At 40.4% G+C, this 109,105-nt stretch overlaps 1 protein-coding gene across 1 annotated transcript; it reads left to right on the forward strand.

The window, feature by feature from the left end:
• The first annotated feature begins 5,991 nt into the window (after positions 1-5,991).
• Positions 5,992-91,206, forward strand: EPC2 (enhancer of polycomb 2). The gene is made up of 14 exons (XM_077830039.1): positions 5,992-6,370; positions 36,268-36,427; positions 48,392-48,537; positions 54,343-54,549; positions 57,181-57,329; positions 57,628-57,760; positions 61,670-61,861; positions 62,848-62,937; positions 66,715-66,860; positions 66,973-67,316; positions 84,162-84,298; positions 86,538-86,697; positions 87,969-88,302; positions 89,936-91,206. The coding sequence occupies exons 1-14, from the start codon at positions 6,218-6,220 to the stop codon at positions 90,006-90,008; spliced, it is 2,424 nt and encodes an 807-aa protein (XP_077686165.1). The 5' UTR covers positions 5,992-6,217; the 3' UTR covers positions 90,009-91,206.
• The last annotated feature ends 17,899 nt before the right edge of the window (positions 91,207-109,105 follow it).

The raw sequence follows: 109,105 nt of genomic DNA on the forward strand, positions 1-109,105 counted from the left end.
TTTACCAGTTAATATCCATGTTTTTGCTATTCCAATCCTGTACCTCTCCTGAGGAAAGGTTGACACTTGTTTCTTTTCTGTTTTTTCCCCCCCTTGTGATGCAGTATGTGAAAAGTGTCTGTCTCTATGCAGATTGAATGGTATTGGCTCTAAATTCTGTTTGAATCTGTGTATGATTTAAATGATTTCACAATGGAAGTTGAGGAGACCAAATCCACCTATAGACCTTTAAGGTGATGACCCAGCATTTATTTTCTATAAACCCATTCCTTTTCATCCTGGGAAGCCTCCATAACCTTTAATTTAATTTTAAGTGATACTATAATCAATAATATGAACTTTTAAAAAAATATTCCATCTTCTCCTGGGTATCACATTGAAACCATTCAATCCCTGTCTGCCTCTCTTCCCTAAAATATCAGGAGAGACCTTCTTTCTGGTTGTCCTAAAACCCATTTGTACCTAGATCACCAGAGGAGAAAAGCTAGTGTAATAATCTGCTGTTACCCCTATTTTTGAGGCGGTCTTAATATAGGGCAGATCTACACTACAGCCTAAGTTGATATAACTTATGTCGCTCAGAGGTGTGAAAAAGGTCCCCTCCCCGCGTGATGCAAGTTTTGTGCCGTCCACATAGGCGCTATATCGGCGGGAGGGTGCTCTTCTGTCAGCATACAGTGGCGCAGCTGCACCGATACAGCGCTGGAGTGTAGGCTTGCCCTAATATAGGCTATTTAGAATCATACTGCGATGACATAAAAAACACAAGTTCTCAGTAAGAATGGCAATGGAAAAAAAAAATCCTCAATGGATTACAGGTGTCTAGCCATTTATGTTTCTAAAATATACTGGAGCTTACCCTGGTTTTAATAAAGGAGTTATCTTAACCAGTGCAAATAGCACATTTGACTGTCTATCCTACAAGTTTGCACGGGTGAACCTATGTCATTGGCTGGCCAGCCTGCAGTGCAGACAAGCCATTAATTTAACTTTGCAGCTACCTACATAAATAAAACTGCTTTGGGGGAACTACAGTCAAATACAGCCTATGCCACTGGTGAGTGGTATATCCTCTCTTCATCTGTGACACTAATACCAATAGAGTCTGCCATGGAAATCACAGGCACCTAAAACAGATTTGGGAGTAGTTTTCATGTATAGTATTAAGGATATTTCTACACTTAAAACACTACAGCTGCGCTGCTGCAGTAACATGTAAGTGTAGACACTACCTACACTGACAGGAGGAATTCTTCTTTCAGCATAGGTAATGCACCTCTTTGAGAGGTGGTAACCCTAATCCTTCCGTCAACCTAGCACTGTCTATACTGGTGGTTAGGTCAGCTTAAATACACCGCTCAGGGGTCTGGATCTTTCACACCCCTGAGCGACATAATTAAGCTGATTTAATTTTCTAGTGTAGACCAGGCCTAATTGGGTCTCATGAAAGGTCTAATCCATGTTACTAAATTCTACCATGCTGGGAGGCCTGGTAATAACACATGCCTGATGGCTTTAAAACACGCTTCAGTCATGACAGCGTAGATAGAACTGTGAAACTGTGTTTTAACTATGCTCCTATATTATGCTTACTTCTTGATCTTGCAAGGTTGAAGCACTATTTGATAACACTGTAATTAGTGTGGTAACTAACTAAATCAATATCTGCCATTCTTAAACCCATTGAACAGTGTTCTTATAAGGCTGTTGAAATGAAAATAGTTAGATAGAAGATAGATGAAGACAGTGCAATTGCTATGGGGAGACCAAAGCTTAAATTTTGTAGAAAATTTCTTGCAAATTTTATAATTCTTATTGTGAATTTTGCTTGTCCTTAGCTAAAGAAAAGCTTTTCCATTAACATGTGGCATCACATACAAATGAATGGTTTTAAAAAGTCCCCTCAAAATTGGGGAAAATCCTCTCTGAATTGGGAGCATTGGGATGCCATTTTCTGTAAATATAATTGTCTCACTACCACAATTTTCTCCACTCCCTGTTTATTGCATACTGATTATTATTTGAATTACAGTGGTGCCTACATGCCTCAGCAGAGATCAGTGATTCATTGTGCTAGATACTGTACAAATAGAAGAGTTTATAATCCAAACAGACTAGATAGACAAAAGATTGGAGAAAAAGTATTTTATCCTCATTTCAAAGTTGGGAAATTGAGAGAGAGACTGTGATTTTTCCAGTGTTACACAAGGTGTCTGTGCACCGGCGCAGGAGTTTGAATCTGACCATTTTTGGAGGGGCATGTTAAACACATGATGTTATGAGAAAACACAGGACACCCTCGCTATACCGAACCCCTGGGGCTCCAAGCCATTTGGCCTTTATAGCCAGGGGTTTGTTATAGCAAAGGGGGTGTGTGTGTGTGTGCGTGTGTGTGTGCAGAGCTCTTCCAGCATTGGCCTCAAGATTGCAGTGGGGGCTCAGAGCTCCTCTGGCCCCAGGGCTGCCAGAGCTAGAGGAGCTCAGTGACCCTGCCAATGTGTTGGGGGTCGCATGGAGCACCAGGGCCGGAGGAGCTCTGTGGTCCCACTGATTATTGGGGAGGCCCAGGCCCTGGGTCATCCCCACCTTCTGTACGCCCCTGAGTCTGTGACAGAGCTGGGAGTTGATCTCCTGAGTCCCAGTCCCCAGTGCCTTAACTAGAAGATTATTCCTTTTATTAGGAGTGACTGACTTGTACTGTTTTTATTCTTCATCATATCTAAATGTAACAGCATTTTCTGTGTTAGTGAACATATTCTGTTTTAGGAGTTTAGATGTTCTTCCATTGGTGGGTAGGATGACAGTGTGCATCACACACTATTTAATTTGTATCCACATTTCAGACAGCTAGCTAGTCCCCTGCGTTATATTATCAACTACTGTAGGAGAAACATGGAATCCTGAACTCAGGTATTTGACAGATACATGTACAGGACCTACAGCAGTCAATGAGAGTTTTGCCTAAGTGCTACATGATTAGAGGCTATGATGAACCTCCTACTCCAAAGCTCACTGGAGTCCATGGAAAGATTTCAATTGATTTTAGTGGGCGCTGGATCAGTCAAAATATGGCCAGATCTCAGTTGAGAATCTGGCCCAACAGCTTTCAGATGAGATCTATAATACAGGCTCTGACTGCTGTTGGTCAGTAAAGATCCCATTCATTTTCATAATTGTATGTATTTTAACTCAGGTGACCTAGTTAAATTCCTAAAAAAGTAATTTGCAGTGGTGTACCTGTGTCAGTCCCAGGATATTAGAGACACAAGGTGGGTGAGGTAATATCTTTTCTTGGACTAACTTCTGTTGGTGAAAGAAACAAGCTTTTGAGCTACACAGAGTCTTCCTTCAGGTCTGGGAAAGGTACTCAATGTCACAGCTAAATACAAGGTGAACAGATTTTTTAGCGTAAACAATTAACACATTGTAAAACTGGCATTGTCAGTCCCAGAATATTAGAGAGACAACGTGGGAGAGGTTATATCTTTTGTTGGATCAACTTTTGTCTGTCTCACGAACAGAATGTTGAGATGGCATATCAGAGAAATAGTCTCTAAAGTAGTAAAGACCTTTTATAGAGGGCTTTATAGATCAAAATCAATGCCTTGAACTGGACCAGGAAGCAAACAGGTAGCTAGAACAATAGATGCATCAGGGCTTGTCTATACAGGGAATTATTCAGAAGCAACTATTCTGGAACAACCCCATGTGTGGACAGTGTTATTCTGGAATAAGGGTGCCTTGTTCCTGTTTATCTTCGCTTAAAGCACTTTAAAAGTGGGTTAAGTAGAACAAGGCACTCTTACTGCAGTATAAGTCTGTCCACACATGGGGTTGTTCAAGAATAGCTGTTCGTGAAAGACTCCATATGTAGATAAACTCTTTATAGAAAATGTTGCACGTGAGAAGCACCACCAAAAAACAAAGCAGCTGCATTCTGCATTAGATGGCGCTCCTGGCTGGTGTAGACACCTTTCTGGCAATCCACTCTGGAGGTAAAAGAGCAAATGGATAACTGTTTGTTTGTGCCTTGTTTTTATTGCATCATTAGCTTGACTTAAATTTGCATTGCCCTTAACCTTAACTTCTGACCTGTGCACACACAAAAGTCTCTATCTTGCGTTAAGTGCTGCTGACACTCAGGCAGTAATACAGTGAGGACTGAGCTACTCTATGATGCTAATACAACTATTCTGTGCAATTTGAGTGGTGGGGTGGGGTGCAGTGAGACTGCTCTCACTGGAGGTAGGCTACCACAAGGAGTTACCTCACGTGTAGGTAACTCTAGCTAACCCTGAACTACTTTGGGAACCATGGTTGAAATTCTTGTCTCTTCGAAGCTGTCATAAATATAAAGGAGAGGGTAACCATCTTTCTGTATACAGTGCTATAAAATCCCTCCTGGCCAGAGGCAACATCTTGTTACCTGTAAAGGGTTAAGAAGCTCAGCTAACCTGGCTGGCACCTGACCCAAAGGACCAATAAGGGGGCAAGATGCTTTCAAATCTTGGGGGGGGGGGGGGGAAGGCTTTTGTTTGTGCTCTATGTTTACGTGGTTGTTCTCTCTTGGGACTGAGAGAGGCCAGACAGAAATCCACCTTCTCCAAACCATCCTAATCCAAGTCTCCAATATTTCAACCAGTATAGGTAAGCCTGGTAAGGCGCATTAGTTTATCTTTTGTTTGATGTGAATTTTCCCTGTGTTAAGAGGGAGGTTTATTCCTGTTTTCTGTAACTTTAAGGTTTTGCCCAGAGGGGGATCCTCTGTGTTTTGAATCTGAATACCCTGTAAAGTATTTTCCATCCTGATTTTACAGAGATGATTTTTACCTTTCTTTTTTTTTAAATAAAATCCTTCTTTTACGAACCTGACTGATTTTTCCATTGTTCCAAGATCCAGGGGTTTGGGTCTTTGATGATTTTGTAACCAATCGGTTAGGATATTATTCTCAAGCCTCCCCAGGAAAGGGGGTGTGTAGGGCTTGGGGGATATTTTGGGGGGAAGATGTCTCCAAGTGGTCTCTTTCCCTGTTCTTTGTTTAAAATGCTTGGTGGTGGCACCATACTGTTCAAGGACAAGGCAAAGTTTGTACCTTGGGGAAGTTTTTAACCTAAGCTGGTAAGAATAAGCTTGGGGGTCTTTCATGTGGGTCCCCACATCTGTACCCTAGAGTTTAGAGTGGGGAAGGAACCTTGACAGAAGCTTATGGCCAAAACTCCCATTTGGTTCAATTACATCATGTGTATACTGACCTTCACTTTGGAAAGTATTCCTTCATTTTAATTATATTAATAATGCATTAAATGACAATATTTAAAGAACACATTGCTATAAAATGCCACCTTATCTATACTGCGTATGTAGATCTGTATCTTTGATTTGTGTATGATCTGCACCTGAATGGGCGTAGAGTTGTAGCTGGGAACTGTGCAGCTATACATCGACATATTTCATGGCGGTGGAGAGCTAGTTCCTTGTCTGTTGTGGGTGGTGTTTTGTAGCGTGTACAGGCGCGAAGGGGCATTTGTGCATCTGGCTGTACCTATCCCCAACTCCTCTCCATTAACTGCTGCAAAACGCAGGTGTGTACATCGCTGTGTGCGCTGGGGGGGTGCGTGCAGCTGTCCATGTGCGAAGGGGTATTTGCGCACGTGAGCCCAGCTGTGCCTGCAGACACAAGCTGATGCCTGGTTCAGGTGCTTAGGGTTCGGGTGAAGGCATCTGTCTGGCCCCGGGCACGAACTCCCCCGTCCCAGCCGCTAGACTGGATGTGGCCGTGTCGCGGCGCCGCGGGCCAGACTCCCCGGCCGCCTGCCCGGCCCTCTCGCCCCACAGCCACGGTCGCGCTGCCTGCGCCTCGCTCGCTCTCCCTGTCCCCACGGGCTGGTTGCGCGCGCAGCCCGGCGCCCCCTCTCACTCCCTCTCCATCCCCCCCCCCCGCTCTCGCGTTGGCTGCCGGGATCGCTGGCCGCTTTGGTTAATGTCCGCCATGTTTGCTATGGCGCAGGGAGCGGATCGAGCGAGCCCGGCGCGGAACTAGGGCTGCGGGGCGTGCGCGGCGAGCTGCGGGCGGCTCTGCGGGGAGCTGTGCCGGGGCGGTGGGGCCCTCCATGGTGTTGCGGGCCGGGTGCGGGAGCGGCTGGGAGGCGGCGGCGCGGCCGCAGTGAGGGGCCCCCCGCCCGCCCGGCCCCGGGGTGTTATTGTGAGGGGGAGACAATGAGCAAACTCTCCTTCCGAGCCCGGGCGCTAGACGCCGCCAAACCGCTGCCTATCTACCGCGGCAAGGACATGCCCGATCTCAACGACTGCGTCTCCATCAACCGGGCCGTGCCGCAGATGCCCACGGGCATGGAGAAGGAGGAGGAATCGGTAAGGAAGTCGCGCAGGGGGGGCACCATTGTTTATCAGACACCCCCCTCCCCTCCCGGGAAATAGGCCATTGGTATTCACCAAGCGCGCTACGCACGCTCCACGCCGCAGCCTTGCATGTTCCTTATGGGTCGTGCGCAAGTAGCGCAGCGTAAACTTCCCTCCGACGCCGTAAGCGGGCCCTGCTCCGCCATCTTCTTTGCGTCCCGACTCGCGAGTGTTTTGATTAGCTAGGGGAGGCTCTTACGCTAGCGTAAGAGAGATGTAGGCGCAAGAGGCATCTTTGAATGGGGGAGTGTGCGTGCCGGACGCTCTTGGCGTAGCGTGCCGATGCTGCTGCACTCTTTACTGTTGTGTATGTGGGACTCCAAGGCAGCAGGGGACTGGAGGGGGCTGTGTGGGCTGTGCTCCTTCCGTGCAATCAGGAAGGCTTTGCATTGTGAAATAGGAACGTCCTGCTTTTATATTGTCCTACCATGAGGGGTAATGGGACTGACACTAAAGGAGAGTGAAATAGCGGGGGGGGGAAACCCCCATTCCTTCATTGACAGCTGGATATATACAGACAGACTGCGCTTATGTTCTGAGTTTGGTTGTTAACTGTTGCATCCGAAGTCGGGAGCATGCCTGGCATGTAATATCTTTCAGCTGTCCATTGCTGCGGTGCTGTAGCTGACGATACTGCTGTGTGCATCATACCGGAAAGCTTTTGTGCTTTGTAGCTCAAGATTCTTAAATAACATGTTGGGAGCTGCGTTATCTGTTCATTGCTGAAACTGGAGTGATATTGCAACCTGCAAAACATATACACATTCTGGCGCAGGCTGCATTACTACACTCTTGAGGAAGGGCTTTGTAAAGGTTGCAAGTAGAATACCAGCTGTCTGCAGATCTCATAGTTGGAAATATAACTGCTATAAGAATGCTTTGTACTTGAATGTTTAAGAAACACAGTAACTAGATGTTGTTCAGTTGTCTATGTAAAATACCTACTGTTATTGTATGGCTGTAGCTGGCTCTATAACTACTCCCAGATTTTGCAGTGTACACCATGCTGTTTAGTGTTAAGATGATTTTAAGTAAGCTAGTCAGTGTTAGGAAACATGTATTGCCTGTAGAATGCTTGCTGTCCATTTTTGCAATACTGTAGGTAGAGATACATTACTCTCTGTATCTTTACTAGAAAGTAATTTTAAGATGAGTCTTGTGAGCATTAGGACAGCACTGTGAATACTTGCTGTCCGTGATTGCAGTGCTGCTTGTCTGAACTTGTCACTGTCCTTCTTAAAGACTGACACTTAACACTGTTAGATTTGCATCTGGCTCACTGCAGGCACACAGGATGTCCCCTCGTGTGACTGTACTTGTATGCAGAGTTGAGAGTAAATGCACCCATAAGAATTTCTTCAATGAATCTCTGTCTCCGCCTTGTAGCCAGCCCACTATGTTTGTGGATTGGCTTTTCAGAGGTTCTGGCTGTCAAAAGGAGGCTCCAACTCTCTCTGATTGGCTTTCTCATTTAACTATTAATATTGAAAGAAATCTTTTGTGTCTTCCATTGGTTACTCATAGTTCTGACCTCACTGTATTGCCCTTGTATGACAAATTATAATGTATAGTGCTCAACACTTACGATGCTCTACTGTATTTTGATGTTAGAGCCCTGGAATGTGTGTGTGTAATTTTAAATAAACAGCAATATAACATTAATGTTAACAAAGCAAACGTGGAGGTGATACGTCTTTCTTTTCCTTTGCAGTAAAATGTAATGTAAAAGACCCGCTAGTAGATCGTGTGACATATTGTTTGTTGAGTATGGGAGTTCTTAAAATTGCAAACATGACTCCTGATTTATATCTTTAAAAAAATATATGTGGCAGTCTCTTTTTAAAAAAATATTACTCTTAAAATATTTTAACTTTCAGAGTGTGATTTGTTAAATTACACTTTAAGTAAATAACAGTCAGATATAATTTTTCTGAATTCTATAGTCTATGCTTGAGGGGAAAAGAAGTAAATTGCCTGTGTTCCAGTAAAATCAGTGGGGAGGGAAGTATTGGGCTAATTTATGCATTGTAAAATCCCTTTTTATGTGTAAATGATCTGCTAAATAATCTACTAAAATAATAATCTCTATTTTATGAACAGAATTTTTCTCTATTATAATAATAATAATCTCTGTTTTATTAACGGAATTTGTGTCCCCACTGCACTAAAAATGTTGTGGCTGGATTTGGTTTACTTTTCAATTCTAAGGTCATTCCATACTAGAATTGTTATGGCTTAATATATAAGCATAAATGCTTGCCACTTCAGACATCAAATTGGTTGAATTCAAACATCAATTCTGGTTGAATTCCAAGGTCTAATGTTAAATTAAGATTATTGTTGTCACTACATTTGCAACAGTTTTTTACTACAGAGAGATCTACTTCATGCAGCTCTTTTTTTTTTTTTTTTTTTTCTTTTCTTTTTGGGGATATGGTTTGGGCTTTTTTTTTTACTTGCAATTAAGCATGTTAGTCACTCTGTGTTTAATTACTTAGAGATTATAGAGAGGTGGGTGAGGTGATATCTTTTATTGGACCAATTTTTGTTGGTGAGAGAGGCAAGTTTTCAAGCTACACAGAGTTCTTCAGGTTTGGGAATGGTACTAAGCTACCCCTACAAAGAAATACACTGAAAAGAGCACGAGTAAGACCGCTTGATAGTTTAAATTCACTGTACAAGCAAGCAAACTGAGATGTTTCTCTGGCCCCATTCCTGCATGTAAACAGCCTTCCCTTGTATGAAGCCTTGGTGAAGTTAGTGGGACCCATGTGCATGCAGGGGTCCTCTTGTGTGCAATAAGCTGTGTAGTTTTGGCTCATAAGAAGCCACTGAACTTCTCTGAACCTTAATTTGCACCAAAAATAAGTTGTTTCATAGCATTTCAATTTTCTTATACTATTATCATAACAAAAGCTGAGTTTCAAATTAAACTGTTACCTGTAATGAATAAAGGTTTGTGGGTATTTTTCTACATACATTCTGGGTATGTGTTTTATTCTGATAATTTTGAAGTATTAGATTCTTCTCACATAATGAACACTATATTGTGATTACAATGGGAGGTTTAAATTTTTTATTAAAATTTTATCATTCATTTCTACTACTTTTACATTATATTATAATGTCATACTACTACATTTAGTCCAGATGTGATGCTGTTTACGTTGAAAAATACTTTACACCAAAAGCAATCCTATTGAATTCAGTGGGAAAAATTTGTGCAGTAAGTTACTGCTCAGTGTGAGTAAAAGTATCACAATCTTACCATTTTAGTATTAATATTACCATTTTACTAGTGAATCTTCAAATAAATTCTGGAAATATCTTGCCATTTTCAGTATTTTACCTTGTCAGCTACCTATGCTGATATGACATTCTACAAACTGGAGGTCCAATGTTGTGTTCCCACGTATCTGTAATTTTCATGGGAGCTCTGTGTGTGCAGGGAGTGTAGGATTGTACTCCAAGATCTGAATCTACTGCAGTTCACAATTTTAACCCTGAATTGAGCTATTGGGCTACATCCTGCTCTCAGTTAAAATTGCATAAATCTTGAGAAACTATTTTGATTTAAGTGGAACTAATCTGGATTAATGATGTAAGTGATAAAAGAACTTCTCACTCTTTTTTGTGTGTTTAGTATTAGAAGGTGCAGAGAAGGGGAGCATTGTCAAATTCCTCGGATGCTATATTGAAAATCTACTTACTAATGTTAATTCAGAAAACAGGAGGAAAAAAAAAGTGCAGTGCACTAGTCCTTGACCTATTTCCTAACGCTTATCTACCAAATCTGAATTAAAATACATATTATCGGAGGCTATTGTGTTATACCTTTTAGGTACAAAATAATTTTTAATAACAATATGAGCAAAAAACAAGAGTAATTGAAGGTTTTAAGAGGTGGATTTGACTTTCTTTGTGTAGCTACACACAAATACATCACAATAATTGATAGTTGTGACTGGGCAGTTGAAGTGCTGTTAGAGATTTAACTCAGAAATTTAGATTTGAGCATTCATTCATTTATAACTAGGCATGACTTCATATTTAAAGTCAAAGGTTATACAGAGTAGAAACCCAAGAGCAGCAGGGTAAGGCTATTGTCAGACGATGCTAAAATGCAGGATATTTTTAATGTACGAATGGGGAAAAATATCATAAAATTGAAATGGGTACATTTCATTTTTAAGTCTTTGACTCAGGCATTTGAGATACTCATTTAAACCGTCATGTAATTTTGAGTGTTGGCAGAGTAAATTGCATTCCCTTGGTCTCTGTATTATGTCTTTTTTTTTCTTTTTTTGTTGTTGTCTTTCTCCATTCTCTACTTCCATTGCAATGTTGGAAACCTGATTTCAGTTCATCATCTTACTTCCGAGCTGCCTGGAGCTGGTCGTACTTCCAAAGCAGCACACTTGTTCCCCAGCTGAGGCAATTGGTCTAGAGCAGAGGTTCTCAAACTTTTTTTCTGGAGACCCAGTTGAAGAAAATTGTTGATGCTCGAGACCCAGTGGATGAGGATGAGGGGTTTGGGGTGTGGGGGGGGGCTCAGAACTGGGGCAGAGGGTTGAGGTACGGGGGTGAGGGCTGCAGGGTGGGGCTGGGGGACGGGGTTGGGATGTGGGAGGAGGTCAGGGCTCTGGTGTGGGGCTGGGGATGAGGGGTTTGGGATGCAGGAGGGGCTCCGGGTTTAGGGGGGTCAGGGCTGGGGCAAGGGGTTGGAGTGCAGACTTACCTCTAGCGGCTCCTGATCAGCGGTGCAGCTGGGGTGCAGAGGCAGGCTTCCCACTTGTCATGGCACTGTAGACCATGCTGCACCTGAAGTGGCCAGCAGCAGGTCTGGCTGCTAGGCAGAGGCGTGCAGGCAGCTCTGCATAGCTCTTGCCAACAGGCACCCCCCTTCCCCCCCCAGTTCTTGGCCAGTTGGAGTGTGGAGCCGGTGCTCAGGGCGGGGGCAGCGCGTGGTGCCCCATGGACCCCCAGCCTAGAAGCCGGACCCGCTGCTGGCTGCTTCCGGCACAGCACAGTATCGGAACAGATAGGCACTAGCCTGCCTTTGCTACGCAGCACCACCGACTAGACTTTTAACTTCCCGGTTGACGGTGCTGACCAAAGTGACCCAGTGCCTTACATGCTGTGACCCAGTACTGAGTCGCAACCCAAACTTTGAAAAACACTGGTCTAGAGTGCTTTCATTTTGCACAAATTACAGTTCTTTCTTAATTCTGAACATTTGTTATTTCAAGCAACAGTGAAGACTACTATATCCAAAAAAGATGTAGAAAAATATTTTTCCTCTTGTTTGTCTTTGGTATTTGACACTACTCCCTATATAGACATTTCCACTCATCTTTTTATTTTTTTATACACACTTCTACCCCAATATAACATGATACTCGGGAGCCAGAAAATCTTACTGTCTTAAAGGTGAGACCGTGTTATATCGGGGTAGGGAGAGGAACTGCTCTCCGCCCCAGCTCACCTCTGCTCTGTCTGATTGGCGCGGCAAGCCTGGGAGGGAGGAGAAGCGGAGCTGCGGTGCGCTCGTGGGAGGAGGCGGAGTGGAGGTGAGCTGGGGCGGGGTGCAGAGGAACCGCTTGTGGTAACACGAATTCAGCTATAATGAAGTAAAGCAGCCCCCTCCCCAGAGTGCTGCTTTACCGTGTTATATCGGACTGCATGATATTGGGGTAGAGGTGTGGTTAGGTCCCAATCCAAGACATATATTGCTCACACATTAGTTCCACTGAAGTGAGTGTAGTTCTCTGTAGATCCAGTTGCAGGATCAGAGCCAGTAGTAATTTTTCCCCTTTTGTTTGTGTGGGTTTTTCATACGGTGGTGGTGAAAGCATAAAACCACCATCATTTGTGGGAGGGTCAAGGGCAGCATTAAACTACTTTTTAACTCACGTTTTTAAATTGACCAGATTTCCATTGGACAGCAGTGCTTTAATGACTGGCATTGATGGGTTCTAAAGATAGTTGTACCTGTTCCTTTTGGGAATGTTTTCCAAACTTTTGAAAACTGGGTCCCTCATCAGGAAAATGAAACCAGTCATGCCCCTCTCCCTTTAACCCCTGCATATGTTGTTAAAGTCCTTGTCAGGTTAATTTATACATGATACCTGCTTGTTCTTCACAACCCTTCACCCCACTTTGGGAAATAGCGGTGTTAATCTCCATAATATGATACCATTTTATTTTCTTTTGTGCTTTGGTCAGTGAAATACTTTAAGTATCAGCATTGTTGACTATCATCACTGGCACCTCAGAGCTAATTTTCATGCACTCTGCAAATTCAAGCAAATATTTCTGTATCTAGTATGCTCACTTCTCATTTTGAAGTTTATTTAGGTTTTTTGTACCCATAACAGGTATAGGGCTTTTTTTTTTTTTTCCTTTTTACAGTAAAGCTGAGACTCTGGAGGTACAGCTCCCCAAGCTGTCCTTTGGTACATTTCCAGGAGTGCATGTTCCACATTTAGGGAAACACTGCTTTATGGGATTCAAGGGTAGTGACCATGACACAAGGCCTTCAAGGCTGAGATTCCATCTTTACACTGTGGAAAAACTAGCTGAGTGCTACACTGTATTTTGGTAAATGCCTTCAAAACTTATGAGCATCATGTGTGAATAAAACTGGGTTACAACTGTGTGATCACTTCATAAGAACGGCCAAACTGGGTCAGCCCAAAGGTCCATCTAACCCAGTATCTTGTCTTCCAACAGTGGCCAATGCCAGGGGCCCCAGAGGGAATGAACAGAACAAGTAATTATCCAGTGATCCATCCCCTGTTGCCCATTCCCAGCTTCTGGCAAATAGAGGCTAGGGACACCATCCCTGCCCATCCTGGCTAATAGCCATCAATGGATCTATCGTCCATAAACGTATCTAGTTCTTTTTTGAACCCTGTTTTGGCCTTCACAACATTCTCTGGCAAGGAGTTCCACAGGTTGACTGTGCATTGTGTGGAAAAAATACTTCCTTTGGTTGTGTGTTTTTAAACTTGCTGCCTATTAATTTCATTTGATGACCCCTAGTTTTTGTGTTATTAGAAGGAGTAAATAACCCTTCCTTATTTACTTTCTCCACACCAGTCATGATTTTATAGACCTCTATCATATTCTCTCTCTCAGCATTAAACTACTTTTTAACTCACGTTTTTAAATTGACCAGATTTCCATTGGACAGCAGTGGTTTAATGAATGCCCCCTTCCCCCGCCCCCCCCCCCCCCAGTCCCCAAGTTCCATATTTGTTTGGGACTGTGTTGACTTGTATGATTTGGGGAAAGTCGCTTAATGCCTCTTTTCCTCCATTTCTGCATTTGTAAAATGGCCATGCTGATACTTAACAGCTGTGTTGTGAGGCTAAATTAATGTTTGGAAAACACTTTGATATTTTTGTATGAAAGTTGCTATATAAGTGTAAATTATGTGATGTCTTTACAACAACAAAACTATATCTTATCAAGAGTTGCTTCTTGTATACAAAAGTTGGCACTCATACTTGAACATAATGTTTATGTACTTTTTTGGCTATATGAAATTATGATTTCCTAACCATATATAGGATCTCTGCTCTCCCCCCCCCCCCATATTGAACTGAAGGAAACATTTCATAGGTGTTCGGCTTATATCATATATAGTGTTCAGTCTTCTGTTGGATTTTAATAAGGAGTGCTTAATATTACACTTACAACTCGAACTTTTTTTCAGGAAGTAAGGTGATAAGCAGCTTCTTTTAGTCATTCCTCAACTAACTAGGATATGTGCCAGGTGCTGCACACCAATGATGTCTTTTGTATTGTTTAAGTGCCTGTTGTCCTTTCTATAAATATGCCTCTCCCCCAGTAAAGTAAGTGTGTGTGTGTGTGTGTGTGTAAGAGAGAGAGATTAGTTTTACCAAGTGCATGTGATCTCAGGAATCAGTAAAACAAAATTTCTTTTCAAAAGTATACATTATTGGCTTAATGTAGATACTGATGTATTCTATCTAATTGTGTTTTTTCTGCAGAGCTTGAATTATGTGACAAATAAACTGTCTTGACTTTATTAATTTTTTATTTGTATGGGAATTAAGTGTTAAATGAGATACTATACAAATCTAACTCATATTCTTCATAGTATCGGCTACTAATTAATATAAAAGGTGTAATTACTGTGAGCAGGTTTTCATCTACTGCTCCTTGTAAGATGAAGATTTATCGAAAATATATATGCAATAGATTGTCATGGTAATTGTTTTTTAAGTGTTGCGTGGGGCAGTTTGAGAGTATTGGGGGCAGAGAGTAATCAAATCAGTCAGTGCTGTATATAGCTGTAGGCCTGTATAAATAAGAGAATTTTTTTCCCCGTAAGGACCTACTGTTCCAGAGAGATTGTTTTAAGTTGAAAGTTTCATGTGTTGGGAATACACTGATGAAATGCAGCTGAATCCACCAAAGTAAGTGTCATGGGAGTGACTTAAGAAGAGTAGACCGAAAAGAAGCAAGGGTACAAATGGTCAAACCAGGGGCTGTAAAGTCAGTATAATAATGGTTTGAGCCATGGAAAATTCTGCAAAAAGAAAAGGAGTACTTGTGGTACCTTAGAGACTAACCAATTTATTTGAGCATAAGCTTTCGTGAGCTACAGCTCACTTCATCGGATGCATACTGTGGAAAGTACAGAAGACGTTTTTATACACACAAACCACGAAAAAATGGGTGATTATCACTACAAAAGGTTTTCTCTCCCCCCACCCCACTCTCTTGCTGGTAATAGCTTATGTAAAGTGATCACTCTCCTTACAATAAGAAAAGGAGTACTTGTGGCACCTTCGAGACGAACCAATTTCTTTGACCATAAGCTTTCGTGAGCTACAGCTCACTTCATCGGATGCTGCATCCGATGAAGTGAGCTGTAGCTCACAAAAGCTTATGGTCAAAGAAATTGGTTAGTCTCGAAGGTGCCACAAGTACTCCTTCTCTTTTTGCGAATACAGACTAACACGGCTGTTACTCTAAAACCTCTCCTTACAATGTATTCTGTAGGTCAGAACTTGGGAACAAGTGATTCTAGGTCTGGTATCTCAAGAGTGGAGTTTGTGCAAAGGTATAGTTAGGCTTGGGAGAATTCTATTTTTATTTTTTATTTTGCTGGATAATATTGATGATTTTTAAGCGTTTTTTAATTTTTTTTATTTAAATTTTCATAGTTGCAGGAAATATGTGGGCACTGTCAGACAATAATAATTTAATCACAGGGGACCAGTAAGCATTGAGATTCAAAAAGTTAAAGCTTTTATAACCTTTAAACACAAGTTGGCAACATCACATGTTACAATATAGAACATAAATATCCTTAAAACAAACTCTAAAGCAACATTTTTCTTATGTTGCCTATCTGTAAATTTTGTTTATTATTGATGGACATTTTTTTTGTCTTTTGTGTATGGTTTACCAGTGAAACCTAATCTTTCTAAGCATAGGTACAGTCAAGACAGGATTTCTTTCCTTAGGGGAGAAATGTGTTAAAAGCTGAAGAAAGCATCTCTGCATAGAAGTTTACTTTTGGCAGTCTGCTTTCTAGATTTTGATTATTTATATATGTATTATAGCAGAGCAACTCTTCTGCTATAGGTTTCAGAGTAGCAGCCATGTTAGTCTGTATCCGCAAACAGAAAAGGAGTGTACTTGTGGCACCTTAGAGACTAATGAATTTATTTGAGCATAAGCTTTCATGAGCTACAGCTCAGTTCATGGGATGCATTCAGTGGAAAATACAGTGGGGAGATTTATATACACAGAGAACATGAAACAATGTGTGTTACCATACACACTGTAATGAGAGTGATCAGGTATGGTGAGCTATTATCAGCAGGAGAGCAGGGTGGGGGGGGTAACCTTTTGTAGTGATGATCAAAGTGGGCCATTGAGCTTAAATTGAACGAAAAACTTTCTAACTGTCAGGGTGATTAAGCACTGGAATAAAATTGCCTAGGGAGTTTGTGAAATCTCCACCATTGGTGATTTTTAAGAGCAGGTTAGACAAACACCTGTCAGGGATGGTCTAGTTTTTATGTAGTGTTGCCATGAGTGCAGGAGGCTGGATTAGATGATCTGTTGACATCCAGTCATACGATTTTATGATTGTGTGACTGTTTCCTGGAGGTCACAGATTGCTGTGAGTCCGAGTGAGAACCAATTTTTGTTTGCATTCATGAAGCACATGCAGATGTGGAGCACCACTTCTGGGCCTGAGAAACAAGCACTGACTGGTTGGATCGCATTTTAATGCAGGCTTGGGAAGATGAGCAGTGTCTGGAGAACTTTCAGATGTTCAAGACCACATTCCTGTATCTGTGTGCCATGCTTGCCTTAGCCTTCCAGCACAGGGACACCCAACTGAGAGTCGCACTTGTAGGGGAGAAGCGAGTGGTGATCGCACTGCAGAGCTTCCAACACCAGATTGCTACTGGTCAGTGGGAAATCATTTTGGAGTTGTCATGAAAAGATGTAGGACCATTAATCGTCTCCTCTTCTTTGGGACTGTGACTCTTGGCAATATGCAGGACATAATGGATGTATTTGCATCAGTGACGTTTCTGAACTGCGATGGAGTAAGAGATGGTAAGCATATACGCCTGTTTTGGCACAAGACCACCTTGCCACAGAGTACATCAACAGAAATGGCTATTTTTCTATGGTTATGCAAGCACTGGTGGATCACTGGGGACATTTCACCATCATCAATGTGGGCTGGTCAGGGAAGGTGCATGACACTTGAATCTTTAAGAACACAGGACTATTCAAAAAGATACAAATAGGGACTTTCTTTCCTGATCGGCAGATTTCCATTGGTGATGTTGAAATGCCAATAGTGATTGTGGGGGACCCAGCCTGTCTCTTATTTCCCTGGCTTGTGAAACTGGTCACCTTGACGGCACCAAGGAAAGATTCAGCTACTGGCTCAGCAGGTGCAGAAAGACAGTTGTATGTGCGTTTGGTAGATTGGAGGGGAACTGGTGTTGTTTACTCACCAGACTGGATCTCGGTGAGAAAAATATCCCAAATGGTTTTAGCTGCTTGCTGTGTCCTGCATAAGATCTGTGAAGCAAAGGGGGAAAAATTGCTGCTGTGATTGCAGGCGGAGGTTTAGCAACTGTCTTCTCAGTTTAAACAGCCAGATATAAGGGCTATCGGAGGAGCTCAGTGAAATGCTGTTGGTTCAGGGATGGTTTGAAAGAGCACTCTAACAGCGAGCCACAGTAATGCATTGTGGCGTACTGTGCCCTGGCCATACAGTTTGGGGGCTTGTTAGGAATTGTGTGCACATCTATGAATGTAACACTGACATTGCATCTGTTCATTTTATAGTCCTTGCTGTAAATCTTCGATTATTACACTGTTAGTCAATGATCTTAAGAGTTGTATCAAAGTGTACACTAACAAGTAAGTGGGTGCTTTCAATATCGGCAGGCATTCTACGGTATATGTTGGGAACTAATAAAGATGGATTATTTTCCAAACAATAGAGTTTGTTTGCTTAACAAAGACATTTCAAAAAATTCTGTGCAAATTAAAAGCAAATACATGAAATCCTTAACATATTTATAGAATGGAGCTTAAAGAACATTCATATCCATTTTAGCTGCACATACAGTGACCTGTGAGAGCCATTGTTGATGTATGCGAAGCTGTGGTTTTCCTTAATGTTCCCTGAGGTATAGTGGTCGCGGAGGGATGTGGCCCCTGATGTCATGTGGAATGTTGAGGGTGGTTATGTAGGGAGGGCTATACTGGAGTTCTCCATGAACTGCAAGATAGGCAAGCTGAGGATTGTTGAACTTGTAGGTCCACAAGCGTCTGCAGCATAGGTGTTTGCTGCCGGAGAAGCCCCATTATATCTGGTGCATCTCCCTCTTTGTCTGCATTTTCCTTTTCCATACAGTCTGCAGTATTCATCGTCAAAGCCCTCTGATTCAGCACTGTCTTGCAGGACCTCGCTGAATATATCATACGGAGTTCTTTTCTTTCTCCTTCTCATCTGGCTCAGGTGTTCTGTGAGTGTGGAGGGGGAACCCCTCAAGGCTGCAATGGCAGTTGTGAAGGATAAAACACAGAGGTTACCTTGTCAGTATATCACAACGGAAAGCAAAAATAAAGATTCAGAACTCCCTTTGCTTGCTCCCATAAAGTTTTAAACAAGACAGGTTTATTGACTTTCCTGCTTTGGAGGCATGGTGCCATTCATAGCTCCAGCCAGGTGAGTATGGCCCACCAGGGGTGAGGGAAATGAGGAGAGAATTGCTTAGTTGCATGAAGCCATGAGTACAGGGCAGTGGCACTGAATACCGGCACAATTTTCCACAGGCAGTGGTGACATCTTATTTCTGCGGCTAACAAAAAGGCACAGAGAACACAGCAGCTGCTGGTGTCCCAAAGCTGTCCGGGCCTATATGTTTTCTAGCTTGTCTACTGCAGGGGTGCCTGCCGAAGTTATCGCTGACTGGCATGGGAAGGCTTCCTACCTAAAAGGAAGAAATAAGGAACTTATTCCTAGAAACTTTCAGGAGAGGATTGCAGAGTACTTCCAGGAAAATTTTATCAAGATCTCTCAGGATGATTCAAGGGACAAACTGCTCTGCATCCCTGCCCTCCGCCCAACTTTACAGGGGAATGAAAAGCAGATAACATTACCTCTCTTTGTTGTAATGATTCCTCTTCTGGTACGAGTAAATGAATGCAAAATCAGTATCTGTGACTTGCAAAGTTGGGGGCACCATCACTGTAATGGGAAATAAATGTGCACACTTACTTGAAGTTCCTTCCCCTGCTATGCTGGGACTGACTGGATTGCGGTGGAGTCTAAAACAAGTCCTGACGTGATTGCGTTGAAATGTGGTGCCCCTCTTGGGGACACAGAGTATAGTCAGTGATCCAAATTAGTGGGCCTTTTGAGCAAGGAGTTCCTAAGAAATAGCCCGAGGTGGAAAATCCCCCAACATTTCATTGTTCACAGATTCTAGCAACGTTAAAGTTTGAAACTCACCCTGGCTGAAATCTGAGAATGAACTGTCTCTGTCAAGTGTGCGTGTGTGTGTTGCAGAATATCTGGAAGGTGCTGAAACAGTTTTTGAAAAGAAAATAAATTATACATGCAAATGTTAACTGGAAGTGGGGAGAGATGATTAGGGGTGCAAGAGTAGGTGGGCTTACACTTTATTAATATTGGAATTATTAATATAATATTGGAAGAGGGGCTTGGGTCTGCAGTGAGCGAAGAGGATATTGTGAGGAGGGGATAAATGGGAATGTTTGGTAGGGGAGAGAATAGGGTTTGGAGGGGCTCAGGTAAGATGGGAGTGGTCGGGGAGAAGACAGGAGGGGTTGGGGATATGGGGGTAGGAGAGGAAGTTGGGGTTTTAGGGGTGTGGGGGTCAGTCAGCCCTGAAATCTCTGTGTGTTGGGAGCCCTACTCCTCTGCAGGGGTCTGAGCCCCTTTCCCTATTCGCTATATTTTCTGGAATCTGGGGGTCCCTGTTCTTGCGATGTCTGAACCCCTCTTTTGCCCCTCCAAGTGAGCTTGGATCTGGGTTGGGTGGACTGAAGGCAATGTAGATTTAAACATCTGAAATCCAGACAATAAATGGTTAAGATACACGTCACCCCTGTGTGAGATGTGGGAGTGTGCCAGAGTGGGTAGGGGAGGGATGGACTAAGTGGATAGACTGGGTAAACCTGATTGCAGCAGCAGCATTCCCAGCTGGAGGTGGGAATGAGGGGCTAGCTCAGTGAACAGTAAGGGCTACATAACCAAGGTATTATGTAACCTAGTAAGCTGCTGCCTGTGATATATGAACACAGCAGCATAGGGTAGGAGACAGCAAGGACTAACTTCTTAGATTTAGTGTTTCTCTGTGGTGCCAACTAATGGCTTAGTGGGAAGGGGAGGGAGAGCTGGAAATGTTGTCAGGAGGGGCTTTATGTTATAGGGAATAGTGGAGTGGGGGTAGAGAAGGAAAGAGAGACAGCAATCTTCTCTCATATGATTAAAGTTACTGTAACATCCATTTAATAAAACTGTCATGGTTTTGGGACATAGACGATAGATTTCTCTCACTGGCCTTGTTAGCAGCTACCCATTTCAAAGCATGACTATTATCCGCATACTGCTATAACAAAATGTATTGGAGGGGTAGGAGCACTGAGGAATCACATAGATGCCAGGAAAGACCACTGGTCTGGGACTATTCTTAGCTCTACCATGGCCTACTTGTTGACCCTAGGCAAGTCACTTCACTTCACTTCTCAATGCCTCAGTTTTTCATCTGTAAAATGGGGACAGTGATGTAAAGTTCATTTGAGATCTACTGATCTTAAAAAACAAAACAAAAAAAGCCCTAGATCTTTTGATTATTGCTGCAAACTTAGGTGAGAACTACAGCTGCCTGAATGACCACTAACTCCTACCCACAAAGGTTTCTGTTTAAAAAAACTAGCAAATTAAATGCCCCCCAAAATTAGTTAAAGCAGAGTTAAGATTGCACTGTGATAGTTTGTACCCATCCACAACATCCAGTTCAGCAAGACTCAAACTTTTGAAAACCAGGAAATACAGAGTTAAGATAAACATCCATGCAGTCTTAATTGTACCCTCTTTGAGCGATGCTCCACGGTGCCAATAACACAGATGCTCGCGCTCTCCCTTTTCACTGTAGTGGACAGGTGCTACTTGCACTTGCCCTACTCTCAAACACTGAAGCTGCTCCCCCAACAGACTACCATAGTTGTAAAATTTAACAACCACTTCATACCGTTGTACAGCCCCTTCACGCTTGCACACAGAATACTATCTAAACCTATACTTTTCCCTACCCATTATTAAATTCACAGATTGTTCTCATATCCCTCCACGCTACTGACATTACCCATGGCAAGAGGACCCCAGTGCCCTTCTACTAACATGATTTACACAATTTTGTATTGAAATGATGCAGACTGGAACCTCCAGGTACTGCTGTACCTCTTTCCTTTATGAGACAAGGCAGGTGAGGTAATATCTTCTGTTGGATTAACTTCCTTTGGTAACAGGCATTGAGAGGGCTCAGACCCGGATCACCTCATATCATAATCACAGCTCTTCTAAGCTGCTCTTACTTATTCCTCCACCATTCAGTACAGCTACACCTAACACAGTGAATGCGGCTGGAGTGCATGCAGATAATTCCCAGTGGCTATTCACAGCTGCAGGGGGGCAGAATTAAGGTTGTGTGGGTGTTTACCTTAACACTGTGTTTCCTGGTTTTCAGAAGTTTTGAGTTTTGCAGAACTCTCTGTGGAAGGGCATGAGATCTCACTGGGCAACCGTAACTTTGTATTAACAATTTTTTTGCCATTTAATTTGTATATACAGTATTCTGACATTGCTTGTGTTGCTGAAGCTTGGCAAACACTAGACAGCATAACACTGCTTTGTACATGGACTTCTAAAATTTATTTGGTAATGAGAACCGCCCCCCTCCATACACTCATAAGGAGGGAGGTTTTATTTCACTATATCTTTTTCTCCTCCCAAGCACATAGCGTTTATCCCCTTTTCCCAGACCTCAATCCTGTTATCAACAGCCATTCTCTTGTCTTCCGGTGGTTTCAGTCTTCCACCTGCAGAGCATCTTCATAGCAGAAGAAATGACCATTCAGTTCTCTTGTGCATTATGATTCCCTGTAGGTACTTGCATTGTAGGCTTAAAACTGAATAGATAGGTTTGTGTGATTCTAACTGCTGGTATTGTCAAGAAAGTTCTGTTGAACGAGAACAGTACCGCAACCACCCATACAATAACCTTGCAACCCCTCCACAACTCCTTTTTGGGTCAGGACCCCTGTGATTACAACCCTGTGAAATTTCAGATTTAACTCAAGGCTTAACTCAAGATGAGGGTTAATTTAAGAAACTATTTGAAAATCTGATTCTCTGTGTCCAGTTTAAATCCTTATCTCAATTCACTGGAGCTTCCCAAATATATCTACTAAAGCTTCCTTGTCTTTAATCTTAATGAAACTATGGAAAGAGATTCCTCAGACAAGTTGACTTTTAAGGGAGAAGGGGGATCGTATAGTGCCAAATCTCATGCTCCTTGTGCTTCACAAAATTTAAAAGGGTATTCAGTGTACATATATTTTAATTATTTAATTTGTAAAAAACATAATATATTGTTACTGAGGGATGTAATAAAAAATACGGTACTCCTATTTAGCAGCTTTGCTATAAGTTGAGTACAAAGTCAGCAATTCCAGGCTAAAAATCTTGAGTTAAATTCTTCCCTCACTTACACAGGTGCAAGTCCCATTGAAATCTATGGGAATATGTAATGAATGCATATACACTCACAGGATGCCTAGCCATGTAAAATAAAAAGAGAGACAACTTCATTATATCTGCCCTTTTCCTATATCTGATTTTGCCAGAAGTAAGCTGACAAGAGAGCTGGCAGAGAGTGAAAGAGCTTTAGGCTTCTGGAGCATAAACAGTTCTCTGTTTAAAACTGCCTGCCTAAAATATAATAAAGGTGGATATAATAGGTCAGCTGACAGAGTCATCTGCTCTTAAAGAAATCCAAAAATTGAAGAGGAAAGAGGACTATCTTCCCCCAGTTAACAAAAGTTGCATCTCTGTGAGAGCAGAATTGTGCTGCTTGTGATTAAGGAACTAACTGTTCTTTTGGCTCAACTTTGGCATACTTTATAAAACGTCCAGTCCATCTTTCTACTACTATGGAATTTTCCCCAGCAGTGCATTTTCTAGTGTTTTATCACTGTTGACAAGCATTAGGATTTCTACCTTTAGAGGCTATTTTCCAGTTTGCTAAATATAGTTCTTGAAAGTTTTTCATGATCAACAGCAAATTTTTCCTCCCTTTATCTCATTATGCCCATCTAAATATTCATAGTTATGTTGGTCAAATATTAATTATGTTCGCTTGCTCCCTCCTGCTCTAATCATGCCTTGAGCATATATGTCCTACTCTCTTCATTTTTCCTTATAATTCAGTTCCTTCAGCTTCTGATCAGTTTTACTTCTTCTCTTTGAAGTCCCTCCAATTTATCTTTGTGGCTATTTGATTCCTGAAATTCAGCACACTACTCCAGATGTGGTTGTACCAAAGCCACAAAGAGATGGATTACTGTCTCTCTGCTTTGTAAATGCCTCTGTATGATGAATTTGCTGTTGCATTGTTTTGCAGACTCATGTTTTTAATTTGGTGTCCATTATCGCTAGGACCCTACCAAATTCACGGCCATGAAAAACACATCATGGACGGTGAAATCTGGTGTCTGTTGTGTCATGTTCTCTCCCCCGTCCCCCCCACTCCTGGTGAAATCTGGTCTTTTGTATGGTTTTACCCTATACTATACAGATTTTATGAGGGAGACCAGCATTTCTCAATTTGGGGTTCTGACCCAAAAGGGAGTTGCAGGGGAGTCACAAGGTTATTTTAGGGGGGTTGCAGTATTGCCACCCTTACTTCTATGCTGCCTTCAGAGGTGGGTGGCAGGAGAGAAGTGGCTGTTGGCTGGGTACCCATCTTTAAAGGCAGCACCACCGCCAGCAGCAGTGTAGAAGTGAGGGTAATAGTACCGCAACCACCCATACAATAACCTTGCAACCCCCCCACAACTCCTTTTTGGGTCAGGACCCCTATGATTGCAACCCTGTGAAATTTCAGATTTAAATAGCTGAAATCATGAAATTTATGATTTTTAAAATCCTGTGACGATGAAATTGTCCAGAATGGACCATGACTTTAGTAGGGCCCTAATTATTGCTCCTGTGGCTTCCTCACATTTGGCCACTGAAAATACAGATTTTTCTTCATTCTGCTGGATTTCCGTTTTGGATAGTTATTCCCTGGTGGCAGATCCTCAGCTGGTGTAAATTATCACAGCTGTGTTGAAGCTGATGGTCCTAAGGCCATGTCTACACTAGCACTTTTGTCGGTATAACTTACATGGCTCGGGGGTGTGGGAAAAAACACCTCTCTCTCTGAGCGACATAAATTATACTGACAGATAGCACCAGTGCTATCCACCGATATAGCTACCGCCACTTGTTGGGGGTGGTTTAATTATGGCAACAGGAGAGCTCTCTCCCATTGGCAAAGAGTGTCTGCATGAGCAGTCTTACAGCAGCACAGCTGCATTGATACAGTTGTGCCACTGTAAATTCACTAGTGTAGACATGTTCTTAGTCAATTTATATCAGTTGAGGATCTGCCCCAGATGTATTATTTTTGCATCTTTATAAGTTTAATTTTTGCAAAATTTGATTTAGATCATTTTACCTTTTTTAAGTTTCAGAGTAACAGCCGTGTTAGTCTGTATCCACAAAAAGAAAAGGAGTACTTGTGGCACCTTAGAGACTAAGGTGCCACAAGTACCCCTTTTCTTTTTACCTTTTTAAAGTAATCAAAGGTTGGTTTAGAACGGGGACGGTTCCAGAGCATCTACATCACCATTTTACAGCCCTGCAGTCTGAGCTCCATGAGCCTGAGTCAGCTGACACAGATCAGCCATGGGTGTTGAATTGCAATTTAGATATACCCCAAGAGTTGGAATCCTGTGTGTTTTGGTACCTGTGAAGAAGGGGGAAACTGCTTTATAAAGTATGATCCTCTGAAAAATTCATCACCTTCCTTTTGCCTGAATTTGGGGATTTGAATCAGGGTACTCAGTTACTGAAAAAAGAAAATGAGGACTTGTGGCATCTTAGAGACTAACAAATTTATTTGAGCATAAGCTTTCGTGAGCTACAGCTCACTTCATCAGTGAATACATCTGATGAAGTGAGCTGTAGCTCATGAAAGCTTATGCTCAAATAAATTTTTTAGTCTCTAAGGTGCCACAAGTCCTCCTTTTCTTTTTGTGGATACAGACTAACATGGCTGCTACTCTGAAACCTGTCAGTTACTGAAGTAGATTTTCTTATAAGGTCCGCTTTGTAGATACAAATCTTACTTAAGTTTGGATGGGGACAGATGCTTTTTACCTGGGTACAGTTGAGGTTGTTTCAGTGGAGCATTTGCTTATGCGTGGGATGGATGACACAAATGTGTTGAACGGGGCTAGCTGAAGATTTTGCTTTCTGTAAATTCTTGTTTATTGGTTGCTGCCATAACTTAATTGGGTTTCTTTGATTTTTATTATTTGGGTTGGTGGTACTTGTGTTGAAATTTTGTTAGTATTTATAGTTAAATGTAATTATAGCTTTTGCTGGTACTTAAAGTTGTAGAGGTAAGATTGCCTCTACCCACCTTATGATCCTCTGTATTGAAGTGCTCATAATTTTCTGAAAAATGTTCCTGTTCAACTGAAACTTTCCATGATTGGTCTCAGCTCATAAGTGAATTTCTAATAACAACAACAGTAATATTTAATTTGAGGCAAAATCCATTCAGGTTTTTTTTTTTTAAATTTGGCAAGATGAAAAAATAGCTCTCTTGTTTTATAAAATTCTGAACTCATGTTTTAAGTCACTGGTCTAGCAAAAAATGGCTGACATTTGAAACACTACATGTAAATAGTTAGGTCAGTGCTATGTTGGTCGGTTTAGGGGACAGTTGTATGGGTTTTTTTTAAACTTAAATATTATTTAACTCTAATATTTGAAGAGTTATTCAGTGGTATTTATCCAGGTTATAAATACTGTAATCTTCTAATTATTCAGAGTATCCCTACCCCCCCCCCCCCCCCCCCCGAAAAAGGCAGATTGATTACTGTTAGGATTAATCATTGTAGCTGTGAGTATGTTTCTTCTCTTCTGTCCCCACCTCCTCTCTCACCCCTGCCCCTCCCCCCAAAACAGCAGACATGGGAGCATAGATTATTGTGCTTGGCTGATACATTTTCCCAAAGAATCTTGCAATTTTGAATGAAGTATAACACATTGGGCAGATACCCTTGGTGCCCAAGGTTTTTCTAAATCTTTACCCTCTGTTAGTAGCATTCAGCTCCTTGCCTGCTCCTGCAGTGAATAACTGAACAGCCACTAGCTTTGTTATATACACAGTGTGTGGATTGGAGATTCCTCCTTAAGTTTGTCTGATACTGCTTCGGCTCCCCTTTCTGAGTCCCATCATGTCTCCATTCAAGTCAGTCTTCTGGTTTGCTGGCAAACTATTACCTTAAGGACCTCAGCTCTGAGCAGTTTCTGAACCAGTACTGAGAGTCTCACCTCCAACAGAACCTTCATAATGCCACAGAATGTACAAGCAAGTTCAGGTGAGGGCAGGAAAACTTTTAGTGAAGTTCCTGTGCAGAAGACCACTGTGAATGTGTCATTTTGTTCCAGAGGCTTCAGAGAGGGTATTAACACCAGGGCTCATTTTCCCCTTCATATCCTTCAACCTTAGAAGCCAGTTACACTCATGGTACATATGCTTCATTTGATGGATTGAATTAGATTGGCAGAGAGAAGGGGAGAGGAATTTAATGGCACTTACCACGCTCTCGGTAGACTCTTTCCCATGAGATGTATAGGTCCCTCACAGACTTGAATGCCCTTAGGCACAAAGTGGCTTATAAAGGAGACAGGGCTAGTGAAAACTTTCTTTTCTAGCCCTTCTTTTTTCCCATCTCCTGCTTGGGAGAAACAGAACAGGGGAGAGAATGAGGGAAAGGGGCTGGGGTGGAGGGGAAGTCCAGTTCCTCCACCTCACTCATGAAATGATTATTGGAGTGAATAAAATAGCAAAATAATATGATTTAATTCTCCATTACAGGGCCCTTTGTGAATCTCTAGGGTGGTATAGCTTATTCTAACACTCCTCTGCCACCTTACTGTCGATGTTCTGCTGAGTTATGCAACAGAATGGCCTAGCTCATGTTGCTGTTGACAAAATATTTCTTTCCTTTAGCCATGCTATAGCAGTAAAAATAGGACTGAAGGGGGAAAAAAACAGTTGGCCCAAATGCCCAGCTCTTTTGATTTTCCTGAGATTTGGTGGTTCTTCTGTATAGCCAAGACCCTCTTTCCGATGCCCTCTAGATAGTCATGGTCCACATGAACAGTCAGTAGCAGTAGAAATGGTTGAGTTTTCCCTCCTAAGGCTTTCTGAAATGGGCTAATTGTACTTGAACAATATGGTGGGTCCAAAAGTGAAATTGAGGACTATTTCTACCAGTCCTTTTTCACCCCTGAGACAGGAACCATGGCCATTGCCACCAGTTTTTTCTCTGGCTTCTACCAGTAGGAGTCAGAAATCTCCTAGAGACATCCAGATCAGAGTTTTGAATCCAATCTAATCCCTTCATGAAGGAGGATCTTGGATATTTGCAACACTCTATCCAAATTGAGTTGCAATCTTTTAAATGCATTTCTTGTTGTTTGGACTATCCTCCATGTAACTGCATATCTGAAGGTTTGTCTACACTTGCAGCTGTAGAGTGCTTTGGGTTAAACCAGCCTTCGGAGAGCGCACTAGGGAAAGTGCTCCAGTCTGTCCATACTGAGAGCTGAAAGCGCACTATGGCATGGCCACCTTTGCAGCACGCTGCAGCTGTATTGGGAGCATGCATTATGGGCAGCTATCCCAGCGTTCAAGTAGCTGCAACGTGCTTTTCAGATGGGGAGGGTGGGATGTGTTTTGTGTATGTGGCGGGGGGGAAAGAGTGGGTTTTTGGGGCGCTGAGAGCGTGAGCACGCTGTCTTGTAAGTTCAGACCTCCCTCATTCCCCCGCGCCTCTCTCACTCGCTCAAAGCAAACATTAGCTGTTCGGTTTTTTTCTCAGACCAGATAAGCAGCCAGCACTCTGAAACAGAGCTTTGAAAGGGCCACTTCCGCATTCCTCCCGAGTTCACAACAAAGCAAGAGAGGCCACTTCAGTTAATGGGTCGTTTCCGGAGGTCAGTGCTGTAACGTAACTCCTCGTTTACACTGGATTTACACTGGAGCTGCAGCGTCTCATCCAGCCGTTAATTCTCTCGTGGAGGTGGAGTACCAGGAGCGCTCCAGCCAGGGAGTTAGAGCGCTCTACATGCCTTGCCAGTGTGGACGGGGAGTAAGGTAGAGTGCTCTAGGAGGCTTTATTGCGGTAAAACATGCAAGTGTAGCCAAGCCCTAATTTCACCTTTTAAAGGACCAAATATCAAGAAGGGACCTCAATCCCTTAAAATCTTTGGGGAAAGCTTTTTCCTAGATCTCTTGAAAAACATTAGTTATAGTTATGATATTTTAATGCACTAAAACACTTGTCTTTCAAAAAGCAAACAAAGCCATTAAACTTGAAGATGATCACCTTCCTCCCCTCCCCCCAAAGGTGTTCAGCTATTGAGAGAGCACCTTCAAGCATGCTTTCTGTCCTATATCTGACTTCCTTATTTCAGTCAGTTTGCTCTGTTGGAGTTCCAAGGGAGGCCAAATTTCTTGGGGTGGAGAATCCTAGCTAATAGTTCACTTTGGCCAGTGCAGGTGCTGATGGAAGTACTATAGTTACGTTCTTTCCACACAGAGAGAATTCTGACAGGTCTTCTATAAAACATGAAGTCATAGATACTTTTAGGGTGGGAAAAGAATGCAGGCACGGGAAGTATGTTCTTTCCAAAAGAGACAATGCATCTGCATAAATCAGGGGAGCACCAAACAAGGCCTTGCTAAGAGAAACTGTCATATCCTGTTGGACAGAGAGGAATCCAGTCTCCATTGTAGACTTCCATATTGTAAAAAAAGATCAACAAAATAGCAGACTGGCTGAGCAGATGAATGTAGTCACAAGGCCACTATTCAGTGCAATTACAGAATAGATGGACTAACCACAGGAGAAAACAAAAGGTGTCCCTTTTCTGTTTTTTTTCAAAGACCAGAAATGCGATTTACTAAAATTGCCGTTTGTACAATTTCTAATAGATTCATGTTTGCATCTTGGAAATCTGTAAGAAAGCAAATTGGCCTAGCCCTGAAAAGGTTAAAGACCACTTGACCAGGTTGTCATCAGATTCCATAACTATTAGGGATCTTGTCAGTGTTGTGCAAAGGTGTTAATGCAGCATCCTACACACTTTCTTTAAAATCTGTATTTGAGATTTTCAGAGTTGACAAAGGAAGATTCACAACTCCAATTCAATTTTAATGGGAGTTATGTCAAATAAGTCCCCAAATCAGGTTTGAAAATCTCAACCTATAACTTTAATGTCCTAAATTCAGTAGATGTAGTGTTCACACAATCGGACATCCAAGCTTTAGTGTAGTAACCTTTTTACGGTTTCCCTCTTTCTCCTTCCCTTAATTTTGTTTTGGTTTGGATATAGAGCAGGCCTTACTTCTGGGTGGGTCTGGAAGAGATTTAATCTGATAAGAGAAATCTGTCTAAGAATTTTCCATAGAGTTTTGGGGAAGCACAGTGGTGACATCTGCCACTTTACAGTGCTGCAACTTCCTTGCTATGGGGTGTGAAAAAACATCATCCCCCCGCCCCCCGAGCGCTGCAAGTTTCAGCTCTGTAAAGTGGCAGTGTAGACAAGGCCTTTCAGCGCTGGTAGCTACTCCCCTCTTGGGGGTGGGGTTTTTTTACAGCACTGGGAGAGATGTCTTTCCCAGTGCTGGTGCCACGACTACACAGCCACGTTAAAGTGCTGCCGTGTAAGCACTTTTTAACTTTGCTAGTGAAGACATACCCTGAGTTACAAAAAAACTAATTTCTTACCTGCTAAAATTTCTTGGGTTTGTAAAACTTCCTTTAGGATAATTTCAACATTCCTATAATATTTTTTACCTTTAAATTACTGATATGTACTTAACTCCTATTTAACAGTTTTTATACGCAAATTAATTATTTATAGGATGAATAGATAACAGAATGTTCTTTTTTAACCCGTTTTCACTTTTTGATGATAATTGTTAAATCATTGTTCTTAACTACCTTTCCTCTCAATGTGAAGATTATATCAAATTACTCTTACTCTTCCATTGCAATTTATTTTTTAGAAAAGTCTGCTCTGCGAGTGTACCATGGATATTTCTATTTTAGTAACTAAAGTGAATGACCCTAAGCTATATCATTTGTAATCTTTCATCAGTGTTGTGACTGTATTTTAATGCTATGAATTAAATCTACACTCATTGCTTAATTGAATGTTTACATATATATTTAACTCTCTCTTAGGAAAATTGTGATTCATTTGAATATTACAAACTATGCTTAAACTGCTAAGAATAATTCATATTAAACTTAGCTATTTTTGATTTGAATGTTCAGTTTTTGTTTTTAGCATTAAAGTGATATCAGTTTAAATCACATTTGTCTGACTTTTTGAGACATTAGAAATGGGAAAAAAGTTTCTCTACCTTTTAGTTTCTTTCTTTGTTCATTTGGCAGCACTTGCATTTTCAGTTTCACTGTTTTGTCTTTATAGTAATTCAGTTAGTTGTTTGTATGGGCCTTTCATTCACCAGCAGGGGAGATTAAAACCACAAAAAATGGCAGAAATCTTAGGCAATATACTGAAGAGTACTTCGTCTTAGTATGTCCAACACTTCTTTTAACTCCTCTTGAAAACTGATTATATTTCAAGTTTGCTGTATCCCTTTTAGTAGATCTAGTCTAATATGAAAGTCTTTAATACAGCAAACAGGATTTCAATTGTAGGAATTGACGTTTAGCTTGTATAGATTTTTTTTTTTTCATGAAGTTTTGACTCTTTAGAAGATTTTGATAGGATTTTGCAATTGCAAAATTTTGTTGGTTAGTCTGTGACCCTTGAGATAAAGGACAGTTGTTTCAGAAAATCATAGTATGTTTCAGTACTGTGTTTTTATTTATAGTTGAGAATTCATGTTTGTTTGTTTTTTCATTAAGACAGAGTAATCCTTAATTACCTCTCAGTTTTTGTAAACTTTCTTTGTATACTTTTTTTTTCTTATTTGTGGTATTTTTTTAAGATTTTTAAGAAAATGTGAATTTTTTATTTCCATTATTAAATAAAATATAGAAATATTTCCAGAGCAAAAGAAGGTTTCCTGAATCTCAATTGTTATATGCCTTCCCTTTCAAACAGGTAAACTTTCTCTGTCCCTTCATCAATCAGTACATTTTTATTCCTTACTTTCTATACAAATTGGGTTACTTTATCTTATTTTCAAAAAGTTTGTTTTTAAAATGCAAGTGATTTAACCCCTGGTATGGCATTTCTAAGTTAGCTTGAGGCTTGTTGCCTTCAACGATTTCAGAGCACTTTATTCAGCGTCTATTTTATGGTCCTTTTAATAGAAATTTATGGTTACTTTGGATAAAATGTCAAATTGAAAAAGGAACAGGAATTCCGTTGCATGACAAAGTTTGACCGTGGATGCCTTGCACATTTATATTGCACAGATTGAGTAAGTCTTTGACACCGTGCAGTATGTTCACTAATAAAAGGTGCAAGAGAATTTAACTAAATGTATTAGAACAAAATCTCAGAGGAAAACTTGCTAAATCTAATTAATTATATGACTTCTGAAAGTATGAAATGTCAGCACGGGAAGTTAAGTGCAGGAGGGAAAAGCAAGTGCCTTGGGAATGACTAGAAATCCAGTTAAGGTCTGAATAGGAGAAATTTACATGTCAGTCAAACAAGTGGTTTCTGGAAGCTGTACAAGGCCATAAAATGGGATGGTGCCGTTACCACCTTGTAATAAGGTTACTTCGCAGTGCAGGAGAGATAGTAGTGGCTGCATTGATGGTGTTAGTAAGTACATCAATAACGTTTGTAATGTTGGATTACAGATGAAGTGGTGTCAATCGGAATTAGATCAGTGCATGGAATCCTTGGAAACTAGGGATTCTCAAGGTGAATGCTGTTATAATTTAAACCATGAATCTGACTCTGTGTGGTCATCCTGTCATCCCAGGCCTACTTCAAAATAGTAATAAAAATAAAAATAGTCTGCAATAAAAAACTCCAAGGTCACAGATTCTCCATAAAGAGAAATTTAATACCCTTGCCACTTCATCAAACACTTGGGATTAGGCACCAGGTTACATATGGTGTTCATCTGGGAGGAGAACTAGATAGTTTACTATCCCATCTTCTACTTCCCAAACTTCAGTGAAATTTTTCATGTAGTTTGACAGTGATGGTCTCCTGTATTGATCTTCTCACTTGTTGCAGATTTTATGTTGATGCAGGTTGCAATCCATATAAATTAAAACGAAAGGTCCTCTCTAAGTATGTTTAGGGAAACAGGAGTTACAACAGCCAGGTAAGGGGACAGGTACGTTCTTCAGGGTGTGCTGACAATGAAAATAGTGGTCTGGACGAAGAAGATTTTGAAGAAGTAAAATAAGGGCATGTCCTACAGACTCGGGAAAGATTAGGGATACTAGAATTTATGTTTTTAGAATAAAATGCAGGAATCGTAGTTTCAGTGGCCTATCTGAGGAAAAGGAATGGCAGGAAAAAACTGTTGGTATTTTCCCACCTCAGTTGTAGATCAGTCTTCTGGTCCGCTTGATGTGTTGTATTGATAACAATTAGTGTCACTGCTTGGTGAAAGTATGAGCACAAGAGACGGACATTGGAGTTATTTGTGGGAGGGAAGACCATCCAAAACCCAAGATGCTGGGAAGGGAAGAGAGTAATGGGGGCTTTTTTCTATTCACCCCTTCTTCCAACAGCCAGGAGTGTGAAGGAATAGGTAGAATAGAGAATCTGAACCCCTTACAGCAAGGCAGTGGTGGAGTCAGAGATTAAAAATTCCCTTACGGCAGCAAGAGAGAATTTGGCTTCAAGTTTGTCATAATCCTGTTAGCCTGATATGAAAGATGAAGCCCCCAAGAAGGTTCCATGGAAGGACCGTAATATGTCATCCTCTCCATTCCCAGCAGCTGCAAATCTGGTGTGTGGGTACTGTTCATCTGGCATTTTCTCTGGGTCTTCCTAGTTCACCACTTACCTTTTCATGTCCATTTTATTGCTAGGAGGTTTAGTCTCTGATTAATAGGTTTCATACATTTTCCCAGCCTTGTTTGCATAAACCATTGTTTATGCAAAGTTACACTGCAAATATAATTGTATATTATGTTTTCTAGCATCTTTCTTTCTTTGTTTCATGGATTATAATATGAACATTTTACAAAATCAATTGAAGGAGAAAAATCACAATTATCCTGTGCTAATCCACATGTGTTGTTGGATTTGCACCAAAATAACTAGTAAGAGATATATGGATGCTAAAGAATTCTGATAACCTAATAAAGGGATAGTGTAATTCATACTTCCTGTGACTTGGGTTTGGTTATTCTGTCTCCAGTAGGGTAAGAGTACAAAGTATAAAGCTGGGGTTGGCAACCTGCAGCATGCGTGCTAAAGGCAGCACGCGAGCCGATTTTTTTACTGGCACATTCCTGCCAGCCGGCGTCCTGGCCGCCACCCCTGCTCAGCGCACTGCCGGCCTAGGTGAATGGAACCCCAAGCCTGCAGCGGGCTGAGTGGGGCTGGCGGCCAGGACCCCGGCTGGCAGGAGCTGCTGGTCTGGGGTTCTGTTTGCCGGTGTAGCGTATTAAATTTCTCCCTGTAGGAATGTGCTACTTGCTGAGCACCAGGACTGGCAGCCGTAAGTAGTACACCGTAAGTAGCACATTCCTATGGGAAAAATTTAATACACTACACCAGGGTAGGGAAGGCTGTGCCTCCCCGAACAGCTGGCCCACTTCCCGCCTCCTGACTGCCCCCCTCATAACTCCTGACCCATCCAAACCCCCCCTCCCCCCCCCCCACTCCTTGTCCCCTGACCACCCCCTCCCGGGACACCCTGTCCCCCTCAGAACCCTACACCCATCCAGCCCACCCTGCTCCTTGTTCTCCTGACTGCCCTCTCCCAGGACCTCCCCCATCGGCCCCCCATCCAAGCCCCCCTGCTCCCTGTCCCCTGACTGCCCCGACATCTATCCACACCCCCAACCCGTAACAGGCCCCCCTGGACTCCCACGCCTATCGAACCAGCAATCATAAGCAGGACACCGTAAGTAGTACATTCCTGTGGGGAGCAATTTAATACACTACACCCAGCCCTGCAGAGCCTGCTGACGGTCTGGAGTTCTTAAAATATGTTCTCTCACCCCTTATTCAAAAATTACACTACAATTAGCTTAAAAACTAGAAAATTTAAAAACTTTGTATATTACAGTAATCCTTAAAATTATAATAATAAATACATAGGTTTGATGAAACAAAGTAGTTGTACTTACGTGCCTGTGATTAATTTGTGTTTTCGATGATTTACCTTCTAAAAAAACTCGCATGTGTCTCACCCCCAGAAAGGGCATCTCGCACCCCTAGGGGGTGCATGCACCCCAGGTTAAGAACCACTGCACTAAATTGATAAGATCTGAGTTTTAATTTAATTTTAAATGAAGCTTCTTAAACATTTTAAAAACCTTGTTTACTTTACATACAACAATAGTTTAGTTACATAATATAGACTTATAGAGAAAGACCTTCTAAGAACGTTAAAATGTATTACTGGCACGCAAAACCTTAAATCAGAGTGAATAAATGAAGACTCAGCACACCACTTCTGAAAGCTTGCTGACCCTTGGTATAAAGGAACACTGTTGCATATTTGAGTAATTGGAGTTCCACAAATATTCTCTGTGTTCTTCTGTGGGGAAATATGTGCCTGTTACTTTTGCCTATTATAGTATTCTTAAAAAAAACAAACACAAAATGGAAGCAGGTAACAAAGGAATATAAGAATGGCCATACTGGGTCAGACCAATGGTCCATCTAGCCCAGTAACCTGTCTTCCAACAGTGGCCAATGCCAGATGCTTCAAAGCGAATGAACAGAGCAGGGCAATTATCAAATTATCCATCCCCCTGTCGTCTAGTCCCAGTATCTAGCAGTCAGAGTCTTAGGGACAGCAAGAGCATGGGATTGGATCCCTGACTGGCTAATAACCATTGATGGACCTACTCCATGAACTTATCTACTTCTTTTTAGAACCCACTTATAGTTTTGGCCTTCACAAACTCCCCTGGCAACGTTCCACAGGTTAACTGTGTGTTGTGTGAAGAAGTACTCCCTTTTGTTTGTTTTAAACCTGCTGCCTATTAATTTCATTAGGTGACCCCCTAGTTCTTGTGTTATGAGAAAGGAAGTGTTATTTACCCTTATTCACTTTCTCCATACCATTCATGAGTTTATAGACATGTCATATATCCACTTAGTCCTGTCTTTTCCAAGCGTAATGGTCCCAGTCTTTTAAATCTTTCCTTATATGGAAGCTGTTCCATACCCTTAATCGTTTTTTGTTGTCTTCTTTCCATTCTGAAAACTGGCTGGTGGAACAATGTTCAATAAAAACATGGTATTTTTTTGCATTTGGGAGTGGATCAGGTTAGTTCAGGATCTTGATTTGAACCGTGGGCTTCCCATTCTATAAGGAATTAATGTGCATACATTGCTAATTTTGAGCCATGACACTTTCTATACCCCTTTTAGATTATTTTGTTTAACTTGCAACACCTGCTGTCTGTTTTTCTCATTTTAAAAAAAGGGTGGTGAGTATGCTTAGAAGATGTTTTCCTCTCTCTAGAGTCCCCCATATCATTTATGGAAGCTTGAGATATTTTTCCTTATTTGGAACCTGTCAACAGCTGAATTTGCCTATGACTTGGTGGTAAATGCAGAGGACTCTTTCTCTCCCATTACTGTACCCTGCTGGCCTGGAAGCAAAAAACAAAACACCAACAACAGTTTTACTAGGATCTTCTCCATGTACTGAGAAACACTACTGCTAGGAAAATGGGCTAACTTTATCCATTTTTTATATTTTAAAAAAATAAATGCTGTCATCTAAATAAATTCTAAACTTTTCCTCTTTCAGGAACACCATTTACAACGAGCTATTTCGGCACAGCAAGTCTTTAGAGAAAAGAAAGAGAGCATGGTTATCCCAGTTCCTGAGGCAGAGAGCAATGTCAACTATTACAATCGCCTGTACAAAGGAGAGTTTAAACAACCAAAGCAGTTCATTCACATTCAGCGTAAGTTCATGGATATGTTGTTCTGTCTTCCTTTAAGTTAACTTGGGAATGTTCTTAATGATTGCAGAGGCAAAATTATAAAAGTATTTGTAGGGTAGGTGGAAGGATCCCCAAAAAACCTGGTAAGAGTTAAAGTAGCTAAGTCCTTGTTTCTCCTTTGAAGTAGCCTGGAGGATTTGGGGATTGAGGGAGAGAGGAAGGTATTATTTGCATGGCTGGCTTGTGGATTCCCATATTGACTTTTTGTATGTGATTAAGATAGCCAGTAACCAGAGGACAAATCCTACTAGTTATCTGTTTTGTTGATCACACCATCATAGAATCCATTTGATTTCCTAACTCTGAGGTGAAATAACTGAAGGAGCCATACTAAAAGTTGTCTGTGATGATTGTTTTTTGTCATCAGTTTTTGATGCTCTGGTTCCTGAGTGCCTGTTATCTGTACTCGCAGATCACTTTAGCATGAAGACAGATTAAATAGGAGAATATCTATAGTAGAAAACACTGTATCTGGTCAAAAGAACGGGCTCTTCACTGTAGTGTATGTGAAGTTCCAACTTGCAGAAATATTCTGGGCTACAGGTAATTTTGGTGAATTTGTGTAGGTTTTGCAAAAATGTAGAATTGCATATTTATTATTACAAAGACTTTTCAATTTGTCATACCTGAGACTTCCCTGATTTGGATGGGATTGACTACCTGTGTGGTAATAGGTGCATTTTAGGGGGAAACAAACATAAGGTCACTGTTTGCTTTGTTTTTGAATAGTCATGTTTTCTGAGGTATTTAGGTTGACAGCTTGTAGACTGGACTCGTCCTACTTGTCTGATTATTGTAAACTCTTTGGGCATAGACCATCTTTAGGTTCTGTGTTTGTACCATACTTAGTACAGTGGGGTGCTAGTCTGTGACTGGGGCTCCTTTTCACTACCACAGTACAAATAAATCAAAATAATAATAAAACTTTGTGGTAAGACACTGGGTCTAGTTATTGGTGGAATTTATCAATGTTTTTCTGGAAAGGCATGAAACCAAGCACTTTTCAAATGGTTGATTGTTAAGCCCATACCCAAGAAATCCTCTCTTGCCGCTGACCTCCTTGCTGGTTGTCAACCTGACCCTCTTTATTTTATTTTTTAAATTTTTTGTAAGGATTATTGGCAAAGTTACGTTGAAGTGTCTTGGATAATACAGGAGTCCTCTGATCTCCTTGTCTTCTTTTGTTAGGTTTGTTTATGATATATACTATGTTGATTTTATTGTTCTGCATCCTGTGCCAGATATAGATCCTCTATTGATTCTCTGTGTTCTTTGAAGATGTTTCAACATCCATGAATCTATTATTTACAAGGTGCCATTGAGCTGTCTATGGATATAGATGGAGGTAGACTTATTTGAATGTGTCTGGTTTTTTTTCTCATGGGGAGAACCCAAAGAGTACTATTAGTTAGTTTTTGAATTGTCATCTGCATGCTGCTGATGCTGTCCTCTATTTCTGTTTCATTGCACCTGGGTGGTGTATTTTCTTGTCTTTCCTAGTATATTTCCAAAATTGGGAGTTGTATGAAGATGAGTTGGCTGAAGCCCCCTTTTGGATAAGACAGAGATGATGCTAATAGTGTGAGGAAGCAGCCAAAGGAAATAGTATCAATAAAACTCTTTTGGTTTAAATGAAAATAAAAAATTCACATGCCTAACCAAAATAGTTACATTGGTACAAAAACTGTTCATAGACCATCCTTAGTTGCCAAGGGGCTGCTGCTCAGTTCCATATGGTTTACACTGTCAGCAAGCAGTTCACAGAAAAATGAACTTTGATTCTCTTTTGTGATTTGTTACATGTACCGACATTAACCAATTAATCTTTTTATTTTAAGTAGATATCCATTCATATTACAGTTGCTCTTATGATAGTGAATTGTGGTTTCATAAATCTTGGGCTGTGACTTAGTTTGGAAAGGATGAACAAACTAAGGTCATGTCTATGCTGTAGGCACCGTAGCTACACCTCTGTAATCCTGTAGTGTCGATGCAGACTACAGCATAAAAGGTTTTTTTTTTGTTGCTGTTGGAACTCTACCTCCCTGAGCAACAGCAGCTTATCGACAGAAGCATTCTTCTGTTGACCTAGCTGCATCTACAGTGGAGGTTAGGTCAACGTAGCTATATAGTTCAATGGTGTGGATTTTTCACACCCCTGAGTGCTATAGTTATGTTGGTTGACTCAAGTTTTAAGTGTACACCAGGCCTAAAAGTAAAAGAGAATCAGTGGTAAAAAACTACGTTAATGCAGAGTTCATGTTGTTTGGTAGTATGTTGTCTCCTTGCAGAATGCTGAGTTGAGCAAAACTCAAACTTTTGAAAGCTAGGCAGTGCACCAAGATGCCCTGTTAATACAGTTTTATTCTGCCAATGCCCCAGCTGCTGTAATGTGCCACCTCCTTTTACAAAGTATTCTCTGTCACCTGCTGGATTCCACATAACACTATTAAAGCACAAACAGGAGAAGAAGGAGGGGGGAAAAAAAGATTGCCCATGCCACTTTTCCTTTGCTCCTTTTGGAGCTTGCAGTAGCCAGTGGGAATTATGTGCATATGCTACAGGTGCAGTCAGTGTGTTAGGTTTACCAGCATTAAATGGGAGAGGTAGTAATTGGGCCTGCTTGCTAAAGGTGTGTTTGTGAGATGAGGACATGTGTGGATTGCTTTGAGGTGTATAGGATTATGATATGAAGAGATCTAGGTTTCCTTTTGTGTGTGAGCAAAGTGAACAGCTCCATGTGTACCTTCAGGATCCAGCATTCATCATTTCAGTGCAGAGTTATGCACATTTATATAATTAGTAGGGCACAGGGGTTTTATTACAAAGGGTTTTGTCCATCGTGAGCTGGGGTATGAGAGCAGCCTGAGCATTTATTATCTGCAAGCACTTCAGGTAAAATGAGTGTGGTCAGTAACAGGTGGTGTTGACCTGAATGGTGCTGACAGTAGTTAGCTCTGCTTGGTAGAGGTGTGTTTGCGAGATCTGTGGATTACTTTGAGGTGTGTGACAGAGCTGTGGTTGAGATATGAGGAGTTCTACGTTTTGTACCGTCTCATGTATGAGGAAAGGAAATAGGTGTATTTCAGTATGCAGTATTCATAATTTCTGTACAGCATTGTGGAGATTGCCAGTGGTGGGGCTTTTTTTACAAAGGATTATTGTCAGTAGTGAGGTGAAATATGAAAGAATTCTAATGGTTTAATGATGGTTAAGTGAACATGTAGGTTGAGATGGTATCCTGTGAGTAACAGGACATCTACCTTTGAGGTAAGAGGTGTTGTTCCTAGATTGCAGAGAGAGAGAGAGAGAGAGACGCGCGCACGCACGCTTTCCTTGAGCTAGTATGCCAAAAATATCAGTATAGCACTGGAGTAGCATGAGTGGTGGCTTGTGCTAGCTGCCAGAGTACAAACACCCTGGACTCCATGGGGTGTATACTTGGGAGGATAGCTCAAATCACTGCCTGTGCTGCCCTAGCTACGCTGCTGTTTTTTAGCGTGCTAGCTCGAGCAGAGCTAGCATGGGTACATCTCTGTTAGCTGGGAGTCACACCTCCCAGCCCAAATGTAGATGTATCCTCAGGGTAAAGGAGTTGTAAAAGGTTGCAAGGTGACTCTTAAAATACCATATGTATAAACTTTTTCTGTGCATTTTTGGCTAGTATGTGAGTGTATGCCAGAATCCAAATCTTGTAGTGAGAAAGGCTAATGTGAGTATGTACACATTGAATGAAGTGTTGCTCAAGGAGGATAAAGAGAAGGTGGGTGGGAAACCTTTCTTTTTCCTTTTTGTCCTCTAATAGTGTTAGATGGAATCTTGTGGGTGAGAGTGAGTAGGTTGTAGAAGGAGGTGAAGAGATGGTACATTTCAGCAACTTGGGGGTTGGCAGAGTAAAGGGTATGTGTTAATGAGGCATATTGGAACATTGCTGAAAGAAGACAGTTAAGGCAACCGTAACTTTCCATTTCCTGATTTTTCAGAAGTTTGAGCTTTGTGCAACTCCATCTTCTGCAGTGGGAAGATGTACCACCAAGCAATCTTAACCTTGCACTAACATACTTTTTTGCCATTGAATTTATTATTTTTTTTAGATATGTTGTTTTTCAGAGTTAGTAATCATTTAGGCAGATGTACATATAATGTCTTGCAATTAGCAAACTCAGCCAGTGCCACCCCTCTCTCCCCCTTGCGCACAAGCCCCTCACTCACTTTGCTTTCACACCTCCCCAGGCATGCCACTGACCTATTCACCTTGTTCTTCCTCCAATCTGGCCTCATCTCCACTACTGTACTCACACCTCCCCCCAACAAGTAGGGGACAAATCTTAAAATCTTCACTCCCTGGTATACAAACGTTTCTGTTGCCATTATTCTCTTATACCTCCCCTCCTGTAACCAACTCACATATAGTACCTGGAGTGAAAGACAACTGTATTACAGAGGAGTAGTGTTCCTGGTTTTGTTTCACAGTGGTTGGAGGGTGGAGTTTGTTGCAGGGTTGGCATGGGTTTCCATTCCAAAGTACTGACAGTTAGACCCCTGTCTAATAGATGTATCCCATCTCCGAGAAACACTGAGGTTTCAGGTTTCAGAGTAACAGCCGTGTTAGTCTGTATTCGCAAAAAGAAAAGGAGTACTTGTGGCACCTTAGAGACTAACCAATTTATTTGAGCATGAGCTTTCGTGAACTACAGCTCACTTCATCAGATGCATACCGTGGAAACTAATGTTTCTGTGCCATACAGTACATCGTTTCCAGTCAGCCATGAACCCTACAATTTTCCAATTAATGTTCTTCCAATACTTACTAATAGCTTTCATGCAGTGTTGGGGTGCACTGGCAGAGCTGTGAGGTGCAGGGGGGTTCGGTGCACAGGCAAGGCTGAGGGTGCCATGCCTCCCTCACCTGAGCCCTATCCTCCATCAACCACCCTCTTTTTGCTGCAGCCCCAAACTCCTTTCCTCTAGTTCCCCTAATATCTCTCCCTTCCCAAGAATATTTTCCCCACAAATACTTAGATTATTTTCCTCCCAAAATGAAATTGCCACCCCAGACTCTCATTTAGGCTTGGACTATACTAGAAAATTAAGCCTGCTTAATTATGTTGCTCAGGGGTTTGAAAAATCCACATCCCTGAGTGACATAGTTAAGTTGACCTAACCCCAGTGTAGACAGTGCTAGGTTAACAGAAGAATTATTCCATCAACCTAGCTACTGTCTCTCTCTAGGAGGTGGATTGCCTACTTGTTGGTGATGGGGGACTTCAACTATCCTGACATCTGTTGGGAAAACTATACAGCAGGGCACAGATTATCCAAAAAGTTCTTGGAACATATTGGAGACATCTTTTTATTACAGAAGGTGACTAGGGGAGAGGCTTTTCTGGATTTGATTCTGACAACAGGGAGGAACTAGTTGAGAATCTGAAGGTAGAAGGCGCTTGGATGAAAGTGATCATGCAATGATAGTGTTCATGACTCTAAGGAATGATAGGAGAGAAAATAGCAGAATAAAGAAAATGGACTTCAAGAAGGCAGACTTGAACAAAGTCGGAGAACTGGTAGGTAAGATCCCGTGGGAAGTAAATTTAAGGGAAAAAAGAGTTCAGGAGAGTTGGTAGTTTTTTAAAAGAGACATTATTAGGGGCACAGGAGCAAACTATCCCAGTGTGTAGGAAAGATAGGAAAAATGATGAGACCACCCTGGCTTAATCAGGAGATCTTCAATGACCTGAAACTCAAAGAAGAGTCATACAAAAAGTGGAAACTAGGTCAAAATATGAAGGATGAATATAAAAAACCAACACAAGCATGTAGGGTTAAAATTAGAAAGGCCAAGGCACAAAACGACCTTAAACTAGCTAGGAATATAAAAGGTAACAAAAAAGCATTTTACAAATACGTGAGAAGCAAGAGGAAGACCAAGGAGAGCTTAGGCCCATTACTCAATGAGGAGGGAAAGACAGTAACAGAAAACACCATAATGGCTAAAGTGTCATGAAAAAAGGTAGCAGTCATTGGATGACTACATAGTGAACATCATTGTTAATAGGATAGGATCTGAGGCTGAAATGGGGAAAGAATAAGTTAGATGCCTTCAGGTCAGCAGACCATGAAGAAATACATCCTAGAATACTTAAGGAACTGGCTGAAGCGATCCTTGAACCATTAGAAATAATTTTGAGAAGGGGAGGGATCCCGAAGGATTGGAAAAGGGCAAATATAGTACTTATCTATAAAAAGGGGAATAAGGACAACCTAGGTAATTATAGACCAGTCAGCTTAACTTTGGTACCTGGAAAGATAATGGATCAAACAATTAATTTGTAAGCACTTACAAGAAAATAAGGTAATTAACAGTCAACATGGATTTGTCAAGAACAAATCATGTCAAACCAAGCTAATATCCTTCTTTGACAGGGTAATGAGCATTGTGGATGGGGAGAAGCAGTGGATGTGATGTATCTTGAATTTAGTGAGGCTTTTGACACTGTCTCTCACATGACCTAGTCATTTTAAAAAAAAAAACAAACACTAGAGAAATATAGCTTCGATGAACCTACTGTAAGGTAGGTGCACAACTGGCTGGAAAAGAGTAGTCAGAGTAGTTATCAATAATTCACAATTGAGCAGGAAAGGCATATCAAGTTGGGGTCCTGCATGGATCTGTCAGGGGTCCGTATCTTTGTAAATGATTTGGATAATGGCATAGAGAGTACGCTTATAAAGTTGGTGGACAAATCCAAGCTGGGAGGGGTTGCAGGCACGCTGGAGGACAGGATTAGAATTTCAAAATGATCTTGACAAACTGGAGAAAAAGTCTGTATAAAATAGGATGAAGTTCAATAAGGACAAAAGCAAAGTACTACACTTGGGAAGGAATAATCAGTTGCACAAATACACGTTGGGAAATGATTGCCTATGAAAGAAAACTGCAGAAAGGGATCTGGGGGTTGTAGTGGATCACAAACTAAATGAATCAACAATCTAATACTGTTGCAAAAAAAGTGAACATCATCCTGCATGTATTAGCAAGAGTGTAAGAACGCACAAGAAGTGCTTTTTTCGCTCTACTTCACACTGATAAGGCCTCAACTGGACCTTGAGTGGGCACCACACTTTCGGAAAGATGTGAACAAATTGGAGAAAGTCTAGAGAAGAGCAACAAAAATGATTAAAGATCAAGAAAACATGACCTGCAAGGAAAGACTGAAAAAACTGGGTTTGTTTAGTCTGGAGAAGAGAAGACTGAGTTGGGGGCATAAGTCTTCAAGTACGTAAAAGGATGTTATAAAGAGGAGGGTGATAAATTGTTCTCCTTAACCACTGAGGTCAGGACAAAAAGTAATGGGCTTAAGTTGCAGCAAGGGAGATTTAGGTTAGACATTAGGAAAGACTTCCTAACTGTAAGGATAGTTAAGCACTGGAACAAATTACCTAGGGAGGTTGTGGAATCTTTGTCATTGGAGGTTTTTAAGAACAATTTAGACAAACACCTGTCAGTGAAGGTCTAGATAATACTTAACTCTGCCTTGGTGCTGGAGACTGGACTAGATGACAAATTGAGTTTCCTTCCAGTTCTGTATTTCTCTGATTCAATGAACAACCTTGAATAAAACGCAACAGATTGACACCTATTTGACTCATATCACATCACATAGTTTGATCTCTCCTTGGCGAGGGAGGGAGGTGGCCCCTAGAAACTTTTTTTAAAATGGCAGGTGATGGTGGGGTTCATCTCTCCGGAACCCCTAGCACCAATGATTGTTTCCCTGCACCCTTCTGAGGCATACCAGATTTCAAAGAAATCTTACTAAGCATGTTGATGTTAGAGGATTTAGAAAGATTAAACTTTAAAAGATGATATGATGTAATCTTAACTGTAGTGGCACTCTTGCACCACTATTATGTCTTTGTTTAGATATTAATGTTTTGAACAGTAAAGATGTAGAAAGGAACACAGTCTTAATAGAATTCTTTGGTTTGGAATCAATATTCTAAAAAAAGTGGATAATCTAATTTGTATATTATGTAAAACATTAATATATTAAAATTAAAAGGCAAGGGTTTTTACTAAATTTCAGCCCCTGTGGCTTACTGTATTAAGTATAATCCATTACTTACAGTACAATAAAAGTAAGTTCCCTTTTGTTAATTTCTGAATTGTTGGTCTGAGAAAAGGTAGTAGTATCCTGGTACAGTAGCATTTCTTTCCCAGCAACCCTAGTTTATTTTTAAAATAAAATAAAGGCATTTCAAAATTAGATTCTAACTGAACCCACAAAATTTTAAATCCATTGCAATTAATCTATTACAAAAAACCCTATTAATGTGATTAAGACCATGTTAAGGCATATTTTTAGATCCCCCTCATTGAGTGTAGCGAATAAATCAGTATTTTCTTCTTTCTTGCAAGTACAGTACTCCTTCCCCAAATTTAAAAATAAATGAAACATTTAGACTAGGGCTGTCAAGTGATTAAAAATTAATTGAACTGTTAAAGAATAATAGAATATTATTTATTTAAATATTTTTGGGTGTTTTCTACATTTTCAAATATATTGATTTCAGTTACCACACAGAATACAAAGTGTACAGTGCTCATTTTATATTATTTTTATTACAAATATTTGCACAGTAAAAAACAAAAGAAATAGTTTTTCAATTAATCTAATACAAGCACTCTAGAGCAATCTCTTTATCATGAAAGTTGAACTTACAAATGTAGAATTATGTACAAAAACATAACTGTACTCAAAAATAAAACAGTGTAAAACTTTAGAGCCTACAAGTCCATTCAGTCCTACTTGTTCATCCAGTCACTCAGACAAATAAGTTTGCAAGAGATAATGCTGCCTGCTTCTTGTTCACAATGTCACCTGAAAGTGATAACAGGTGTGGCCCTATTGTAGCCAGCGTTGCAAGATATTTACGTGCCAGATGTGCTAAAGATTCGTATGTGCCTTCATGCTTCAACCACCCTTCCAGAGGACATATGTCCATGCCTATGATGGCTTCTGCTCGATAATGATCCAAAGCAGTGTGAACCAATGGATATTCATTTTCATCATCTGAGTAAGATGCCATTAGCAGAAGATAGATTTTCTTTTCTAGTGATCCAGTTCTGTAGGTTCCGCATCGGAGAGTTGCTCTTTTAAGACTTCTGAAAGCGTGCTCCACACGTCATCCCACTCAGATTTTGGAAGGCACTTCAGATTCTTAAACACTGGGTTGAGTGCTGTAGCTATCTTTAGAAATCTCACATTGATATCTTCTTCGTGTTTTGTGAAATCTGCAGTGAAAGTGTTCTTAAAACGAACAACATGTGCTTGGTCATCATCCAAGATTGCTATAACATGAAATATATGGCAGAATGTGGGTAAAACAGAGCAGGAAACATACAGTTCTCCCCCAAGGAGTTCAGTCACAAATGTAACGAACACATTTTTTTTTTTAACGAGCGTCGTCAGCATGGAATCATGTCCTCTGGAATGGTGGCCAAAGCATGAATGGGCATACGAATGTTTATACCTTTTAATGTCCGCTACAAAAGTGCCATGCAAACGCCTGTTCTCACTTTCAGGTGACACTGCCTATAAGAAGGGGGCAGCATTATGTTCCGTAAATGTAAACAAACTTGTTTGTCTTAGCTATTGGTTGCACAAGAAGTAGGACTGAATGGACTTGTAGGCTATAAAGTTTTACATTATGTTTTTTGAGTGCAGTTATGTAATCTACGTTTGTAAGTTGCACTTCCACGATAGAGACTGCATTTCAGTACTTATATGTAGTGAATTGAAAAATGGTCTTTGTTTATCATTTTTACAGTGCAGATATTTGTAATAATAAAGTGAGCACTGTGTTGTAATAGAAATCAATATATTTGAAAATGTAGAAAAACATCCAAAATATTTAATAAATTTCAATTGGTATTTTATTATTTAACAATGTGATTAAAAGTGCGCTTAATCATGATTCATTTTTTTAATCTTGATTAATTTTTTTGAGTTAATCACGTGAGTTGACTGCGATTAATCGCAGTCCTAATTTAGACCTGAGCATTATCAGCCCCAACCATTCAAAATGTATGCATCAGGCCCCACCCCCCCACCCCCAAGAAATTGGGTCTTAAAAATCATAAGGTTATAAAATTTTTATTCTTTTTCTTTGCTTTCTGATGTCTGAACCATTAGGGTTTGTGTTTTAAGGCTTTTTCTGAATCCATGAGGGCTACACACTTCTTTAATGAGAGTTGAGTCTCATGTAAACATGAGTCTCCAGCGGTTAGGTATTTAAGAGAAAACATAAAATAACACAGCACTCATGATAAAATTTCTGGAGTTGGCAACACTGAAAACATGGCGTTTTTTTCCTCCAACAACTCTAGACCCAGCTAATTCACAGTAAAAATTTCCTACACATCTTTTACAATTTCTTCAAAAACTGTAATACATATTTAAAATAATGAAATCTTGGTAACATGAAGTCTCACTACTGCAACTCTAAACAGGGTAAAGACTGCTGGCTTTTTATTTAAACTGTTTTTATTTTGGTGTGGATGAACAAAGGTGCAAGTTTGCAAGATTTTATAAATACAATTTTCCACAATATTTTACAAATTCATGGTTCAGTTTTCATCTTTTCAATCTATGGACTTTAATTGAGAAGCTAGGACCCAGTGTTGTGAACTGTAACATCCTCACAAGTCTTTTTTTCTCAGTAATAAATTGTATTGATTATCAGATTTCCGTTTAAATAAAATCTTACGTAAGCTTTTGACACACACTGTGGAGCTATTTTTAATACAATTTCAGTGATTCAGTACTTGATAATGTTTATTATCTATGTATTTATAGCACAGCACCTATATTCAATTCTGAATTAAATACTAAAGTTTTTGTTGCCCTAAGGTAAATAAATAAAACATCTTCACTGGTTCTACTGCAGTAATCATGAAAATTAAATGATTTGGGGAGTTGAAAGACTCCTTATGCCATTTTTAACTTTTTAGGTTCCTAGCTTGAAACATTCACTAATTGAATGTTAGCATAATTGGAAGTTCTTGCCATTGTTAGGACTTCAGTAATCTATCTGAAATGAATTGGCATTGCTACCTGATACTTGTCCTGTCCAGATTACATTTTAACTGACAGAGACAAAGATTTAATATTCATGGAAGCTGAAGTTATGCTCTAAATTCTAGAGAAACAATTTCCAGGTCAAGGCTGGGGCGTGTCACCAGGGCAGTATGGTTGGGGACGGAAGGGGAAAAGAGACTTGGCCGCTTTTTCATTCTTCCTGTGCTGTACCTGTTTTGGGCATTAATAGTGCCTTAATTTCCATTGGTGTTGATCGAGCACTTTTATAAACACAATACAAATTAAAAAAAAAAATTAAAAACCCACAATATATTACATACGCTAATAATCTAAGTTATCTCAATTTAGCTGCCACTTTAAATTTGTTTGTTTTTGTGGGTTGGAGGGAGAGAAGTTAAGTTGGCCTGGGTAAAATGTTAACCCTGATTTTTAGTGAGAATTTTAAATTAGATTTTTTTTTAAACTAAATCTTACGGTGACTGATATATAAAGTGACTCAATCTCTTTATAATTCAGCATCTGATATTAATATAACTTGGCTCTGACCTTTTCCCCTTTGCTGAATACATACTAAAGAAAAGTAGGTTTTAATTTAAATTAAATATATCAGAATATTGGAAAACATTACCATTGACGGATGTGAAACTTACAAATTTAAGACATAACAGAGGTCATCTAGTTTGAAAGGTGTTAATTTGCAGCTAAAAATGGTGCTTTGTTTTGTTTTTCTGAAACGTTACTGTAATACCTTAATTTGGAATCCTTAACATAAATAAGTGACTTCTGTAACTAAAAGCAGCTTTTATATATGTTTCTGTTTCAGCCTTCAATCTGGACAATGAACAACCAGATTACGATATGGACTCTGAAGATGAGACATTATTAAACAGACTCAATCGGAAGATGGAAATCAAGCCGCTGCAGTTTGAAATTATGATTGACAGGCTTGAAAAAGCTAGTTCTAATCAGGTATTTCACTCTTTTTAAAGAAATAATTCTCTTGTTTTACTGATAATCATTCTCATCAATGTTTTGATTTTGTTTCACTTCTATTTAATCTTTTACATATTTTTCTTAACCGTTGAATATCATTACTTTGCATCCCACTAATTATTTGAAAAACACAACCCCAGATGCATTGTGTGGTTTCATAAAACCACTGTACACCTCTTTATCTTATTAGTCAGTCAGAGTCACTAAATGTTTAATTACCTAGAATGAAAATGGTAAGTGAAATAGTGTTTTTGTTTTTTTTATTGTCCTCGTTGAACTCTAAAATTTAGTGCAATAGAAGAGGACGGCTATCATCCTGTTTTGTCAATATCAGTGTTAGAGATATCAACTTTAGTAGGCTGACAGTTTTTTGCATGAACATCCTGATTTTCCTTAGCTTTCCATTTCTTTGGTCCAGTTTCGGATTTAGCGTGCGGGTGGTGTTGGTGGCCAGTGATACACAGGAGATCAGACCTAAAGCTTCTGGTGGTCCCTTTTGTCTTTAAATTCTATAACTTTGGGGAAAAAATCTGACATTTTTAATTTGTATTGTAATTTAAAAAGAAAACCAAAAAGCCCGAAACAAGCTAAACTCAGGATTTTTCTTTGTTGTGACAGGCTGATCTTTAGTAGCTTTAGTTTACTTTCCAAACTTAGTTCCTGTTCCTGCGAATTGGGTAACACTCTGTTTCCATTGACTTCAGTGGAAATCCTAGAACTTCATTTGGAGTTGAGTGCTCAGTAACTTGGTGGTGCACATCCGTCTTGCAGAACCAGCTCTTAGTTTGGATTCTAATTTGAGCTGTGTCTTTTATAAAAATCCCTTAATGATTTACTATTTTAATGTTTTACCCTAAATATGCAAAAAGTGTATTAGAAATTTCTTAAATAGTTTCTCTATATTACGCTACAATTATGAAAGGTAATTCTGAGGGCACTGTTAACCTCTTTTGGTTCAAATTTTAGCAATAATAAACTATAATCTGATGGGGAGTGTCAAGTAAATAAACTAATCTGTTACTAAAATACATCTTTCTCTTTCCTTTTTTTTTTTTTTTTTTTTAAATCTCACATCTTGCAAGTTGTAGACACAGATTACTTTTCTTTTTGTAGGGAGTGTAAGATGATGTGAAGACTCACTAATCAGGAAAGGAAAAATAAAAATCCCAGTGACTGGTCACTTCACTTTCCTTTTTTCAGGCATGCTTCTTTTCAAAAAATAAAACTCAAGAACAAATCAACTCAAACTACTGGGTAATAACCACCTGTGACCTTTTACATTTCAACCAGTTGTGTGGGGAAGGACATGCACTTCCTCTTGATTCCCGCTTTTGCACCAACTTCTGCTTTTGTTTTATAACTCTGACTAGATCAGGGGTCTCAAACTCGAATCACCAGGAGGGCCACATGAGGAGTCGTACGTTGGCCCGAGGGCCGCATCGCTCCCCCGCTGTCTCTGCCCCCCACTCTACCCCCTCCTCTGCCCCGTAGGGTGCAGCGGGGGCTCAGGGCAGGGAGTTGGGGTGCAGGAGGTAGTGTGGGGTGCAGCAGGGGGCTCAGGGTAGGGAGTTGGGGTGCAGGAGGGAGTGCGGGGTGTGGCAGGGGGTTGGGGAGCGGCAGGGGGCTCAGGGCAGGGCGTTGGGGTGCAGGAGGGAGTGCAGGGTGTGGCAGGGGATTGGGATGCAGGCAGGGGGCTCAAGGCAGGGAGTTGGGGTATAGGAGGGGTTCAGGTTCCGGCCCGGCGCCTCTTACCTTGAGCGGCTCCGGGGTGGCAGGGGCGTGCACCAGGGCCACGGTAGGCTCCCTGCCTGCCCTGGCCCTGGCCCGTGCCGCTGCGCTCTGGGAAGCGGTGGGCACCCTGTCCCTGAGGCCCCGGGGGGAGGAGGAGCAGAGAACTCTGTGAACTGTTCTTCCCTGTGGGTACCTCCCCCGAAGCTCCCATTGGCCACGATTCCCGGTTCTAGCCAATGGGAGCTTCAGGGGAGGTAACCACAGGCTCACTGAGTTCTCTGCTCCCCCTCCGTCTGGGGCCGCAGGGAAGCAGTGCCCGCCACTTCCCGGAGCGGCGCAGGGCCCTCAGCACCACAGTGTTGGCAAATCTGTGGGCCGGATCGAAAGCCCTGAGGGGCCAGATCCGGCCTGGAGCTGTAGTTTGCCCACCCCTGGCCTGGAGGTAGGCTGGGGTGCGGCGCACTGTGGCGAGGGTGCTTGGAGGGGATGCTTGGTGGGCCGCAGGGAAGAACCCGGTTGGCTGCCCACGGCCCGTGTGTTTGAGACTCCTGGACTAGATCATCACCCCTCTCATGCCAAAGTGCTTTTACACCTTGTCACAGGGGGCTCCGGCAAACTGGAAGTTGGGTTGCTCTTCCTTTTTTTTGCTTAGTTGGGTAGCTCCAGCAAAGGACTGAATGAAAATTTTGGTTCCTTTTTCTCTTCAGTTAGCAGCTTGTCTTCATTAACCAGACTCTTTTCTACATTTGCCATGGATAAGATGCTTCAGTGAACCCCTTAGCTGGTTAAAGATGGATGGCTCTTAGAAAAGGAGACTCAAGAGGTGCTCGTTGTGTGGAGTCGACTGTGTGTACGCTTCCCAGGGAGCAGAATGGCCTACAGTGGTCGCATAACCTTTTCCCACCCTTGGGTAGACAGTGGTTAGGATCTCTAGCTAGTGCTGTATCTTGCTGGGAAGCTGAGGCCAGCCACAGTGAGAAACATGGTAGGGAAAGGGCTGAGGAGCCTCTGTATATGTCACAGCTGGATCTGAATACTGTACAGTTCATTCCAACTCAGTAAATTATACGTCTGGGGGCTCTCTTTAGTGCTGCTATTAAGAGACCCTCCCCTTTGCAGGAGAGTGAAAAAGTAAGGAAGTCCAGGGAGAAATTTTCCATAAGTTGAACAAGTATTGAGTTATGATTTTGTTCACAGAACTGGTGCGATGGAAGCACATCTCCTAAGTGCTTTCCTGACTCTCGGGGGGCTCAATTAGGAGAGCTTCATGTGTCTGTTCTTGGCAACATGATCAGACAAATCTCTGCCTGTGGAAATTCCCAGAGAATTTTACTGAAAGCCCTTCCAGTGCAGGAGCCCCACAGGACAGTCATCACCAGCAACACCAGTTTCTGGAATTGGGAAAAAGCCCAGGAGACATGGCATAAGCAAGAAAGGGATGCATGTGTCAGTCTCCTTGAGCTCAGAGCCGTGAGACTAGCATTAATGTTGTTCTAAGAGACCGTCTCCAAGCTAGTCAGTTCTTCATTTCAACAAAACTGTGATGGTCTTGTTTATTATGTGCCAGATGCTCACTAGGAAAAGAACTTGAGTCAGAGAAGAATGTTCTCTTAGAATAAATGGGGAAGAATCTCAGAGCCTTAAAAATAAGTGTCCTGGTAGGAGCCCTCAATTTGCAGGCGATTAATGGAGTTGTAAAGCCTTCAGTCTTGATGATTTTGATTGGAGGGAAAAGAAATGAATCCCCCAAGGACTGTGTTAAAAGTAAAGGGAGATGAAGGAATGTTGATTCTTGTGTCTCTTGCCTGGCCTTACAATTCAAGCTAGTTAACTGAGGATCTAATCAACAAGGGCCCACTCTTTTTGGATTTGATGTCTCCAGGGCCATTTCATTTTACTGCCAAAGGAAAACTGCATTGAAAGGATTGGTGTGTGAGAGGCAAACCTTGAAACATCTGGGGCTGTCTCTCAAAGTGAGGCAGACACTTAGATGAGATTAAGAAAGTTGTCTGCCTCCAGGGTCCACAACTCCACTTGGAATACTCTTTTGGTTTGCACCAATGCTAGAAGGTAAAAGGCCAAAGTGGTGCTCTGTTCCCTATGTTCTTGGAGTTTCTTTAACTGGATAAAGGCCTTTCTCTCAGTATGTTGAGAAATAGGGTTTAGTAGTGAGAGAGCTGTGGAGACACACTGAGTGGGTTCGCATCCCTTAGTAGCCAGATTTTTTTCAGAGCAGTTGGAACACGTTTTGGCTAAACAAATAATTGTTACTCCTTGGCCAGTGTAGTGCTTCAAACGAGTATTTATCTCTTGTAAAACACTGGCATTGGTTACTCTTATTTTGGCTCTCAATTAAAATGACCTTTCTGGTGACCCTAATTAGGATGAACTTGAAGTCCTCTCGTGGTGATTCCTCTTTCTGTTTTTCCACAGTGTTAAAGTAACAAATCTCTTGGTTCTCAGCTTTACGTTGAAGTTGAATGCTGAGTTGCACAGGAATCTAGAGATTACGCTCCTTTCCTTTAGGCTTCTGATAATGAAAGAGCTTGGCATTTCCTAGATGCCATTGGGGTCCTGAAATCTTACCTACACAAAGTCAAAGAAGTCAGTGGTTCAAACTCCTTGTTATTCTTGTGTTCTGGCAAAGAAAGAGTAATTCATTTTTCTGTTGGTCCTTGCTAAATGGATTTGAGTATGGATTAAGGAAGCATATATATCAAAGGGCTTTGTGTGTCCTATGGAGGCATTAAGAATTGCTGATTATAATGTGACTGCTTCATGGGGAGTGTCTGAGTTGAGGAAATGTGTCACGCAGCTTTTTGGTGCTCTGCATAACTTCGTGGACCATTTTGTGGATGCTGGCGCTTCTGCTGATACTTTGGGGTATAGAATTCAGAGTACTGAATCTGAGTGTTAGGAACCACTAGGCAAAACATTTTTTTTTAGATTGTTGGATCCCTACAAGCAGAAACAAGTTGGATCCCACCTGTAAATTGTTTTTCTATATGGGCTCCCAAAACTCTGGAATCCACCTAAGAATCTTATTTTGTACATAGTTTGTATTGTCGTTTTATTTGGAATGTGGGTCCTGCTGATGAAGTTAAAAGCTGTTCAGTGAGGTTCAATTGCTAGCTGAAGAAAAGAAAAATGCCAAATGATCCTGTCAGTCAATTTGAGGAGCTATCTGAGAAAGCAAAAGGACAACCCCCCCCCACCACCTGTGTCCATATTAATGGAGCCCCTTGTGGAAATACAATTAGCAGGTAGGGCTGGCCAAAAGTCCACTTTCCTGTTACAGTAGAGAGAACAAAATTAAATAACGAATCCTGTTCCCAATGCAGAACTGATATTTTTAAAATATTAATTCATAAAGAAAACCAAAGAAGGAAAAACTGAGTATTTTAGAATTTCTAAAATGCTATTCACAGTAATGGACAGAGTGGCTTTTTGAAAGTTTAATATATATTTGTACATAGATGAAGTACATATACTTTTCTCTGTAGATATTGTATGGGCATGTGAGCAGGTGCGTGTGGCCACTAAGGCTAATATTCATTCGAGGCAGAATGGATGTAAAACTGCTATATTGGTGTTGTGGGAATAATAGTAGTGTAAGGACAGAATTCCTGACTTCCCTTCTTTTTTTTTTTTTTTTTTTTTTTGCCATTGCTCTCCTTGCACTGCTATAGATTATATAGCTAGTACTCGTACCAGTCAGAATAGACAAAACGACTGTGTTAGTGCTAAGTGGCAGTGGTTATTGTCAAGATATCACTTATTTTATAATGTCAAAAAAAATTCCACTGCTGATGTTTATCATGTCCTTTTACTTTAGGACGGATGGTAGGCTTAATACTACTCACATGCCACTGCCACAGAACTCCTTTTGAGGTTGAGTAATCACCTTCATGTTACAGTGCAAATCAAGCCTTTCAATACAAGAGAATTGTTAGCTTTATCTAGAAGCTTTAGAAAGAAGGATGAATGAAGATTGTAAATGACTTTCTCCTTGCTGTTCTTACTGAACTACATCTTTGTGTTTTCTTTCAGCTTGTAACACTTCAGGAAGCTAAATTGCTGCTAAATGAGGATGATTACCTTATTAAAGCTGTCTATGACTACTGGGTGAGAAAACGTAAGAACTGCAGGGGGCCATCCCTTATCCCTCAAATCAAACAAGAAAAAAGAGATGGCTCCACCAACAATGACCCTTATGTTGCCTTTCGGAGGAGAACTGAGAAAATGCAGACTCGAAAGGTAATTTGTGAATATAGGACTGGATCCTGCAGCATGCTAATCACTCTGGTCTCAATCCAGCAAAGTCCAGAGTGCTCAGCACTTTGTAGGATAACCCCATAATATGCCTAAAATTAGTTATCTATCAACTAGTCTTTTTGTACTGCATTCATCGTTGTAGTATCTAACTAATATCCTGAATAAATTTGAACCTTGTTAAACTGACACAATCAATTTGTAATCTAGCCTGTTTTCTAATAATAAAAGTAGCTAAAGGGTCATACTCTCCTGCTTTTGTGGTTTTACAGTCCGTTTCCTGTGTAGTACCTGATCATTTTAGTAGAAACGTGTATTTAGCATGCTTATCCATTGTTGTTGGACGCAGCGGTAGAGGGTTATGATGGAACTGGTAACTGAGGTGAAGAAATGAGTATTAAGTCTGCTCCTTGTCCTGGTCACAAGTGGGAGGGAAAGGGGTGATGCATCCTCTCAACTGCTTCTTGGATGTGTGTTGGGGTGCGACTCACTGTTGCGGCACTTCCTCCTGGCTGTCCTGGGAATTAGCTCTGCGCCCTCTTCTGGTAGTGTCTCACCCACCATCACCTCTGCTCCTGGACCCACATCACTCCCAGGACCGTGGCGTCCTCTTCATGACATTGCCCTCTGACTGTGCCACACTCCGTGTTCTCTCCTTCCAGGGGACCTGCAATCTCCACCCAGCCACTTCCCTCAACTGCAGTCCATTGTCCCAGGGTCGCTTCCCATGCAGCTCCAGCACCCTCTTCTGCCCTTACCTCAGGGCCTCAGCAGCCAGCCAGGAGCTCTTTCTAGCTCCCCAGTCCCTGCTTGCAGCACTGAATTGTCCCAGGTGCTGGGGCTTCTTCCCCCTGCTAGGAGCCCAGTCTTCTCCCCTCAAGTTCCAGTCAGCTACTCAACTCTGCTCTGCCCTGCAGCCCTTTTTATATGGGCCTGCTAGGCCAAGATTGGCTGCTCCTTGCAGCCCCTCTCTAATTGGCTGCCTCCAGTGCAGCCTCCGTAGGCAGCCCTTTTCTGCCAGTGCGGGGCAGCTGTCCCATCACAGGGTGCCAAACAGCCCAAACAATATCCTATTCGTTCTTGGATGCCAAAGGTTCCAACTGTTCCGAAACATCCGTCTTCCATCAAATTCCATCTTCCTCCAGACAACTTCAGCAATGTAGCTAAGCGTTTTCAATGCAAAAATTTATCATGCCTTGAAAATTTAAGAGGCAGTATGAAATAAATTGTGTAAAATATTAGAGTAGGATACTGTACAGATTGTAGCATTTATTTTCTTATTTAATTAAAAAAAAAAACCTCCATTTAAAAAAAAAAAAAAATTACTCAAAGCTGCCACAGAATTACACCTTAAAGTGCCTCAGAAAGCAGGAAGATTTTATTTCGGTTTTTACCAAAAAAGTTGGTGGTTATTGGATATCTAATATGCTGGTGAATGCCAATAAAAATGAGGCAGGGTCAGAGGCTAAAATAGGGAAAGAACAAGTTAAAAATTACTTAGGCCATGTCTACACTGTCCCTTACAGTGGTGAAACTTTCTTCACTCGGGTGTGAAAAAACACACCCCTGAGCGATGCAAGTTTCAGTGCTGTAAAGTGGCAGCGTAGATAGCGCTGGCAGATATTCCCCTCGCAGAGGTGGTTTTATTACAGCTCCAGGAGACCCCTCTCCCAGCGCTGGAGCCGCAACTACACAGCCATATTAAAGCACTGCCGCGGAAGCACTTTAAAGTCAGCTGTATAGACATACCCTTAGACAAGTTCAATATCTTCAGGTCACCAGGGCCTGTTGAAATACATCCTAGAATACTCAAGGGGCTGTCTGAGGAAATATCTGAGCTATTAGCGATTTATATTTGAAAAGTCATGGAAGACGAGAGCGATTCCAGAGGACTGGATAGGGCAAATGTAGTACCAAAAGGGAAATAAGAACAACCCAGGGAATTACAGACCAGTCAGCTTAACTTCAGTACCTGGAAAGAAAATGGAGCAAATAATTAAGCAATCAATTTGCAAACACTAGAAGATAATAAGGTGATAAGTAGCAGTCGTCATGGATTTGTCAAGACTAAATTGTGTCAATCCAACCTAGTAATGACTTTATATCTGATTTGTACCACAATTGACTTGAACCTGTTTGTGGGAGACAGAGGAACAACACAATACAGATCAGCTGTTCGAGTTGCTAATCACTAGCTTAGGTTGGTTATAGCTGGAACTATAAAGTCCTCAGTTTTCCATATTTTGATATCAACCTTAAATATAGTAAAACTCATGACTTGCAGAATCTAGGTAAGCAAAATATTTTTGGGCCAAATCCTCAGCTCTTTTATACAAATTTCCATTGACTTCATTGGAGCTTTATGGAAGAAAAAATTAGCTTAGGATTTGACTTTACAGAGATATTGCTCTTCCTTTCTTGTAATCATACTTTACGGTTTGGTGCACTGAATAGTTTATTCTTGTGAAGGGTTTATGCTAGGATTCACATGGTCAGATTCTGCTTTCTGACCACAGGCCTACAATGTATAATATTTTGCTAAACCGACACAATTTACATCTTCCAGATTTTGCTTTTGATTTATACTCTTATTAACATTCCATCTGTTTTCAATAGAATCGAAAGAATGATGAAGCCTCTTATGAGAAAATGTTGAAATTAAGAAGAGAGTTTAGCAGAGCCATAACGATTTTGGAGATGATTAAGAGAAGAGAGAAAACAAAACGGGAGTTGTTACATTTAACATTAGAAGTTGTGGAAAAAAGGTAAAGTTACCATCCAACATTAACTATGAGAGCCCCGCTTCGAATATGTATAAAATACTGCATTAAATAAAGGGGTTTTGTTCTATCTCAAATGCATAGTAACACATTTTGTAAATTAAGCTACTGCTCCTGTATGTATACATGACTTTTGAACTTTTTTGATTAGTTGAAGGCTTAAATCTCACTGTAAACTTCATAAAACTGAAAATTGTGTTTGTTGTACAGCTTATTTTTTTTTTTTTTTTATAATATGATGTTTCCATTAATATGTATAAAGATCCCCTTTTATAACTTTCAGGTACCACTTGGGTGATTATGGAGGTGAAATCCTTAATGAAGTCAAGCTTAATAGACCTGACAAAGAGATGAGCACCACTCCAGCAACTCTTCATAATGGAAACCACCACAAAGTTCAAGAATGTAAAGTTAAGGTAAACTTGTTTTTGTCCACATTGAGACATCTTGTTGCTTTGAACAGCTCTTATAGTTGGGTTGGCTAGTCAATCTAATGTGCAGAGTAGGTGCTTGCATTGGGAAAGAGAGTAAAAGACTGTCCCTAGCCTGAAAAGTTTATAGTCTAACGTGGTTCAGATGTCTAGGTATCAGTGACACCTGACATCACAGTTTTTTCTTTAAATAAGAATAATATAGTATTCTTTGTTCCTATCTTTCTCACTACACTCTCTTTTAGTTGTAAGGAGACACATATGTAAACACTTAAATGTGAATTTAAGGGCCTATATCACATACTGAGACATACAGTGAACTACTTTTCTCTTGCGTTCCTTTGGGGAGTAGAGCTTTGAACATTTTTCAGCAGCACAGATACCGATAGCTGTGGACAGAATCATTCCACAACACAAAGATGAGAATATTAGGGAAATGTAGGCTGTCAGTAAAAGGCAATGAAAGAGCTACAGAATTCTAGGGGTTGACATAAACTAGGGATTATGCATCAGAGATCAAGGCCTATTAACATTTCCAGGCAGATAGCTAGCTCAAGAATACAAGCTTTACTATTTATTTTGTATAATGTCAATGCTTAGTAAAAACTGAGCAACCAACATTTTCAGGAAATTCTTTGGGTTGTGTGTCAGTAGTCTGACATTATTGAGAGCTGTGCACTATTGATATCAACTAGCAGTGATTCTGATTTCCTCCCTCTGTTGACAGTGTAATAATATCAGAAACTTAGTGGAAAACAATGCAGACAAGGTGTGAGCCTTTTAATTCTACGTAGGCACCACAGACTACTAGGAGGGAGAGACCTGGAAGACTTAATGCTATTCTGTTTGTCATGTGCACGTTAATTATTTTGACAGGCTGAGATTGGGAGAGCTGTGGGCTGCCAAATTTTGTGAAGTGTTATCCTTCGCAGAAGAGTGTTGTTCCTTAACTTCCTTCTGTCTATGCTGAACCACAGTTGGTCTAGTTTTATTTTTATACCTACTGACCTTGGGAGTGTTTGTAACATCGGAAAAGTAGGGTTAAAAGAATCATCCATAGCTAGAAATTTTGGACACCTTCAAACTAGTCACACTGCGCAGTTTTTTGTAAACTCAAGCACTGGATGATAAAATTAATCTTCTGGAGACTTCTCTATTTAAATCATCAGTGGGAGACGCTCCACCAAAGAAATGCTCTCTAACAAATAAACATTTGAAAACTCCTGGTCCAGATACATCAGAAGAGAAGAAACATATCAAGAGTTCAGGTGTAATCTAGCCAGATCATCAAATCAGAATTCCCTACGATGTAGTGGAATTAGATCCAAACATCCATCCTCCATTGATCATTTTTTTTACCTAGTGCTTACCTTTATCCTTCCCTTTTTCTTAGTGCTTCCTGAAAAACACATTCTCGGAGCTCAAAAAACAAGGAAAAAAAAATCCTGTAGAGAGATCTTGCTCTCCATTGTATTGGACTGCTCAAAATAGATGGATAAAAATTAGGTATTCAGAACCCCCCAAAAGATTGTAGCATAATTATTTGAATATTCCATTAGAGGATAGTTTTGACCTTTTGTGCAAAATAAAGTAAAATACTTAGTACTGAAGGACCTAAAGTAAACAGTTCCTCAGGGCTACACCATGAATAGAATGAGAGATTCAGGTATTCCTGCACAATGTTGTCTTACTACTTCAAGAAAAGAGCGCTATCCTTGTTTCCAGATGAGAAAAAAATTAAGGTTTTTTTTTTTCTCCTGTGTCAAATGCTGATTGGTGCTGAGCATCTATAACTCGAACTTAAATTGAAATGGCAATTAGGTCAGTATGCACTGTAGGTTTTGAATGGTTTGTCTAGTCTAGTTTTAAACTTACTATGTGATGGGACTTCCACCATTGGGAGTCTGTTCCAAAACCTAATGGATCTCATCAAGAGGTGAAACAATTCCTAAATAATTTGTCCCTTCTTGATGCTCACAACCTTCAAATAATTGTATATGGTTATGTCTTTACCTCTTCCCACTTAACCAAGCTATACAATTCTCAGTTCTCTTGGGGACCGTCCTTGCATGAAGCACACCATTGTAATGCAGGAGAGGATGAGGCTGTTAATATTTCCTGGTAATCCAGAAGTCCTTCTGGTCCAAAATCACTGTTAATGATTGTGAAGCACAGAATTAAATACAGTGAAGTATAAAGATCAGTATAAAAAAGCAGTGAAGACAATGAGGAGTTCTATTGCCTATGTGCCTGGTTTAAAAAAATAAAAAAAAACCAAAAAACAAAAAAGCAATCATTGTAACAGGAGCAACTCTGAATTTCTGAAACTGTGGTTGGCCTATATGAGGAGCCTTGGTCAAAGCCGGGGAAAGAAAAGAGGTAAAACGGAGGAAGGAAATGGGAATTCCTTTTTGCTTTATTGTTTCCACTTGGGACAAAGCAGAATCAGAACTGTGCACTGAATGTTATTTGGACAGATGGTTCTCCTTTTGCTGAGCTCTGAGAGGAAATGACACATCAAAAAGAAAAAAATTTAAGCAGTGGCAGACATCAGAATCTACACATTTAAAATATAGTAGAATACAACATCTGTTTTCAGGGTTTTTTTTAGGTGCGGAGAGGAGACTAATGGGAGTGGATTGCTGCCACCATTTAACTGTTTTTTCTGTTAAAGAAATGTCTGTCAGAGAGATCCTGCTTTTTTAAAAGTATATAGGTCATGGGCACACTTCAGTTTTATTGTAATGAAACAGCATTTAAAAATTGAATTGACAAAAGTCTATTGCAGGAACTTATTATAAGATATTCCTAAGTTGTTTGCCCTTTTGCTTTCTAGAATCATTCCAGAATATGATTTTATGGCTATGACTATATTATGACTATGAATTACAGTTTTTATTTAACACTAGTGACACCTACTGGTTAGTTAAGTTAATTTCAGGCAGTTACCTTTATTCTGTTGCAAGAACTTACTTGCCTTGTACTCTGTGTGTGTTTTGTTTTTTTTTTAATTAAGGCAAAGATACAATAAAACATAAATATAGTACATATCTTACTTGCGTAGGATCAGGTTATATTATTCAAAGATCCTGGCTAAAGATTCTGTCTTTCTAGCTGGGGAGCCCTCCTCTTCTGAGCATTCTAGAAAGGGTGACCAAATTTCTAAATACCTATCCATTGTACTGTGTATTATCAGTTATTAAAATGAGTTCAATTGCTTGCATTAGCTACAATCCAACATTGGTGCTGACAAGTTAAATTCTTAGAAAAACTTGTTGTTTCCTCAGCAGCCAAACTGTGTCTTTCTTATAACAGAAAAGGAGAGATTGAAGATAAGCATCCTTTAAAGTATCTTGAGAGTTCTGAAGTTTAACTGTTGCTGATGAGTATTTATTCTTGAGTAAAGTTTTTGATTTAATTCTGATCAAGCTTTATACTGTAGATTAATCTTGCTGAAGTAAGCTACTAGGATGAAATAGTAATAACCATTAGCATTGGAGTCTAAACAAAATGAAAAGTGATGAAATAAGAAATAAATGGAATAAACCCAGATCATTGTTCTTCGTTCCATATCCCAAGCAATTTTAAAACATTTAAGAGAATTGCACGTCTTGTGGCTTAGGAAACTGAGTTTTGGAAAATAACCAGAATGGGATTTTCAGCTACAGGATATTGAATTGATTGGTCCAAAAAACCACAACTCCCTTCTGCAGTCTAAAAAAGATATTTGTTCACTATAAAAGATATTTCATTGGTCCTTTTGTTTAACTCTGAGATTGCAAACAATAATGCCTTCCCAAATGTATGTTTCAGGAAAAGAGGAGAGTAGTTTTAATGAATTAAGGAATATTATGTTTTCTTTCTCCTGTCCAAAAAACCCTTCTATACAAACAGCATCCTCACCACCCATCTCTAAAGGAAGACGTGTCAGATGTTGTCCGTCAAAAGAAGAAGTATCCAAAGAAGCCTAAAATAGAGAGTGTAATAACTCCTCAGCAGCCCAATACTGAGACATTGCCTGTTATCAGTAAGAGTGACATTAAACAGTATGACTTCCACAGTTCAGATGAAGATGAATTCCCACAGGTAATTTTTAACTAAAATAAAATACAAGTAGTTACTTTAGCTGGGGGGGGGGGGGGGGGGCAAAATCAAAATTGACTTGAGTTTAAGTGATCTAACCTCAGAAGTGGGTATATGGTTCTCCTGATCAGAGATTGTGAATAGTTGGGTTTAGACAAATGCTTATATAGCATAATCGTGTAAAATAATTGAGATTGGTTCTGTTATTTTGACAAAGATAGAGGGGCCTAGCAATTAGAGGAGGGAGGGGCCTGGGAGGTAGATAAACTTAGTTATATTCCTGACGCTGTTGTAAAATGGGTTAATAATACTTACCCAACTTTCTAAAGAGCTCTGAGATCCACTGAAAAAAAGCTGTATAAATGCCAAGTATGAGAATTCCTTATGTGGCCATCAAGTTTTTATCTCAAATACCCTTCATTTTTGTGAACTCTATGTAGGTGTTTGTACACCTGCATTTTAGAGAACCCTCTTCCACCATCTGTTTCTCTGACAAATGCTGCTACCAAAATAGCGTATTATAAATTATGTTGGAAATGCTTTCTCATCAGTTCTAGATTTTTTTCCTGATATTTCTGGTATGATTTTCTCAGTTTTAAGCATTTAAATAGATAACTTGGGTGGCAGTTTCGGCAGCTGTGGTTCAGTGGATGAAGCACAAGACTGGGAGTCAGGACATCTGGTTTTATTGCTGATTCTCCCACTGATTTATTGTATGACCCTGGGGATGTTACTTTACCTTTCTGTGCTTCATTTCCCTCTCCCCCACAAAAAAAGTTACCTGTTTTTAATCCATCTTTTGTAAGCTATTTGAAAATCTCCGAATACAAAGCACTACATAAACTTAGAGTAGCATTACTCAATATACAATCAAAAATAGTCAATTGCTTATGACCTATATTTAATTATTGGTGGCTTTAAAGAGGCCGTGAAGTATCTCTAAATTGTGGATAGTACGATTATAGAGAATGAATTTGCTTGTGCTTTAGGTACCCTCACCAGTATCAGAACCTGAAGAAGAAAATGATCCCGATGGACCTTGTGCTTTCAGAAGGAGAGCGGGATGCCAGTATTATGCTGTAAGAATTTTTGTTGCTGTTTTTTAATAACGTACTGGCAGCATGCTAATATTAAGAGGAGTGTCTCTATCTGAGCCAAGGAATTAGACAGGCTGTTTGGTCAATCCAAAAAAAATCTTCACAATAACCTTTCGTTTTGGGCTTATCTTTCTTCCATATCTTTCTTTCTCTTTTCTTACTGTAGATTCAGTAAGTGCGTCAAGATCATCTAGAGCACTTCCAGCTAGTCAAATCAACCATCACTGCTAAGAAACAGGGCATACTGCTTTCTAGTTCTCCCAGTTCCTTTTCCCCCTCAGCCTTAATGTTCTGACACAAATATCAAGGGTTCTGAGGTGGCACATAAACCTGGATATGCCATATTATAGCACATTTAATTAAGTGTTTGTCTACACAAACAAGGTGGGATGTGAATCTGTCTTCCAGTAGCTTGCTGTGTTCTAACTGTCCATATGGACCCTACTGATGTGCACTGATAGTTAATGTGCTTTGGTCCAGACCTGTTTCAAATGTCAAGTAAATGTTTGTGTAGACAAGCCCCAAGAAACGGCAGTTTAGATCTGTTAATATTTAGGATAACTAAAGAGATTTAAACTGAAACCATGTAGAGTCATCTAAGTGTAAGTCACTTAGTCATCTCATAAGTCATCTAATGCAGAAGTTATAATAAATATCAACATTCTTTTTAGTAACTGCTATATAAATATACTTCTTGAGTCAAAGAACTTCCACTGCATGCATCAGATTAGGTGGGTTTTAGCCCACGAAAGCTTATGCCCAAATAAATTCGTTGGTCTCTAAGGTGCCACAAGTACTCCTCTTCTTTTTTTTTTTTTTAAAGAACTTAGGGTTAATAGAGATTTATTTTTATATCAAGATGCTGTTTAAATAGATTACAGTGAGTACTTAAAATAGAGTACTTTGCCTTTATACCAGAGGTCTGTCTTGAACGCTAATCCAAAATCTGTATGTGCAGTTTCATTAATTATGCTTTTTTTTTGCTTGAAATAATTGAATTTTAAAATACAGAAGATAACTAGACTACCTTTGAAAGGTCTTTGATGTAGAATTCTAAATGGAAATATCATAAACTTCTTGTAAAAGATCTCTTAACTGTTTAAAATAAACAGTGTGAAAATTGGCTCAGTTCAGGCACGAGATAATTTACTTAGAGGAAGATTACTGTGCTTCAAATTCTTGATCACCCAGAATAATACAGTAACTGGGCAAGCTTAAATGACCATCTTTCTCTTCCCATCCTTGAGGGGCCCACAGCAAATGAGCTGCAAGAGGACTACTTAAAAAAAATTAAGTGAAATTCATCAGAAAAATTATCATCCCAAGAAAGACGTATTCATTTTTATATGTTTATAAAAATGCTGTTTTGCATTCTCGTATTACACCAAAATGTATTAATACTTAGTGAAAGTGAATATCCTTTGAGATCATCCAGATTCTTAAAGAAGAGTACAAAATTCTTTGAAAGTGTAGTATAACCTCCCAGACACGGGTGGTGCTTCAGCCTTCAAACTTGAAACAGTTTAGCAAAATGTCCAACCATAAGTGTTTCCATACCACCTCAGTGGTGTAGGGACGGGAGAGGACGAAAATAGTGACATGATTAGAATTTAAAATACTCATCTACACAAACTAAAGAAGCGTCTGCTAAAATATATTTTATTTTTCAGCTCCTGAAATTCTTTTTTGCCTTCAGAAATTGACTTGTTTTGTATAGCATATGTTTTATCAAAGCATACTTCTGTGATTTTCTAGATAGTCTGGATTTTAGTAAGGACATTAGTAAGATAATACAATTCTGTTATTTTATTGTTTTGAAATATCGAGAAAAGAAAAACCTGAGTCTTAACGTATGAAAGCATTTATTTTATATAAGCTCTGTATGCTTTTGTCAATCTTAAGAAGTAAGCTTTACTCTGAAATTTTTTGTACTTTTCTTCCTGCTCTGTGCACACAGGCTGCTGCATCACAGAGGGAAAATGTGAGGCCAGTGTGATTTGGAAACTGGCTGACTCAATCCTCAGAGCTTGAAACAGATGTCTTGGTTTTGAAACTGTGGCAGTGGGGGAGATCTTTAGTCCTCTAAGTATACCTGACACTTATAGGTTCATTGGTCATAAGTGTTGATCACCTAAAACTCCTTTTTGAAATCAGTGGTAGCTGTAGATGCTTAACATTGTCAAAATCAGCCATGAATGCATATAGCGGAACAGATTGAGACTAATCCCGTAGTACCATATCATCTTAGCTCCAGAGGCATTGAGATCACTCACCAAACAGCTGCTCAGACATTGGTGAAGTGTCTACTGCAGAGGACCCCATAGGCAAGCTGCCACCATACCTACAGAGTGATCCAATCTCTTTGCTTGCGCTACTGAGACATAAGAGGCTGGGTAGTGACACAAAATCCTTTTTGTAAACTTAATCTTAAAATACAAGTATTTAAAAGACATACTATTTAATTTAAAAACATCATATTTAATTACATTAACTTCCCTGTAATGAACTAGGTTGGTTGGTGAAGAGGACAAAAAAGTTTTTATACAATACCCAGAATGTAGAATTTGTACTCCCTAAAAGTCTACAGGAGGATCTTAGGTCTCGACTAGGCAGGTCAGATGTGTTCAAGTATCAGGGGGTAGCCGTGTTAGTCTGAATCCGCAAAAACAACAAGGAGTCCGGTGGCACCTTAGAAACTAATATTTATTTGGGCATAAGCTTTCGTGGGTAAAAAACCACTTCAGTTATCTCCGCAGTCTCCCAAGTGACTTGATTCCTTCTTTGGACACTGTGGGTCATGAAGCTCTCTGTATTTGTTCCTCTTTTTCTCCCATAGGTTTTCTTGAGTGCATCTCATGGTTCTGTAGCCTCAGGCGTATCTTAGTGATTTCCAAGTTCCTACGGGTTATCAGATGTTATTATTCTAGTGCTCTTCTACTTTGCAGATACTTACGATTGATCAGGCTGTTGGCTTGTACATTTACATCCAGCTCCGGTTCCCTAGTGACTAGCTGGCTCGTTTGTTCTTCAGTTTTGCTGAATTTTCTGAGTGCTGGCAGCAAGTGTCATCCCTGGTTGGCCACTAATTTAGTCATTAAATCCACTCAGCTGTAGAGGTTTGGCTGTAGCTTCCTCCTCCTCAGCTCTTCCAGCAGCAAAATGAATGATTTTTGAGTGCACTTTTTTTTCTGGTACAGTCAAGAAAGGAGATCCGTTGTGGCACTCCCCTCCTCCCCCCCAAACCCACAAAATTCCCACCTCTTTGTCGCACAGGCATACTTTTTTCCCCTGCAGAAAGAGTTGTCTGACCCCTTAGTTTTGTGACCTGAACTTTTGCTAGTTTGAAAACATAAGAGTTGACAAAGTGGGTCAGACCATGATTTATCTTACCCAGTATCCTGTCTCTGACAGTGACCCATACTAGAGGAATAGAGCTTCAGGAGGAATGTACTGAACAAGGCAATTACGAAATAATCCAGCCCTGTCTTCCATTCCCAGCTTCTGGTAGAGGTTTAAGGTCACCCCGAGTATGGGTTTGCATTCCTGACCATCTTGGCTAATAGCAATTGATGGACCTATCTTCCATGAACTTACCTAGTTCTTTTTTGAACCCAGTTATACTGAGAGCATTCCTCCATGTTTCAGTCATAGGTAATGTTGTAAGACACTTTTAAGAAATGGTATTATACATTCATAGTTTTCTTGACCCAAACATATGCCATAAATTTGTGCAAAATGTAATTTTCTTCTCCTCTCCAGCCTCGTTTGGACCAAACTAATTATTCATGTGAGGATTCGGAATTGGCAGAATTTGACAAGCTGAGGTATAGGCATTGCCTCACAACCCTTACGGTTCCAAGAAGATGCATAGGATTTGCAAGAAGGCGAATTGGGAGGGGAGGAAGGTAGAGTGGCATTGCTTTGATTCTTTTGGCCCTTTTAACCCTCCCATCTCTTAAAAAGAGATCACATAACTAATGTCTATTAAATTGTGTTTTTTTTTTCTTTTTAAATCAGGGTTATAATGGACCGAATATCTACAGAACACGATCCTGTCCTGAAACAGATAGACCCCGAAATGCTAAATAGTTTTTCAAGCTCTTCCCAAACTGTAGACTTTTCTTCTAATTTCTCACGGACCAATGCTTCCAATAAACATTGTGAAAACAGACTGTCCCTTTCTGAAATATTAAGCAATATCCGATCATGTCGACTGCAGTGTTTCCAGCCAAGGCTACTAAATTTACAGGACAGTGATAGTGAAGAATGTACCTCAAGGAAACCAGGGCAGACTGTGACTAATAAAAGAGTTTCTGCAGCATCTGTAGCTTTATTGAACACCAGCAAGAATGGCATATCAGGTAGGCAAGGATTTGAATTGTTGTGGAACTTGACATTTACATCTCCTATGTTATCCCTGGGATTGGGCTGACAACGCCATCAGTGGGGATACGTGACCAAACAGGTACAGGTAAAAACTAGTGATTTTGAAGGTTTGAGATACACAAAATCTTCACAAAAAACAACTTTAAGTTTCTGTAAAAAAAATTTGGGTAAAAGGCCAGATAATGTGTTAGATAATGCAGATTTGGGTATTCATGGATCAAAAAGTCAGGAATTACCTGTGTTTCAGTGCTGCTGCTCTGCACCTCCAGTTGCTGAGATTGAGAGTTTTGAACATATCTTGTTAGCTGAACCACTGTGTAAGGAAGGAAAAATGCTCCTTGTAAGTGCAAAACAGCATTTATTTTAAAGGGCTTATTCATTTGGCTTTTATATCCTGCTGAAGCAGAGAGAAAGGAGCAAGAATATGTTTATATAAAGCACTGGTGTTGTAATAGCAGTGCAATAACTATTTTTATGTGTGTGTATTGACTCCATTAATGTGTATGTGTAGTGGGAAGTTTCTGTCTGAGGGAATACCAGTTCTTGAAGTATAATATATCTACATGTACCACAGTCTGACTGTCACTCATTAGCTTCAGGAGAAGAGTTGTCAGTTGTATCTTGATGAAAGTCGTGAGTAACAGATGCATTATTTTCATCCCATGAAATGACAGTTTGTTTATGGCTTTTGTGGAAGGTCATAATTTTGTATAACTAATTTTGGTGAAGTAGTCTTTGATGGGACTTTTTGTGTGCAATTATTGACTATTTAGGAATTCTTTCTTCTGTTTTAAATCCATCCCCTGCCCCCAAACTTTAACATGTATAAATGGCATCCAGTACCTAGATGTAACTTTTATTTTTTTTGAGCTGTCATTTGGATCCTTCTTTGTAGGTGCCAGTGCACCTCAAGCACATGTGCTTGGAGTAATTTGAATAGCAGAGTCAGTCAGAGCTGCGCAAGTGTCTTGTGCCTCCTTGTGCTACCTTACAAGGTCAGCATAAAGAGTGGAGCAGCTTTGACCCTCTCTCAGTTCTGTCTTGTTGCCTGTGGCAGCAAGATAGAACATGATGAGTGTCTGACCCACTAGTTTTTAACTTGGGCTAAATTATCTTAAATTCTTCAAAAAAATCTTCAGTACTCTTCTGATTCACTTACATATGACCACCATGAATAATACTTACCCATCTCTGCTGACTATTGATGAACAGATTCCCCCCTGCACACACTCTCCTATACCTGGCTCCTCTATATGACAGATTTGAAAACTATGGGATTCAAGCCTTGCTTGTCTTATGATTGACTGATTTCCATTGAAAGATAGACACCCATAGGTATGTCTTTTGTTAAGGAGAATCCCGTGTGTTGGTGTGCCTACTATTTTCTGCAAGAACATGTAAGTTATGAGACACCCAATTGAAATTTCATCTTCTGGAGCGACATATAGGGGTCTCTTCAAACTGAGAGGAGATAACAAGCTAGCATCATCCAACACATTGTCTAGCAGATAGGTGATGTCAAAGACGAGTGGAGAAGATGAAGCCAAGCAGGGACGCGGCATCACGGAGAAAAATCTGCCTCATCACAACTTTGAGTGGCAAATGGCCAGGCCCTACTGTCCAGATATGACTTTTTGACCTGGGATAGAGCAACCCCCTCTCTCTCAAAACTCCCATGTGACAACTGGGAGAAGATCAGAAATATTCAGGGAAGGCCAGTTGCTGATCAAGATGGCCATACGGGCTCCAGCGGATGCCGCCGACACCACATGCAGATATATGGTCGCAACAATGACGATGAGCAGAGAGTCCTGGCTCAAAGCATTGGGCAACCCTAGAGAGGTTCAGGTCACAATCCAGGACTTATATGGAACTATTTAGTGAGTGAATGGATAGTGCTTTGCACTCTTTCAGAGATTCAAAGGGCATCCTGCACTACCTGGGTTTTACATCCCATCCCTGTACCATAAGCTGTATCACCCTCAACCCCCATCAAGACAACAGGTGCCAACCTGTCATTCTAGGCAACTTGAGTACCATGCCTTCCTCGTACTTGGCAATGCATCGTGCTTCTACAGAATTTCAGCAAATTTGACAGGATGGTTAGGAGCCACATCACATCTAGTCCAGAGAGCATGAACTTCAGCAACCACCTTACCCCATGTGTGTGGCCTGCTGTAAGCTTGGACAGATGGATGTTAGAGATCATTGCCCATGGCTACCCCATCCAATTCTACTTTTTAACCCGTATCCACCTCCTTTTCCTATCAGGGACCCTTTGCACAAGAGCCTGTAAAAAGCAGAGGTGACATTGTTGCTTTGCGTTGGAAGCCATGGAGGAGGTGCACCAGAATTCAGGGGAAGAGGCCTGTACTCCTGGAGTTCCTTAATCCTGAAGAAGAAAAAGGGGGTCTTTGTCCTGTCCTAGAGCTGAGAAGGCTTAGCAAGTACTTACGCCATCTTAGGTTCAAGGTGGTAATGCTTGCCTCCCATCTTTCCATGTCTTCGAGCTTAAGATTTGGTTTGTGGTTCAATTTGCGCAGCACAGATTTTGACAGACAATGCATTAACAGTGTATTATATAAACAAGATAGGCACTAATAGTGCTCGGCCATAACCCCTCTATCAGGAGGTCATCAGGCTATGGACCTGGTGTCACTGGATAACCCCTCTGGATCTACACTTTCCTGGAACTGGTTACAGTCTGGTGGATTTCTTAAGCAGGCATGCAGTAACCAAGTATGAATGGTCAGTACAGACGTCTGTCATATTGCACCAATGGGGAAACTCCCCAATAGATCTGTTCATCGCAGTGGGCAATGCCAAATGCCCAAACTTCCACTCCAGGGAGGGTATTAGCTTAGACTCCTTTCTGAACACCTTCCTGCTACAGTGGTCTGCAGATCTTCCCTCCTCTCCACCCCAGTGTTCCTGATCCTGAGGGTGATCTCAAAAATCAGCCTGGACAAGGCCGTCTTGATCCTAATAGCTCCCTACTGGCAGAGGAAATTTTGGGTGTCTGAATTCCTGTACGTGTTTGTTCCATCTCCTGTTTTTTCCCCCATCTGCCCAGACATGAAATAGAGCCAGTTTGAAGCCAGAAGGGACCATCAAATCATCTAGTCTGATCCCCAGCACATGCACACTAAACTCAGCAACCACAATTAGACCACAGGAGACTAGACTAGACTAATAATCTGCCACAGGCTGAGAATAGAAAGGACAGAGGTATATTCGTGCCCAAGCCCCATGCAGTGGCAGGGAGATGACTGAGAGAGATACACACACAATCATCTTGGCAAGTGACCTGCATCCTTATGGTGCTGAGGAAGGTGAAGGTGTCAAACTAGCAGGAAGTCACTGCTAGTTTGACATGAGGGAAAGTTCCGTCCACCTCCACATATGGCGACCAGTGAGACCCTGAGCAAGAAACAGCTACCTGAGAGAGAGAAATCTAGCTGCCACCTCAGAGCCCTATCCCATCTCCCATTTCCATCACTGATGCTTCAGAGGAAGGAGATTTTAAAACAACAAAAACCAGAATAAGTGTCTCTTTCTGACCCCTCCAGGTGGCCATCTAAAACCATGAAGCAAGAGCTTTTATTACTAAAAGATGTAAGCTGGAAGTTAGCCCCAGAATAGCTGAGGCCACCTTCTACCATCACAAGCAACCCAGTTATATAGACACACTCATACGTTTGTCTAGCTCGCTCTTAAAACTAATTAAGTTTGTTTGCCTTCACAACTCCTACAACCCCCTGATGGTTAGAAACCACCTTCTAGTTTCTAGTCTGAATATGTTCATGGCCAGTTTATATCCATTTGTTCTTGTGCCAACATTGTCCTTTTGCTTCAGTCACTTTTCACCATCCCTGGTATTACCCCTTTAATGTATTTATAGAGAGGAGTCATATCCCCTCTCTTCTTTTTGCTAGACTAAACCAGCCAAGTTTTTCGTGTCCTCCATTCCCTTAATCATCCTAGTAGCTGTTCTCTGCACTGGTTCCCGGCTGAATTAATCTTTCTGGAACCTGGGGAACCAGAATTGTACACAGTATTCCAAATGAGGTTTTATCAGTGTCTTGTAGAATGGCATTAACACTTCTCTGTCTCCACTAGAAATGCCGGACCTGATGCGTCCTAACATCACATTTGCCTTTTTCACAGCTGCATCATACGGATGGCTCAGTGTCATCCTGTGATTGACCCACATACCCAAGTCTCTCTCCTCCTCTGTTGTGTATGTCTTATGACCCCGCAGCTTCTAGCAGAAATTCTTATTAGACCCTGAGTGCATGACGTTGTACTTTATATTATTGAATTTCATCCCATTACTGTCACTCCAGCCTTCAAGGTAAATTAGATTTTCTTGTATAATGTTCCAATCCTCCTCTGTATTGACGCTGCCTTCCAGGTTTGTATCAGTAAACTTCATTAGCATGCTCCTACTTTCTGTGCCAAGGTAATTAATAAAAATTTTAAATAAGATTCGTCCCAAGAGTAACTCTACTAGTGACCTCCTTCCAGTCTGAGAGATCACCTTTCAGCACATCTCATTGCCTTCTCTCCTTTAGCCAGTTCCTTATCCACCTTATAATTCTTGTACTGATCTCCCCCAATTCAACTAATAATTTCCCATGAGCTACCAGGTCAAATGCTTTACTGAAGTCCAAGTATATTAGCACTACTACACTTCCCTTATCTAGAAAAAGTTATTTCCTTAAAGAAGAAAATAAGGGTAGCCTGGCATGATCTGTCTTTGGTAAATCCATGTTGCATTACATCATCTTTTCTGTTTACTGCCATGAATTTAATATTCTTTCTATCACAATTTGTTTTAAGTTTGTGTATACTACTGAGATCAGATTAACCAATTTGTAATTGCCTGGATCTGTTTTTTTCCTTTCTTAAGTATAGATATGACGTTCGTTATCCTTCAGGCAAGTGGTGCCACCGTCAAGTAGATAGAGGTATTAAAAATCCTTGCTACTGGACTAGCAATCTCATGTGCCAGATATCTGAGAACCACTATCAAATATTGCACCCAGCCCTGCAGTTGTTGCACCTGGCAGCTTGGAAGTAGGCTGGTTGAGCTCTATTGGCAGAGACTGTTTTTGACAGGTTCAGTAAAACCTCATAGAAAGCCTGGAAATCGTCTACCAGAAAGATCTACCCCTCCAAATGAAAATGGTTCTACTATGGGGAATCCAGCATAAATTAATTCCAGTTAATACCAGAAATCTACATGCCACGCTTTAACTACATGCCACACTTTAAATAGGCTGGATTGACTCTTAGTGCTCGCAAAATCCACCTTGCAGCAATATCAACATGTCACACTTTGATGCAGTCATACTTAGTCTTCAGTCATCCAACAATATCCAGATTCTTCAAGGACCTCCTGCATACATACCCATGTGTTAGAGACCTGACTCCTGCATGAGATCTTAACACCATCCTCCTGAAACTCATGGAACCTCCGTTCAAGCTATCATCAGATAGCTGCATCATCACCTTGCCCTTAAGATGTGCTTTCTGGGAGCTATTAACTCAGCATGGAGGGTCAGCGAGCTCTAAACTCTTATGTCTGGATCTCCTTGTATCTCATTTCATAGGGACAGAGTGGTTCTGAGACTGCACCCTAAACTCATCCCTAAGGTAATCTTAGAGTTTCACTTCAATCAACCTGCCAGTCTTCTTCCTGATACTACCCTCTATGGGAGAGAAGAAGCTACTTACTTTGGATGGTTCCAGAGCCTTGCTTTATTACCTTTCAGACAGTCTCCCTGCCTCTTTGTGGTTGTATCAGGCTTGCTGAAAAGCCAAGCCATCTTATCTAACTGAATCATTCACTGTATCTCCACCTGCTGTCAATTAGCTGGTGAACCTCTATTTCCAAACATCAAGGCATACTCCACCAAGACACTGGCAGCATCTTCTGTCTTTTTCAGAAATGTGTCAATATCTGAGATCTATAAAGTAACAACATAGAGCAACCCACTGACTGTAATTAAACAGTCTAGAGTGGCCCCCTTAGCATCATCTGCGACTCTGCATTGGGAAGCTTTGCACAGAGCAGAGGACCCTTCCCAGATGGCAAGAACTTGGCTGCAGGGCCAGGAGAAAACCTTTGTAATCTTGTCCATCTGCCACTCATCTGCGGCTGTCATCAAACGCCTTTTCTGCATTAAAACATCCTTCTCCTTCTCACTTAATCCTCCCTTTCCCTCACTGGCTCCATCGTCCCTTCCTGATTTACCCTCACCTCTCTATAGTTCAGCTAACTCTGCCTGCTACTTTTTCTTCCCCTCTTGATCCCAATCTCCCCCATTTCCCACCAGCTGAAATCCAGGTCCCACATCCTCCTCACTTCTGGTGACATTTATCCTAATTCTGGCCCTCCCTCCATGCCCACTCTCTCCACATCCTACACACACTTCTGTCATCACCTCTGCCCCTTTTATGTCACCATTCCTAACTTCACACCCATCCCTTTTTTCCCCCATCCCTTCTTCCCTTTTCTTGCTGACTTTGGAACCACTTCATCTTTATTAAGATCACAATGTATTCACATCTCACTCCTTCCAGCTCACAGTTCTTACAGAGACCTGGATCCCTTTAGCTGAAGCTGCCCTTTCTTATGGGCCTCTCGTCTCATGCTCTCCGCATTGGATCAGACCGGGGTGAGGGTGTTGGGCTGCTTCCAACATTTCCCTCTTCCCATTCTTTCTCCTTGTTCAAATAGCTCTGCATCTGACTGTCATCTCTCTTCCCCTTCCAAGTTGCGGACAACTATCATTCACCTAACTCTTCCCCAGCAGTCTTTCTCTCTCATTTTGACTTTTGGCTCTCTCCACAATCTCCCACATATCTCCTCATATTCAGCTTCTACGTTCATGACCCATCTGATATCTTAGCTGCATATTTCCTCGCCCTCAACTCTTCATTTGATCTGCACCTCTTGCCAGTTGTCCCACTCATTAAAGGGCCATTGACTATGCTGCTCTCCTTGCGTCACTGTACTCCACTTTTAACTCTCATTACAAGATCAGCCATGACTCATCCCCATCGTCCACTTCATCAGTTTCTTCTTGCCTTGCCTTCCTTTTCCCCCCTACAACTCTTCTCCTTATCCACTGTCACAGATGCAGAAGTTTCTCATCTGCTGTCCTCCTCTAACCTCTCCACTTGTCCCAGAGACTCCATGCCACCTCCTGATCTCCCTTGCACCCACTCTCATCCTCTCATTTGCTATTCACATCCTCCACTCTCTTCTGGCTTTTCCCCCTCACAATACAAGTATGCTTTAGTCTGTTCCATCTTTTTAAAAAAACAACAACAAGCAAAACAAACAAAAAACCCCACCTGTGACCTTACATGCCTCTCCAGTGAATGCTTTATCTCTAAGCTCATTGAATGCACTGTCTGTAATTGCTTTCTGGAGTTCCTCTCCTCCAAATCTATCCTAGACCCTTTCCAGTCTGGCTTCTATCCCCTGCACTCCACTGAAACCTCTCATGCCAAAGTCTTCCTAGTCAACCTTAGAAACAGTACTCTGTCTGCGTTCTTGACCTTTCAACAGCCTTCGACACCAACTATGCTCAATCTTGTCCAACCTTATCCATGACTGTCCTTTCCTAGTTCTGCTTCTTCCTCTGTAATCACTTCTTCAGCATGCCCCCTTTCAACTTTCTGAGGGGGTTCCAAAGGGCTTAGTCCTTGGTCTCCTTCTCTTCTGTGTCTCTGAGTAATCTCATCTGCAAACAGAAATTCAACAACTATTTCTACATTGTTGACTCATTGATCTACCTCTTTTCTCTAAACCGATTTCCTTCTATCTAAACTAAAATCTTGGCCCCACTCTGACATTTTTTCCTGGGTGTCTAGCTGTCAGCTCGTGTTCAATGTGGCTAAAACACAGCACTTGACCTTTCCCTCTCTTCCTCTTTTGATCATTGTGGGCAACACCACTGGGCCTGAATGTCATCTTCAACTCTGATGTCTCTGTAGGTCGTCACATCCAGACTTAAGGCCATGTCTATATTAGTGATCTTACAGCTGTAAGATCACTTGTATAGCCTCTCTGTGCTGACTGGAGAGAGTTCTTCCATCAACATAATACAACCACCTTAACAAGCGATGGTAGGTATGTCCACAGGAGAAGCTCTCTCACCAACACAGCCCTATGCACATTACTACTACTACTACTTAGGTTTTTTCTCACCCCTGAGTGACATAAGTTTTGCCGACATAAGTGGTCATGTAGACATAGTTTAAGTCTTGCAGATTCTTTCTGCATAACCTCTCTAAGTTGTGACCATTCCTAGCCATCCACACAGTCAGAATTCCTGTTCAGGCTCTCATCTCAATTGCTGCAACATCCTTTTCTCTGACCTTGACAAATGCAATCCTGCTTGTTCATGTCCATTCAGAATGCTGCTGCAGAGATTGTTCTCTGAGCCCATTGCTTTAACGATGTCACCTCTTTTGAGTTCCTCAACTACCCCACCTCTCTTTTATTTGCTCAAAGAAAAGCTGCTTGTCTTCTTTCACAGCTCTTCATGGCTTAACCCCACCCTACCTCCTGTTCAGTATCAAAATGTTGACTCTCTCGCCTCCAGCCTGCCAATGATTTCAGTCTCCATTTGTTAAATTTTCAAATAAGCACTTTCATGCTTTCTCCCATGTTGCCACTCATGCTTGGGAGGAGTTCTCCATAAACATTTGCAAAGCTATTTCATTATCCTCCTTCAGATCCCTACTTAAAACTTTCCTTTGCCATGATGTTTACACAAATCTTGATGTTAGGCTGCTGGTGTTCTGAAACCGCTGCCTGTCATGCTGAGCAGCATTGGCTCATTGTTTCCTTGTACTCCCCTAGTATCTGTCTGTATCTGTTGTTGTCTTATATGTAAATTATAGCAACTTCAGAATTCAGGACTTAATCTCCCGTTTGTGCATATAATAACTAAACTGAAGGATTTCTTTATTTTAAGACAGTTTTTAATATTTGCCAAATACTTATTAAACAAATTATTTTCTCTAAAGATGAAAATGATGAGAATTCTTGTGTACTTGCAATTTTAAGATTTATTGTTAATTTATTAAATGTTCTAAATTTCATATTTAATGTTTTATAGTTGTAATACAAGATTGTACACACAGCATTACCTGTGACAGTGTTTTTAGATCTAAATTCCATTTTATTTATCACTTAAAGTGTACAAAGATTGGTTATATTTTTGTAAAATGTTCTTTTCCTTATGCAGCTATGAAATAACCTTTAATAATGGAAGCTTAGGATAAACCACAAAGCTTTTTGCTTTTGCTGTCTTTAGAGACCATACATAAGTACAATGCAACCCAGTTAAAGTTGCTGTAGGAACCTTAACTTGTACATTTTCTGACTTCATAAATTTAACATTGCAACTTTAACATTGTACTAATACAGCTTTTTGGTATATATTGATAGTGTCACAGGTTTTCCTGGCATGTGAGACTTTTTAAACCAGATAGTCCTGGTCTGAATAATTTTTAAAATGTAAGAACCCAGTTCTGCAATTCCTTACTACTAAGTGTAGTACACAGTGCCCGTGGGACAACTCAAGGTATTAAGTGCTTCCTCACCAGCAAGGATGTGTAGGATTGGGCCCTAAATTTGATAGATAACAGAAGAATGATTGACTGCTATTGAGGAGGAGACGATACAGTGTAACAGAAAAAGAAACAGCTATTGCAAGTTACTTGTTACACCGGAGCATTGTGTCTACACAACGGGTTTGCACCAGTACATTTATGCTGATGTGAAAAACCCAAGTGTAGACAAGGACGAAGACTGCTTGCGCTTGTTGTTAAAAATGAAACATCAGCTTGTGATATGTAAAAAAAATTTTTAACCTCTCAGTTGTGTCACTTGCCAAACAACATTTGCTGAATTTGCAATGTAGCAAATCTGGAATCTAATTTTTAAAAAACATTTGACCTAATATGTTTCTGATGGTATTTTTAATTGTGCAGTGCATAAACCACAGAAGTAGGCACTTGATTTATTTATTTTAGATCTATAAAATGACAAGAATTAATAATGTATGAATTTGAAAAATAAAACCACATACTTACGATCAGTATTGTGTACAGGGACGACATGGTTCGTGGTTCCATTCAGGAGATAATTGTCAGCCCGTGGTGTGACAGCATGAGTTTAACTTGCAAAAAACCACCACAAATCTAACTTTAAAGAGCTCACAATGAAGGACCAGGAAAGATCCATTTTTGGAAAGGTTATTGTCTTAACTGAAAATAAGTCTTACGGTTACCTGCTGTGATCTTCAGTGCATAAGAAATATGTAAAACTCCTGCCTTGTACTCACAATTTTATTTATTAATATTATTGCCTTGCTTTGTTTGTATTACAATGATGCCCAAAATGTTCTAGCTACTTTACAAATATGTGAAGAGGGGTGTCTGTTCCTAAGCACTTGATTTTAAGAGAATAAATGTGTGAATCTAGTGCTCATAGACGGTGCCAGATCAGCATATGAATAAAGAACAGTTGGTTCAAACTAAATTTTTCTTTCTTTCTCGTGTTACATCAGTTGGAAAGGGGGAAGTGGTTTGAAGAATTAGCATAGACACTGGAGTAGTGTGCCCCTTCAGATCAAAGTGGTGCAAACTTTCATGGCCCTTTTCATGGATCCATTGCTAAGCCTAGACAATTAGGTTACATTGCTGGTAAAAATAACTTCAAGTTTCAAATACCTCAAGTTTGCTAGGAAATGTGACCACTTCCAGCAGTTTCCATTATCATTTATGATCACTGTAGCCTCCAGAGGTCTGGTTGTACTCAGTGCTGTGCAGGCCTATGTTGAAAGACCACCTTTTCCCTGAAGAACTTTCAGGCAAGGTACAACAGTGTTAGTGTACAGGCAACTGGAAGAAATGTTTGAATGAGGGAAACAGAAATAGGCATGTGTAGCTAGATACTATGAGGCAACTATCCAGCCTAGGGATGATAAATGAATGTTGAACTGCAACTTCTTTGTGAGGCTGAAGGTGGAAGCCATGTGATGGCTTTAGTTTATGAATATTATAGCAGTCCACCTCTTGAGCAGGACAGAGCAGGTTGCTCTTGGCTCCCAGTCCACTTTCATTGCTAGTTCAAGTTCTTTGGGCCTGATCTTTAAAATTACAAGTGGGTCAGGGCTCAGTGAACATCAGTAACTACACTGCAATCCATCAGCTCTTCTCCCCCCGCGCCAGTTGTGTTTCTCTGGGACAATGATTCTAATGAAGGATGTAAGAGTCATAGATAAGCATACTTGTATGAGTGATTTGGCCATGGAATGAAGCAGTTAGACTAATGAAAAGTCTACCCATCTTTAGGGCAATATGAAAAATCCTCGTATTAGATAATAAGCTTTCTCACCATAGCAGGAATGATATATACCATTCTCTGATGCAGAGATTATTATTACTGAGGAAGGGAGAAGAGCAGAAGACTCCATTAATTTCACTATGGACCTTGCGCTGCACATTTAATTTATATGTGCACTCAAATGCTACCGTGATGGCAGCCCTAGAAAATCCTAAAATAGATAGCAACACTACAGATTAAAATCCTCAAACAATGGAATCTTTACAACTTTGCAAACTTCCACATCCCCTTAATTTGCTTTAATCACGATGCGGAGAGTGACAATGCAGGATCATTCAGTTCTTGGGCTCTAAGATTGACAAGGATATTAAAGGTGATGGTGACTTTTGATGTGACTTTCAGATTCAGACCACCAGCTAATTTCAGATTGACCACTAAAAAGTCATTAGGTGATAGATACTGATGTTGCTAGGATTCATACCAGTGACATAGTTAAGAATGTTTGTCATTATTAAAGTCCTAGGTTCTGTAGTCTCCTACATACATTGAAATATTTCATATTTGTAACGTGTCAAAGGTAATTAAAAAATCTATCTGGAAATATTTGTGCAACTGATATATGGGTCAACACTTAACTAATTTGTGAGCTCTCTGGGACAGGGACTGTCTTTTACAACATGTATGTACAGTGTCTAGCAAGCTGCAGCTCTGATTCTTGATTGGAGCCTGAGTTACTGCAATACAGATAATAAAAATAAATTATAATTAAGTAGATATTATAAATGACTATGCATCATTTAGGTTTATTTTTTAACGAATCAGGCAATAACAAACATACCCTACCAAATTTTAAGAACAAAACTATAGGTTTATCTTCCCAGTTCCTTACTGGGTCTTACTGTCCTCATTTTTGCTGATTTTAAAAGACTTTTGTGAGGTGATTGATTCTCACACAAAGTTTTGTTCACTGACTGAACCTGTTGTGCATACCTTTTCAACAGTAATTCAGTCAAGATATGGAATTTAGGAAATTAAAGAGAAAAGAAACTAGGCAGAAATAAAAACAAACTACCACTGTACAATTTTTTTAAACCACGTTGGAAAGGCTGGTAAAGTACCAAAAAGCTAACTGCAATGCCTATGGATGTAAAACTGAATTAATTTGCTTTATTAATGTGTTTTAAGAGTGTATGTGTGGATGTAAACTAATAGGGACACTTTTACAAATAGAAACATAAACATAAAAGTGTATACCTGAGTCAGATTTAGCAATCATTATAGAAGGTGGCATAGCTCAATAAAGTGTGTGCCTATAAATTAATCAGGAGCTTTTTTATTTTTTAACCACACACACACACACACGACACGTAGTTTGAAAAGGATTTTGCTGTGAAGTGAGTAATATTTTGTGTGGCAAATTTAACAAGATTTAATTGTGAACATCACTAGTCATCATATTTGAACTACAGGTATCTTATTTCATTCTAGGGAAAAGGGAAGAACAAATAAGCTGAGTAAAGATTTATTTTGCTTGCTTACTCAGATTAGCCCCATTAGGCGTAAATGTAAAGAAAATCTTGGTTTAAAAAAAAAGGTCTACAAGTCTGATGATCCAACATCTGTGTTTTGAGAGTGGGTGGTGAGAAAGATCAGTCAGAATGAACTATTCTGCTCTTGTGTCTAGACCTGTTTCAGCTATTTCCTGCAGCATCTCTCTAAACAATAAATAAAGAATTACTATTGCACTAGTACCTGACTCAAAAAGTTGGTTTTCCTGGGATGTTGGGAAGCCCACTTAATTATAGAGCGCTATGAGAAAATATTTGCATACTGGTTTCTGAGTATGGTCTGACTTGACTGTAACTTTGCTTACTTAAAATGGGATTTTCATAAAGCTGGGTGTATTGTAAGTAGCAGATGAACTAGAGCAAACACTGAAAGTGTAGAATGGTTAATATTTTAATTGTTAGCATGGTGTTTTTTTATTCAGCAGATACTATTCCTGTAGATTCTAGATATAATTTGGGGTTGCAATACCAATGAGCATATGTAATGATAGTTGAGAATGAGATGCTGCAAGGTTTAATGAACTGGAACTTTGGCTATCAAATCCGCTCTTTGTCAGCACCTAAAAGAACTTAATTCTATGACTGAATAAAATCCAGGTAGCATTAAGATGTTGACAATATTTTAAATTAATTTGCTTGAGGAAATAAGGATTCTGGCTAAATTAGATACGGGAAACAATAGATAAGGGTAACACAGTTGGTGGTTGGTATATTTGTCATAACTATGAACCAGTAAATGACCAAGAATAAGCATAGTCTTACATTGTTTTGCTTTGTTATCGTAGGGATACCTAGTATTCTACATGCACCTCACACAGTGTTAATTCTGATGTGGTTATTACTGCAATCATAGCTTAGATTCTGGCCTCTGACTTCTTTTGAATGATCTTCAGTTTATATGTGTGTTTTGCACAGGAAGGGGAAATAGGGGAGAGTTCATTCTGCTCTATTTCTTTCCCTTTCCCACCCATATCTATAATCCTCTATTGACCTTTCAGTTCTGCTTTAAGCAGCAGTGTTTCCTAAATCTTTTAGCTTTCGGTATGCTTTGTTTTCCTTCAAATTGTTGAATTCTGGTTTGAAGAAAAATATCTTGGCATTGAAACACTATTCCAGACATATGTAATTTTATATATATCTATATCTATCTATCTATATATATAATGCATCCGATGAAGTGAGCTGTAGCTCATGAAAGCTTATGCTCAAATAAATTTGTTAGTCTCTAAGGTGCCACAAGTTCTCCTTTTCTTATTCCAGACTAAATGCTTAACAAAACTTTCAGTTCAGAGCAGATTTACAGTAAAAGCTTTGTTATCCGGCATGTTCGGGGAATAGGGGGTGCTGTTTAATCAAAAATTCCAATTAACTAAGAGTTATGCTTACCAACGGAATACCAATTTTCAAAGAATTAGAATACAATAAAATTAATGAAGTATAAAATAGTATACAGGTACTCACAAATCCAGCAGTAGTACTGCACTGCAGAGTAGTTGGTTTCTTGAAGCACTTAAGTGTATATAGGTAAAGTTTTCTATACAGTAGGTTATCTTATGACACTACATATCACTATGGGCAGTGCATGGTGTACACCCAGATCACTAAAAATACACTTAACACTAAAACTATACTGAACATAATTTAATCTTTGATGATTCAGAAGGCACGTCAGGATCTTGCAGTGCCTTACGGTCGTCGTCATAAATTATCACTGTAGCTGTAGAAGGTGTAGGAGATTGGGCTGAATCTGTAATGACCCAATGACACACCGTGGAAGTTGCTTTTTTGAATAAATCCCTGATATCAGTTTGCTTACTTGTCTTCTGTCTCTTTTGCATAAAAGTCGAGTGCAGAATGTGCAATTGCATAACCTCCTGGTCAGTATACTAGTCCTGGTTACTAGATTGAAGATTTGTATTGGGAGCGATCAGAAATGCCGGTTAATAAAGTGCCAGATAACAGCTTTTACTGTGTATTGCAGCTGTTTACGTGAGTCTTCAGAGAATAAAGTATCCAATAGTTGTCACCATAGGATCATATACAGTATTTGGATATGGGAAAGAATTAAAGTCCATTCCTTTACAAGTGTAAAATATGGTCCCTCAACAGACTTAGAGGTTTTTTCTCCTAGTGAAAAGCTGGTATGATGAAAAAACAGGCTATTCATTATGGTCATTTCAATTCATTTTTTATAACATAGGGATACTGATATTTTCATTATGGTAACCTACAAAAAAAAAAACTGATGACATTCCTCTTCAGTCTTGCACTTCACTAAACGTAATCCTGTGCTAAAATTTGACTTTCAGGTTTGGAGTTCATTAAATTGGGAATTGATGACATTTTTTTGTATTGTGCTGAGGCTGGCCAGTGCAGGTGGTGTCTGTCTTGTGGGACATATCCTTTCCCACCATGGGAACAACATAAGGAATGTCATCTTTATTTGCTTTTGTGGCTGAATGAGTACACAGGTAGCAGTTCTTATAGCAGCCAGTGGGGAAAGTAAATCAGTGGGGTGGTGATGGCCTTTATAACTGTTTTCTCTTCCTGGATGAAACTGATCACTGGGTTAGTTATTATTCCTGTGGCTGCATTAAAACCTCAGGAATAGTGACAGCCTGCACCTTGCCTTTATTCAACAGCATGCAGCAACTTGTAGCTATTTTTCTAGCAGTTTTCACCCACTCATCTCAAAGCACTTTATAAAAAGAAGATAGCCACCATCATCCCCATTTTGTAGATATGGAAATTGAGGCACACAGCACTTCCCTTCCTAATGCCCTGTGAGAAGGTGATATCCTTCAGGTTTGCCTCAATGTGTTTCTTACTAGTCAGCGAACTTTTTAATCTCCCTTGACATCTGACCCCCCACCCCCCGCCATTAATGAGGCCTTGATGTAATACCATCTAGTTGCAGAAAATGCTGCTCAAGTCCTCCTTCAACACACTTTTAAAAAATAATAAGGGGGAGATGAAATAACAGGAGCAGTTCAAAAATCACAGGATAGAAATGGCTTATTAACCTTAAACACTGACTGTGATCCTTTATGAAATTATTGGAGCCATATGCTAGATTTTAGACCTGGGGAGCCAGTTTTTCTCATCTTACTCCAGTTCCTTGGTCTTCAAGTTTTTGGTGCACCTCTGAACCTGCTGCTCAAGTGTACTGAATGTTGCTCCACTCACATTGCCTAATACATATCGGTAGAGTGGAGATCTGATCATATAGCACAAACGCTGGTGGTGCTGGAACTACCAGGTGCTCTTCTTCTGAACACGTCCCCAGATCTCAGAGGGAAGAAAGGTAGAAGGAGGCTACTATAGGGGGTAGTAGCTGAGAGTGGTTATAGTAAAGAAAAGTGAACCATTCCTCTTCCCCAGCCATGAAATGGGAGACCTTCCTCATTTCCTAGAAGCCAGGAGAAAAATTTCTTTATGGTTCCTTTATGGTTGGGAAATGGTGTAGCTTCATAAAGGATGTCATTTAGTGTGGGTGTGGCTCTGATGTAGTCTCAGTTTAACTTGCCTACCAAAAAGTTGCCTACCTAATACAATAGCCATAGCTACAGAGAAGGAACACACTGAAGGCACTTTTCAGTGCTAGTAAGAAGCTGTTGTTTCTGAACTATCAGACCCTTATCATGGATGACTTCATACTCAAAGGGAGTTGGCCAGTGGTACGCATTTAAACTGGTGGTTTGCCCTTCACAAACATAGGTATATTGAGGTCTGTGCAAGTGTTCAGTACCCTCCTTTCATGTGTCTTGCTTTCACATTTCATTGTCCCATGTCAGTTTGCTTTGTACTTCATTTTTGTTCTAGAAAATTTTGTTTTCTTCAAGTACATTAAACTCTGGGTTCATTTTTCTCTTCCACAGTAACGGGGGGTATCACAGAGGAGCAGTTTCAGACACATCAACAGCAATTAGTTCAAATGCAAAGACAGCAACTTGCTCAGCTTCAGCAGAAGCAGCAGTCTCAGCATTCCTCACAACAGACGCATCCAAAAGCACAGGTAATACTCCTTTATAATCTTTTTGATGTGCCAAGATAGTCTTCCACAGTAGGTTCTCCCTCCTGCTTACTCACTTTTTGTTAAGTCTTTGTCACAAGTTAAAGATAACCTTTTGTTAATGTACTAATTGTGTGAAATGCATTTAAATTATTCTGATCAAAATCCTTTTAAATTTCTCTGTGTGGCTTTGGAAAACTCAGTATCTCTCTAGCTACCATAACTTTTTTGCTTTTATTTTTTCTTGTAATTCAGAATGTGGTATTTCTTATAAACTTTGAAGGGACACTGCTAAATGAGTGTGTATTTTGGAAATATGAATGTTCTTACTTACGTTGCAAATGGTTTGTTTTAAAAATATAGTTTCACTATTTTTACATTTGTTTTACTTTTAACACTTAGGCAACGGAAACAGAATAGCCAGTTTCACTTTGTTTTGTCAGTTTGCCAGTTTCACTCAGGGTTTCATGCACAATGCTGAACTGTTTGGATTGCAAACATTGCTGGGGATTTTTTAGTAGATAAAAATATTGTTACACTGTCTCTCAAAAGCATTTCTGTTGGTCTTGGCTTTTGTCTTACTTTCTTCTGAAAGAAAAAAAACCCAAAACCCAACAAAACTAGATTTTAAAGCAAATTTGCTTAACAAGCGTTCCTGTAAGAGAATATGAAAAGAGACTACAAATCTTTTATGTCTTACTGCCTGCACAATTATCTGTTCTTTTTTATATTTACATTTCTTAGAAATTAAATACACTTTGTTTAGGGATAGAATATGCCACTTGTACTGTCATTGAGTCGTACCTTACTGTGTGAGTAGTCCAGTTGAAATCAGTGTGACTAATTTTGGAGTAGGGTAGTGTGAGTAAGAGTGGCACAACTTAGCCCTTTGGTAGTTATTGAGTTAAAAAAAGCTTTTAAATGTGTTATGTTCTGAATTTCTTTGTGAGAAAATTAATTTTTCCAGTGTCATATCTACTGTGGACAAAGGATGCACTTACTGTCAGGCTTACATAGCTAGTATTTTGCAAATTAAAAAGAAAAATATATGTATAAAATCAAAAATATTGTTAAGCATTACTAGAAAAACCTTTTCCCTATATTATTATGAGAAGTGTATACATGAACACCAGTGTTCCTTTCTCCCCCCCAACCATTTTCTGTATTTATTCATCATAATCTTCCTGTATATATTATTGGGTTGCAAAGTGGGTTTTTTTGTCTATTTACATAACATATGGAATGGTGCTTCTAACTAGGAGGAGGAAATGATATTTGATGGTTTAGATATTGAAAAGTTAGTGTATTAAATATGCAGCCATTACCAGTGGTTCTCAACTAGGGGTCCGGGGCCCCCTAGGGGTTGCAAGCAGGTTTTAGGGGGTTCGCCAAGCAGGGCGAGCATTTAGACTTCCTGGGGCCCAGGGCAGAAAGCTGAAGTCTAGGGCCCCGAGGCCTGCCACCTATGGCTGAAGCCGAAGCCTGAGCCACTTAACTTTGTGGAGCCCCCTATGGCATGGGGCTCCAGGCAGTTACCCTGCTTGCTACCCCCTAATGCCAGTCCTGGTTTTACATGCAGAAAAATGGTTGTGGCACAGGTGGGCCGTGGCATTTTTGTAGCATGGTGGGTGTGTGTGGGGGGGGAAGCAGGCTTCAGAAAGAAAAAGGTTGAGAACCTCTGCCATATATAGCCAATAGGATACTGTATCAAAGGGAAGATGGCAAGTGCTGAAAAAATGAATATTAGTACTTACGTTTTCAAGGTGGCTGGATTAGTAGAAGAAATATCCTTCCAAAGCTCAGTACGCGAGATCCCTATGAGGCAAATTAATCCCTGACAGAATAACGTTTTGGACCTTGCATAGACACAAGTGTATATAAGTAAAATAAATGGAAAAAAAAAAACCTTCAGGATTTCAAAAAGCCTCCCAAAGACTGATACAAAAGACTTGTCAAACACACTATGAATTTGATGTGTCAGTCTGAGACCTTTTGCAGTTGAAGATTTAAGAAGCTTCCTTATGCAGCCTGTCAACTTTCTACATAGTTGTCTAGATTGACCATTGTTGGGAGGGATGCATAAAACTAGATTCATGACCTTTAAATATTTCATGTTATAATTTTGGTTCAAAAGATGCTTCCCCTTAATTCACTAGTAGCTATGTACTGTTGTTATCCGTCTTAATGTGTTTTGTCAGCTTGTACTGGCAGAATTGTAAACACTATTTGGTTAATTCCATAGGGCTCAAGCACCTCTGACTGTATGTCCAAAACACTTGACTCAGCCAGTGCCCACTTTGCTGCATCTGCAGTGGTCAGTGCACCTGCTCCCAGTCGCAGTGAGGTAACAAAGGAACAGAACACCAGCCACAACAATATTAATGGTGTTGTCCAGCCTTCAGGTGATGATTTCTTAATGTTAGCTGTCTAATGGAGAGTTTAGAATCTTTGAACAAAGGACTTCTAATTTCTAAAAATATATTTGAGTTGAATAAATATACTAACAGTGCAGATTTTAATTATTACTCTTTTAATTATACAGTTTTGTACAAAATGCTCTGGCCTTATCTAATGTTGATATGTTAGTAAAGTACAAACTATATTTGGATAATGTTGAAGATCTAATAGTGTCTTCAGAACAAAAATTTCCTATCTTTAAATCATGAACAGTAATTCAGTAACTTTTCCATTTTCTTTTCAAATAATAAAAACTCTTTGTAAAGTATGGATTGGTTATGATTGGTGCAGTCTGACTCTATTTACACAGTTTTTTAAAAATGCCATTATTCAGTGTCCCGTGATCTTGTGGATGGTTTTATGGGGAGGGAGTTGGTGTTTAAAACTTTCAAATCCATATTGGTTCTACAGTCTTAAGAAATTTCATTCTTTAATTAGTACTATAGCCCCAAATGAGCATAGAACATATATGCTTATCTTTAACCTGTTGACATCATTGATGTAAGTATGTACCCAAAGTTAAGTATGTGCTTAAATTCTTTTCTGAATAGGTCCTAAATGTACGACTGGCACATACTAGAGCAGTTTTTCCAGAGACCACGAACCTAGCTGCAAAGCCCTAATGTAATTGCAATTTTTCTGTGAGACTCCACTTATCAGAAACCAATCATGCCAAATTAGACAGGTTGGATTATTGCTTTACAGGAGGAGACAAAAGTTCATTGGGATTTGACTTAGATAATAAATCAGAGGGGCTTTATGGTGGTTTTTTGTTTAACAGCTAATGGTGTAATGGGGTTTATAGAACCTGTGCACTGGTGGGGAGGAAGAGAGTTAATATATGGTAAATCATAATGCTGGAATTGATCCAGGAGAGAACTGTAGCTCAGCCCAGTTGTGGTAAATCAGGTCATTCCTCAACACATTATGCAAGAGAAAGGGCAATGCTCTGAGGAGTCTACACTAATTGGGACTTGGAGGCAAACGTTTTTTCCTCTTAATTGAACAGAAAAGACTGTAAAAGTTGTGACTGCAAATAAACTTTAGTAATTTTGTTCCCAAGCTGTAACTTTGGCATTGGGATTATGGGATAATTATTGCCATTGATAATTACAGCCTTATACTTAAGCTTATGTTTAAACTTCTGTTTTGTGACTAAACGATTACATGTGTTTTATTTGTGTAATTTTTACTGAAAATGTTTTGTTTCTAACAGGAACCTCTAAAACTCTGTACTCCACCAACATGGCTTTATCATCCAGCCCAGGGATTTCAGCGGTACAGCTTGTAAGGACAGTTGGCCACAGCACCACAAACCACTTAATTCCAGCTTTGTGCACAAGCAGCCCTCAAACACTTCCCATGAACAATTCTTGCCTGACTAATGCAGTGCATCTAAACAATGTCAGTGTCGTTTCTCCAGTCAATGTACATATCAATGCAAGGACTTCAGCACCATCGCCAACAGCCTTAAAACTTGCCACAGTTGCTGCCAGTATGGACAGAGTGCCAAAGGTTACTCCCAGCAGTGCCATCAGCAGTATAGCAAGGTGTGTATATAGTATATTGGGACAGAATTTCTTAAATTCCGGTATTATTATTATAATATGAATAGTTCCATAAATTTACCAGGCTCAGTAGAGTGTTAAGTAAGACATAGTCCCTTGGTTGAAGATCTCACAGTCTATGACTTTGGCCCTACAAAGGGATCCCCACCTGCACAGTATATCCTTTACTTCAATAGGCGCCTGAGCAGTCATACAAGTTCGTGTCTAGATAATCCTTTTGCAGAATTGAGGTCTAAGATAATACAGATATATAATTGAACACATATAAGTATACTTTTATTTTTACATGGTAACTGTGTAAAATGAGTTGTTCAGGTAATCATTTTGATTTGATTAATCTAATGCAGCTAGCCACTTCCAGGCTTCCCAGACCCTGCTTTCCCCAAAAGGAATTATGCTTATGCCCTTCCCCAAACTCCATGGGTGCATCTTAGAGGCACAGTCTGGGACTCTGACCTCACTTCCACCATGAAATTCCCTCAGAGCATAATTTGGTTCCCTGTACCAGTTGTAGAATTGCAGTTTTAGTATATGTAAATAAAGATTACTATGTATGGAGGAAGGGTGATCTTGAACAAGTATCTGGAAATTTCTTTTAAAAAAAGCTTAAATTTTCCTTTTATTAAACTTGTCTGCTGGACTGTATAATCTATGAATTAATTATATCTATTGTTTATAAAGTACAGGAATTCAGAATGGGCACTAATGGGTTATGGTTCACTTTGCAATTTCATTCATAACTAAATTTTTTTGTGTGAAGTTTTTTTTTTTTTTTTTTTTTAAAATAAATAAATACTGGATATAAGTCCAAGTATGTCTAGACTAGAGGAAAGGTACTTTAACCAAACAAACAACAACCCCCAACAACCTAGAAACACCCTTTTGAATGTTTAGCACGCTCAGCTCTGGTTACACTAGATGCAAAGGGCTGTTTCAAGTTGTTAGCTAACTGTTAAAAAGCACCTTTATTCCTACTCTAGACAAGCCTTAGGGTTCTAACAGGTGCAAAATCCTGAAGAGCATTATATAAAGACTGATGCAAAATTAAAAATTCTTCATGCTAGTGCTGAAAAGTTTTTTTTAACTAAACTGATAAAAAAGATGGGCTATGTTAGAACAGTAATTTATGCACCAGCATGCACGGAACAGTTGTGCTTTCCGCAGCTCCTATTGGCCGGGAATGGCGAACTGCTGCCAGTGGGAGCTGCAGGGGGCCGTGCCCGCAGGCGGTCAACATCCTCAAAATGTCTCACGGCTCGCAATCAGCTTACTGTGATGGGCTGCAGGGTACCCACCCCAGCTTCAGTACTATCTTATAGGAAATCATCAATAGGTTTTTCAGCTTCAGCAAAGTTAGCTGTTAGTACTTTATTAATGCGGCAGCGCATGAATAGGATCATGGTATTGGTGGACTAAAGCGAACGTTTGGTTTTTAAACAGCAAGTTGAAGCAGAACTTTCCCTGTTCCTGCCTATTTGTTTGAGTTTAATGGTCTTTCCATTCCCTGAATAAGAGATCTGTGCAGAAACACTTATATCAAGAAAAATACTGTGAAATTGTATGTAGAAATATTAATGTTCTACTTGTAACTATTCCATATTCCATTTTATTACAGAGAGAACCACGAACCAGAACGACTGGGTTTAAATGGCATAGCAGAGACAACAGTAGCAATGGAAGTGACATAACCTCAAACCAGTGGCTTAACCTGTGCTGATGGTGTAGTCATTTATATTCCAACTGAATGCAAAATACAACACTCTGTGGATCACAGGGAACTGAAACGGACCTAAATGGACTATCATTATATCATATATTAAGTCGATATATAATGTACATTTTGTAAAATAGGGAAAATCACTACCTTGTAAAATAGTTTATTTGTATCATCAATATTATTTCTGTTACTTGAATAGTAGATATTCATCATCATGCTTTTGCACTTGAATTTGCAACTGAATGGATTTAAAAAATAATTCTTTAATGGGATCATGAGCATGAAATGAGATCCTGCATCACTTGTTTTAACTATTTATTTTGCCATGTTTACATTTTGTATCTTGTACAAATAAATCCAACTTTGTGTCTAAAAAAAAAAGTTAAAAGATTCATAGCTAGGAAATGAAATTCTTGTAATTTTTTTCTAAAGGAAATGTAAAGTTTTCACTTGGTTCATTTTGTTTCACAATTTGATTAGATGGACTTTTTGGTAAATACTTTAGTGGCATTTCACTGTCAAATATGAAGTTCAAGGCAAAATAGTATTTTCTATTACTGTGCAGGGGAAAGGGATGGATCGATACATGCAAATTTAATGTAGTAACTCACTTTTCCATATATTTTGAATGTATATTTCTATTTATAATACCAGTTTATAAAAGATAATTACACAGAAAAAACTGACTAGGAAAAATTATGCCTCTAGCACACATTAAACTGTGCAGATATGAAAAATTTTCAACTGATTACATTTTATCTGAAGACTGCATATTTTAACTGGCTTTAAAACTGTAACACACCACATAAAGGATATTTTACCAGGTATGTATTGCATTATATATCATTGCAATAATTATTGGATGTCTAGATATCGAGCCATCCCAGGTGGTGGGAGGGGGGAGGGTTGTGGCAAGATTGTCTTTTCAATTTTGGAGAGTTTTCCTGTGGCTACAAGGCAAGTAACGGGTTGGAAAAAGTCTGACTGTAAGCGTTGGACACCTTCGTAGTGTAGTGTTTTAGTGACTTTTTTTATATGGTTCTTGTAAATTAGATACGTGTAGTGGTGTTTCAGAATGTTTGTTTATGCACTAGTTCAGACAACTTTCCCTGTTACTTGTTCTTGATAAGTGAAAACTGCAGGGAAATAAAAATACATATCAAAACATGGACATGTTGCATATGTGTTTATTTCACAATGTGAAAACAATTTGTATGTTAAGGTGGTACTGGTAGTCTTCTGAGATGTTTTTAATCCAAGTATATTCACTAAAACTGCCACTTCTGTGAGAAAGTGATTGTTTCCTGCCTTTAATGTATTTGTAGTATAACAGGAGAGAAACAGTAGACCAGTGGTTGGAACTTGAGAGACCCAGGTTCAGTCCATTGGGTTTCCACCACAGAACTTAGTGTGTGACCTTGGGCAAGTCACTTATTTTTTGTGCCTCAGTTCTCCATCTGTAAAATGGTGATAACAGCACTTCACTGTCTAACAGAGGTGGTAATAGTAGGAGAATTAAAGTAAACATTGTCAAGTGCTGTTATGTTGGAGTAATGGGAACCATATACAGTAGAGCCTCAGAATTACAAACATCAGAGTTACAAACTGCCCAGTCAACCACATACCTCATTTGGAACCAGAAGTACACAATCAGGCAGCAGAGACCCAAAAAAAGAGCAATACTGTATTAAACATAAATTACTAAAAAAATAAAAGGTAAGTTTGAGGGGGAGATTTGACAAGGTAAGGAAACTGTTTCTGTGCTTGTTTCATTTAAATTAAGATGTTAAAAGCCTTATTTTTCTTCTGCATAGTAAAGTTTCAAAGCTATATTAAGTCAATGTTCAGTTATAAATTTTTGAAAAGACAACCATAACATTTTGTTCAGAGTTACAAACAACCTCCATTCCCGAGGTGTTTGTAACTCTCGGGTTCTGCTGTACGTACCTTAGATAGACTTGAGTATATTAGAAATCACAGAAATAATTCCCATCTAATGCGTTGCAAGAGTTGCTTCATACAAGACCTATTTGTGTAAAACCATTTTACTAGAAATTTACTACTCCATCAGGTGAGTGATTGGGTAACATCCACAGTTAAACCCTGCAATTAAATCCTGGTTTATTCTGAGTTCATGCATGTTTTATAACTATCTCACTGAAACTGAAGTGTATTGTAGAGCAGCTGGTAAAATGAGAACTTAGACTTCTGACTTGCTCTGGGGGTTGATTTTAATTAGTTCTTCAGTTCATATTGCAGGTTTTGCACAGAAACACATAAAAAAGAATAAATAGTGCTTTCTCCTTCAAGGTCTATATGTTGTTGTTTTTCCTGGGTGCCAAGATATCAATTTATGCCTTTTTTTAGCTGTTTCAGAAAGATATATTGTTTGTCTTCTTCAAAGACACTTTTCCCTCCCATTAGCTGTTTTATTCTGTTACAGGTAATTCAGTAGATATTGTTTTGAAGTATTGTCCAGCTCTTATCTATCAGAGAGCTACCCAGCAGCCTGAGATGCTGTAGGCGGTCCAGAAGTATTCCCTATTGTTACTGATAACTAGTACCATTTTTCTCTTTAAAAACGTTATAAGGGCCATAAGAAGAGAAAGGTGAGGTGTGTGTGTGGGGGGGTGGCAGTTCAACGAGCATTTCCTGCATATTTCTCCACAGACCTTGGAAGCCCTGTACCACTGGAAATGGTAATGGGTAAAGGATGAGTGTGGGATTTGGGTAGGCAATGCATGGGATATTCAGACCAGATCTGCTACAGTGCCTTGCATGATTGATAAATTGTTCTTTACATACACATACCTTTTGACAATTCTTTTTGGACTTTGTGTAGAACTAGTGTTACTTCTGTAAATAGCTAGACAGGTTATGTGGTCTGAAGTACAAATGCTAAATTTCTCACTTGAGTTATTGGTCAGATTATTAGAAAGCGTATTGCAGAACCATTTGTCTTTTGTTTTGTACATAGCTAACAGAGAATTCTGTCATTTCTACTTCTACGTCTAGTCTAGAAAGATAGCCCCAGAGGCCTTCTTTTGTTCATAAAAATGTCAGGGCATTGTGAGTACACGAACGCCAACCTGCTGAAGGTTGAAAGTATTGTATTTAGCTGATTGCAACTAAGATATAGTTCAAACTATTTTAATGACTAATTTAGACTATTTTCATGGTAAATTAGACTGAGAATGTGTTGGTTACCTAGCAGTCACCTTTTGTGGCTTTCTGGAGCAGAGTTGGTCTTTAGTTACTTGAAAAACCTCTGGCTGGAGCTTTAACTAGAATGCATTATGACCAAATGCGGTGGTGGTGGTGGAGAGGGCATCTTTATATTCTCCAAAGGCTATTTGATAAGCATGCCTGGGCAATATTACACACTTCAGAGTGTGTTCCATGTAAAGGATTAGCAGTAATGTAATGTATTTTTATTGTAAAATAGAACTGATCACACTATTTTTGTTAACAGTTTGCAGTGAATAATTATTTTAACTGTCTGACTCAGATGTCACTCTTGCTATACAGTCTATTAGGGCTTATAAGGGCTATAGCCTGAGCTTTGTTAAAAATGAAATTTTCTTTCAATTTGCTGTGAGGTCAGCTGTACACTTATAGATTCATAGATACTTAGGTCAGAAGGGACCATTATGATCATCTAGTCTGACCTCCTGCACAACGCAGGCCACAGAATTTCACCCACCACTCCTGCAAAAAACCTCACACCTATAACTGTGCTATTGAAGTCCTCAAATCGTAGTTTAAAGACTTCAAGGAGCAGAGAATCCTCCAGCAAGTGACCCGTGCCCCATGCTACAGAGGAAGGCGAAAAACCTCCAGGGCCTCTTCCAATCTGCCCTGGAGGAAAATTCCTTCCTGAACCCAAAAATGGCGATCAGCTAAACCCTGAGCATAAGGGCAAGATTCATCAGCCAGATGCTACAGAAAATTCTTTCCTGGGTAACTCGGATCCCACCCCATCTAATATCCCATCACAGGCCATTGGGCCTATTTACCATGCATATTTAATTACCAAAACCATGTTATCCCATCATACCATCTCCTCCATAAACTTATCGAGTTTAATCTTAAAGCCAGATAGATCTTTTGCCCCCACTGCTTCCCTTGGAAGGCTATTCCAAAACTTCACTCCTCTGATGGTTAGAAACCTTCATCTAATTTCTAGTCTAAATTTCGTGGTGGCCAGTTTATATCCATTTGTTCTTGTGTCCACATTGGTACTGAGCTTAAATAATTCCTCTCCCTCTCTGGTATTTATCCCTCTGATATATCTATAGAGAGCAATCATATCTTCCCTCAACCTTCTTTTAGTTAGGCTAAACAAGCCAACCTCCTTGAGTCTCCTTTCATAAGACAAGTTTTCCATTTCTTGGATCATCCTAGTAGCCCTTCTCTGTACCTGTTCCAGTTTGAATTCATCCTTCTTAAACATGGGAGACCAGAACTGCACACAGTATTCCAGGTGAGGTCTCACCAGTGCCTTGTATAACGGTACTAAAACCTCCTTATCCATACTGGAAATACCTCTCCTGATGCATCCCAAGACCGCATTAGCTTTTTTCAAGGTCATATCACATTGGCAGCTCATAGTCATCCTATGATCAACCAATACTCCAAGGTCCTTTTCCTCCTCCGTTACTTCTAATTGATGTGTCCCTAGCTTATAACTAAAATTCTTATTAATCCCTAAATGCATGACCTTACACTTCTCACTATTAAATTTCATCCTATTACTATTACTCCAGTTTACAAGGTCATCCAGATCCTCCTGTAGGATATCCCTGTCCTTCTCTAAATTGGCAATACCTCCCAGCTTTGTATCATCCGCAAACTTTATTAGCACACTCCCACTTTTTGTGCCAAGGTCAGTAATAAAAAGATTAAATAAGATTGGTCCCAAAACCGATCCTTGAGGAACTCCACTGGTAACCTCCCACCAGCCTGACAGCTCACTTCTTAGAGATCCCACAAATACATTTATCTTTGGTTTAGCACCCAACAGTGAAAGAGAAGCCTACCAAAAATAGCCTGTTCATTGACTGCTCATAAATTGCTGTGGCATTAAATGCCAAACAGCATTCAGTATCTTCCAGTCCCATATGGAACTGCTGTCAATTTTACTGAAAGTCCTCATCCTTGTGCCTTTGTTCAGACATTTGAGAGAACCATTTCCATGGTATCATGGGTGTTTAACTTGACCCAGAGGCCAAATATCGACTACTGTACTTGACAAAGTACAGACAAGGTTAAAGTCATATTTTGACATGCTTCTAGATTTTTCAGGAACAACGTAACTTCTTAAAAGCATGCAGTGGAACTAATGGAGTTAATAGCCACTTTGTCCATTGTAAAGTAACCAGAAAATGTCTCTGGATGTCAGTTTAATTAGTATTCAGCTAATTGACCATGTAGATAACTGTACAGCAGGTAGGCATATTACTTTTTAAATATATGTCTAAATACTGTAATATCTTCCAGTATGAGCACATGTAGCCAACAAACTATCCAAGAATTATGAAATTGATTGCTCCATTCATAATCCATATGTAGTATGCATATTAATTGTTTAAAACCATATTGAGGAATCTTAGGGGGTCTCAGGTTAATTTTCATCAATTTCATTGCCTTTTAAATAGTATTAGAAAAAGAAAAGAAGTGACACATAATCCTGAATTCCAGCATGAATCTACAAAAAAATTAAATCAGAACTCTAGTGAGAAACTATTCTTAATGTCTCTTTATGCCTGAATGGAGCAGGGAATACCAACGAGTGGGTTATATTTCTGTGATGGCAATCTGGTGTGTGTTAATGATACAATATCTGTCTTACCTCTGACTTTTATTGTGAACATAGACTTATCCTCAGCATAATTTAAACTCTGTTTTGTGCTTTAATGGTTATTAATTATTAAGGAAGATGTGGTCTGGCAACAAAAAATAGTTCAAGTGTAATTCAACTTCAGTTTTTTCCTTTGGGTTTTTAACACAATCTAAAGATTCATCCATGTATGTTAAGTACTGTAGGACTGAGTGATTGCTTGACATAGTAGTTTGATACATTTTAATGTTAATTTCTTTCAAATTACTACCTGTGCACCACAACAAAATTATATTCCCTAAAAGTTGCACCAAATACTGATTTTTGAAAATTGGGTTCAAGGTGATCAGAAATTGACCCTGCAAACTGCGTTATGAGATTTGTCAAATAATTGAGTCTAATAGTGGGGCAAGCAATTAAATTATAAATATTGACTTGTACTAAATCAGTCGTGTGTTCATTCTGACGGGAGGGGGAGGTGGTCAGGGAGCACATCAGCAAAAAATGTCAACTGTAGTGTCTGGGAGTTTGACGAATACCACCTAAACATAATGGGCTAAATTCCACCCTCAGTGACATGCTAGTTTAACTGGGGCTGCATCTGTTCAACTTAGAGCAATGTTCCACCCATTGTTCCTGCTTTTGTAGTGTTTCAAAGATTCTGTTTTGCATCCTCCACTTTATATTTGAGAATTAAAAATAAATAAATAAAATCAGATCAAAACCGACACAGACAATAACAGTGAAAACAAACATGGGATCCTGACCTGTTCTGTCGGATGTTTGCATAAGGTTGAGATGTATTGTGAACCTCTCTCACATGTATAAACAAAGTGCATTGGTCATGACTTTCCTCCTGATCTTTCGTTTCACAGTGGATAAGTATCCCATTGTGAGAAACAGATTATAGCTACCACAAACCAAATGCTGATTCATGAACAAAACCTAACAAATCAGAATCCCAGTATAATCAGTTTAATAATAGATCATGAAGACAATTGTCCTAATATTGCTGTTTTTAGAATCCCAACTGTTTAATAATATTAACTAAACTAGAAATTTACTAGCTAAGTGGGCATTTGACTTCAATATTCCAAGGTTGGGAAGCCAGTGCAAACAGTGGAAATTCCCTTTTTTTTTTTTTTTTTTTTGGAAAAGGAGCCAATGCATATCAAGAAAGGCTGGCTGCCAAACCTTTCTCATAACCCTTCCCAGACATTGCTACCCAGATTTTCCTGCTTCCTTGAGACCATTTTCCTTTGCTTCAGATGGTCACTAAGTTTTTATGGAGCAGCAGCAGAAGAAACCAGGAAGACGCTCTTCCTCTCCTGATTCAACCCACTTCAGCTACCTGATGTGGGTCCTGTTTACACTGAGTGCCCTCAACAGCCAGCTGGCAGTGGAAGTACTTCTGGGTTGAAAGGTGATCACACTGCATGTCCCTGCAAAGCTGTACAGAAAGGCCAGGAATAGACCCTTGATCAGTGGAGCCAGACAAGAGATTCTCCTGGACTGATGGCAAGCTGAAACAGTTAAGAGATTTCCATTCTTTCTTTGGGCCCCCTCCCCCACCTCAGTTGGACAAGGCTATGCAACCTTACTTCTTTCTCCTGGTGTAGACATTTTCTCTTCCTGCCAACCCAAAAAATTTAACCAGTGCCCTCTTCCTCAATCCTTTTTTTGTTTTGGTTTGTTCCTTCCTTCCTTTGCAGGAGAGAAGACCATCTTCCTTGCAGCCTTCCTCCTGCTCTGCCCTTGTCTATGGACACTTTGGAAGGCAAAGAGGACTCTGACTCTGAGCCTTCTACTCTGGTTGTCCCTTCCCCTGCCATCTGTGATATCGTTAGTAGAGAACATCAGGAGTGTCTCCTATCTCAGTCTCCAAGATGACTTCCTGCATTGGCTCTCAGTTTGCTGGAATTATCTGCCAACTAGATGCTGCTTTCCCAGAGTTGTGACATGCCTACTCCAACGTGGTCTAACCAGTGGCCTCCCATTCAAAACCATCTGGCCTCCTAGATTCCAGTATTATTCAGAAGAACTCAGCCCCAGGGTGGAAGGTGCTATAAGGAGGATCTTCGACCAAGGAAACGTTCCAATAGCTACAGAAGACTACAGATTTTATTTATCCAGAGCAGCCATATCTCCAGCTCTCTGGGTTCAGCCTTGGAGGGGAGGCATGTCTTCAAAATGTAGACTTCTGCTTCTTCCATTCATAGGCCCAAGATTGTTTGGAGATATCCTTAGCTCCACTCTCAAAGTTATGAAGGAAAATACATCTCTTCCTATTTCACAAGCCCTCGTGAATAAAAGCAAGCCTGCTCCTTCCTTTTCCTTCTTTCCTAGATAGCAATTAACAGTAAAACAAATTCGTGTCTAAGTGGGAAAGGAAACACATGCAGCAGATCTGGCAATATAGCTGACAAGCTGTTACGACCCAACTGGTCTTTAAAATGTAGGACACAGACACAAGCAGGGATACCATACAAAATAATAGGAGATGGCATTCTTTTCTTTAGCATATCAAATTATCTAGGTATTTATACGGCACCCAGTAAATGCACTTAATGACTCAACATTTCTCATGTGAACCAATGATGGTATACATGTAAATAGTAGCTTTGGGATGAAAGTTAATTTGGGTTTAAGATGTTAATTAAAAAGTTGCATGTGTATACTGAAACTATGGTTAAAACCATGTAACCAAGCAGGATAAGTAACAAGAGAGGGGTTAGAGCAGGGGGAGTGGACTCAGGGTCTTCCATGTAGGTTCCCTTTGTAGCCACTGGACTACAAAGTCTCAGTCTCTCTCTCTCTCTCTCTCTCTCTCTCCCCAATAACAGTTTCACTGTGGATAAATACTTAAAGTCACAAGCACTAGTGCTTGATTCCCACCATCATTATCCATAATAGAATGAATATTCCTGAATTCAGTCTTTTCACTGAAAAAGTTGCTTTCAGCGTAAAGTGCCTTTTAAACACACATCATCCCACGCACTTGCATGACTAATATGTGACTAGGTGGGACAGCTTTGTAAATGACACCAGAAGATGGCACCATAAACCTGCAGTGGTATTTCACTCTTTGTAGACGTTACTCCGAAAGAATTTTGCTTTGCTTTTTAAAAGCAACAAGAGTGTTACTTGGCCATACAGTAAAACTCAGAGGATTTTGCATAATCATTGAAAATGTTTGGTATAGTTTAGAAAGAAAATTAAAGGAGGCAGCCTTCTTATGTACCTCCCAGGTCAGTGGTTCTCAACCAGGGGTACATGTAGCCCAGGATTACACAGATGTCTTCCAGGGGGTACATCAGCTTTTCTAGATATTTGCCTAGTTTTGCAACAGGCTACATAAAAAGCACGAGCAACGTCGGAACACACTATAATTTCATATAATGACATTTATATGCGCTATATAATATACACTGAAATGTAAGTACAATATTTATATTCCAATTTATTTTATAATTTATATGGGGAAAATGGGAAAAAGCAAGTTTTCAGTAATAGTGTGCTGCAACACTTGTTTTTTTATGTCTGATTTTGTAAGCAGGTAGTTTTTAAGTGAGGTGAAACTTGGGGGTACGCAAGAAAAATCAGACTGCTGAAAGAGGTACAGTAGTCTGGAAATGTTGAGAGCCACTGTTCTAAATCTTCTATAAAAGAAAATTGTATTAGGGATGCTTATAAAATTACTTACATTTGTACTTTTATCCTAAAATGATTATTAATAGTAGTAAAATTAAACTAACTCAATTGTGTTTAATAAGCACAGTCACATTTGCAAATGAAACATAACCAAACCTCACTTCAGCAAAATTCATATGGCCATGTTTGATTTTAAAGACATGGCTAATCCCATTGAATTCAATATGACTTACGCACATAGTTAAGTGCTTTGCTTATGGGTTTACTCAAACTTGAAGTTAAGCACAGGCTTGCATTTTTTTTTTGGCCAAAAGTGGCTTTTCTTAACATGCTTCTTAGTAGAACTGGTCAAAAATTTTTCCCTCTGAATATTTTTCCATTGGAAAATTCCATTTTGTTGAAATCTAAACTTTGACTTTTTACAGATTTCAATGACATTTTGTTATTTAAAAAATTGAAGTGAAGCATTTGGGAACAGAATATTTTTATTTTTTTTGTTTTGAAACTTTCCATTTTTTATTTTATATACTATAATATGGTGTAGTCAAAATTTGAAGTAAATATTTCAATTTTATTGAAGTGGGATGTTTCAGTGGACCCAAACTGAACCTTTTACTGTGTGTGTGTGCGTGTGCAAATTTTGTTTTTCAGGAAATTTTGAATGTTTTTGGTTGTATTCCAATTTGGAGCAAAAACAAGTGTAAAAATCATTGGCATGTCCTGCCAAACAGAGGTTCTGGTTCTTGCACAGCTCTATGCCTTCCATGGAATTACAGTTTTAAACATAACTAAAGTATTTTGTATTAGCCAAATCAAAATGCCCTGTGATTCGGATATAGGTTAGAATTTATCTCTATCACCCTTCTTTCAGAAACAAAAAAGTAAACAACGCAGCAACACCTTATGTGGTTAGGCAGAAATTTTTCCTGTGAGCAGGTTATTTCACAACTACTTACTGCTGTGTTAACTCACATGTTCCTCTGAAAGCACTTGCCATTGTCAGAGGCAAGATACTGGAGTAGAAGGTCCACTGTTTTGACCTAGTATGGTAAGTTTAGAGTTCAAGATCCAGGCGTGGTTTCTTCTTGTTAACTTGCAGGACCTAGGATTGTATGTGCTCTGCCCTGGGGGATGGAGCACCTTTTGTTCACTGTGTGTCTAATGCTAACTTTAGACTGTAGGTGCCTCAGGGCAAGGGTTTTTTTCTTTGTTAAATGCCACATATGCTTATGGGGTTCTGTAAATAATAAACACATCCAACAATGTTCTCAGGCTTCAGAAAGAGCAGCATGCAGCCCTCCTCCATGGAAAGGCAGCTTTACGGAGTCTGCAAGGGAGGCTGGGGAGTAAGCAGTTTATCCCTAAAAATCAGTATTGCTCCCAGGACTGGCATTACGTTAACATAACTACTGCCTAGTTTAAACTGATATAATCCAGGAAATTAGGAGTAATGGCTAAAATTGTGTCATTAACTCACTCTACTGTGTACAACTATTGCAGATCACAGGCTATGGCAGCTCTCCCATTTCTTGGGAGCCTCTGTTAGTGATCAACTTTATAGTGAGCAGGAACAATGGAGTGAGCTAGGGGCAGAGCTTCTGCCTTAACTCTGAAGGAAGCATACAAAACGGGTAGGAATTTTCAAAATGCGTGTTCTTTATCTAACATCTAGCCCATAAAGATGTCTTAAGAGAATGTTTATTAATGTTAATTAATAATTTAATACAAACCCTGACTTTATCCCCACCTCTAATAATTTGGTTTATTGTATATTTCTCTTTTGAAACAAGCCATTGTTCTGCTTTCAAACACCATCCTGAGAAAAGCTGAGCATCCTCCAGTCCCAGTGAAATAAGAGAAAGTTGAGGGTGCGGCTCACCTCACAGGATTGGGCCTTGGAAGAGTAACTAAACATGAAGCTGTGCTAATCATGGCTCTGATCCTGCAAACACTTAGAGATGCACTTAACTTTACTACTACCTGAGTCAGTGGTACTACTTATGGTAGTAACTTACGGGTTTACAGAATCAGGGCTTAAGTTAGCATGTTGTCAGGTTTCTAAGTGAAATATGGGAGATTTTTAAAAATTAAGTGGTTCTTAATTCACCAAACTCCTGCTGGCTACAGTGAGATGAGAAACACTTCACTAAATTTATCAAAAACGTATAATTTTGGAAAATTTAGGCACATGAAATATGTATTTGTTAGTATTTATCTTCTGATTATATTTTCATTTTATTTTGAAAAATAACTGTTGAAAAATAGTATTAGAACAATAAAGTGAAAGCCACACACCTGAAATCATAGAATCATAGAATATCAGGGTTCGAAGGGACCTCAGGAGGTCATCTAGTCCAACCCCCTGCTCAAAGCAGGACCAATCTCCAATTAAATCATCCCAGCCAGGGCTTTGTCAAGCTTGACCTTAAAAACTTCTGAGGAAGGAGATTCCACCACCTCCCTAGGTAACGCATTCCAGTGTTTCACCACCCTCCTAGTGAAAAAGGTTTTCCTAATATCCAACCTAAACCTCCCCCACTGCAACTTGAGGCCATTACTCCTTGTCCTGTCCTCTTCTACCACTGAGAATAGTCTAGAACCATCCTCTCTGGAACCACCGCTCAGGTAGTTGAAAGCAGCTATCAAATCCCCCCTCATTCTTCTCTTCTGCAGACTAAACAATCCCAGTTCCCTCAGCCTCTCTTCATAAGTCATGTGTTCCAGACCCCTAATCATTTTTGTTGCCCTTCGCTGGACTCTCTCCAATTTATCCACATCCTTCTTGTAGTGTGGGGCCCAAAACTGGACACAGTACTCCAGATGAGGCCTCACCAATGTCGAATAGAGGGGGACGATCACGTCCCTCGATCTGCTCGCTATGCCCCTACTTATACATCCCAAAATGCCATTGGCCTTCTTGGCAACAAGGGCACACTGTTGACTCATATCCAGCTTCTTGTCCACTGTCACCCCTAGGTCCTTTTCCGCAGAACTGCTGCCTAGCCATTCGGTCCCTAGTCTGTAGCTGTGCATTGGGTTCTTCCGTCCTAAGTGCAGGACCCTGCACTTATCCTTATTGAACCTCATCAGATTTCTTTTGGCCCAATCCTCCAATTTGTCTAGGTCCCTCTGTATCCTATCCCTACCCTCCAGTGTATCTACCTCTCCTCCAAGTTTAGTATCATCCGCAAATTTGCTGAGAGTGCAATCCACACCATCCTCCAGATCATTTATGAAGATATTGAACAAAACCGACCCCTGGGGCACTCCACTTGACACCGGCTGCGAACTAGACATGGAGCCATTGATCACTACCTGTTGAGCCTGACAATCTAGCCAACTTTCTACCCACCTTATAGTGCATTCATCCAGCCCATACTTCTTTAACTTGCTGACAAGAATACTGTGGGAGACCGTGTCAAAAGCTTTGCTAAAGTCAAGAAACAATACATCCACTGCTTTCCCTTCATCCACAGAACCAGTAATCTCATCATAGAAGGTGATTAGATTAGTCAGGCATGACCTTCCCTTGGTGAATCCATGCTGACTGTTCCTGATCACTTTCCTCTCATGTAAGTGCTTCAGGATTGATTCTTTGAAGACCTGCTCCATGATTTTTCCGGGGACTGAGGTGAGGCTGACTGGCCTGTAGTTCCCAGGATCCTCCTTCTTCCCTTTTTTAAAGATTGGCACTACATTAGCCTTTTTCCAGTCATCCGGGACTTTCCCCGTTCGCCACGAGTTTTCAAAGATAATGGCCAATGGCTCTGCAATCACAGCCGCCAATTCCTTTAGCACTCTCGGATGCAACTCGTCCGGCCCCATGGACTTGTGCACGTCCAGCTTTTCTAAATAGTCCCTAACCACCTCTTTCTTCACAGAGGGCTGGCCATCTATTCCCCATGTTGTGATGCCCAGCGCAGCAGTCTGGGAGCTGATCTTGTTAGTGAAGACAGAGGCAAAAAAAGCATTGAGTACATTAGCTTTTTCCACATCCTCTGTCACTAGGTTGCCTCCCTCATTCATTAAGGGGCCCACACTTTCGTTGGCTTTCTTCTTGTTGCCAACATACCTGAAGAAACCCTTCTTGTTACTCTTGACATCTCTCGCTAGCTGCAGCTCCAGGTGCGATTTGGCCCTCCTGATTTCATTCCTACATGCCCGAGCAATATTTTTATACTCTTCCCTGCTCATATGTCCAACCTTCCACTTCTTGTAAGCTTCTTTTTTATGTTTAAGATCCGCTAGGATTTCACTGTTAAGCCAAGCTGGTCGCCTGCCATATTTACTATTCTTTCAACACATTGAGATGGTTTGTCCCTGTAACCTCAACAGGGATTCCTTGAAATACAGCCAGCTCTCCTGGACTCCTTTCCCGTTCGTGTTAGTCCCCCAGGGGATACTACCCATCCGTTCCCTGAGGGAGTCGAAGTCTGCTTTCCTGAAGTCCAGGGTCCGTATCCTGCTGCTTACCTTTCTTCGCTGTGTCAGGATCCTGAACTCAGCCAACTCATGGTCACTGCCTCCCAGATTCCCATCCACTTTTGCTCCCCCCACTAATTCTTCCCGGTTTGTGAGCAGCAGGTCAAGAAAAGCTCCCCCCCTAGTTGGCTCCTCTAGTACTTGCACCAGGAAATTGTCCCCTACGCTTTCCAAAAACTTCCTGGATTGTCTATGCACCGCTGTATTGCTCTCCCAGCAGATATCAGGAAAATTAAAGTCACCCATGAGAACCAGGGCATGCGATCTAGTAGCTTCTGCGAGCTGCCGGAAGAAAGCCTCATCCACCCACCTCATCCCACTGGTCCGGTGGTCTATAGCAGACTCCCACCACTACATCACTCTTGTTGCTCACACTTCTAAACTTAATCCAGAGACACTCAGGTTTTTCTGCAGTTTCGTACTGGAGCTCTGCGCAGTCATACTGCTCCCTTACATACAGTGCTACTCCCCCACCTTTTCTGCCCTGCCTGTCCTTCCTGAACAGTTTATAACCATCCATGACAGTACTCCACTCATGTGAGTACCAATAACCAAGTCTCTGTTATTCCAATCACGTCATAATTCCTTGACATCACCAGGACCTCCAGTTCTCCCTGCTTGTTTCCAAGGCTTTGTGCATTCATATATAAGCACTTGAGAGAACCTGCTGATCGCCCCTCATTCTCAGTATGAGGCAGGAGCCCTCCCCTCACAGACACTCCTGCCTGTGCTTCCTCCCGGTATCCCGCTTTCCCACTTACCTCAGGGCTTTGGTCTCCTTATATATAATCATATATTGCACTATTCATGTACTGCATTGGCGTGAATATCCGTGCAAATAATATTTTTCCCAGTGCCAGTTAACTATGTAGAAGTATTCTCAATAGATAAATAAATGCCACTATAATATGAACCTTTGTTGAGAAAAACTGTAGTAAATCATTGGCACTTGGGGAAGTTAGCCCAACACAAACAATTACCCATTTCAGCATAAATCTGTTTTATGGTTTGTTAGTAACTGTTGTTAACATGCAAAAATAAAAAGTAAATAAATGAAATTACAAAGTATAAAAACAGCACAGAATTATTATTTTATTGAATGTAGAAATACCTGAAATGATCCAACTGATCTTGGCTAAATGTCTGTCTCTGCCCTAGGTGCACGGTGTTGTTAAAAAAGCTATTAATTACCAAAATGTTTTGAAGCACCACTCACCTGCTCAGTATACACAAACTCCTGGACTGGGGAATTGTCAGGCATGCGCTGGTGAAACGGGAATGCGTGGTGCATATTTCAAGGAAAAGCTGAATTCCAATTTATATTCCAATTCTTCTCTCCCCTTTCAGGTGCTTGTTACATTCTCAGATAAAGTACTTTGGGCTTGGCCCCAAAATGAATCTCTGGAAGCATGTACTGGAGCCAGATATAGAATTGTGACATCACCCAGAGTACAATCCAGACTGATAGACAGCTGTAGCCGTTCAATTCCCCAACCTAGGGGTGCTTTTTACACTGCTTCGCTGTGAAAGCAAGCACTCCTGGTCTGCCCACACAGCCTCCAGCATGTAAATCATCCCTGCTGAGTGCTATATCCAGCCACTCATGAATTACACTGTGGGCAACACCAGTGAACTCCTGGTCCCAGACTTTCCCACAGAAATGTGTGTCTTGTACTGCCCAGCCCCTCCGGACAACACAAGCTCATATAAAGTCTATCATTTTCTATTCACGAAATGATGTACACAAATCTTGTTATCCTAAATGAAGTTTCCCAAACATGTCAAATTTTATTTACTACAGAAAGATAGATTTTAGGTGATTACAAGTAATAAGACATAAAAGTCAGAATTGGTTACAAAGAAATAAAAGATAAAACACAAACTACTACCTAACTTAACAAGCTAAGTGAACTTTTAAAGCAAAAGGATCTCTCTCATCACATGTTCTAGCAGCCTTACGGGCTGATTCTTTCAGCCAAGATCTCGCCCCAGTTCAGTGAGGCTTCCTTTGTCCTTCAACTGTTTTTAATGCTGTGAGTAGAAATGAAGGGGGAAGTAATCTAGGGAGTTTGCCCCCTTTCTTATAGCAATTCTCTTCTTTGAGAATCAGCTCCAGCTGGGATGCAGGTGACAAAGTTTGTGGGATGGGAACTTGCAGCTCTTTTCTTCGTGAAGATGTACATTTCTCACTCAAGCCTTTTTTCCTGCCCAAAAATGGCCACTTAAACCAGGGATAGTCCATTTGTTGACACATGGCTGAAATGCTAGTTTGCCTTTTGTCTCTGAGGAACAGGTTTCTGCCCGCTTTTCTAAATTTGGCGTATGTTTCAGCAATCTCATACAGTAGAATTTTATAACCTTACATACAATGTTGCCATACATATTTTACCAGGGCAATAATCAGCAAATTATGAGTTTTCTAATGATACCTCACAAGGCATACTTTGTACAAAATTTATCATAGTCTTGAAACAGGGTAAACAGCAGGATACAGTCTGTCACAATAATACACCAAGTGGCATTAAGACACTGTAAACAGAAAAGGCCATAATGTCAGCAAAGAAATAAAAATAAAAAGTTATCAGCTAGAGTGAAAGCCATACTCTATATGGGAATGGAGACTATGGAATGAGCGAAGCCCTACCCTTTACATGTGCACATTATCCAGTCTTCTGCTAAATAGTTAATGCAGAAGCCCAAGCTCATGGTACTTGACCACAGAAAGTGTTTTTGCTAAGATACAGTGCCCTTGCAGGGTCCAGGCTATTTCAACTAAAACTCTTTCTGAAATGCACTAAAGAGAGAAAAATTGGCCTCACATCCCCTCATATGAAGTGCTTTTGGGAACAGCTAGCAGCACTTCGCTGTGAGAATGGAAGGGAACATTGTTCGTATTTATTTTCATGTGGCCACCAAAGGGCTTGGATAAATGTTTTGTATTTTAATTTTAGTCACCATAACATGTAAAGACAAGGAAAGGGGGCCATGGGGAAGGGAAATGAATGTAAAAACCAAGCTGACCTGACACAGACCAGTTCTGTAACATGTTATTCAGGGCTAGTCTTCTATGCCTGCAGGCAGGCTCATTAAACCACATGGGTCGGGGTCTTCCTCCATGGAACAAATTGCAGGACTAGGACTCATAGCCCCCAGTTCTGAACTACTTACACATGCAGTGGACCCTGAGAGTTATGAACATCTTGGGAGTGGAGATTGTTCATAATTCAAATGTTTGTAATTCTGAACAAAACATGAAGGTTGTTCTTTCAAAAGTTTACAACTGTACCTTGACTTAATACAACTTTAAAAATTTACTATGCAGAAGAAAAATACTGCTTTTAAACATCGTAATTTAAATCACAGAATCCTAGAATATCACGGTTGGAAGGGACCTCAGGAGGTCATCTAGTCCAACCCCCTGCTCAAAGCAGGACCAATCCCCAAATAAATCATCCCAGCCAGGGCTTTGTCAAGCCTGACCTTAAAAACTTCTAAGGAAGGAGATTCCACCATCTTCCTGGGTAACACATTCCAGTGTTTCACCACCCTCCTAGTGAAAAAGTTTTTCCTAATATCCAACCTAAACCTCCCCCACTGCAACTTGAGACCATTACTCCTCGTTCTGTCATCTGCTACCACTGAGAACAGACTAGATACATCCTCTTTGGAACCCCCTTTTGGGTAGTTGAAAGCAGCTATCAAATCCGCCCCTCATTCTTTTCTTCCACAGAATAAACAATCCCAGTTCCCTCAGCCTCTCCTCATAAGTCATGTGTTCCAGTCCCCTAATCATTTTTGTTGCCCTCCGCTGGACGTTTTCCAACTTTTCCACATCCTTCTTGTAGTGTGGGGCCCAAAACTGGACACAGTACTCCAGATGAGGCCTCACCAATGTCAAAGAGAGGGGAACGATCATGTCCCTCGATCTGCTGGCAATGCCCCTACGTATACATCCCAAAATGCCATTGGCCTTCTTGGCAACAAGAGCACACTGTTGACTCATATCCAGCTTCTCGTCCACTGTAACCCCTAGGTCCTTTTCTGCAGAACTGCTGCCGAGCCATTCGGGCCCTAGTCTGTAGCGGTGCTTGGGATTCTTCCGTCCTAAGTGCAGGACTCTGCATTTGTCTTTGTTGAACCTCATCAGATTTCTTTTGGCCCAATCCTCTAATTTGTCTAGGTCCCTCTGTATCCTATCCCTACCCTCCAGTGTATCTAACTCTCCTCCCAGTTTAGTGTCATCTGCAAACTTGCTGAGGGTGCAATCCACACCATCGTCCAGATCATTTATGAAGATATTGAACAAAACTGGCCCCAGGACCGACCCTTGGGGCACTCCACTTGATACCGGCTGCCAACTAGAATGAAACAAGCACAGAGACAATCTCCTTACCTTGTCAAATCTTCTTTTTTTTTAAACTTTCCCTTAATCGTTTTAGTAGTTTACATTGAACACAATACTGTACAGTATTTGCTTTCTTGGCTCTGCTGTTGCCGGAGTGCAAACTTCTGGTTCCAGATGAGGTGTGTGGTTAACAGGTCAGTTTGCATAGGCAGTGGGTGAACCACCAGTTGCGGGAGACTAGCCCCCGGTCAGCCCCGCCCTCAGCTGTGGATCCAACCCCTTCCCTTGCCAGAGCACCCCCCCAGTGTGGCCACCCGTTCCCCCCCCCACACCTCAAACTGCTGAGCAGGTGGGTGATGCATGGCCTCCCCTGAGTGCAGGGTGGGTGGGCAGCGCACAGCCCCCCAGACCCAAAGTGCAGACTGGAAGGGGGTGCATGGCCCCCCACAGCACCCCCATTGCCTTCAAGCACAGGGGGGGCAGTCCCAGCAACTCCAGCCCCCTCCCCAGTGCCAGGTGGCACGGTCCCCCACACCTGGGGGCCCTCCAGTGCTGTGCAGCTCCAGCCACCTCAAGTCCCGGATGCCCTGGCCTCAGCCCCAGCATGCTTCCCTGAAGCGGAGCAGCCTGCCTGGGCTGGGGCCAAGGGGGAAGGGCAAGCAGGAGAGGGCTTCAGGCAGGAGCATGGGCAGGGCCATGCTGGGGTCTTTGGGGAGGCACAGCATTCCCTAGCCTATGCAATGCACCGCCC

Source organism: Eretmochelys imbricata, chromosome 11 (assembly GCF_965152235.1).
Source record: "Eretmochelys imbricata isolate rEreImb1 chromosome 11, rEreImb1.hap1, whole genome shotgun sequence".
Classification (NCBI taxonomy): domain Eukaryota; kingdom Metazoa; phylum Chordata; order Testudines; family Cheloniidae; genus Eretmochelys; species Eretmochelys imbricata.

What these genes read in the sequence shown, in the direction of transcription:
- EPC2 (XM_077830039.1), top strand. Translation starts at nt 6,218, where the DNA reads ATGAGCAAACTCTCCTTCCGAGCCCGGGCGCTAGACGCCGCCAAACCG. An exon ending in AGAAAATGCAGACTCGAAAG is followed by an intron (nt 54,550 to 57,180) that starts GTAATTTGTGAA and finishes TGTTTTCAATAG; the next exon opens with AATCGAAAGAATGATGAAGC. An exon ending in GCCATCAGCAGTATAGCAAG is followed by an intron (nt 88,303 to 89,935) that starts GTGTGTATATAG and finishes ATTTTATTACAG; the next exon opens with AGAGAACCACGAACCAGAAC.